The sequence below is a fragment of the Erinaceus europaeus genome, chromosome X (genome assembly GCF_950295315.1).
Source record: "Erinaceus europaeus chromosome X, mEriEur2.1, whole genome shotgun sequence".
Classification (NCBI taxonomy): Eukaryota; Metazoa; Chordata; class Mammalia; order Eulipotyphla; family Erinaceidae; genus Erinaceus; species Erinaceus europaeus.
In genome coordinates, this window is record NC_080185.1 from 89,855,044 (window position 1) to 89,986,035 (window position 130,992).

Sequence of the window (130,992 nt, forward strand, 5' to 3'; positions counted from 1 at the left end):
TCTTTCTCTATCTCCCCTTACCTGTCAATTTCTCTCTGTCCTATCAATAAAGAAAGGAAAAAAAAGGAAAAGAAAAGAAAATACTGGGGTCAGGCAGTAGTGCAGCGGGTTAAGCACACATGGCGCCAAGCACAAGGACCAGCACAAGGATGCCTGTTCAAGTCCCTGGCTCCCCACCTGCGGGGGGGGGGGTGTCGCTTCACAAGCGGTGAAGCAGGTCTACAGGTCTCTCCCTCCCTGTCTCCCCTCCTCTCTGGATTTCTCTCTGTCCTATCTAACATCAATGGCAATAACAACAAGGGCAACAAAATGGGAAAAACTGGGAGCAGTGGATTTGTAGTGCAGGCACCGAGCCTCAGCAATAACTCTGAAGGAAAAAAAAGAAAGAAAGACAGAAAGAAAGAAAAAGAAAATACAACAAGAGTATTGTGTCTGGCAAGTTACTCTTGTGCTTCGTTGTAGAACACACTGTTCAAATGGTTATGTCATTTAGTGCTATTTACAAATAACTGTATCTTATATACTGAACAGACTAGTTGCTTCTGGTCTCTCTGGTCTAAGATTATAGATGATTTAATATTTCAATGAAAAAGTCATTATTAGAATTATATTAATCCAGTGCACCACCTCCCTAGCCTCCAGGGATGCCTTTAGTAATGATAAGGGGAAACGCTGTATCGGATAGTAAAACAAATGAAAGTTAGTGTTTCAAGGACCTCACACATATTTGATTCCACCACTTGGGAGCCACTTTTTCAGATAGGAAGAGACAGACAGACAGAAATGGAGGGAAAAACACCACAATATGGAAACTTCCCTTAGTGCCCTGGGACTCTGATATGGTGTGCTGCGGGTTCAAATCTGGGCCACATGGAACCCTGCTTCCCCACTAGGGAAAAAGAGAGAGGCTGGGAGTATGGATTGACCTGCCAAAGCCCATGTTCAGCGGAGAAGCAATTACAGAAGCCAGACCTTCCACCTTCTTTCTGCACCCCATAATGACCCTGGGTCCATACTCCCAGGGGGATAAAGAATAGGAAAGTTATCAGGGGAGGGAATGGGATATGGAGTTCTGGTGCTGGAAATTGTGTGGAATTGTACCCCTCTTATCCTATGGTCTTGTCAGTATTTCCAGTTCATAAATAAAGAAAACAAAAAAGAAAAAAAAAAAAATCTGGGCCACATGCACGGTAAAGCAGTTCTTCCCTGTCCCCATCAATTAGCTTGCTGGCCTCTTTGTTTTTACGTATTTATTTATTTTAAAGATTTTATTTACTTATTTATTTACTTACTTATGAAAAAGGAGAGGAAGAACCAGCCAGACTAACTCCGATATATGTGCTGCCAGAGTATATCAGACTAAGCTTTGGGACTTCATGCTTGAAAGTCCAGTGTCTTTCCACTGCACCATCTCCTGGACCCCGTCCCTTCATTTTAATTTTACTTTCAAAATCTTTTTATGGGGGGGGGTCGGGCGGTGGTGCACCAGGTTAATTAAGTGCATATAGTATGAAGCACAAGGATCCTGGGTTGAGCCCCCGGCTCCCCACCTACAGGGGGTCACTTCACAAGTGTTGAAGCAGGTCTGCAGGTGTCTTTCTCCCCTCTCAATTTCTCTCTGTCCTATCCTATAAAAAATGGGGGGGGGGCAGAATGGCCTCCAGAAGCAGTGTATTCATTGTGCTGGCAACTGAACCCCAGAGATAACCCTGGATAGAGACAGAGACACCTGTATCCTTGCTTTACCACTTGTGAAACTTTCCACTTGCAGGTGGGAACCAGCGGCTTTGAACCCAGGTTCCTGGGCACTGTAGTGTGTGCGCTTAATCAGATGTGCCACCAGCTGGCCCCTATTTATTGTTATAATTACTTACTTGATAGAGACTGTCACAAATTGAGAGGGGGGAGATAGAGCGAGACAGACAAGACACCCACAGCGCTGCTTCATCACTTGTGAAGCTACCCCCCCCCCGCAGGTGGTGGGGACCAGGGGCTTGAACCCAGATCCTTGAGCATTGTAACATGTGCTCAATCAGGTGTGCCACCACCCGACCACCGTTTATTACTTTTTAATATCGGGTGAGAGAGATATAGAGATATAAAGAAACAGGCACCCGTAGCACTGCTACACCTCTCATGAAGCTTCCCCTGTGCAGGTGGGGGTCGGGGAGTGTGGTGTTTGCTCCACCCCATCCCCAGGGTTACATCTTTTGTCGTTATTGGATAGGACAGAAATGGAGAGAGGAGGGGAAGACAGAGAGAGGGAGAGAAAGATAGACACCTGCAGACCTGCTTCACCGCCTGTGAAGCGACTCCCCTGCAGGTGGGGAGCCGGGGGCTCGAACCGGCATCCTTATGCAGGTCCTTGTGTTTTGTGCCACCTGCGCTTAACCTGCTGCACTACCGCCCAACTCCCCATCTTTTTTTCCCCTTTTGTTGCCCTTGTTTATCGTTGTTATATTGTTATTGCTGTTGTTGTTGTTGGATAGGACATAGAGAGGACGGGAAGACGGGGAGAGAGACAGAAACCTGCTTCACCGCTTGTGAAGCGACCCCCCTGTAGGTGGGAAGCCGGGCGTTTCAATTGGGATCTTTATGCTGGTCCTTGCGCATCGCCCCATGTGTGCTTAACCTGCTGCGTCACTGCCCAGTCCCCGGGTTACATCTTTCAAGGCTGAGAAGAAGCCATCTCAGTCCTGGTGTCTGGAGGGGTGTGATGGCCTCTGGCTGTTGAGCCCCTCCCTTAGAAGCCCCTTCCCCAGCTGTGCTAGTGCTTTAAATGATTTCTCTCAAGAGACAGACAAGGAGCTCCCTGGGGGCAACATGGGGTCAGAGCCAGAACTGAAGCTTGTATTTTCTGCCTCGAGTTGTCATCCACCATTCAAAATGCATGCCAATGGTGCAAGGCAGTCTGTCCTCTGCCCAGTCCTGCCATGGCTCTGCCACAGCTTCAGGAACCTGTATTCATTACCTTCTTTCTTTTTTTTTTTCTTCCCTCCCTTTCCTTTTTCCTTTTGTTGCCACCAGGGTTATCACTAGAGCTCAGTGCCACCTGCATGACTCCACCACTTCCAGCGGCCATTTTTCCCTTTCCTCTAGATAGTGGGTGGGACACAGTGAGGAAGAAACATCTGCAGAACCCCTCCTCTGCTCATGAACTTTCCCTCCTACAAGTGTTCCTATGTGCTTGCCCTGGGGCTAAGGTTATTTCTGCTTTACCAGGTGAGCCTCCTGCCAGCCCAGGAACCCCTATATTGGTTTTCTTTTCTTTCTTTTTTTTTTTTTTTTTTTTTTTTTTTTTTTACCAGAGCACTACTCAACTCTGGCTTCTGGTGGTGCAGGGGATTGAACCTGGGACTTTGGAACCTCAGGCATGAGAGGCTCCTTGCATTACCATTATGTTATCTACCCCCACCTGGAACCCCTATTTGCTTCTGTAGTTTCTCTAGTGTTGGTTTGGTCAAGTATATTTGTCAACTTGGCAAGAACCAGAAGCACCAAGAATCCTTGGAAACTTGAGAGGTTTCTGCCTTTGGGGTAGCGGGGCCTTCTATCCACAGGTAAGAGCCAGCAGCAACACAAAGAATGGGCCTTCTGTCCCAGAAAGTCCAGGCCATTGTTTCCATGAGGTCCAAGCAAGTTGACCCCCCCCAACTCTCCCTTCTGGTGGAGACAAGGGCAGGTCCTTCTGGTCTCTGGAATTTATGATGGCTGGACCCCCGGACATGGGCGCCTTTCTACACATGCCACCTCCCTCCCTTCCCTCTTTAATTAAAAGCCATGGATCACTGTGTGCGGTTAACCTTAAAACCACTAGCAAACATCCTGATAGCTCAGCTGCCTCTCTTTCCCCCCTTGCTGCCCTAAAGTGCCTGCAATCTACCTCTGGAAAAGCTTGTGACCAAACCTTGTATTGCAACTTTTTACTTATGATCAAACAGTCTGTTGGTCAAAATGTGACTATGCATTGTGTTGCTCTGTTTGAGTTAATGGTTACCTCAACCTTCCATGCCCCCATCCAAGTTAGAGATGTATCTGCCCGCCTTTTCTTTCAATAAACGGGTTGCCCATCTTTCTGAGGCCACTCCTGGAGTTGAGTGAGTCTGAGATTTTTCTCCATGCACATCACTCCCGACACACAGAGTTACCCCGGGACTCCCTGGGGAGCCGCTCTGACCTTCCGTCCCTTGTGGCGAGGGGGAGAGGGGGACTCCAGAGCGGCCTGCAGTCAGCTATCTATCTTAGAGTCCCTGGGGGGAGATGTCTTGAGAGCCTTACCCATACAATATGCTTGTCATATGCACAGTCTCCAAGCAGATGCCAAGACCCAGCCTTGCCCTGCTCTTCCCATATATACAAAGATGTATTTATTTAATAACATGTGAGATAGAAGTGGCGCCAGGGATCCAACTCAGGACCTCATTCCTGAGAGCTGCTCTCTCCACCTTTAAATAGCGCTCTTGGGAGAGGCAGCTATGAAGACGGCTCCCCTGATGTTCCTTCTGGTCATGCCCTGAGCCTAAGGACCCCAGTGAGCTCACCCATTGCTTGTTGTGTCCATGGTTGAGGACAGCACCTAGCCTGCAAGCCAATCTACCTTCTCAGGTGGTTAAGTAGGGGGAATGGAAACTTTTGATCATTAGCCTCTGAGGAAGTAGATGATTTCCTTTGGGGGGGGGGGTCCTTGGTTTACCAGTGCTTGATGAGTCTGTGTGAGACAGAGAAGGCAAAGAAATTACTTCAGGGGCCAGGCAGTGGCACACCTGGATAAGCACACACATCACAGTGCACAAGGACCTGATTCAAGCCCTTGGTCCCCACCTGCAGGGGGGAAGCTTCACAAGCAGTGAAGCAGGGCTGCAGGTTTCTCTCACTCTCATCGTATTGCCTCCTTCTGTTTCTATCCAAAAACAAAAAGATAATTTAAAAATGACCTCTGGGGGGGCGAGTCGGGTAGTAGCGCAGTGGGTTAAGCGCACTTGGCACAAGGACCAGCGTTAGGATCCTGGTTTGAGCCCTCGGCTCCCCACCTGCAGGGAAGTCGCTTCACAGGCGGTGAAGCAGGTCTGTAGGTGTCTTTCTCTCCCCCTCTGTCTTTCCCTCCTCTCTCCATTTCTTTCTGTCCTATCCAACGACAGCAACAACAACAACAATAATAAGCACAACAATGATTAAACAACAAGGGTAACAAAAGGGACAAAAATGGCCTCCAGGAGCAGTGGATTCATGGTGCAGGCACTGAGCCCTGGCAATAACCCTGGAGGCAAAAAAAAAAAAAAAAAAAAGGAGTCATAATTAATTTTGTGGTCCGGGAGGTGGCGCAGTGGATAAGGCATTGTATTCTCAATCATGAGGTCATGAGTTCAATCCCCGGCAGCACATATACCAGAGTGATATCTGGTTCTTTCTTTCCTCCTATCTCTCTCATGAATAGGTTCTTTAAAAAAAAAAAAAAAGACCGCTGGGGAGTCGGGAGGTAGCGCAAAGGGTTAAGCACACAAGCGCAAGGACCGGAGTAAGGATCCTGGTTCAAGCCCCTGGCTCCCTACCTACAGGGGAGTCGCTTCACAGGTGGTGAAGCAGGTCTGCAGGCATCTTTCTCTCCCCCTTTCTGTCTTCCCCTCCTCTCTCCATTTCTCTCTGTCCTATCTAACAACGACAACATCAATAACATCAACAATAATAACAACAATAAAAAATTACCTCTGCTGTTTAAATAGTTAAGAGAGGTACCCACAACCCAGAAGGTGGTGCAGTGGATAAAGCATTGGTCTCTTCAGTATGAGGTCCTGAGTCTGAGCCCCAGCATTGGATGTTCGATTCCCCAGCATCACATGTGTGAGCCTCAGAGGTAAAACAAATGGAACTCCATGGATGGTGAATCAGTGCTTCAGTCTCTGTACAATAAGTGAAAAATTGGAGCTGGGAAGATAGTGTAATGGTTATGCAAGGAGACTGTCATGCCTGAGGCTCCAAAGGTCCCAGCTTCAATCCTCAGCACCACCGTAAACCTGAGCAGTGTTTTGCTTTCAAACAAACAAACAAACAAAAAGAAACAAAGCAAAGAAAGACAACTTGGCTAGGGAGGTGGATCAGTGGTAGAGTATACATCTTGTTTTTGTTAGGCCCTGAGGTCCATCCCTGGTATTTTAGAATTAAAAAAAAGAGAGAAAGAAAGGAAGCAGGGAAATAGGATAATGGTTATGCAAAGACTTTTGTACCAGAGGCTCTGATGTCTTGGGTTCAATCTCCAGCACCACTATTCATGAGCTGAGCAGTGCCCTGGTTAAAACATTATTAAGGGGCCGGGTGGTGGTGCACCTGGTTGAGTACACATATTACAGTGCACAAGGACCCGGGTTCGAGCCCCCGGTCCCCACCTGAAGGGAGAAAGCTTTGCGAGTGGTGAAGCAGTGCTGCAGGTGTCTCTCTGTCTCTCTCCCCATCTCCTTTCAATTTCTGGCTGTCTCTATCAAATAAATAAATAAATAAGATAATTTAAAAAATTTAAAAAAGAATGTTAAAAAAAACATTATTAAAAGTTGACCAAGAGGTGGCATAGTAGATTAAATGTTGGACTATAGAGCATGAGGTCCTGAGTTCAATCCCCAGCATCACATGTGCCAGAGTGATGTTCTGATTCTCTCTCACCTCCTCTCTGGTGTAGATGAATGAGTGAATAAATATTAAAAATGACATAAATGAATATTTTTTAAAAGACATCTATCCATAAGCTTTCGAAAACCCAGTTTAGGGCTCCAGGGCTCAGTCATGGCAAACTCGTCTCTCAAATTGACCCCAAAGCAAGTGACAAGAGGCTTTTAGAGTGGGTTGGGGAGATAGCATGATCATGCAAAAAGACTTTTGTGTGTGAGGCACCAGGTTCAATCTCCAGCATCTCTATAAGCCAGAGCTGAGTAGTGCTCTGGTAAGACAAATAAACACTTCTAGATTCTGGAAACGGTGACATGTGGCATACTAGAAGTGGCTGGTCCAGTGCTGTTGAGTGGTCCATTTTGTCAGTGTTTGGAGGGACTTTTGTCCTTTGGAATCAGAAACTCTCCCCCCACCCCCATTCCTTATCCAGGAGCATGTCCTGAACACAAGAGTTAATAGCTTCACAAGCAGACAGGGGCAACAGAACATAGCCTTAAAAAAAAAAAAACAGCATTGCCTCAGGCCTTCCTCAAGCAGTCCTCGACCTGGGATTCAGTTCAGGAATTGGAATATGCCGGGGCTGTGGTGCAAGGGGCTGTGGTGCGAGGATCCTGGTTTGAGCCGCTGGCTCCCCAACTTGTGGGGGGTGGGGAGGTGGGGCAATTCAAGCAGTGAAGCATGCCTCAAGATGTCTATCATTCTCTTCCCCTCTCTATCTTCTCCTCTCTCAATTTCGTCTGTCCTATCCAAAGAAAAAATGGCCACAGGAGCAGTGGATTTGTAGTGCAGGCACCAAGCCTGGAGACAAAAAAAAAAGTAGTAGGAATATGCATTCCTGCCGCTGGGGCAGCAGGATGTACCACCGAGGGCCATATTTCTGATTTGCCAGGGAAGGAGGCTCGGGAGGAGAGAGCAAGGAGGTGGCAGAGAAATACACAGACCACAGTGACCTTCATGTGTGCAAAGTAAAGTTGTTAAAAACGAAAGGATGAGAACAGAGACAGAGGCTGTGGCCTCTGCGGGGCAGTGCTGAAGCAGAGCCCTATATTCTCAAATCTGGGGAAAGAGCCCCCTCCCCCACCCCAGTAGGTCATGAGCTGGCAGGCAGGGAGGTGGGGGGGTAGTCACACACATCAGTCTTCACAGTCAAGAATGGAGGTCTGGTGGCGCTTGTGGTGGGCTGGAGGAAGCCAGATCACGATGGGGCTGTGGCCTCGGCCCCCTCCTCCGAGTCCCACACTTCCGACTGCAGGTAGTCGGCAAAGAGGGCCTTGGCCCGGCGCAGTACACGGCCCAGGTGGTGTTTCCGCACCAGACGGTCGAAGTGCATGGCCAGTTCGTTGTAGTCCAGCCCGTTGCGCATGATGTGGTCGCGGTGTTCCAGCAGGATGGCCAGGCAGAGGAAAAGCATGAACGGGTTGCCCCGGCCAAACTCCTGGGGTGGGGGCAGGCCGAGTGGGGGTGGTGGGGGGAAGGGTCTCCCAGTGGTTTCTGGGGAAGCCATCTCTGGCATCAGAGGGGAGCCCGTTGCTGCCTCCTCGCCACTGGGTGAGGCCTCCCGGGTGGATGGTGGGGAGGAGGAGGACGGGGAGTCCGGGCGGGAAGAGGAGGAGAGCAGCGGGTCAGGTGAATTCAGCAAGGGCTCCGAGAGGGACTTGGAGCTCATGAGGGCGGCCAGGCCAGGAAGTGGATTCAGAGGGTCTCTCCTGGGGCCAGTGTGTTCCCTGAGTTGCTGAAGGTCATCCAGGCTTGCTTGTCTTAGGAGGCGTCCTCCACCGCCACTGCTGCTGCCGCCACCGCCTGGCCCAGGCCCAGCCATGGGCAGGTGGCCCATGGCCTCGTCAAAAGCGCTGCCGCCGCCTCCCCCAGCTGGCCTCAGCATGTGCCTCTGTCGCACGGGCCGCACCCTGTGGCCACCAAAGCCTGCATCTGCCCCTTGACTCGGGGGTCCCACCAGCTCAACCTCATGTTCTGGGGGGTCGGGGGGCAGGGAGCTCCAGGTGACCTCAAGCATGCGGAGGGCATCGTCGAAGGCGAACTCACGCTTGAGCTCCAACAGCAGCCAGCGGTAGCAGAAGAAGAGGTCGTCGGCGCCAGCCTCCTGCAGGTACTGGTAGAAGTCGGGGTCCGCGTGGCGCAGCAGCAGCTTGAGGTGGGTGAACTTGGTGGCCATGGCGCGGCCGTCAGGGTGGAAGTTGGCAGCCAGGCGCTTCATGATGCCACAGAAGCAGACAAAGGCATGGCCCTCGTGGTCCATGACGGCCAGGATAGGTGAGGCCAGGTCGCTCATGCCCTGGCAGTAGGACACCTGGGGGTGGGTGACAGCGTAGGTGGTGAGTAGGTCATGCAGCGCCCGCAGATGGGGGCCGTCCTCCGGCCCTGCGTAGTAGGGGTGGGCCCGGTCGGTGCGCAGAACGTCCTTTAGGACGGTGCTACGGATGAACTCCAGGTCCTCGGGGCTGGCTCGCTGTGCCCACTCGCTCTTGAGCTGCTCGTATTCTCGGCTTTTTCGTTTCATGTAGTCCATTCGCTCGCGGCCACTCAGCCCATTGGGGTACACATTCAGCAGGTACCGCCATACCACCTAGCCGGGGACAAAGGGATGAGGCTGAGTGCTACCAGATGGGGTTCCAGCACCAACCCCTCCAACCACACCAGTGTCCCTCTGTCACCACTTGTGGTCCCAAGACTGTGGGGCACTCCCACGGGTGTCCAGGAGGCGGCTAACCTTCCTTCACTTATATTTAAAAAAATAGTTTTATTTGGGAGTTGGGCTGTAGCACAGCGGGTTAAGCGCAGGTGGTACAAAGAGCAAGGACTGGAGTAAAGATCCCGGTTCAAGGCCCCAGCTCCCCACCTGCAGGGGAGTCGCTTCACAGGCGGTGAAGCAGGTCTGCAGGTGTCTGTCTTTCTCTCCCCCCTGTCTTCCCCTCCTCTCTCCATTTCTCTCTGTCCATCCAACAACGACAACAACAATAATAACTACAACAATAAAACAACAAGGGCAACAGAAGGGAATAAATAAAAATAATTTTATTTTAATTTTTTTAGTTATCTTTATTTATTTATTAGAGACAGCCAGAAATTGAGAGGGAAGGGGGAAATAGTGAGGGAGAGCGACAGAGACACCTGCAGCCCTACTTCCCCACTTGCAAAGCTTTCCCCCTGCATGTGGGGACCGGGGGCTCAAACCTGGGTCCCTGTGTATTGTAACATGTGTGCTCAACCAGGTGCGCCACCACCCAGCCCCGTTTTATTTATTATTGGACAGAGACAGAGAAATTGAGAGGGGTAGATAGAGAGGGAAAGATACAGAGACATCTGCAGCCCTGCTCCACCACTCATGAAGCTTTCCCCTTGTAGGTGGGGACCAGGGGTTTGAACCCGAGTCCTTGTGTACTATAATGTGTGTGCTTTACCAGGTGAGGTATGGCACCACCTGGCCACTTATTTACTTTAAAAATAGATTTACTATTATTATTTATGGATTTATTTAATCAGAGACGTAACATAGAGAAAGATACAGAGAAAGAAAGACCAGAGCACTGCTCAGTTCTAGCTTATCATGGTGCTGGGGATTCATCCTGAGACCTTAGAGACTCAGGCAGCAAAGCAGTTTTGCAGAACCATTTTTTAAAAATATTTATTTATTCCCTTTTGTTGCCCTTGTTTTACTGTTGTAGTTCTTATTGTTGTCGTCGTTGTTGGCTAGGACAGAGAGAAATGGAGAGAGGAGGGGAAGACAGAGGAGGGGGAGAGACAGACAGACACCTGCAGACCTGCTTCACCACCTGTGAAGCGACTCCCCTGCAGGTGGGGAGCTGGAGGCTCAAACCGGGATCCTTCTGCCGGTTCTTGCGCTTTGCGCCATGTGCGCTTAACCCGCTGCGCTACCACCTGACTTCCTTTTTTTTTTTTTTAATCCAGAGCACCGCTCAGTTCTGGCTTATGGCAGTGTGGGAGATTGAACCTGGGACTTGACAGCCTCCGGCATGAAAGTCTCTTTGCATAACCATTATGTTATATACCCCCACCTCAGAACCATCTTTTTATAGGACAGACAAAAATTGTGAGGGAGGACAGAGGAGAAGAGAGAATGAGAGACCCTGCAGACCTGCTTCACTGACCATAACGCTTCCCCCTTGCAATTTTTGCAGACCATTCTGCTGTCTTCTCAGCCTACCTTCTTTTTTAAATTTTTATTTCTTTATTCCCTTTTGTTGCCCTTGTTTTATTGTTGTAGTTATTATTGTTGTCGTCGCATCGTTGTTGGATAAGACAGAGAGAAATGGAGAGAGGACGGGAAGACAGAGAGGAGGAGAGAAAGAAAGAGGCACCTGCAGACCTGCTTCACCGCTTGTGAAGTGACTCCCCTGCAGGTGGGGAGCTGGGGGCTTGAACCGAGATCCTTAGGCCGGTCCTTACGCTTTGCGCCACCTGTACTTAACCCGCAGTACTACCGCCCGACTCCCCTCAGCATACCTTCTTATCTTTTAAAATATCTATTTAAAGATAGGGAGACAGTATGGTGGTTGTGTAAAGGATGTTTTTTCTTGAGGCTCTGAGGTTTCAGGTTCAATTCCTAGCACCACTATAAGGCAGAGCTGAGCAGTGCTCTGTTATTTCCTTCTCATTAAAATAAAGAAAATTAAAGAAAACACTTATTGGGGCCTTGGAGATGGCACAGTGGATAAAGCACTGGACTTACAAGCGTGAGGTCTTAAGTTGAATCCCCAGCACCCCATGTACTGGAGTGATGTTCTGGTTCTGCCTCTTTCTCATGTTAAGAATTAATAAAACGTTTTTTAAGTATTTATTGCAGGGCCAAGTGGTGGTGCACCAAGTTAAATTCACATGTTACCATGAGCAAGGAGCCAGGTTCAAGCTCCTGGTCCCCACCTGCAAGGCAGAAGCTTCACAAATGGTGAAGGAGGGCTGCAGATGTCTCTATCCCCCATGTGCTTTCAATTTCTCTCTGAACCATCAAATAAAAAATAAGGGAGTCAGGTGGTAGCGCAGCGGGTTAAGCACACGTGGCGCAAAGCACAAGGACCGGCATAAGGATCCGGGTTTGAGCCCCCGGCTCCCCAACTGCAGAGGAGTCACTTCACCAGCGGTGAAGCAGGTCTGCAGGTGTCTTTCTCTCCCCTTCCTCTATCTTCCCCTCCTCTCTCCATTTCTCTCTGTCCTAACAATGACGACATCCATAACTACAACAACAGTGAAAAACAAGGGCAACAAAAGGGAAATAAATAAATAAATAAAAATAAGTTAAAAGTTTAAAAATATATTGCTTCATGAGAGAGAGAGGAGGGGGAGAGACCCACCATATGAGGGTGGGGATTGAACCTGGGACCTCATGCTTGAGAATCTAAGGCCTTATCCAGTGTGCTGTCTCCTGAGCTCTAGAGGCTCACCTTACGTAAGGAGGGCTCGACACCTCCATGATAGATACGTAGGCGTAGGTCATCGGGGCGGGAGAGCTGGCCCTCATGGTCCAGGTAGGTGTGAAATTCAGCGTCGCTCAGGGGTGGCATGAAGGGCTTGATGTCTTCCCCGTAGGACCAGCTCAGCACCTGCTGAACCTTTGACAAAGTCCTGCCAACCTGCAGATGGAGGTGGGGAGAAGGCCAAGGGTCAGGCGGACAGAGATGAGGCAGGTGCCAGCAGCATGCTCGGAGTGGGGGAGGCGGGTGGGGGTCCCTGCAACCACCTGAGAGAGGATGGACTGTGTGAAGGGCAGGGCAGCGCTTGTCAGTGATGACCGCTTCTCAGCCAGCGGCACGTCAGAGCCAATGACATCCTTGGGGCTGATTATGTCCCAGTCTTCGAGCAGCGGGCCTGGGCACACAAGGTGATGAAATCGTGAGAACGGGGATGAGAAGGCCAGATCTTGGGCTGGGCTCCTCCTCTTTGTACAGAAGCCAAACCTCCCATAAGGCAACGGCCCACCCCCGCTGCCATCTCCTGGGCCATTGGAATCATGTACAAAAGGCAAGGCCATGAGCAATTCTGTGGTAACCGTGTCATTAAATTATTAGGTAGACTCTTAACAGCGATATTTCAACAGCATAAGGTAATATTTAGTGGTGTGGGAGGTGGCGAGATGGATAAGGTGTTAGACCCTTCAGGCATGAGATCCCAAATTCAATCCCTGGCATCACATGTGCCAGTGATGCGCTGGTATTCTCTCTCGCTCTCTCTCTATCCCCCTTCCTCCCTCCCTCCCATAAACAAATAAACCTTAAAAGATAAATATTTATTGCTATATATATATATATATATATGTACATATAATATTTTATTTTTTTATTAATGAGAAAGATAGGAGGAAAGAGAGGAAGAACCAGACATCGCTCTGGTACATGTGCTGCTGGGGATTGAACTCAGGACCTCATGCTTGAAAGTCTAGTTCCTTCACCACTGCACCACCTCTCAGACCACAAATATTTATCTTTTAAATATTTTATTTGTTTATTATTGGATAAAGACAGAGATAAATTAAGAGGGGTGGGGGAGTTAGAGAGGGAGAGGGACAGAGAGAAACCTGCAGTCCAGCTTCACCACTCGTGAAGCTTTCCCCCTGCAGGTGGGGACCAGGGGCTTGAAGCTGGAACCTTGTGGACTATAATAGAACAGTTAACTAGCTGCGTCACTTCCTGGCTCCCTGCTCAATAAATATTTATTCTCCGCCAGGAATATGACAAGCACTTAATGTGAATATTAGTAAGTAGTGACTTGGGAGGTGGTTCAGAGGATAAGACATCAACTTATATACGTGAAGCCCCAGGTTCGATTCCCAGCTGCACATACACCAGAGCAAAACAATGCTCTGGTCTGCCTCTCTAAAGAAATAGGAAGAACACTATATAACACAGTGCTCATTGTGCTTAATGCCAGAAGTGTCTGGAGCTCTTTGCAACTCCACCACCACCCCATCACCAGAGTTTAAAATTGGTTTTATGTTTTTTTAAAATATTTATTTATTCCCTTTTGTTGCCCTTATTGTTTTATTGTTGTAATTGATGTCGTTGTTGGATAGGACAGAGAGAAATGGAGAGAGGAGGGGAAGACAGAGAGGGGGAGAGAAAGACAGACACCTGCAGACCTGCTTCACCGCCTGTGAAGTGACTCCCCTGCAGGTGGGGAGCCAGGGGCTCGAACCAGTTCTGGCTTATGGTGGTGCAGTAGAACTGAACCTGGGACTTCAAAGCCTCAGGCATGAGAGTCTGTTTGCAGAACCATGATGCTATCTACCCTCCGCCCCAGACTCATTTTCTTTCTCCTTCTATTTAAACAGAAGGAAAGAGTGGGAGTCAGGCGGTAGTGCCGTGGGGCTAAGTGCACGTGGCACAAAGCGCAAGGACCGGAGTGAGGATCCTGGTTCGAGCCCCCGGGGGGTTAAGCAGGTCTGCAGGCGTCTGTCTTTCTCTCCCCCTTTCTGTCTTCCCCTCCTTTCTCCATTTCTCTCTGTCCTAACAACAACGACATCAACAATAAAAAGCAACAAGAGCAAAAGGGAAAATAAATATTTAAAAAAAAAAAAGGGAAAGAGCAACAGAGAGAAACACAGACACCACAGCACTACTCCACCACACCTGAAGCTTCCTATCTGCATAGTGATCCCATGTGCTGAATAGGTGCTTGTGTCCTCACACACGGTATAAACAGTGCACTCCACTGAGGGAGCCATCTTCTGGCCTCCTACTTTGCACATATTAACTAATTTAATATTCGTGCCCATCGTGTAAGTTAGGCACTGTTATTATGATTATTTTTTTTAAATATTTATTTTATTTATTCCCTTTTGTTGCCCTTGTTGTTTTATTGTTGTAGTTATTATTGTTGTCATTGTTGGATAGGACAGAGAGAAATGGAGAGAGGAGGGGAAGACAGAGAGGAGGAGAGACAGACAGACACCTGCAAACCTGCTTCACCGCCTGTGAAGTGACTCCCCTGCAGGTGGGGAGCCGGGGTTCGAACCGGGATCCTTATGCCGGTCCCTGTGCTTTGCGCCACCTGCGCTTAACCCGCTGCGCTACAGCCCGACTTCCTATGATTATTTTTTTTAATTCTTTTAAAAATTTATTTATTTTCCCTTTTGTTGCCCTTGTCATTTTATTGTTGTTGTTGTTGTTGATGTCGTCGTTGTTGGATAGGACAGAGAGAAATGGATAGAGGAGGGGGAATACAGAGAGGGGGAAAGACAGATAGACACCTGCAGACCTGCTTCACTGCTTGTGAAGCGACTCTGCTGCAGGTGGGGAGCCAGGGGCTCAAACCGGGATCCTCACGCTAGACCTTGCGCTTTGTGCCACCTGTGCTTAACCTGCTACGATACCGCCCGACTCCCTGCCCTTTTTTATTGTTGTTATCGATGTTGTTGTTGTTAGATACAACAGAGAGAAATGGAGAGAGGAGGTGAAGGCAGAGAGGGGGAAAGAAAGACAGACACCTGCAGACCTGCTTCACCGCCTGTGAAGTGACTCCCCTGCAGGTGGGAAGCTGGCGGCTCGAACCAGGATCCTTACGCCAGTCCTAGCGCATTGCGTGCACTGAATCTGCTGTGCTACTGCCCAACTCCCTATTATGATTATTTTTAAAAGTATTTATTTGTTCACGAGAAAGATAGGAAAAAGAACCAGAAATTACTTTGGTGCATGTGTTGCCGGGGATTGAACTTGGGACCTTACAGTTGACAATCCAATGCATGATCCACTGTGCCACCTCCTGGACCATGGCACTATTATTATGATCACTTTTTGTTGCTATTGGCAGCAAAGTTTCAGCGCTCTAAGCAGTTAGCTGTCTCCTGGTTGACAGGCCTCCCACTGCCTTAACTGTGAGGCACACGGCTTCTTTTATTCTCCTCACTTCTCCTTTTTGTGATCACTTCTTTTTTTAGCATATTTTAAAATCTTTATTTATTGGATAGAGACAGAAATCAAGAGGTAAGGGGTGATAGAGAGGGAGAGATACAGAGAGACACCTGCAGCACTGCTTCACCACTTGAAAAGCTTTCCCCCTGCAGGTGGGGAACGGAGGGGGGGGTCCTTGTGCATTGTAACATGTGCGCTCAACCAGGTGTGCTACCACCCGGCCCCTTGATTATTTTTCTTTTTAAAATATTTTATTTATGAGACAGATAGGAGAAGAGAGAAAGAACCAGACATCACTCTGGCACACGTGCTGCCGGGGATCAAACTCAGGACTTCATGCTTGAGAGTTGAAAGCTTTACCACGGTGCCACCTCCTGCACCACCTTGATTATTTCTTAACTTGTTTATTTCAATTAACTTTTTGAAAGTTTATTTATTTATTTTAACCAGAGCACTGCTCAGTTCTGGCTTATGGTGGTGTAGGGGACTGAATATGGGACTTTGGAACCTCAGGCATGAGAGTCTGTTTGCATACACATTATGCTGTCTACTCACACCCAAAATATACTTTTTTATTGGACAGAGACATCCAGCAGTTGAGAGGGAAGGGGGTGACAGGGAGGGGCCAAGCAGTGGGACATCTGGTTAAGCGCACACATTGCAGTGTGTGAGGACCTACAGGGGGGAAGCTTCACAAGTGGTGAAGCAGGGCTGAAGGTGTCTATTTATTTCTCCCTCCCCTTTCAACTTCTGTCTCTATGCAGTAATAAATAAATTATAAAAAAGAGAGACAGAGGGGAGTCGGGAGGTAGCACATTGGGTTAAGCGTACTTGGCGCAAAGCGCAAGGACCAGCATAAAGATCCCGGTTCGAGCCCTCAGCTCCCCACCTGCAGGGGAGTCGCTTTCACAGGTGGTGAAGCAGGTCTGCAGGTGTCTATCTTTCTCTCCCCCTGTCTTCCCCTCCTCTCTCCATTTCTGTGTCCTATCTAAGAATGACGACATCAATAACAACAATACCTACAACAATAAAAAACAAGGGCAACAAAAGGGAAAATAAGTAAATATTAAAAAAAAATTTAAAAAAAGACAGAGAAACACCTGCCACACCACTTCACTACTCACAAAGCTTTCCCCCCTGCAGGTGGGGACCTGAGACTTGAATCCAGGTCCTCGCACAATGTAACGTGTGTGCTCAACCAGGTGTGCCACCACCCGGACCTCCAATAAACTTGATAAAGCTTTTGTAACTGCCTCATTCTCTCCCCCTTCCCTGAATCCCTGTGCATCGCAGGCCAGGAGAAGGCAAACTATGTCTTCAGGGACCACAACACTGAAGTTTCCCTCAGTGTGGTGGAGGCGGGGTTGTGCACAGGGCAATACAGCACACTACCTGTGTAAGTTATTTTACCTGCCCAGTTGTTGCATTTTAAAAAATTATTTATGCTTTTGTTGCTGTTGTTTTTTATCGTTGTTGTAATTGATGTCGTCGTTGTTGGATAGGACAGAGAGAAATGGAGAGAGGAGGGGAAGACAGAGACGGGGAGAGAAAGATAAGACACCTGCAGACCTGCTTCCCGGGGGCTCGAACCGGGATCCTTAGCTGGTCCTTGTGCTTTGTGCCATGTGCGGTTAACCTGCTGCTGCAACCGCCTGACTCCCCTAGTCTTTTTGCATTTTTATGAGACTACCTAAGACTAGTTGACAAAGAAAGGTTGGAGACCGAAGAAAGCTAAAAGAACATCTGACAATCAGAAAGAGAGAACAGGAGCAGTAAGCAATGTGAAGGTGAGAAAACGCACTGGGGGCAAAACACATGACAGGGGGAAAAAGACATTTTATATCGGCTTAAAAAAAGAAGGAGTCGGGCGGTAGCGCAGCGGGTTAAGCGCGGATAGTGCAAAGCGCAAGGACCGGCGTAAGGATCCCGGTTCGAGCCCCCGGCTCCCCACCTGCAAGGGAGTCACTTCACAGGCGGTGAAGCAGGTCTGCAGGTGTCTGTCTTTCTCTCCCCCTCTCTGTCTTCCCCTCCTCTCTCCATTTCTCTCTGTCCTGTCCAACAATGACAACAACAATAATAACTACAACAACCATAATAATAAAAAAACAAGGGTAACAAATGGGAAAATAAATAAATAAAAAACAAACAAAAAAAAACATTTAAGGGAGTTGGGCGGCAGCGCAGTGGGTTAAGCATACGTGGTGCCAAGCACAAGGACCGGAGTAAGGATCCCGGTTCGAGCTCCTGGCTCCCCACCTATAGGGGAGTCGCTTCACAGGTGGTGAAGCAGGTCTGCAGATGTCTGTCCCCCCCAACCCCCATCTTCCCCTCCTCTCTCCATTTCTCTCTGTCCTATCTAACAACAATGACATCAATAATAACAATAACTACAACAATAAAAAATAAATAAATACTTTTAAAAATTTTTAAAAAAAAGAAGGGGATGGGTGGTGGTGCACCTGGTTGAATGTACATGTTACAATCCACAAGGATCCAGGTTCGAGCCCCCAGTCCCCACCTGTAGGGGGAAAGCGTCACAGGTGGTGAAGCAGGGCTGCAGGTGTCTCTCTCCTTCTCTATCTCCTCCTTTCCTCTCGATTTCTGACGGTCTCTATCCAATAAGTAAAAATAAATAAATAAATAAAAAGACTTGGGAGTTGGGTGGTAGTGCAACGGGTTAAGTGCATGTGGCGCAAAGCGCAGGGACTGGGGTAAGGATCCCGGTTCGAGCCCTTGGCTCCCCACTTGTAGGGAGTCGCTTCACAAGTGGTGAAGCAGGTATGCAGGTGTCTATCTTTCTCTCCATCTCTCTGTCTTTCCCTCCTCTCTCCATTTCTCTCTGTCCTATCCAACAACAATGACATCAATAATATCTACAACAATAAAAAACACAGATGGTGATGCAGGTGTCTGTCTTTCTCTCCTCTTTGTCTTCCCCTCCTCTCTCAATTTCTCTCTGTCCTATCCAACAATGACATCAGTAACAACAACTATAATAACTACAACAATAAAAAAACTACAAGGGCAACAAAAGGAAATAAATAAATTTTATAAAAAGAAGGGAGGGCAGGCGGTAGTGTGGCGGGTTAAGCCAAGTGGCACAAAGTGCAAGGACCGGCGTCAGGATCCCGGTCCAAGCCCCTGGCTCCCCACCTTCAGGGGGGTCGCTTCACAAGCGGTGAAGCAGGTCTGCAGGTGTCTTGTCTTTCTCTTCCCCTCTCTGTCTTATCCAATAACAACAACAGCAATGGCAACAATAACAGTAACAACAACAAGGGCAACAAAATGGGGAAAATGGTCTCTAGGAACAGTGGATTTGTAGCCCTGGAGGCAAAAGAAAAATGGGGGCTGGGTGGTGGCGCACCAGCTTAAATGCATATAGTACTAAGCACAAGGACCCGTACAAGGATCCCAGTTTGAGTCCTTGGCTCCCCACCTTCAGGAGAGACACTTCACAAGCAGGTCTGCCAGGTGTCTTTCTCTCTCCCCTCTCAAATGGAAAACATGGCCACCGGGAGCAGTGGATTTGTAGTACTGGCACTGAGCCCCAGCGATAACCCTGAAGGCAAAAAAAAAAAAAAAAAAGAATCTAGGGCTGGTAATGTAGTTCACTTGGACACTGCCCTGTTTTGTCATGTGTACAACCGAGGTTCAAAGCCGGGACCCACCACACTGATTTTTTTTTATTTCGTTATTAGAAAGGGGGGGCAGGTGATGGTGCACCTGGTTAAGCGCACAAGTTACAGTGCACAGGGACCCAGGTTCAAGCCCCTAGTTCCCACTTGCTGGGGAAAAGCTTCATGAGGGCTACAGGTATCTCTGTCTCCTTCCCTACATACTTCCTGCTTCCCTCTCAATTTCTCTCTCTCTATCCAATAATAAATAAATACAAATGCAACAAAAAATTAAAGAGAAAGAGAAAACCAGAACATCATTTTGCTGCATGCAATGCTGTGGATCAAACTCGGGAGCTCAGGCTTGAGGGCCCAACGCCTTATCCAGTGCTAACCTTCCAGGCTATGAGGAAAAAGAGTTCTACAAGTATAAATTAATCTTATGGCAAAATCTGAACTGACAAAAGACTATATAGAGAGAGGTTTTTTAAAATAAATAAATAAATACTGGTGTGCTGCAGTCACAGGTGCTGCAGAGTAAAAAAAAAAAATTATTTATTTACTTATTCCCTTTTTTTGCCCTTGTTGTTTTATTGTTGTGGTTAGTATTGTTGTTATTGATGTTGTTGTTGGATAGGACAGAGAGAAACGGAGAGAGGAGGGGAACACGGAGAGGGGGAGAAAAAGATAGAGACACCTGGATGTGAGGGCGATCTGGCTGCGACATCTGTTACCCCACTGATCGCCAGGGTTGATTCGGCTGATCTGGCTGGCTAGGCGGGTGTCCCCTTCCTCCCTCACCGCTCCATGTGCGTCCCTCCTGAAGCTGCCCACTCGGTCGAAGAGGACGGCCTTCCCAAAATAGAGACGGACCAAAGAAGGGTATATGAGTAGCTGCGCTCCCCTGCTAGAACCTCCAAACAAGCTCTCAAGATAGAGACACCTGCAGACCTGCTTCACTGCCTGTGAAGTGCCTCCCCTGAAGATGGGGAGCTGGGGGCTCAAACCGGGATCCTGACGCTGGTCCTTGCGCTTTGGGCCACGTGTGCTTAACCCGCTGCGCTACTGCCCGACTCCCATAGAGAGAGTTTTTATGTAATCCACTAAGTGTGAACATAAACACATTTCCCCCAAGAAGTCTGCATCCTGCACCTGTATCTCCCCTTCCACTTGGCTAACGCCTTAAAATGCAGATAAATGCAGATGTGTGCACCCGGAGACCACGGCTGGAGCGCATCCCCTCAAGGGTCTACCTTGGCATCCTGGAACCCAGAATAAAAACTGGAAGGCTGGAAAGCAATCAATCAATCAATCTCATTCTCTCTCTTCCTCTTTCTCTGGTCTACAAGGCTCTAAAGTGTGTATTTTCCTCTTTTCTATCCCTGCTTTTTTTTTTTTTTTCCTTTCTTTTTTTGCCTCCAGGGTTATCGCTGGGGCTAAGTGCCCGAACCCACTGCACCTGGAGGCTATTTTTCCCCTTTTTGGTTGCCCTTGTTGTTTATCATTCTTGTCATTATTGTTGTTATTACTGCTGTCGTTGTTGGATAGGACAGAGAGATATGGAGAGAGGAGGAGAAGACAGAGAGGGGGAGAGAAAGACACCTGGGGAGTCGGGCGGTAGCGCAGCAGGTTAAGTGCACATGGCTCAAAAGCACAAAGACCTGCATAAGGACCCTGGTTCGAGCCCCTGGCTCCCCACCTGCAGGAGAGTAGTTTTTCAAGGGGTGAAGCAGGTCTGCAGGTGTCTATCTTTCTCTCCCCCTCTGTCTTCCCTTTCTCCATTTCTCTCTGTCCTATCCAACAACGACATCAATAACAATTATAACTACAACAATAAAACAACAAGGGCAACAAAAGGGAATAAACAAATATATATAAAAAAAGAAAGATAGTGATCCGGGAGGTGGCGCAAGCTTTGGACTCTCAAGCATGAGGTCCTGAGTTCGATCCCCGGCAGCACATGTGCCAGAGTGATGTCTGGCTCTTTCTCCTCCTATCTTCCTCATTAATAAATTAAATAAAATCTTAAAAAAAAAGATAGATGCCTGTCTTCCCTTTTTCTCTCTATGTCTTCCCTTTCTCCATTTCTCTCTGTCCTATCTAACAACATCAATAACAACAATAATAACTACCACAATAAAACAACAAGGGCAACAAAAGGGAATAAATAAATATTTATAGAAAAAGAAAGATTGACACCTGCAGACCAGCTTCTCCGCTTGTGAAGTGATCCCCCTGTAGGCGGGGAGCTGGGGGCTCAAACCGGGATCCTGATGCCAGTCCATGCACTTTCTGCCATGTGCACTTAACCCACCGTGCCGCTGCCCAACTCCCTTCTCCTTCTCCTTCTCCTTCTTCTTTTTTTAAAAGACCTTATTAATTTACTAATGAGAAACACAGGAGGACAGAGAAAGAGCCAGACACCACTCTGGTGCATGTGCTGCTGGGGACTGAACTCAGGACCTCATGCTTGAGAGTCCAATGCTTTATCCACTGGGCCACCTCAAGGACCAGGGTTATCGCTGGGGCTCGGTGCCGGTGTTTGCACTACGAATGCACTGCACCCGGAGGAGGCTGTTTTCCCCCTTGTTGTTTATCCTTGTTGCTGTTATTGCTGGCATTGTTGTTGGATAGGACAGAGAGAAATGGAAAGAGGGGAAGACAGAGAGGGGGAGAGAAGGATAAGACACCTGCAGACCTGCTTCACTGCTTGTGAAGCGTTCCCCCTGCAGGTGGGGAGCTGGGGGCTTGAATTGGGATCCTTAAGCCAGTTCTTGCTTTGTGCCACCTGCACTTAACCTGCTGCACTACCTACCACCCGGTCCCCACTTTGTTTCAATAAAGTCTCAACTCCCAGAAACATAGATGGCCCTCTTGTGATTCTTCTATGTAGAAATCAGTGTTTTTTTTTTTTTTTTTTTTTTTTGCTTCCAGGGTTACTGCTTGGGTTCAGTGACTGCATTATGAATCCACTGCTCCTGGCAGCCATATTTTTTTCCATTTTGTTTTTGTTGTTGTTCGACACAGAGAAATGGAGAGAGGAGGGGAAGACAAATGGGAGGAAAGACAGACACCTGCAGACCTGCCTCACCCCGTGAAGTGACCCCCCAGCAGGTGGGGAGCCGGGGGCTCGAAACGGTATCATTGCATCACCCATCCTTGGACTCTGCACCATGTGTACTTAACCTGGCGCACCCCTGCCGGCCACTCCCACCCACCCCAGGCAAGAACTCTTAACCAGTGGAGCTTAGGGGACCATTCTATGCCCTTTGCCCTGTTCCCGCCTGCTCCTCAACAAGTTTAATCCCAGGCACAACTATATGCTTGACCTAAATAATGGTCTGGTCAAACAGAGGAGAAAGTAAAAAAGAAAAAAAAAGGAAAGAGAAGAAAAAAGAATGAGGCAGAGGTGCACAGCTTTAGCGCACATAGAACATTTAACGTACAGAGTACGAAGTGAAGCACAAGGACCTGCTCCAAGATCTGGTTTGAGCACCTGGCTCCCTACTTGCAGGGGGGTCGCTTCACAAGGGGTGCAGTAGGTCTTCAGGTCTCTCTTCCTCTCTCTCCCACCTACAGGGGGTTGGTGGGAAGCTGCACAAGTGGTGAAGCAGTGCTGGGAGGGCTGTCACTTTCTCCCTCACTATCTCCCCCCTCCCTCTCAATTTTTATCTCTTTTTTGTTAGAAGCAGAGAGACACACAGAGAGAGAAACAGAAGGAGAGAGTGCAATCACTACAACAAAGCTTCCTTCTACATTATTATTATTATTATTATTATTATTATTTGCTTCCAGGATTATTGCTGGGGCTCAGTGCCAGCATGACAAATCCACTGCTGCTGGTGGCCATTGTTTTTTCTATTTTATTGGATAGGACAGAGAGAAATTGAGAGAGAAGGGGGAGATAGAGAAAGAAAGAGGAAGAGAGAGATAGAGACCTGCAGAGCTGCTTTGCTGTTTGTGAAGCATCCCTGCTGCAGTTGGGGAGCAGGGGTTCGAATCTGGATCCTTGAACAAGTCCTTTCACTTAGTACTATGAACTCTTGGGAGTCAGGCGGTAGTGCAGCGGGTTAAGCGCACTTGGCGCAAAGCGCAAGGACCGGTGTAAGGACGCGGTTCGAGCCCCCGGATCCCCACTTGCAGGAGAGTCGCTTCAAAGGGGGTGAAGCAGGTCTGCAGGGGTCTATCTTTCTCTCCCCCTCTCTGTCTTCCCCTCCTCTCTCCATTTCTCTCTGTCCTATCAAACAATGATGACATCAGTAACAACAACAATAACTACAAGAACAATAAAATACAACGAGGGCAACAAAAGGGAAAATAAATAAATAAATAAATAAATAAAAGTACTATGTACTCTTAGCCAGGTGCACCTTCACCCGCCTCCTCCCCAATTTTTGTCTCTGTAATAAAAACAAATATAAAAAACGATTATGTATATTTTACTATCTATAACGTTTTTAAAAGGTAGGCCTAACTCTTGCCACTACTCTTCAACCTAGTGCTGAAGACTCCGGCAAGAAAAGATAGAGAAGGGTATGGGGCCTGGCAGTGACACAGCTGGTTAAGTGCACACATTACAGTGCGCAAGGATGCAGGTTCAAGCCCCTGGTCCCCACCTGCAGGAGGAAAGCTTCACAAGTTGTGGAGCTGGTCTGTAGGTGCCTGTCTGTCTATATATATATATATATATTTTTTTTTTTTACCAGAGCACTGGGGCTTTGGAGCCTCAGGCATGAGAGTCTCTTTGCATAACCATTAGGCTATCTACCCCCGCCCTCTCTCCCCCTCCCCAGTCAATGTCTCTGTCTCTATCCAATAATAAAATAAATAAATATAGAAGAAATACAAATTGGAAGAAAAGCAAAGATATCAATCACTATTTGCAGATGGCATGGTATTAGACGCAGAAAATCCTAAAGACTCCACCAAAAAGACTGCTAGAAACAATGAATAAATTCCATAAAGTGACAGGGCATGATGTCAGTATACATACATTTTTTTTTTTACATAAATCTGTTACATTTCTATACACAAATGATGACTCAGAGGAAAAGAAAAACTAGGACAAAATCCCATTTATTAATGCACTGAAGGGGCCCGGTGGTGGCACACCTGGTTGAGTGCACACTTTATAATACCCAAGGACCCAGGTTTGAGGCCCTGGTTCCCGCTTGTGGTGGTGGGAAGCTTTGCAAGTGGTGAAGCAGTGCTGCAGGTGTCTCTGTCTATCTCCCCCTCCCCTCTCAATCTGAATGTATTCAATAAATAATAAAAATGCACTGAAAAATCCAAAAAGGTGAGATGCCTTGGAGCTACTCTACCATAGGAAGCGAAAGACCTTGTCAATGGCCTCCATCTCCAAGAAAGGAAAGAAGTACTAGCTGGGATGTAGGGAAACGGCATCCCCGATATACTGTTGGTGGGAAGACAAACTGGTTTAGCCCCTTTGGAAAACAGTGTGCGGAGTCCTTAAACAAATGGAACTCGCCTGCAATACTACTCCTAGGCATATGGACATGAAAATGTGTATATGTGGGTGTGGGTGTGGGTGTGGGGCAGATGATGGCACATCCAGTTAAGTGCACATGTTACCATCCACAGATACCCAGGTTCAAGTCCCTAGTTCACACCTGTAGAAGAAAAAAGCTTCACAAGTGGTAAAAGCAGAGCTGCAGGTGTCTTTCTCTCTCTCCCTCTCTATCTCCCTTTCCCATCTCAGTTTCTCTCTGTCTCTATCCAATAAATGAGTCAATTAAAAAAAAAAACCAAAAAACATTGGTTTGGGACGGACATTAGTGCACTGGGTTAAGTGCACATGGTGTAAAGTGCAAGGACAGGACCAAGGATCCCGGTTTGAGTCCCCAGCTCTCCACCTGCAGGGGGGGTCACTTCACAAGCATTGAAGCATGTCTGCAGGTATCTATCTTTCTCTCCCCCTCCTCTCTCAATTTCTCTTTGTCCCGTCCAACAAGAGCAGCAATAACAATACAATAACGACAACCACAACAAAATGGAAAAAATGGGGGCCTTGTGGTCCGGCAGGTGGTGCAGTGGATAAAGCATTGGATTCTCAAGCATGAGGTCCCGAGTTCAATACCCGGCAGCACATGTACCAGAGTGATATCTGGTTCTTTCTTTCTCTCCTATCTTTCTCATTAATAAAATAAATAAAATCTTTAAAAACAAAAAAGAAAAAATGGTGTCCAGGAGCAGTGTATTCTTAGTGCAGACACCGAGCCCCAGTGATAACCCTGGAGGCAAAACAAACAAAAAAGACATTGGTTCAAAAAGATAATATGAAGCTCTACGCTTATTAGCTGCACTATACACAAAATATGGAATCAGTGGCCCAGGAGGTGGCGCAGTGGACTCTCAAGCATGAGGTCCCGAGTTCAATCCCCGGCAGCACATGTACCAGAGAGATGGCTGGTTCTTTCTCTCTCCTCCTATCTTTCTCATGAATAAATAAATAATTTTTTTAAAAAAGCATCAGTGGCTACAGTCCTTTAAGAAAATATATGGAATCAACCTAAATGTTCACTGACTGATAACTGGATAAATAAATATTGAGATCGCCAAATAATTTGTTTATAGCAACAACTACTGCCTTCTGTTTGCATAACCATTATGCTATCTACCCCTGCTCTCTATTGCCTTCTTAAACCCCAAGATAGCAGGAGCCTCCTGCTGCCTCTATAAAGCCCATTATTTCCCCAGTCCTGGAACCTGTAGGGTGGGGCTCACATTCCTGCATGCTTCTCTCAATTCTTTTTAATTTAATTAATTTATTTGTTAGTAGATAGAGACAGAGAGAAATTGAGAGAGAAGGGGGAGATAGAGAGGAAGAAGGACACAGCAAGATACCTGCAGACCTGCTTCACCGCCTGTGAAGTGACCTCCCTGCAGGTGGGGAGCTGGGGGCTTGAATCAGGATCCTAACCAGTCCTTGCGCTTTGTGCCACGTGCGCTTAACCCGCTGCACTACCGCCCGACTCCCCACTTCTCTCAATTCATACCAACTGGTACTGTATCTGCTGATCGCAACCTATTCAGTGCAGTGAGTACCACCTCGGCACACTTTACTTCGGACTGTGTCCAGAGATGTCATCAGGCATGGAATGTCAACCCTTCATCATCATTACTCGGGTGAAACCTTTCCTAGCTCATAGGACTCCGTAATTCCAGTTCTGGTGGTCCAATTCCTAACAAAGCCTCAAAACCTAGATATAGACCAGGGCCCATGAGATAGGGAAGATATACACATGCATCCATAAATTAGGGCAAAATATATACCTTAAGGCAAAAGTGCACAATAGTCTGCACTGAGTCAATAAATGAAGCAAACAAGTAGAAAGACCTGAAAAAGACACCTTAAAGTACCTAATGAAATAGTTTGTACTTAGACCTAGATACCCTCCTCACCTACTTCCTATTCCACTTAACTCACTCACTCCAAAGCTAACCTTATCAAAGTAAGAACCACAAAAGCTGAATAAGGGCAAAAGACTGGCATACTTTAATAATGACTCTTTTAAAAAATATTTATTTATTCATTCCCTTTTGTTGCCCTTGTTTTATTATTGTAGTTATTATTGATATTGTTGTTAGGACAGAGAGAAATGGAGAGAGGAGGGGAAGACAGAGAGGGGGAGAGAAAGATAAGACACCTGCAGACCTGCTTCACCACCTGTGAAGCGACTCCCCTGCAGGTGGGAAGCCAGGGGCTCAAACTGGTTTCCTTACACCGGTCCTTGCGCTTTGTGCCACTTGTGTTTAACCTGTTGCGCTACCGCCAATTCCCTATGATGGCTCTTTAGTCACTATCAGGTGACCCTATCAGCTGGGGCCCTAGTTGGGGAGTCCTGGGATTTCCACACAGACACAATGAGCCTAGGTCTCAAATAGATCCCTCTCTCCATTATCACTGGTCATCTGCATCAGGAACAACATAATGGACTCCTCTGTGAGCACCATAGGACCTTGCCCTCAATGTGGAACAACAATGGTAGAGAATGTTCCATCCTCTGAGGGGAGTTGGATAACATACTCTATCTACCACCTAAAGAAGATGGGTCCTGAAATTGGAACAACTCAGAATGTTCCTAGCCATGACCACAGAATGCGAGTTTGGACCTACAGGGATGTAGAGGTTACATAGGTTCCTATGTTGAATATGGACCCCAGATCAAATTGATGGGGTTTATAGTCAACGATATTTATACACTTCCCATATTTGGGAGCTACTCTCTTTCCTGATCCAGCTTTCCAGTCCCTTTTCCAGCCATGACATCATCTCCCCAGACAATAATGTGGATCCACCTGCATATCAGATGTCAGGCTCAGAAAAAAACTAATAAAGTCATGGGCCCTTTGGAATATATCTAAAATAGACCTACTAGCTATTTCCAAAATGGAGACCCCCCCAAATCTTCATCTGCAATATTACAGCCTTTAGGTTCATGATTAATTAACAATTTGTATGGCTTTAAATGTTGACTTTCTTTCTCTCTCTTTTTTTTTTTTTTTTTTTTGCGCATGCCTCTAGGGTTATTGCTGGGGCTTGGTGCCTGCACTACAAATCCACTGCACCTGGAGGTCATTTTTCTCCTTTCGTTGCCCTTGTTGTTGTGGTTATTGTTGTTGCTGTTGTTGTTATTGTTGTCATTGATGGACAGGACAGAGAAAAATGGAGAGAAGAGGGGAAGACAGAGAGGGGGAGAGAAAGATAGACACTACAGACCTGCTTCACTGCTTGTGAAGAACCACAGGTGGGGAACCAGGGGCTCGAACTGGGATCCCTATGCCGGTCCTTGTGCTTTGCGCCATGTATGCTTAACCCGTTGCACTACAGCCCGGCCCCTGTTAACTCTTTTTCAGCCACCAGGTCCCAGATGCTGCCACTAGGGAAAGACAGAGACAGGCTGGGAGTATGGATCGACCTGTCAACGCCCCTGTTCAGTGGGGAAGCAGGCCTCCCACCTTCTGCACCCCATAATGACCCTGGGTCCCTACTCCCAGAGGGGTAAAGAATAGGAAATATACATACATACATACATATATATATACATACATATATATATATTAAAAAAAGAAAATTGTAAAAAAAAGGAAATATTGAGATTAAAAGAAGAAGCATTGAGATTATATACCCAATGGAAGACTACTTGGTTATTAAAAAAGATGACATTATGTCATGTGGGACAAAAGGGATAGAACTGGAGGTGATTATGCTAAGTAGGTGGCAGAACTAAAGAAGTGAAAGCCAACTATGGGATGGTTTCACTCATATGTGGAATAGAAATAACTAAAACAAACCTTCAATCATAAGCAAACTAACTCTGACTCCACAAATAAACAAACAAACAAAAACTAACGTTGTTAGTGACCCAGTGGATAAAGTGTTGAACACATGGCAGTGCATGTGTCAGAAATGATGCTCTGGGGGATTGGGCAGTAGTGCAGCGGGTGAAGTGCACGTGGCGTGAAGCTCAAGGACCGGCGTAAGGATCCCAGTTCAAGCCCGTGGCTCCCCACCTGCAGGGGAGTCACTTCACAGACAGTGAAGCAGGTCTGCAGGTGTCTATCTTTCTCTCCCTTTCTCTGTCTTCCCCTCCTCTCCCCTTTTCTCTCTGTCCTATCCAACAACGACAGCAATAACGACAACAATAATGACAACAATGATAAACAACAAGGGCAAGAAAAAGGGAAAAATAGCCTCCAGGAGCAGTGGATTCATGGTACAGGCACTGAGCCCCAGCAATAACCCTGGATGCAAAAAAAAGAAAAAAAAAAGATGCTCTAATTCTTTCTCCTTCTCTTTCCCATTATTACTGGGTGGTCAGAAAAGTTATAGTGCATTTTTGCAAAGAAAAGAAATCTTGATCTTGCCGATAACCTATTGCTGGGGCTTGGTGCTTGCACTGGGAATCCACTGCTCCTTGAGGCCATTTTTCGTCTTTGTTGTTTTTATTGTTATTGTTACTATTGCTGTTGTTGTACAGGACAGACAAAAATAGAGAAAGGAGGGGAAGACAGAGACGGGCAGAGAAAGATAAACACCTGCAGACCTGCTTAACTACTCGTGAAGCTTTCCTGTGCTGGGGGTGGGGGGGTAACCAAGCGCTTGGATCTGGGTCCTTGCCCATGGTAATGTGTGCACCCAACTAGGTGTACCACCACCCAGTCCCTAAAATAAATAAAGTAATTAAAAAAAACAACTTAGGGGAGTCGGGTGCTAGCGCAGCGGGTTAAGTGCACGTGGCGTGAAGCATAAGCACCGGCGGAAGACTCCCGGTTCGAGCCCCTGGCTCCCCACCTGCAGGGGAGTCACTTCACAGGCGATGAAGCAGGTCTGCAGGTGTCTGTCTTTCTCTCTCCCTCTGTCTTCCCCTCCGCTCTCCATTTCTCTCCATCCTATCCAACAACGATGACATCAATAATAACAACAATAATAGCTACAACAATAAAACAACAAGGGCAACAAAAGGGAATAAATATTTAAAAAAAAAAAAAAAAAAAACTTAAGACAAGAGGTAGGTCTACTTATCACAATGCTGATTGAGCAGAATTTCACCTTAAGAAGAAAATAAGGGAGTGACCCGGGACGTGGCAGGCACAATGGATAAAGCATTAGATCTTAAGCATGAGGTCCTGAACTCAATCCTGGGCAGCACATGTATCAGAGTGATGTCTGGTTCTTTTTCTCTTTTTCTATCTTTCTCATTAGTAAATAAATAAAATCTTGAAAATAAGGAGGCAGGTGGTGGTGCACCTGGTTGAGAGTACACATTACAGTGCACAAGGACCTGGGTTCAAGCCCCTGGTCCCCACCTGCCGGGGGAAAGTTTCATGAGTGGTGAAGCAGGGCTGCAGGTGTCTCTCTGTCTCTTCCTCCCCTCTCAATTTCTCTGTTTCTATCCAATAACAAATAAATAAAAAATATTTAAAACAAAAGAAAAGAAAGGGGGGTGAATAGCACAATGGTTATGAAAAGAGACTCTCATGCCTGAGGCTCCCAAGTCCTAGGTTCAATTCATGGCACCACCATAAACCAGAGCTGATCAGTGCTTTGATTAAAAACAATAATTATTATAATGGCCAAGGAGGTGGTACAATGGATAAAGCACTGGACTCTCAAGGGTGAAGTCCCGAGTTCAATCTCTGACATCACATGTGCCAGAGTAATACTCTGGTTCTCAAACTCTCATCAATCAATCAATCAATCAATCAATCTGGGGCTGCAGAGACAGCATAATGTTTCCACAAAAAGACTTTCATGCCTGAGGCTCCGCGGTCTCAGGATTAACCCCCCCCCCTGCCCCCACACCACCATAAGTCAGAGCTGAGCAGTGCTTTGGTCTTTCTGTTTTTATCTTTCTCTCTATACCCCCATATCTCTCTATCTCTCTCGCCCATTAAAATAAGATATTTAAAGGAAGATTAAAAATATTAAAAAAAAAACGTTTTAAAGCAAGACCACTGTTCAGCTATAGATTACTATGGTGCCATGGGTTAAACCTAGGATTTCCAAGTCTCAGGCATGGAAGTCATTCGTGTAACCACTCTGCTTTCTCCCCAGCCCAATATAAATAAATCTTTCTAAAAGATGAGCTGTTCGAAGAGATTAGAAGCGGGCGGGGAGACAGCATAAGGGTTATGCAAACAGACTCTCATGCCTGAGGCTCCCAAGTCCCAGGTTCAATCCCCCGTACCACCATAAGCCAGAGCTGAGCAGTGCTCTGGTGTTTCTCTCTGTGTGTGTTTCTCTTTCTCTTCATCTCTCTCAAAAATAAAATTAAAATTAAAAAATATATATTTTAAAAAAAGAAGATATTAGAAAAAAAAAGTCTATATATAGGAAAATATCTGCATAAGCCTATAGAATGGGACATTGCTCCAAAGTGAGGAGACTGTGGGCATAGATAGCATAATGGTTCTGCAAAGAGACTCTCATGCCTGAGGCTCAAAAGAGTCCCACGTTCAATCCCCTGCACCATCACCATAAGCCAGAGCTGAGCAGGGCTCTGGTAAAAATAAAAGAGCTATAAGACAGCATACAGGGCCAGCAAAATAGCTCACCTGGATAGTGTAATGTTTTGCCAGGGGTCAAACTCAAAACCTCATTCTTTATCTATTGTCCCACCTCTGGTACATATGTAATGCATGCCTGTATTTTCATAACAGAATATTGCTCAGCTCTGGCTTATGGTGGTGCTGGGAATTGAACCTGGGGCTTCACAGCCCCAGGCATGAAAACCCTTGGCAGAAACACCATGTTATCTCCCCAGTCATATATATATATTATTAATAATATATATATATTATTAATTATATATATATATATATAATTACTTACAGCACTGCTCAGCTCTGGCTTATGATGATGCTAGGAATTGAACCTGGGACTTTAGACAAAAAAGCTTTCTGCAGAACCACTCTGCTGTCTCCCGTATCTAGATAGTCTGCTTCACAGGGGCAGATGCTGAGGTCCAGTGGCTGAACCGGGATCAGGATTTGGGAGGCCTTATCACTTAGCCAACCATGAAGCCCCACACCAGACCCTCCACCCTCCGGCTCCCCTGTGTGCGGTACTCACTGTCTTCAGAGGGCCGGATCTCCACGCGCAGCTGTAGGTAAGGTTTGGAGGCGGTGGTGAAAGCCGTGCTGAGGTCCCAGTCAGAAAGGAGGGAAAGGTAGGCTTCCTGGCCTAGTCGGTTCCGGCCCAGATAGCTGATGACAAAGTTCTTCTTTCTGACAGAGGAGGCACAGCAGCTCTCAGGGGGCCTATCCGTGGAGGCCTGGGCTGGAGGGGGCAGTCTCCAGAAGAGGTGGAAGTTGCTGAGAACAACTCCTACTCCGTGCTAGGTACTGGTTTAGGGCGGTTGGCCTGGGGTCCTGCTCTCTGGTTTTGCTTTGTGATCCAAACAGGATAGACACACACCTGTTCCCAGCTGGAAGGCATGGGAGAAATGGGCAAAGTGCCTTTCCATTCCGGGCAAGGGAACAGTGTTTGAGGGATAGAACCAAGAAGGCAGCCTTTCTGTGTTAGTTATCTGTATTTCTAAAAAATTATTTATTTATTTATTGTTGTAGCTATTACTGATATCACCGTTGCTGGATAGGACAGAGAGAAATGGAGAGAGATGGGGAAGACAGAGCGGGGGGGGGGGGAGAAAGTGAGAGACCTACAGACCTGCTTCACCACCTGTGAAGCGACTCCCCTGCAGGTGGGGAGCCGGGGGGGCTCGAACTGGGATCCTTCCGCCAGTCCTTGCACTTTGAGCCATGTGCGCTCAACCCACTGCGCTACCGCCCAATTTCCTATCTGTATGTTATGTATATCTCTTGGCGGCAAGGGCTTGGAGTCTTTGGGATCCCACTGCTCCCAGTGAATCTGTTTCCTTTTGCTTTCAGATAGAGACAGAGAGGGAGAGAGAGAAGGAGAGCACCTTCATCTGGTGCTATGCATGGTGCTCCCATGTGGTGCTGGGGTTTGAACTCAGGTCTTTGGGTGTGGTAACGTGCATTCTGCTCGGTGAGCTACCCCCCAGCCCTAGATGGTATTTTCAGCAACAAAAATTACCCATATGTATTTTACTGTCAACTGTAAACCATTAATCCCCCCAATAAAGCATTTTTGGTTGGGGTGGGGGTAGATAACATAATGGTTATGCAAAGTGACTCTCATGCCTGAGACTCTGGAGTCCCAGGTTCAATCCCCTGCACCACCATAAACCAGAGCTGAGCAGTGCTCTGGTAAAAAACAAACAAATAAAACTTAAATATATAAAAAAAAAATAAGTATTTATTTTTTTTAAAAAAGTTTTTTTTTTTTTTTTTTTTTTAACCTCCAGGGCTATTGCTGGGGCTCGGTGCCTGCACTACAAATCCACCGTTCCTGGAGGCTATTTTTTCCCTTTTGTTGCCCTTGTTTATCATTGTTGTTGTTGGATAAGACAGAGAGGAATTGAGAGAGGGGAAGACAGGGTGAGAGAAAGATAGACACCTGCAGATCTGCTTCACTGCCTGTGAAGTGACCCCCTCACCCCCGCAGAGGTGGGGAGCTGGGGGCTCAAACCGGGATCCTTATGCTGGTCTGTGCACTTTGTGCCATGTGAGTTTAATCTGCTGCGCTACTGCCTAGCCCCCCCCCCCCCCATAAAGAAATTTAAAGAAAATTACCAAGTTTTGTCTTATGTAAATTTTCAATTGAAATAAAACATTGTTCTGGGGGAAAAAAAAAGAAAAAAGAAAACTACCCATACCAAAAAATAAATAAATAATACATAATGGCCAAGAATTTGTTCTCGAGCTAGACTTATAGAACTATGCAAAGTATGTTGTGCTAACTACTGCAACCATGGGGAAACAAACAGACCAAACAGCAGCACCCTACCAAATGCTGGCCAGCCAGCACCCAGCACCCTGTCACTCACCCATTCAAGTCAAAGGCTCGGATGAGGATGTGTTGTAAAACATCGAGGGAGGTGATCTGCGGGTCCACGGCAAAAGAACGGAATTCGGTGGTGGATGAGAAGTTGTCGAATTTCTGCAGAGAGAAGACAGAAGCCAAGGGGAAGGCCTGTCATTATGGCAAAGCAGTGAGGCTGGAGATAGACTAGGATGGGGGTTCAGGGCCACAGTAAGGACTCTAGTGCTTTTTGTGAGTGAAGAGGGAGTCGGAAGGGCTCTGAGCAGAGGGGCCACACAGTTGCACTTAGGATTTTTTTTTTTTAGACAGAGACAGTAAAGAGAGGGTTAAAGACAATATGTCACTGAAGCTTCCTTCAATGCAGCGAGGGCTGGGCTCAAATCCCGGTTGTGCACAGGGCCAAACAGTACACTAAGTGAGTTATTTCGCATTTCACTGGCCAGGGCTTTAGGATGTTTTGTTTGGTTGGTTTTGTTTTAATTCAGTACTGGGGAATCAAACCAAGGCCTCAAGCATGAGCAATAACACTGAGTAACCTCTCTGGCTCAATTCTTTTTTGTTTTTAATTTCTTTATTGGGGGATCCATGTTTTTTTTTTTTTGTTTTGCCCCCAGGGTTATAGCCAGGGCTCGGTGCCTGCACCACAAATCCACTGCTCCTGGAGACCATTTTTCCCCTTTTGTTGCCCTTGTTGTTCCATCATTGTTGTGCTTATTATTATTATTGTTGTTGTTGTGGCTGTCGGATAGGACAGAGAGAAATCCAGAGAGGAGGGGAAGACAGAGGGGGAGAGAAAGACAGACACCTACAGACCTGCTTCACCGCCTATGAAGCAACTCCCCTGCAGGTGGGGAGTCGGGGGCTCTAACCAGGATCCTTATGCCGGTCCTTGCACTTTGCGCCACCTGCGCTTAACCCGCTGCGCTACCGCCCGGCTCTCTTTCTGTATCTCTCTCATTAATATAAAATAATGTCCCTGGGTCCATACTCCCAGAGGGATAAAGACTAGGAAGTAAAGCAGGTCTGTAGGTGTCTGTCTTTCTTTCCCCCTCTGTCTTCCCCTCCTCTCTGGATTTCTCTCTGTCCTATCCACGTGCGCTTAACCCACTGCGCTACTGCCCGACTCCCGGGGATTAATGTTTTACATTTGACAGTAAATACTTTGCACATAACTTTTCTCAGTTTTCAGCATAATAATACAACCCCCACTAGGTCTTCTGTCACCTTTTGGGGACATGTACTCCCCCCTCACCAACCCCAGAGTCTTTTACTTTGGTGCAATATACCAATTCTTACCTAGAGAAAGGGGGGAGGGAAAGCAAGGGAAAGGGGAGAGGTGTGTGTGTGGAGAGAGAAAGAAGAGGAAGAGAGAGAGAGAAGAGACCACAACACCACCAAACCATCTGTACAAGTCCCCATGTGGTGTGAGGAATGATACTAAGGGAGTTGTACATGGGAAGGTGTATGCCCCTTACTTATCTCCTGGTACCCAGCAGCTGGGCCGACGGGGCCTAGCCTGTCTCCAGTCAGTGTTTTGGATAGAAGGGAATGAAAGAGACTACAGCACCAAAGCTTCCTTCAACAAGGTAGGGACTGGGCTGGAACCTGGATCATGCGCAGCTTACTATCCAAGTGAACTATTTTGCTGGCCCTTTAGCTTTTTTTTATATGTAGTTTTACTTATTTTTTAAATTTTTATTTATAAAAAGGAAACACTGACAGAAACCATAGGATAAGAGGGGGTCCAACTCCATACAATTCCCACCACCAGAGCTCCATATCCCATCCCCTCCCCTGGTAGCTTTCCTAGTCTTTATCCCTCTGGGAGTATGGACCCAGGGACATTTACTTTATACTAATGAGAGAGATACAGAAAGAAGATACAGAAAGGGAGTCAGGTGGTAGCACAGCGGGTTAAGCGCAGGTGGCACAAAGTGCAAGGACAGACGTAAAGATACCGGTTCGAGCCCCCAGCTCCCCACCTGCAGGGGAGTCGCTTTACAGGCGGTGAAGCAGGTCTGCAGGTGTCTATCTTTCTCTCCCTCTCTCTGTCTTCCCCTCCTCTCTCCATTTCTCTCTGTCCTAACAATGATAACATCAATAACAACAACAATAATAACTACAAGGGCAACAAAAGGGAATGAATGAATAAATATTAAATTTTTTAAAAAGTTAAAAAAAAAAGACGAAAGCTGGGACTGGGTAGACAGCATAAGGGCTCTACAAAGGACTTACACGCCTGAGATTCTGAAGTCCCATGTTTAATCTCCAGCACCACTATAAGCCAGAGCTGAGAAGTGTTCTGGTGTCCTTATGCTGGTCCTTGTGTTTTGTGCCACCTGCGCTTAACCCACTGTGCTACCACCTGACTCCCTTTAACTTTTTTTAAAAAAATATTTTATTTATTTTGTTTTTGAGAGAGACGCAAAGAGAGAGAGAGACAAGAGAGAAACACCTTAGCTTTGAAAAGCTAAGAGAAAAACTGCTTAGCTCTGGCTTATGGTGGTGTGGGGGACTGAACCTGAGACTTTAGAGTCTCAGGCATGAGAAGCTGTTTTCATAACCATTGTGCTATTTCCCCTACCCCTTTCTTTAACTTTTATATGCTGGTATCACCAAAGGAAAATTGCTTTGAGCACATCCTGCTTCTGGGCCTTCACGTGTGCTGATTCCCTGAATAGAACAATTTTCCCACTTTCTCTAAAAGAAAGTTATTTATTTATGAGAGGCAGAGGCGCACCTGGTTAAGGGTACACATTACAGTGCTCAAGGACCCAGGTTCAAGCCCCTGGTCCCCACCTACACAGGAAAAGCTTCATGAGTGGTGAAGCAGGGCTGCATGTATCTCTCTGTCTCTATCTCTCCCTCTCCTTTCAATTTCTCTGTCTCTATCCAGTAATAAATAAAATATATATATTTAAAAAGAGAGTATCATTCTGGCATGTGCCTTGCTGGGGACTGAACTCAGGACCTCATGCCGGAGAACCCAGTGCTCCAGTCACTGCCCCATCTGCTGGCCTGTTCTCCAATTCACCTTTTACTGTTCTGTCTCTGCTCCAGCAATATGGAAATATGAAATAGCATACCAAGGTCAGCTGAAGCACTCAAGCTTTGTTCTTTTTTTCTTTTTTAAGTAAGTTTGTATCTATTTTTTAGACAGAAATGGCAGGGGGAGAGGGAAAGAGAGAGAGAGAGAGAGACACCACAACACCCAAGCTTCCTTCAATGCCGTGGGGGCCGGGCTTGAACCCGGGTGGCACACATGGCAAAGCAGCACACAATCCAAGCAAAAGCTATTTCACCAGATCCTTTGCCTTCCATGTTCCTACCGCCTAGTGCACTCTTGGCTTTCCCTCTCCTCCCCCAAGCACAAGACTTTCTATTTAATTTTTATTATCTGTATTGGATAGAAACAGCCATAAATAGAGAGGGTAGAGGGTGATAGGGAGACACCTACAACACTACTTCACCACTCCTAAAGCTTTCCTCCTGCAGTTGAGGACCAGGGGTTTGCACATTGTAACATGTGCACTCAACCATGTGTGCCACCACCGGCCCCCACAAGACTTTTTATATTTTGGGCCGCCCCCTTTCAAAACCTCTTTGGGGACGGACGGTCAGTCATGATTCCATGCACCTGTGTCCAGAGCATCTCATTTACTTAGCCATTCGTCTCCCTGACAAGTCTCTGCCTGCTCATATGTTGCATGGGCTTCAGAGTCTCCTTTGCAGACAGAAAAAAGATCTCCCGTCATTTCTAGGGGTCCCCATCAACTGTTCAGACCTCGACCCCATACACAGAATCTCCACGCCCCTCCCCTACATTTCAGTCGCCCGCCCCGGACGTGTCCCTAGGGCCCCAAGCCCTCAGGCCCTGCCCCTCCCCCCGAAATCCCAGGTCCAACTTCCCTCCCCATCACTCAGTCCGCAAGTGTCGCCCTCCAAGCAGCACTTCAAATCTCTGGCCCAGCCCCGCATCCCCCCGACAGGCAGCGCCTTGCCCTTCCCCAAGATGCTCGGGGGAGCTGGCCAGCTGCCTGCTAGCCTCACCTTGACTCGGACCCGGACCACCTCTCGCTCCTCCTCCTCGGCCGCAGCGGCCACAGCGGCCGCCGCACCCGCCGCCTGGATACCCCCACCAGGCGAGGGCGCTCGGGAGACGGCTAAGTCCGAGGACCCAGATGCCGTCGCCATCCCGCTGCCACCCTTCTCGGGGTGACGGTTGAAAGTTGCCCCCCTAACCCTGCGCCGGCGCCCGCAGCCCCACCTTGCGCCCAGGCGCAGGCGCAGGCGCAGAGGCGCCGAGCGACCCTCCCCCCCCCGCCCCGCCCCTCTGGCGCGGGCAAAGGGTGCCTGTACGCACGCGCATAGAGCTGTGGCCGCGAGCCCCACCCCTTAAAAGCCGGCCGCGCGTTCTCATTGCTGGCGGTGTGTCCGCGCCTCCGGACTCTGCCTCCCTACTTGCCCGCGGTTGGCTTTTTTATGGCTGTCTACTTCCGGGTTCTCCTAGGTGTGAGGCCACCTATTGGGGCGAGAGGAGTGGGAGGGGAGAAGGAAGTTGCTGTAAGATGATACCAGGACCCACTGCCCGCCTCTCTTTCCCACTGCCTCACCGCTGGAGCGTCAGCTGACAGGTGATGTCACCTATTCCAAAAGCTAGTGGCCCTCGCTTCAAAAGAATCTACTGAAAGAAAGAAAGAAAAAAAAAATCTGGGCGAGTGTAGACAGCATAATGGTTAAGCAAAGAGATACTCATGCCTGAGGCTCTGAAGTCCCAGGTTCAATACCTCGCACCCCATAAGTCAGAGCTGAGCAGTGCTCTGAAACCCAATTCCATCAGGACACAGAGAGAGAAGAGGAAAAAGGAAGGGACATTCGAAAGTAATAATAAGTAATAATAGGTATAGGTGTGACTTAGAAAGGAAGAGAAGGCAGGACCATAGGGAAAAAAAAAAGGGCAGTACAATAGATAGATATATAGATCCGTAGTTACAGAGTTATAGAAATAGTAATCAAACCTTGGGAGAACCACTACAGTTTTCAATGAAGGGAATGGGGACACAGAACTCTGGTGGTGGGAACGGTGTGGAATTGTAACTTTGTAAGCTAATATTAAATCACTAATAATAAAGAAAAGAAAACAGGTAAAAATCAGTGTGGCCGGGGGAAGCACAATAGTTTGATAATTTCCTAAGACGTTGTTATCATGGTCTGGGAATTGGGCACTGTGGAAAAAGCATTGAACTCTCAAGCATAAGGTTCCAAGTTCAAGCCCTGATATCATATGGACCACAGTGATGCTCTGGTTCTTTTTGCCCTTTCTCTTCCATCCATAAGAAAATTAAAAAATCTTAAATGAACAAAAAGGATTTCATGCCTGAGGCTCTGAGATGCCAGGTTCAATCCCTAGCACCACAGAGATGAACAGTGTTCTGGTTTACAACAACAAAAAATAGTGTGATGTTTCTGGGAGCAGTAAATTAATGATTTTTTGCAGTTTCTATCGGCATGTCATATACTTCATTAAATAATTTACCTTGAATGGGGCTAGGCGGTGGTGCACTTGGTTGAGCACATATATTACAAGGTACAAAGGATTCAGGTTCAAGCCCCTGGTCCTAACCTGCAGGGGGAAAATTTCACCAGTGGTGAAGCAGAGCTGCAGGTGTCTCTCTGTATCTTTCCCTCTCTATCTTCCCCCTCCCTTCTCAATTTCTCTTTGTTTCTATACAATAATAAATAAAAATAATATATATTAAAATTACCTTGAGCTATTTTTTTTTTTTTGCCTCCAGGGTTATTGCCAGGGCTTGGTGCCTGCACCACGAATCCACTGCCCCTGGAGGTCATTTTTTCCCCTTTTGTTACCCTGGTTGTTTTACCATTGTTGTGGTTATTATTATCGTTGTTATTGATGTCGTTGTTGTTGGGCAGGACAGAGAAATGGAGAGAGGAGGGGAAGACAGAGAGGGGGAAACACACCTGCAGACCTGCTTCACCGCCTGTGAGGGGACGCCCCTGCAGGTGGGGAGCCAGGGCTCCAACCGGGATCCTTAGGCCGGTCCTTGCGCTTTGCCACTTGGGCTTAACCCGCTGCGCTACCACCCGACTCCCAAGATTTATTTCTTTATATGAGAGGAAGAAAGAAGCAGAGCATCACTTTGGCACATGTGATGCCGGAGTTCACACTCAGGATCTAATATTTGAGTGTCCATTGCTTTATCTACTGCATGAACTCATTTTTATGCTCAGCGAACAGGAATATGGCTCAGTGATATGGGACAGAGTCTCCACTTCCTTAGCATAACTGGCTCCATCTTGACCTGGATCTGTGTAACTGCTTTACTTGCCAACAAGAAGTAGATCTGAGTGTTCTGAAGTTATTAATTAGTCGTTGATTGTTGATTGTTTCCATAACAGGTTGTCCTGACTGCAGTAACAGACCGCCTTAACCACCGCATATTTGGCTTCTGTAACCTAGCTTGCTTCCTGCATCTACCCCTTCCTATAAATGGTTGTGCTACACTGAGCTCGGGACTGCACTCTGAGCGGCGCTTTTCGCTGTGAGTGTAGCCACTGGCCGGCTTAATAAATACTCTCAAATTTGACTGAACTGGTCTCAGATGGTGACACTTACCTCACAACAGGCAGAGTACATTTCAATCCCCAGCTGAAGGAAAAAAACAAAACAAAACTATAGGGAGTCGGGCGGTAGCGCAGCGGGTTAAGCGCACATGGCGCAAAGCGCAAGGACCCGTGTAAGAATCCGGTTCGAGCCGCTGGCTCCCCACCTGCAGGGGAGTCGCTTCACAGGTGGTGAAGCAGGTCTGCAGGTGTCCCTCTTTCTCTCCCTCTCTCTGTCTTCCCCTCCTCTCTCCATGTCTCTCTGTCCTAACAACGACGACATCAATAACAACAACTATAATAACAACAACAAGGGCAACAAAAGGGAAAATAAATAAATAAATAAATATAAAAAAGAAACAAAAACCAAAACTATATGCTGGGGTTTGGGCAGTAGTGCAGCGGGTTAAGCGCACATGGCATGAAGCACAAGGACCAGTCTAAGAATCGTGGTTCCAGCCCCTGGCTCCCCACCTGCAGGGGAGTGGCTTCACAGGTGGTGAAGCAGGTCTACAGGTGTCTCTCTCTCCCCCTCTCTGTCTTCCCCTCCTCTCTCCATTTCTCTCTGTCCTATCCAACAACGACGACATCAACAACAAGAATAAGAACTACAATGACAATAAAAAACAACAAGGGCAACAAAAGAGGAAATAAATAATAAAAAAAAACTATGCTTTATGGAGGGTCTAGTTTTTTAGTTTGCCTTTATGGATGCAGGAGGTGCTATAGTGCATATAGTATAAGGTCCTGAGTTCAAACTTTAGCATCCCATCTGCCAAACTAATGTTCTGGTTCCCATTTCTCTCTGTCTCTTTCTCTTTGTCTCTCTCTCTTTACCAGAGCACTGCTCAGCACTGGCTTATGGTGGGGTGGGGAACTGAACCTGAGACTTAGGAGCCTCTGGCATAAGAGTCTTTTTTTTTTTTTGCCTCCAGGGTTATCACTGGGGCTCGGTACCTGCACTATGAATCCACTGTTCCCGGTGGCCATTTTTCCCATTTTGTTACCCTTGTTGTTGCCCTTGTTACTGTTATAGCTATTGTTGTTGGACAGGACAGAGAGAAATCTAGAAAGGAGGGGAAGACAGAGAGGAGGAGAGAAAAGTAGACACCTGCAGACCTGCTTCACCGCTTGTGAATCGACCCCCCTGCAGGTGGGGAGCCGGGGGCTGGAACCAGGATCCTTCAGCCGGTCCTTTGGATTCGCACCATATGTGCTTAACCTGCTGCGCTACCGCCCAACCCTCCTCCTGCCACGAGAGTCTCTTTACATTATCTTTACATTATGCTATCTACTCCAGCCCCATTTTTCTCTTTTTTTTCACTTTTTTTTCCACCCCACCCTTTTAATTTTTCTCTTAATCATGTTAATAAATAAATTTTGGACTGAGGAGATAGCATCATGGTTATACAAACAAACTCTCATGCCTGAGTTTCCAAAGTCCCAGGTTCAGTCCCTCATACCACCATAAACCAGAGTTGAGCAGTGCTCTGGTGTATCTCTCTCTCTCTCTCTGCATCTCTCTCAAAAACAAAATAAATAAAATAGTAAAAACAAATAAATAAATTTTACCAGAACACTATTTAGTTCTGGTTTATGGTGGTGCAGGGTTTGAACCTGGAACTCTGGAGCCTCAGGCATGTGAATTTCTTTGCATAACCAATGCTTTCCCCCTACCCAATAAATAAATAATGTTGTTAAAATGTTTAAAATGTCACTCCTGCTGAGATAGTATAGTGGCTATGCAAAGAGACTCACAAATAGATTTTTAAACAGATTTTATTTATTTATTGGTGAGAAAGATAGGAGGAAAGAGAGAAAGAACCAGACATCACTCTGATACTTGTGCTGTCGGGGCTTGAACTCAGGACCTCACGCTTGAGAGTCAAGGGCTTTATCCACTGCGCCACCTCCCGGACCACCACAAATAGATTTTAAGATAGGGAAAGAATTCCCCTGGATAGTGTGCTGTTCTGTCATGCATGTGACTCAGGTTTGAGCCTGGCCCCCACTGTACTGGAAGAAACTTTGGTGCTGTGGTCTCTTTCTTTCTTTTTATTATTATTTTTTATTATCTTTATTTATTTGATAGAGACAGCCAGAAATCAAGAGGGTAGGGGAAACAGAGAGTGAGAAAGAGACACCTGCAGCCCTGCTTCAGCGCTCGTAAACTTTCACCCTGCCGGTGGGGAGCCCGGGGCTCAAACTTGGCAAGCTTGTAACATGTGCATTCAAACAGGTCCACCACCACCCAGCCTCCAGTGCTGGGATCTCTTTTCATCCCTCCTTCTATCTCTGTCTCTCACTGAATAAGTTAACATGGTTGGTGAAAGCCCAGCAATGACAAAATATGTCTCTAAGTCTTGAGGGAGTTTTTTTTTTTTTCTCTTTTCTTTCTTTTTTTATTTTTCCTATTGCCAGCACCCTGCTGGGGCTATATGTCTGTGCTAGTCCATGATTCCAGAGGCCTTCCTACTCCCTTTTTGTCTCTGTTTTCTGGATAGATAGGGAGAGCCAGACAAAGAAAACAAATATAGAACAGAAAGACTTCAGTACCAGTGAAGGTTATCTTTTGCATGGTTCGCTCCCATGGGGTGGCCAGGGACTCACATATAGCAAAGTGTGTGCTCTACCAGATGCAACATCTCTCAGACCCTTCCTCTGAGGAAGTTTATGGCAAAAAAAGGACCTTTTCCTCACATCATTGTACACCAACCATATGGTTTCAGACAAAATGATAGCCCTCACAAAGATGTGTGTGTGTGGCAGGGGATGGGGGGTTTCAGCTAGGGTTTCACTACTTCAGATAAACTATTTATTTACATGACAGAGAGGAAGAAGAAGGAAAAAAAAAAGCAGAGCATCACTTTGACACATGCAATGCTGGCGACAAAACTCAGGATGTTGTGCAACTAAGTTCAACTCTCTAGTGACTGAGCCACCTCCCAGGTCACCTGGGCCAATTTTTAAAAAATATTTATTTATACCTGGGTCAATTTTAATATATATATATATATATATATATTCCCTTTTGTTGCCCTTGTTTTTTTATTGTTGTAGTTATTATTGTTGTTGTTGATGTCGGATAGGACAGAGAGAAATGGAGAGAGGAGGGGTAGACAGAGAGGGGGAGAGAAAGACAGACACCTGCAGACCTGCTTCACCACCTGTGAAGCGACTCCCCTGCAGGTGGGGCTCAAACCGGGATCCTTATGCCGGTCCTTGTGCTTTGCACCAAGTGCACTTAACCCGCTGTGCTACTGCCCGACTCCCCAATTTAAAAAAAAATATTTATTTATGTTCCCTTTTGTTGCCCTTGTTATTTAACACTGTTGTGGTTATTACTGTTGTTATTGATGTCGTTGTTGTTAGATAGAACAGAGAGAAATGGAGAGAGGAGGGGAAGACAGAGAGGAGGAGAGAAAGACAGACACCTGCAGACCTGCTTCACCGCTTGTGAAGCGACTCCCCTGTAGGTGGAGTGCCGGGGGCTCGAACCCGGGGATCCTTACGCCGGTCCTTGTGCTTTGCACCCAATTTTTTTCTTAACATAGAGAGACAATGCGGGGGGGGGGGCGGTAAGTAGATAGCATAATAGTTATGCAAAGAGACTGTCATGACTGAGGCTCCAAAGTCTCAGGTTCAGTTCCCCCCACCACCCCGCCCGCACCATCATCAGCAAGAGAGACAATGACAAGGTGGGGTAGAGAACATAATGGTTTTGCAGAGATCATCATGCCTGCGGCTCCGGAGTCCCGAATTCAATCCTACACCACAACATTACAACATTGTCGTAAGCTATAATTGAGCGGTGTCCTGGTTTAAAACAAAACAAATGAAAAACAATGTGGGGGGGGCACCACTCATCAAAGCTTTCTCCAGTATGCTGGGGACCAGGCTCAAACCTGGCTTGAATCCATAACAAAACAGTGCGCTGTCCAAGTGAGTTGTCTTATCATCCCATAAATGTACTGTTTCAACAAATATTTTTTATTTGTTAATGAGAGAGAGAGAGAAGTGGGGAGTTGGGGACGACACCAATACATCAATCTGGCAACTGCAATGTGGGGAACTGAGTTCAGGACCTCGTCCTTGAGAGACTCCCACTGTACCATAATTGGAAATTTTCTTATTTTTTAATATGTATTTATTTATTTATTCATACACTTTTGTTGCCCTTGTTTTATTGTTGTAGTTTTTATTGATATAGTCATTGTTGGATAGAACAGAGAGAAATGGAGAGAGGAGGGGAAGACAGAGAGGGGGAGGGAAAGATAGATACCTGCAGACCTGCTTCACTGCCTGTGAAGCGACTCCCCTGAAGGTGGGAAGCCGGGGGCTCGAACCGAGATCCTTAGGCCAGTCCTTGTACTTCATACAATGTGCACTTAACCCGCTGCATCACCGCCCAGATCCCTTCTTTTTTTTTTTTTTTTTTTAGGATTTTATTTATTTATTAATGAGAAACATAGGAGGAGAGAGAAAGAGCCAGACATCACTCTGGTACATGTGCTGCTTGGGATTGAACTCAGGACCTCATGCTTGAGAGTCTGATGCTTTTATCCACTGCACCACCTCCTGGGCCACCTTATTTTATATATATATATATATTTTTTTTTTTTCACTTGGAATATTACTGGGGCTTGATACCTGTATGATGACCCCACCACTCCTGGTAGACTTGCCTTCCTTTTAAAGAAATATTTGATTTTTTTAATTTAAATTTTTTTTAAGAAAGGATAAATTAACAAAACCATAGGGTAGGAGGGGTACAACTCCACACAATTCACACCACCCAATCTCCATATCCCATCCCCTCCCCTGATAGCTTTCCCATTCTCTATCCCTCTGGGAACATGGACCCAGGGTCGTTGTGGGTTGCAGAAGGTGGAAGGTCTGGCTTCTGTAATTGCTTCCCCGCTGAACATGGACGTTGACTGGTCGGTCCATACTCCCAGTCTGCCTCTCTCTTTCCCTAGTAGGGTGGGTGTCTGGGGAAGCGGAGCTCCAGGACACATTGGTGGGGTCTTCAGTCCAGGGAAGCCTGGCCGGCATCCTGATGGCATCTGGAACCTGGTGACTGAAGAGAGTTAACATACAAAGCCAAACAAATTGTTGAGCAATCATGGACCCAAAGGTTGGAATAGTGGAGAGGAAGTGTCAGGGGGGTACTCACTGCAAACTCTAGTGTACTTCTGCTTTCAGGTATATATTTTTGAACCCTAAGACAGCAGGAACCTCACATCTCCACTATAGAGCCTATATTTCCCCCAGTCCTGGAACCTTAGGATAGGGCCCACTTTCCCGCATGCCTCTCCCAGTCCATATCAAATAATACTGCATCTGCCGACCGCAACCTAATCAACGCAGCGGTTGCCACCTCAACATGCTTCAGCTCAGACTGTGTCCAGAGACTTCATGTGTGGAATGACAACCCTTCAGCTTCATCACTCGGGTGAGACCTTTCCTTTCATAGCATTCTCTAATTCCATCCCAGGTGGTTCACTTTCTAACAAAGTCCCAAAACCTAGATATAGACCAGGTTCTGTGAGAGAGAGTATATGTTCACATGTATCCATAAACTAGTGCAAAAATATTTGATTTTTTAGAGAGACACAGAGGGAGGGAGAGAGAGAGAGAGAAACACTAGAGCACTGCTCAGTTCTGGCTTATGGTGGTGCGAGGGGTTGAACAGAAGCAACCAGTGGCCTTAGTCTATAAGACACAGCTATATATAAATAATGTCAAAATACATAAATTGTGGTGATGTGTATGATACAGCAAATCCTAACAAAGGGATTTTCAAACCCTATTGCCAAATAATTTGATTACAGCTATTACTATCTATTGCCTTTGCCTTCTTAAACCCTAAGATAGCAGGAACCTCCCACCTCTATAGAGCCTATATTTCCCCCAGTCCTGAAACGTCTAGGGTGGGGCTCACTCTCCTGCATGTTTCTCTCAATTCATACCAACTAATATTGCATCTGTTGATCTCAACATAATCAACTTAACAAGTACCAACTCAGCAAGCTTCGACTTCAGACTGTGTTCAGAGATGTCAGGTGTGCAATGTCAACCCTTTAGCCTCATTACTCAGGTGAGACCTTTCCTTTCATAGGATTCTCTAATTCCATTTCAGGTGGTGGTTCCTTTCCTAACAAAGTCCCAAAACCTAGATATAGACCAGGTCCCGCCTACGGCCATACCACCCTGAACATGCCCGATCTCGTAAGATATAGACCAGGTCCCTTGATATAGGGCGTATGTTCACATGTATCCATAAATTAGGGCAAAATATATGCCTGAAAGCAAAAGTGCACGATAGTTGGCAGTAAGTCAGTATATGCAGCAAGCAAGTAGAAAGACCTAAAAAGACACCATAAAGTTCCTAATGAAATAGTGTCTACTTAGACTTAGATCCCCTCCTCACCTACTTCCTATTACACTTCCCTCACTCACTCCAAAGATTACCTTATCAAAGTGAGGACTACAAAAGCTGAATAAGGGCAAGAGACTAGTATACTTTAACGATGACTCTTTAGTCACTATCAGGCCACCCCATCAGCTCTGGCCATAGTTGGGGAGTCCTGAGATCCCCAAACCTCGAATAAATCCCTTTCTCCATTGTTACTGGTCATCTCTATCAGGAACAATAGACCCCTCTGTGGGCCCCCATAGGTCCTTGCCCTCAACATGGATCACCAACGGTAGAGAATGTTCCATCCTCCGAAGGGAGGCTGGACAACATACTCTGTCTTCCACCTGAGAAAGATGGGTTCTGAAATTGAAGCAGCTTGGAAAGTTCCTACTCATGACCACAGAATGGGAGCTCAGATCTATAAGGATGCAGAAGTCACATAGGCTCCTAAGCTGAATATGGGGTCCAGATCCGGTCAAACTGATGGGGTCTACAGTCAAGAATATTTATAAACCTTCCCCATATTTGGGAGCTATTCTCTTCCCTAATCCAGCTTTGTGGTCCTTTTTCCAGCCATGACATCACATCATTTCCCCAGACAACAACTTGGGTCCACCTGCATATCAGATGTTAGGCTCAGGAAAACAAAAACAAAAACAAAAACAAAACACTAGTATAGTCATGGGCCCTTTGGAATATAACTAAAATAAGCCTACTAGCTATCTACAAAAAGGAGACCCCCAAATCTTCATCTGCACTATTCCAGCCTTTAGGTTCATAATTAGTCAACAATTTGTTTGGCTTTATATGTTAACTCTTCTTTCAGCCACCAGGCTCCAGATGCTACCATGATGCCACCCGGACTTCCCTGGAAAGAAGACCCCACCAAAGTATCCTGAAGCTCCCCTTCCCCAGAGCCCCGCCCCACCAGGGAAAGAGAGAGACAGGCTGGGAGTATAGATCGACCTGTCAATGCCCATGTTCAGTGGGGAAGCTATTATAGAAGCCAGACCTTCCACCTTCTGCATCCCATAATGACCCTGGGTCCATACTCCTAGAGGGATAAAGAATAGGAAAGCTATCAGGGGAGGGGATGGGATGGGGAGTTCTGGTGGTGAGAATTGTGTGGAGTTGTACCCCTCCTATCCTATGGTTTCTGTCAGTGTTTCCTTTTTATAAATAAAAATTATATATATATATATATATATATATATATATATATATATATATATATATTGTTGAGAGAGAGAAAGAAACACCAGAGCACTGCTGAGCTCTGGCTTATGGTGGTGCAGGGGACTGAATCTGCAACTTTTAGAGCTTCAGGCATGAGAGTCTGTTTGCATAACTATTATGCTATCTCCCCGGCCTCCTTTTTCTTTTTTCTAGAGCACTGCTCAGCTCTGGCTTAAGGTGGTGTGGGGAATTAAACCCAGGGCCTTGTTGTTTTAGGCATGTAAGTCTATTTGTATAACCGGGATCCTTCCACTGGTCCCCACGCTTTGCTCCATGTGCGCTTAGCCCGCTGCGCTACCGCCCGACCGCCTTGTCTTTCTTTTCTCTTCTTTTCTTAACCCCCTTCTATCTTACTAGAGCACTGCTCAGCTCTAATTTATGATGATGGTACCAGGGATTGAATGCCATTTTCCAGAACCACTATACTAACTCCCTAACCCTCTCCCTTTTTTTTTCCTGAGGGAGAGATAGAGATAGAGAGAGACCTGCAGCACTGCTCCACTACTCATGCAGCTTCCCCTGTAGATAGAGAGAAGAGGCTTGATCTTCACACATGATGATGTGAGCCCTCTGCTGGGTGATCCAGCACCCAACCCCAAACGATTTTAAAAAAAATTTTAAAAATATTACCTTTATCTATTAATTGTATAGAGACAGTCAGAAATTGAGAGAGAAGGGGTAGATAGAAAGGAAGAGAGACAGAGACACCTGCAGCCCTGTTTCACCACTGGTGAAGCTTTTCCCCTGCAGGTGGGGACCAGGGGCTTGAAGGTAGGTCCTTGTACATTGTAACATGTGTGAAAACCCGCAGCTGTATTTTGCTGTCTTCTAAAAGGATCCATTTGCCTTGATATCACTATTTAAAATAGATATTTCCGGGGGTCGGGAGGTAGTGCAGTGGGTTAAGTGCACATGGTGCAAAGCGCAAGGACTGGCATAAGGATCCCGGTTTGAGCCCCTGGCTCCCCACCTACAGGGGAGTCGCTTCACAGGCAGTGAAGCAGGTCTGCAGGTGTCTTTCTCTCCCCCTCTCTGATAAAAACAAGGGCAACAACTGTGGTCTGGGAGGTGGCACAGTGGGTAAAGCATTGAATTCTCAACCATAGAGTCCCGAGTTTGATCCCCAGCAGCACATGTACCAGAGTGATGTCTGGTTCTTTCTCTCCTCCTGTCTTTCTCATGAATAAATAAATAATTTTATTTTATTTTTAAATTAAATTAATTTTAATTTTTGTTAGAGAGATGCAGAGAGACACAGAGAGAGAAACACCAGAGCACTGCTCAGCTCTGGTTTACGGTGGTGCGGGGGATTGAACCTGGGATTTAGGAGTCTCAGGTATGAAAGTCTGTTTGCATAACCATTATGCTATCTACCCCTGCCCAGTTAAGTTTTTTTTTTTTAATATAGAGACAGGGACCAGGTGGTGGCGCACCTGGTTGAGCACACATGTGACAATGCCCAAGGACTCGTGTTCGAGCCCCCAATCCCCACCTGCAGGAGGAAAGCTTTGAGTGGTGAAGCAATGTTGCAAGTGTCTGTCTCTCTGTCTCTCCCTCTCTATCACCCCCTTCCCTCTAGATTTCTGGCTGTTTTATCCATTATGCTGTCTCCCCCGCCCAAATAAATAAATTCTTAAAAAAAAAAAAGGGCATCAAAAAGTGGAAAAAATAGCCTCCAGGAGTAGTGGATTTGTGGTGCAGGCACCGAGCACCAGCAATAACCCTGGAGGTAAAAATAACATAGAATAAAATAATTTTAAAAAAGTCTCAGAAAAAATAATAAAAACACAAATAAATTAATTAAAAAGGGATGAGGGTAGATAGCATACTTGCTATGCAAAGAGACTCTCATGCCTGAGGCTTCAAAATTCCAGGTTCAGTTCCCTACACCACCATAAATCAGAGTTGAGCAGCGCCCTGGGGAAGGGGTGGGGGTGGGGGTGGGGGGAGAAAAAAAGCAAGAAGGGCCAGCAGAATAGTTCACCTAGACAAGTGTGCTGCTTTGGCATGCAAGTGACCCAGGCTTGAAACTGGCCCCTCCTGCAGGGGCAGAGTGAACAATGCTGCACACACATTACCGTGCACAAGGGCTCAGGTTCAATTCCCTACTTGCAGGGGGGAAGCTTCATGAGTGGTGAAGCAGCACTGCAGGCAACTCTGTTTTTTAAATTGTTTTCTTGACTATTATTTCTTTGTCTGTCTATATATTTATCTACCTACCCATCTTAACCTTTTGCCCAGTTTTTCCTATGATCCTGCCTTCTCTTCCTTTTTCTTTTTTTATATTGTTGTTGTAATTATTGATGTCGTCGTTGTTGGATAGGACAGAGAGAAATGGAGAGAGGAGGGGAAGACAGAGAGGGGGAGAGAAAGACACCTACAGACCTACTTCACCACCTGTGAAGTGACTCCCCTGCATTGGGGAGCCAGAGGCTGGAACCGGGATCCCTACGCCGGTCCTGGCGCTTTGCGCAACCTGCGCTTAACCTGCTGTGCCACTGCCAGACTCCCAAATAGATATTTATTTAAAGAAGAGGAGGAGGAGGTGGAAGAAAGAAAAGAACAACGGTCAAGAAAGCCATTGGGGGTCGGGTGGTAGCGCAGTGGGTTAAGCGCCCGTGGAGCAAAGTGCGGGACCGGCAGAAGGATCCCGGTTCGAGCCCTAGACCCCTACCTGCAGGGGAGTCGCTTCACAGGCAGTGAAGTAGGTCTGCAGGTGTCTGTCTTTCTCTCCCCCTCTCTGTCTTCCCCTCCTCTCTCCATTTTTCTCTTTCCTATCCAACAACAACGACAACAATAGCCACGATAATAATAACCATAACAGTGATAAAACAACCAGGCTAACAGGGGAAAAATGGCCTCCAGGAGCAGTGGATTCGTGGTGCAGGCACCGAGCCCCAGCAATAACCCTGGAGACAACAAACAAACAAACAAACAAACAAAAAAAGAAAGAAAGAAAGCCATTAAACTTGTTTTCAGTAAGTGATAAGCTAAATGATTGAGGAGAAACATAAACGTCCCTCTTGAAGGCCCTGGAGGTAGCATAATGGGTAAAGCATTGGACTCTCAACCATGAAGTCCTGAGTTCAATCCCTGGCATCACATGTGCCAGGGTGATGTTCTGGTTCTCTCTGTGATTATTAATTGATAACTTTAAACAAAGATATGTCCAGATTTGACCTGGATAAAGAGATATCCAACCCCCCTTTTGTTCTTTTTGTTTTAACCAGAACATGATTCAGCTCTGGTTTATGGTGATGCTGGGGACTGAACCCATGGCTTCAGAAACTCAATCAGGAACATCTTTTTGCACAGCCATTATGCTATCTCCCCTGCCAATGAGATCTCTCTCTCTCTCTCTCTCTCTCTCTCACCAGAGCACTAATCAGCTCTGGTTTATGGTGGTGTGGGGGATTGAACCTGAGACTTTGGAATCTCAGGCATGAGAGTCTCTTTGCATAACCATTATACTATCTACCGCAGACATTTCTCAATAGTAACTATACTGTAGGTGTAAACTGAAGCTCTGCTCTATACTGGCCACCAGGGGGCAGTCTGCAGGCATATGCAGCATTGCGGTTCAGGTTTTGCCAGCTCCTCAAAGTTCCCTGAGTTTTATTTGCTTTATGACTGAAGGGGGCAGCAAGATGAATGACAGTCTGTGGGCTGGAAAATTGGAGTCGGTGGGGAGATAAGGGGTGATCTATGAGGTAGTGGGAGTCTGTGTTAGAATGTGGGGTGAGTAGGGATAATTGGTGGAGTCATTGGTGACCTGTGCACTGAGTGAGAGGGGTCTGTGATAAGATTCAGCAGATCACATATGGGAAGTTCAAAGGATAGGTGGCCTGGGCCTGGGCTGTAGCTCATTTGGTAGAGAGGTCATGTTACCATGCACTAGGATTCTGGTTCAAACCCCCAGTCCCCAAGTGCAGGGGGAAAGCTTCACAAGTGGTGAAGCTGCCTGAAGGTTTCTCTTTCTCTTGACCTCACCCTCTTACATCTCAATTTCTTTTTGTCTCTACCAGAAATAAAATAGTTTTTCTAAAATAAGGGTGACCGGATAAAGGAATTAGTGGATGAAGGATAAGGCGCCTATGACTGAAGCACTCAACTTTCATACCCAAGGTTCCTGGTTCCTGGTTCGATTCCTGGCACTGTATATACCAGAGTAATACTCTGGTTTCTTTTTTTTTTTTTTTTTTTTCCTCCTCCAGGGTTATTGCTGGGCTCGGTGCCTGCACCATGAATCCACCGCTCCTGGAGGCCATTCCCCCCCTTTTGTTGCCCTTGTTGTAGCTTCGTTGTGGTTATTACTATTGCCCTTGTTGAATTTGTTGTTGGATAGGACAGAGAGAAATGGAGAGAGGAGGGGAAGACAGAGAGGGGGAGAGAAAGATAGACACCTGCAGACCTGCTTCACCGCCTGTGAAGCAACTCCCCTGCAGGTGGGGAGCCGGGGGCTCGAACCGGGATTCTTACGCCGGTCCCTGCTCTTTGCGCCACATGCGCTTAACCCACTGCGCCACCGCCCGACCCCCATACTCTGGTTTCTCTGTGTTACATTTCACGTGAAATTTTCTCTCTCTCTCTCTTCATATATATATAAATATTCAGAGCACTGCTCAGCTCTGGCTTATGATAGTGCTGGGGGATTCAACCTGGGACCTCAAACCTTCAGGCATGAAAGTCTTCTTGCAGAAACATTGTGCTATCTCCCTTAAATATCATTTTAAAATTATTATTTATTTATTATTGGATATAAGAGAAATTGAAGGGGGAGACGCAGAGCGAGAGAGACACCTGCAGCCCTACTCCACCACTTGTGAAGTTTTCCCCCTGCAGGTGGGGACCAGGGGCTTGAACCTGTGTCCTTGCACACTGTAATTTGTGCGCTTAGCCAGTGGCGCCACCGCCTGGCCCCTCAAGTAAATTTTTAAAAATGTATTTATTTTGGATCGAGAGAGAAATTGAGGTGAAAGGGAATAAATAGAGGAAGACAGGTACCTGCAACACTGTTTCACCACTCATGAAGTTTCCTCCAGGGGGCAAGGGTTTGAGCCCATATCCTTGTACACTGTAATGCCTGTGCTCACTACCCAGCCCCATAAATACATTGAAAACATTTATTGTTTTTATTTACTTATTAGATAAAGACAGCCAGAAATTAAAAGGAAAGGGGGTGATAGAGATGGAGAGAGAGACAGAGAAACACCTGCAACACTCAGAAAGCTTTCCTTGTGCAGATGGGGACCGGGGGCTCAAACCCAGGTCCTTGCACGTTGTGACGTGTGCACTCAACCAAGTGCGAGTTATTTATTTATGAGAGAGAATCAGAGCATCACTCTGGCGCATGAAATGCTAATGATTTATCTCAGAATCTCATGTTGGAGAGTGCAACACTCTCTTCACTCCACCACCTCCTAAGCCAAAATAAGATAGCTCACTTGGATAGCAGGGTGAGTTTATCATGTACAGGTGATTTTATCCTGTTCAAGCCTGGTTCCCACTGCAGTGAAGGAAGCATCTGTGTTGTGGTGTCTCTGTCTCTATCTGAAACAGTCAGTCTGAAGTGGGGAAATCTCAGTGAGGGGAAAAAATAAAGCCTATGAGAGAGATCAAGAGACAGCTCTTGGGGCCAGGTGGTTAAACACATGCACTACAGTGTGCAAAGACCAGGGTTCAAGCCCCTGGGGGTGGGGAAGCTTCACTAGTGGTGAAGTAGAGCTGCAGGTGTCTCTCGCTCTTTATTTCCCCCTCCCCTCTCAATCTGCAGATCCTTGCGCTTTGCACCACATGCGCTTAACCCGCTGCGCTACCGCCCGACTCCCAAGATTTATTTATTTCTGAGAGAGATCTAGAGCAAGTACACATGTGATTCAGACAGCATACTCTAAATCTGAGTGCTTTATCCACTGAGCTAACTACCTGGTCATTTTATTTTGAACCAGACCACTGCTCAGTTCTGGATTATAGTGGTTCTGGGGATGGAACCTGCGACTTCAAAACCTAAGGCATGAAAATCTTCAGCATGGGGCCGGGTGGTGGCGCACCTCGTTGAGCGCACATGTTGCAGTGCACAAGGACCCGGGTTCGAGCCCCCGGTCCCCACCTGCAGATGGAAAGCTTTGCAAGTGGTGAAGCAGGGCTGCAGGTGTCTCTCTGTCTCTCTCCATCTCTATCTGCCCTACCCTCTCGATTTCTGACTGTCTCTATCCAATAAATAAAGATAATTTAAAAAATTAAAAAAAAAAAAGAAAATCTTCGGCAGAACCATTATGCTATCTCCCTGGCCTTCTGTTTCTATCTTAAAATTAAAAACAAACAAATATGTGGTCTGGGAGGTGGCGCAATGATAAGGCTTTGGATTCTCAAGCATGAAGCCCTGAGTTCGATCCCTGGCAGCACATGTACCAGAGTGATGTCTGGTTCTTTCTCTCTCCTGTCTTTCTCATTAATAAATAAATAAAATCTAAATAAAAATAAAAACAAACAAACAAATAAATAAAATAAGAGGCTAGGGGAGTCGGGCTGTAGCGCAGCGGGTTAAGCGCAGGTGGTGCAAAGTGCAAGGACAGGTGTAAGGATCCTGGTTCAAGCCCCCATCTCCTCACCTGCAGGGGAGTCACTTCACAAGCGGTGAAGCAGGTCTGCAGGTGTCTATCTTTCTCTCCCCCTCTCTGTCTCCCCCTCCTCTCTCCATTTCTCTTTGTCCTATCCAACAACAACGACATCAATGATGACTACAACAATGAAACAGCAAGGGCAACAAAAAGGAATAAATAATAAAAAAATATTTAAAAAAAAATAAGAAGCTAGCTGGCGGTGCACCTGGTTAAGCACACACACTACAGTGTGCAAGGACCCAGGTTCAAACTCCTGGTCCCCACCTGCAGGGGGAAAGCTTCACAAGTGGTGAAGTAGAGCTACAAGTATCTCTCTCTCCTCACCTCTCAATTTCTCTGTCTCTATCCAGTAATAAATAATTAATTTAAAGAAAACCTAAAAACTGAAATAAAAACCAGAGACATCAGCAACGAAAGAGAGTCCACAGTGAGTGGTGGAAGCACACAGGTGCAAAGCCCAGCATGCCAAGAAAAAATAAAGAAGACTATGGCGTAACTGATATAGGATCTGATGGAGAAAGGGATGGAGTGGGCGTCACCTGCTGTGTCACATGATGCAGGCTCTGTGGGGCAGTCTGTGGTGGGGTGGGAGGGGATTCAGAGATGGGTGACAAGGTGGGTTAAAAAGATAAAAGTGGAGGGGAGATAGCATAATGGTTACGTAAACAGACTCTCATGCCTGAGGCTCCAGAGTCACAGGTTCAGTTCCCCTCACCACCATAAGTCAGAGCTGAGCTGGTTAAAAAAAAAAAAAAAAAAAAAACCTTTTTGTGGTCCAGGAGGTGGCACAATGGATAAAGCATCAGACTCTTAAGCAAGAGGTCCTGAGTTCAATCCCCGGCAGCACATGTGCCAGAGTGATGCCTGGTTCTTTCTCTCTCTCCTCTTATCTTTCTCATGAATAAACAAAATCTTTAAAAAAATAAAAAGATAAAAGTATTGGGGGTCGGGCGGTAGTGCAGCTGGTTAAGCACAGAGGACGCAAAGCACAAGGACCAGTGTAAGGATCCTGGTTCGAGCCCCTGGCTCCCCACCTGCAGGGAAATCGCTTCATAGGCGGTGAAGCAGGTCTGCAGGTGTCTATCTCTCTCTCCTCCTCTCTGTCTTCTTCATCTCCTCTCTCCATTTCTCTCTGTCCTATCCAACAACGACGACATCAACAACAACTAATAACTACAGCAATAAAAAAGAACAAGGGCAACAAAAGGGAATAAATAAATACATTTTTTAAAATGTTAAAAAAAAGTATTGATGGAGCCTGGGAGGTGATGTACCCCGTAAAGTGCACGTGATTATACATAAGGACCTGCGTCCAAGCCCCGATCCCCAGCCACCTGTGGGCTCTGTCCCTCTCTAGCTTTCTGTTTTACTGTCTTATGGAAAGGGAAAAAAAAAGCCAGTCCCAGAGATAATCCTGGTGGCAAAACCAAAGAACCCTCCAAGTCTACGTGATACTGGGGAATGCCTACAGTTGCGAGAATGGCTTTACAGGAGACAAGTGAATGCCGATGGCCTCTGTGGGTTCAGTCCTGGGCCATCTCTGGAGTTAGTCAACAAGCACTATGTCAGTCAGTGTTAAGAATCAAGATCTTTTATTTCCTGAAGTTAAAAATCGGCACCGTCATGGGCCTCCTGGGTTTACTTGTGCCTCTGTCAGAATGTCTGCAGACGGCAAGCAGCTAACATAATTCCTTTCTTCCCTCTGCCTTTGGTTCTTTCATGCCTGGTTACTTGTCTGATTTTCAGAACCCGATTTGGCTTTGTCCTTCTGACCTGTGGGGATAGGACTGGCCTCTTGTGACCGTCCTTAGCTGTCAGTGGGCAAACCTAGCCCTACTGCTTCTTAGTTGTGTTTCTTCTTGGCTTTGGAGGTTCTGGCATCCACTGTGCTCTGGGCACGAGCCAGATGCTTCACTGAGTCAATCACGTGGACTCCGGGCACCACCAACCAAATGCCATTCAGGAAGACAAAGTAAAACCAGAAATACAGTGGGTGGTCCATCTCCCCATGCTGGAACCCATGGAGATACTCTGTCATGAAGTAGAGGCAATCCCCATAGATCTGTCCTGTATATAGAAAGGGGGAAAAAAAAAGTGAAGGAAGGAAATCTGTGAGGAGGAAGAGGCCTTCAAAATCATCATCCAAAGGTTTAGGTCCCAGACACTCTCCCCCACCTGTTCCCCAATTCAGAGAGCTACAAGCTCTAAAAACTGAAATCTAAGAGTTAAAAGTCTGAGAGATGGAGGGTGGGGTGGGGATAGATAGTATAATGCTTATGCAAAGAGACTCTCATGCCTGAGGCTCCAAAGTCTCAGGTTCAATCCCCTGTACCACCAGAAGCCAGAGTTAAGCAGTGCTCTGGTAAAAAAAAAAAAAGTAATAATAATAATAATAAAGTTAAAAAGGCAGAGGCCAGGTGGTGGCACACCAGGTTAAGCACACACATTACAGTGTGGAAGGACCAGGTTCAAGCACCTGCAGGGGGAAAGCTTTACAAGTGGTGAAGCAGGGCTGCAGGAGTCTGTCTCTTTCCCTCTCAATTTCTCTGTCTCTATCCAATTATAAATAAATAAAAATATAGTGTCTGAGACACGGAGCCGGTAGATGGTGCACCCAATAGAGCATGGGTATTACTATGTGTGAGGACCTGGGTTCAAGTCCTGGGCTACCACTCAGGATCCTATGGGGGAAAGTATCACAAGCACCATGTCTTTTCCTCAACTGGAAAAAAAGGGGGGGGGGGAGAAAAATCTGAGAGAATTCTAGAAATCACAACGCTAAGTGGCTGAGGGGCTGTGGGACAGCCTATTGATTTCTGCAAAAGTCTTCCCTGCCTGAGACTCCAAGATCCCAGGTTCAATCCCCAGCACCACCATAAGCCAGAGCTGAGCAGTGCTCTGGTCTTTCTCTCTGTATCTCTCTCTCTCTCTCTTTTATGCTCAAAGAAAAATTATTTTAAAAAAAGACTTTAAAAAGAAAGCTGAGAGTTATGGAACTTGAAAGAGTCGCATTTCTTTCTCTTATTAATGAGAAAGATCAAAGGAGAGAGAGAAAGAACCAGTCATCACTCTGGTAAATGTGCTGCTAGGAATTGAACTCAGGACCTCATGCTTGAGAGGCCACCGCACCATCTCCCGGACCATAGAAGAGTCATATTTTTAGAGAGTTTCTTTTCTGTTCCCTCCCACAACCAGGGTTATTTCTGGGGCTTGTTGCCTGCATGATGACTCCACTGCTCCTGGTGGCGTTTTGTTTTTCTTTGCTAGAGGCTGGGACAGGGTTGGGAAGCCAGCATAATAGTTCATGCTGGGAGTCAGGCAGGAGCGCAGCGCACTTGGCGCAAAGCGCAAGGACCAGCGTCAAGATCCCGGTTCCAGGCCCCGGCTCCCCACCTGCAGGGGAGTCCCTCCACACACAGTGAAGCAGGTCTGTAGGTGTCTTTCTTTCCCCTTCTCTGTCTTCCCCATCTCTCTCCATTTCTCTCTGTTTTATCTAACAACGACGCCATCAATAACAACAACAATAAAAAGACAACAAGGGCAACAAAAGGGAAAATAAAATAAATTAAATTAAATTAATTAAAAAAAAACTCATGCCTGAGGCTCTGAGGTCCCAGGTTCAATCCCAGCACCATCAATAGTCAGAATTGAGTATGTTGGGAGTTGGGCAATAGCGCAGCGGGTTAAGCACAGGTGGCGCAATGCGCAAGCATCAGCGGAAGGATCTCAGTTCAAGCCACCAGGCAGGGGAATCCATTCACAAGTGGTGAAGCAGGTCTGCAGGTGTCTCTCTTTTTCTCCCTCTGTCTTCCCCTCCTCTCTCCATTTCTCTCTGTACTATCCAACAACAATGACATCAATAAAACAACAAGGGCAACAAAAGGGAATAAATAAACATTAAAAAAAAGAATTGAGTGTGTTCTGGTTAAAAAAAAAAGATGGGGGAGGAAGAGAGAGAGAGACACACACACACACCTACAGCATTCCTACACAGCTTATGAAGTCTGCCCTGAGCAGGTGGGAGCTAGAGGCTTGAACCTGGGTCCTTACCATGGTAGCATGTATGCTCTGTGGCCCCCACATTTCCAGACCTTAAGGAAGCTCAAGATCCTAGATTTCTTTCTTTCTTGTCTCCCCCCGGCCCCTAGCATTTTCCAGCTCTGGCTTATGGTAATGCTAGGGACTGAACCTGGGACCACAGAGTCTCAGGTGTGAGAATCTTTTGTGGAACCATTATGCGGTCTCCCTACCTGATTCCAGTACTAAAGAGGACATGCAATGTGGGAACACAAGAGGACTGACTTTCAGTTTAAGAGAGCTAAGGGTCTTGAATCTGGAGGAGCTGGGGTCACCGCAAATCACCAGGGGCTTATGTAGGAGGCAGAAAAAAGAGAAATTGGGGCTGGGTGGTGGCACACCTGGTTGAGCGCACATGTTATAATGCACAAGTGTCTCTCAGCTCTCTTTCTTCCTTTCTATCTCCCCCTTCCCTCTCAATTTCAAGTTGTCTGTATCTAGTAAATAAATAAAGATAGTAAAAGACTCTGGGGTGAGTTGTGGTGGTGGGGAAGAGTACAGGTCCAAAAAGGATCACAGAGGACCTAGTGGGGGTTGTACTGTTATGTGGAAAACTGAGAAATGTTATGCATGTACAAACTATTGTATTTACTGTTGAATGCAAAACAGTAATCCCTCAATAAAGAAATTTTTATAAAAGATAATAAAAATTAAAAGAGAGAGAGAGAGAGAAGACACACCTGCCCCACTTGAGAACTCAGCCCTGGGTGGGCACTATTCAGAGATCCCATCCAGCCATTGGGGACACCACGCCCCACAGCAACCCCCCTTAGTGCCCATGTAGGTCCTTATCTCACCCGCTGAGACCACGAGCTGTAGCACAAAGCGGAGAGGCTGCTGCCTGATGAAGGCGATCACTATCCACATGGAGAGAGGGCCCCAGAGACAAGCCGTGAGGGTCTCCATGCTCACTATGAAGCTGTCACTCCTGAGGGAGAGAGGAAGGATGGGGTGGGGAGGGACACGATGACACTGGCATCACTGTGCGCCACCCATAGAGTGGCCCCTTAAGCAAACCCCCTGCTTCGCCACCACCCCAAGCCAATGCTGGTCTCCCTTGCTAGAGTGAGATACTTACAAGATATAGCGGCTGTCTCCCTTGGCATACTCTTTCCCTGGAAGGCAAGAGACACATGTGACAGAGAAAGACAAGAGGGACAGAAAAGAGGAACCCAGTCTTGGGAGAGCCCACAGTTCATGGTAGAAGGCAGACTTTTGATCTTCCCCACACACCTTAGTTTCCTCATCTATGAAATGGAATAGTTCTTTGGTGTCTAGTATCTCTCTCTCTCTCTCTCTCTCACACACACACACACACACACACACACACACACACACACACCACCCCCTTCCTCTCAATTTCCGGCTGTTTCTAGCCAATAAATAAAGGTATTAATTTTTTAAATAGTTTTTTCCTTTTGTTGCCCTTGTTTATCATCGTTGTTGTGATGGTTGTTACTGCTGTTGTTTGTTGTTGTTGGATAGGACAGAGAGAAATTGAGAGAGCAGGGGAAGACAGAGTGGGGAGAGAAAGACAGACACCTGGGGAATCGGGCGGTAGCGCGCAGGCGGCGCAAAGTGCAAGGAACTGTGTAAGGATCCCGGTTCCAGCCCCAGGCTCCCCACCTGCAGCGGAGTCGCTTTCCAGTGGGTGAAGCAGGTTTGCAGGTCTTTCTCTCCCCTTCTCTCTCCATTTCTATCCTATACAACAATGATGTCATCAATAACAACAATAATAACAATAAAAAACCCAGATAGACACCTGCAGGCCTGTTTCACCGCTGTGACGTGACTCCCCTGCAGGTGGGGAGCTGGGGGCTCAAACAAGGATCCTTACGCCGGTCCTTGTGCTTCACACCATGTGTGCTTAACCTGCTGCACCACCGCCTGGCTCCCTATTTTTTTTTTAAAGAATAATCTATAGGGGTCAAATAGTAACACACCCAGTTGAGTGCACAAATTATCAAGTGCAAGGATCCAGGTTCAAGCCCGTGGTCCCCACCTGCAGGGGGGAAGCATCACAAGTAGTGAAGCAGTGTTCACAGTGTGAGGTAAAAGACTTTCCTGCCTGAGGGTCTAAGATTCTGATGTCCCAGGTTCAGGCCCTGGCACCACTATCAGCCAGAGTTGAGCAGTGTTTTGGTTTAGAGAGAAAGTGAGAGAGAGAGAGAGAAAAGGAGGGAGAGAGGCTGGGTGGTGGCGCACCCAGTTGAGCACACATGTTACCATGCATGAGGACCCAGGTTCAAGGCTCCAGTCCCCACCTGCAAGGGGGAAGCTTTAGGAGTGGGGAAGCCGGGCTGCAGATGACTCTCCGTCAATCATCGTCATTATTATTGTTGTTGTTGTTGCTGTCATCGTTGGTGGATAGGACAGAGACAATTGGAGAGAGAAGGGGAAGACAGAGAGGGGGAGAGACAGACACCTGCAGCCCTGCTTCACCGCCTATGAAGTGACCCCCCTACAGTTAGGGGGCCCGGGGGCTGGAACCAGGATCCCTGAGCCGGTCCTTGCGCTTCGAGCCATGTGCGCTTAACCCATTGTGCTACCGCCCGACCCCCGATTTCTTTCTGTCTCTATTTAATAATGAAAATAAGTAAATAAATCAGGGCTGGGCAGTGGCACTCTCAGTTGAATGCACACATTGTTAGTATGTGCCAGTATCCAAGTGCAAGCCCCTGGACCTCACCTGCAGGAGGGAAACTTCACTAGCAGTGAAATAATGTTGCAGATCTTTCTTCTCCCTTGCCCCTCTACCTCCTCCCTTCAATTTCTCAAATAAAAGAAAACGAGGAGAAAAGAAAAAGGAAGAAAAAATGGCTGTGGGGAGCAGTGGACTGCTACAGCCACCCAGCCCCAGTGATAATCCTGGTGGCAATAAAATAATAACAATAAAAAAGAGGATTGGAGAGCAAACATAATGCTATGCAAAAAGATTCTCATTCCCGAGAGTTCCAGGTTCCATCCCTCGCACCACCATAAGCCAAAGCTGAGCAGTGCTCTAGTGTCTGTCTGCCTCTGTATCTCTCTCATTTTCATAAATAAAACATTAAGAAAAGAAAGAAGGAAAGAAAGAAAAGGGTGGGAGAGATAGCATAATGGTTATGAAAACAGACTCTAACACCTTAGGCTCCAAGGTTCCAGGTTCAGTCTTCCACACTACCATCGACCAGAACATGGCTCTGGCATTAAGAAAAAAAAAAAGTGCCAAACCAGAAAAAAAAATACAAAAACATATTACCAATATGCATTAGAGGGACTAAATAAGAAACATCTAGCCATACCAAGTATATGGCAAGGATGTGGAAGAGCTAGAATTCTATGCACCATTGCTGCAAATTGACAATGGTGCAGCCATTTTTAAAAAAATTATTTAATTTTTTTTGCCTCCAGGGTTATCGCTGGGGCTTGGTGCCTACACTACGAATCCACTGCTCCTGGAGACCATTTTCCCCGTTTTTGTTGCCCTTGTTGTTGTTGGATAGGACAGAGAGAAATGGAGAGAGGAGGGGAAGACAGAGAGGAGGAGAGAAAGATAGACACCTGCAGACCTGCTTCACCACTTGAGAAGTGGCCGCCTACAGGTGGGGAAGCGACCCCCAACAGGTGGGGAGCCGGGGGCTCGAACCCGGATCCTCACACCGGTTCTTGCACTTTGCGCCATGTGCGCTTAACCCTCTGTGCTACTGCCCAGCTCCCCATTTTTTTTTTTTTTAACCAGAGCACTGCTCAGCTCTGGCTTAGGGTGGTGCAGGGGATTGAACCTGGGACTTCAGAGTCTCAGGCATTAGAGTCTCTTTGCATAACCATTATGCTATCTACCCCTGCCCACCGTTTTTTTTTTTTTTTACTACTAGAGCACCACTCAGCTATGGTTTATAGTCGTGCAGGGAATTAAACCTGGGACCGCTGAGCCTCAGGCATCAGAGTCTCTTGGCATAATGATTACGCTATCTCTCCTGCCCTGGTGTAGTCAATTAAAAAAATTTTGGCACCTTTTCACAAAGTTAAAAACACACCTACCACATGAGTCATTCATTCCATTCCTCCATAATTATCCAAGAGAAACAAAGACAGACCATATAAAGACTTGTGCAAGAGTACTTAAAGCAATTTCATTACAAGAGCCAAAAGAAGGGCGGGGGTAGATAGCATAATGGTTATGCAAAGAGACTCTCATGCCTATAGCTCTGAAGTCACAGGTTCAGTCCCCTGCACCACCATAAACCAGAGCTGATCAGTGCTCTGGTTAAAAAAAAGAAGAAATATTTTTTAGGGGGCTGGGTGGTGGTACACTGGGTTAAGTGCACATAGTATGAAGCACAAGAACCTAGAGTAAAAAAACAAAAAAAGGAAAAAAAATGGCTGCAGGAGCAGTGGATTGAAGTGGAGGCACTAAGCCCCAGTGGTAACCTTGGAGGCAAAAAAAAAAAAAAAAAAAGTACTGCTTATAGCAAAACTAGGTCAAGGACATAACATAGTGGTCGTACAAAAAGACCTTCATTCTGAAGCTCCAAAGCCCCAGGTTCAGTTCCCAGCACTGTCATAAGCCAGAGCTGAGTAGTGCTCTGGTTAAAAAAATAATAATTGTGGTCCGGGAGGTGGCGCAATAGATAAAGCACTGGATTCTCAAGCATGAGTTCCTGAGTTCAATCCCTGGTGGCACATGTGCCAGAGTGATATCTGGTTCTTTCTCTTTCTCCTCCTACCTTTCTCATTAATAAATAAACCAAATCTTTACAAAAATAATAATTTTAAAAATTAAGAGAACTGATAGTAAATATGGCATCCACTATCTGGCCACTCAAATTGAGATCCCAGGTTCAATTCCCAGCAATGCACATGCCGGAGTGATACTCTGACTCATTATCTCTCTCTCTCTCTCTAATTTATTTTAAATATACATCTATTTGTTATTGGCTAGAGACAGAGATAAGTTGAGAGGGGAGGGGGAGACAGAGAGGGAGAGACACCTGCAGCCCTGCTTCACCACTGGTGAAGCTTTCCCCCTGCAGGTGGGGCTAGGGGCTTGAATCTGGGTTCTTGCACATTGTAATGTGTGCACTTAACCTGGTGCACCCCAGCTTGGCCCTCTCTGACTCATTCACTCTCTCTCTTCCCTCCCTTTCTCCTTTGTCCCTCCCTCACTCCCTCCCATAAGTAAATAGCAATACATGCCTTATATGTACTTTTATTCCTCTTTTCCAACTGAGCAAACCAAGGCTGAAGTGTGTAATCTATGTGTAAATAAACCCTGGAAGGAAAGACCAGTAATGATTAATGGTAGTTAATAATTGGAGGAATTTGGTGGTGAGAAGGTATATTTACATTGCCTGCCTCTTAACTGGTACTGGTCAGTTTTTTTTGCATAGGTAACAAGTCAAAGAAATCAATGGGAGGACTACAACAAGGGCCACAAAAGGGAATTAAAAAAAAAAAAAGAAATCAATGGAAGGAAGGGGCTGGGTGGTGGCACACTTGGCTGAGCACAAATATTATTACAGTGCACAAGGACCTGGGTTCAATCCCCTAGTCCCCACCTGCGGGGGAGGGGGATTTCACTACTTGTGAAGCTGTGCTGCAGGTCTCTCTCTCTGTCTCTCCCTCTCTCCTCTCTATGTGCCCTTTCCTTCTCAATTTCTCTCTCTCTATCCAATAAATAAATAAGTAATTTTTTATAAATACTTTTATTTACTTATTATTGGATAGAGACAGAGAAATTGAGAGGGGAGGAGAAATAAGGAGGGAAAGAGACAGAGAGATACCTATAGCCCTGCTTCCCCATGTGTGAAGCTTTCCCCCTGCAGGTGGGGACCAGGGGTTTGGAGCTGGGTCCTTGCAAATTGCAACATGGGCGCTGTACTCTGTAATGCTTATCCAGATGTGCCACTGCTTGGCCACAAGTAAGTAAATTTTTTAAAATAATAAAATACATCAATCTTTAAAAAAAAAAAAAAAAGACCAGGAAACAGCATAGTGGTTATTCAAAAAGACTTTCATGCTTGAAGCACCAAAGGCCCCCCAGGTCCAGTCTCCAGCACCACCGTAAACCAGAGCTGAGCAGTGGCCTGGTAAAACAAAAAGTAAAGAAAAGAAAAAAAGAAAAGAGAGAAATGGAAGGAGAGTCAATGATAGGGTAAACACTGAAGCTAATCCCCATCCAGAAAGTTCCCTCCCACCATACAGCAAAGAACTCGGGACTCACAGAGTTGGGACAAGAAGGCTTGGTCTCCAAGAAGCACCTTGTGGAAGAGGGCAAACCAACCCTCAATCACCAAGTGGATGAACGCACACACTGCAAACCAGCACAAGGACAGTCGCCGCCAAGTCCCAAGTGGAGTGACAGCAGTACGACCCGTCAGCAGCCATGTGGTGACAAGTAAGATGCTTGTGGAGGAGAAGAGGGCAGCCAGGACATGCGAAGTGGGGTAGTCGTTGGGCACAAAGTTGTCCAGCCTTAGGTGTCGAGGCCAGTATGGGTGCCAGGGGCCAGGATTGATGGTCATGTCTTTGTGGACTGGTGGCGGCTGCATGTGGAGGAATGATGGAGAAGAGACAAACGGGGAGCAGAGGCACCTGGACAAACAGAAGGAACAGAATAGGAGCAAGTCCCAGCTAAACCCATATTGTTTCTATCTCAAGATAACGCAAATGGACTGATCTGGTCTATTCATAGACTGTACTGAATTGGGTGAAAAGGAACTGAGGTTGGCAGGCGGTGGTGCACACATTACCATGCGTGAGGGATCCAGGTTCGAGCCTGTAACCCCTACATGCAGGGGTGAGATTTCAGGAGTTGTGAAGAAGTCTGTAGGTCTTTCTCTCTCTCTGTGTTTTACTTGCCTCCAGAGTAATTGCTGGGGCTCAGTGCTTGGTAGCCATCCCCCCCCGATTTTATTGGATAGGACAAAGAGAAATTGAGAGGGGAGGGGGAGATAGAAAGATACACACTCAGGGCTGGGCGGTAGCACAGCGGGTGAAGTGCACATGGTGCAAAGCGGCAAGGACTGGGGAAAAGATCCCAGTTCGAGCCCCCCTCCCCCATCTGCAGAGGGGTCACTTCATAAGCGGTGAAGCAGGTCTGCAGGTGTCTACCTTTCTCTTCCCCTCTGTCTCCCTTCCTCTCTCGATTTCTCTCTGTCCTATCCAACAACATCAATGGCAACAGTAACAATAACAACAACAAGGGTAACAGAAAAATGGGGGGGGGAAATGGCTTCCAGAAAGAGTGCATTTGTAGTGCAGGCACTGAGCCCCAGCAATAACCTTGGAGGCAAAAAAAAAAAAAAAGAAAGAAAGAAAGAAAGAAAGAAAAAAGATAGATACTCACAGGCCTGTCTCACTGCTTGTGAAGTGTCCCCTCTGCAGGGGCTTGAACCTGGGTCCTTGCTCATAGTACTATGGGCACCTAACCCAGCGCCCTCCTCTCACTCTTTCTTCTTCTCAATATCAGTTCTATCAAATAAAAATAATCAATAATAGGTGGACCAGGTGGTAGCACACTTGAAGTGCACACATTACGGTGTGCAAGGATGCAGGTTCAAGCCCCAGCAATATAAACTTGGTGGCAATAAAAACAAGCAAACCAAGAATTGAGCTCAGGGCTGGAGATGTAGCTCACTTAAACAGTGAGTTGCTTTGCTGTGTGTTTGACCCAGGTTCAAGCCCTGCCCCCACTACATCAAAGGGAACTCTTGTGCTGTGGTCTCTTTCACTCTGTCTATATCTCTCCCCCTTTCTCTTTCGATTTTGCTTTTGATAGGAATGAGAGAAATTGAGAGAGGAGGGGATACAGAGGGAGAGAGAAAGACAGACACTTGTAGACCTGTTTCACCGCTGGTGAAGCCCCTCACCCCCGCAGGTGGGAGCAGGTGCTCGAACCCGGGTCTGTGCTTGCTAATGTGTGCACTTAATCGGGTGCGCCACCGCTTGTCTTCCCCCCCCCTTTTTTTTTCTTTCTGTCTATATCTTGAAAAAGAGAGAAAGAATTGAGTCGAAGCCTGGAAGGTGGCACAGTGGATAACTAAGTGGACTCTCAAGAATGAGGTTCGTATTGCAGGTGCCAGAGTGATGGTCTGGTTCTTGCTCTTCTTTCTTGCTCATAAACAAATCAATAATTAAGGACACGACTATCGGGCCACAGAAAAGTTGAACGCATGCTCCCATCCTCTGGGAGTCATGCACCACAATGTGGTTGACATAGTAAGCAGACCTGTTCCAGCCCACTGGGAGTGGAATGGGGGTGGGTTGTGTCACAATTTCATGTGCAAACCCGGAACTCAGGCTTGGTCTCTGCCCTCAAAGGTTAAAGTCTACCGAGGCAGCTACTGGAAGAAGGCAAGGTCCCCGCCCTTCGGGCCAGGTCTTATCGCGGGGATGATGGGGGTTGGAGGAAGGCTGGTTAGTCGTTGAGTGTTCAGCTGACAACAACTCTTGCTTATTCCTCGCCATCCTGGAAAGCACAGGACAGAGGACATCATTAAAAAAAAAAGCCCATCTGCAGCATGATCCTGCATTTTGGCGTCGGGAAAGCCAGAGCTGCAGGGTGAGACGACAGCAAGCAATCAAGAGGAACCAGTGGAAGGGGTAGACTGGCGGCAGCGGGACGCCTAAGAGGAAGCCGCGGCTCAAATCCGGAGCCCGCCAATCAGAGACAGGACCCTGGGGTCGGGCTGCCCAATGGGGCGAGTCCCCTGCGGGTCAGTCCAGGCGACCGCGCGGTAGACTGGGGGAGGCTGGTGGGGTGTGGCTTGTGAGCAGATGGAAAGAGAGAAAGAGAGAGGGGACTCCGCGGTGGAGGGGGGACAGGCCTGGCAGAGAACTCACCCACCCGCGTGGTCGCCGAGGCCAGGCGCACTGGTCCCCGATGCTCTCTAACCGGTCTGGCTGACCTGCTAGCTGCTGTAGTTTACATTTCATAGGCTCGATGCCCGATGGGGTGGACCAATGGGCAAGCTTGGGAGGGTGGCCGGTGTCTCCTCCGACCAATAGGAACCCTCCCCTGCTCCGCAGGCTACACCCCCGCGCGTGGTGCCATCCTCGCTGTTGGCTGAGAAGGAGTCAGGAGTCCTGGTTTAGTCAATTCGTCTTTAGGGTGTTCCTCCTCCTCCACTTCCTCCTCTTCCTCCACGTCCACCTCTTCCTCTCTCGCCATTGAATCAGCGTTGTCTTCTGCTGCCCCTGGCTTTGTAGAGAGAGACTGGACCCTCTCACCTCTACCCTTAGATCAACCTTAACTTGTAAAGCAACACAGCATTAGCAGCTCAATCGCATCCTGTATCCTGTTCCCCCCCACCCACGCCTCTCCCTCAGAGCTCCTTCCTTGGTCCTAATAGGGGCTCTCATCTCCACCTCTTCTGTGCCAACTTGAAAATGTCCATCACAAATCTCATCTTATAAGCCAATGGGCACCCAGACTGAAAGATCGGTCCTAGTGCAGAGTCAATATCAGATCAGAACCTCACGACCTTGGTCTTAAGTATCTATAAATGCCCACCTTCAATGGTATTGCTTTTCCTTTCTTTCCTTTTAATTTTTAAAATTTTCTTTCTTTATTGGATACAGACAGCCAGAAATCGAGAGAAGGAAGATGTACAGAGGGAGAGAAACAACAGAGACCCCTTCAGCATTGCTTCACAACTCCCAAAGCTTTTGCCCAGCGGGGGTGGGGGGAGGCGGGCACTTGAACCCGAGTTTTTGCACATTGTAACATATGCGCTCAGCCAGGTGTTTTATCACCCGGATTCTTGGTATTGCTTTGCATTCTGTCTCAATCACAATGGTTACAATGGATCCGCTTGGACTGGGGAAATAGTATACTGGTTCTTTAAAGAGACGTTCATACCTGAGGTTCTGAGTTCCCAGGTCCACCAGAAGCCAGAGATGAGCAGTACTGATAGAATGATTAAATAAAAAAAAAAAAGGTTGATCCAGGAGTTGACTCACCTGGTAGATCACACACACTTTCTTTTGTCTCTTCCTCTTTTTATTTATTTTTTATTTTTTTAGAGGCATAAAGAGACCACAGCACCAAAGCATTCCCCAATGCAGTGGAGCAAGGCTCAAACCTGGGTCATGCACATGGCAAAGCAGCTCATTATCCAAGTGAGTTATAGTTATTTTGCCAAGTCTTCCTCTTTTTTTTTTTTCTTTGCCTCCAGGGTTATTGCTGGAACTCGGTGCCTGCACTATAAACCCACTACTCCTGGAGACTACTTTTTCCCCCATTTTTGTTGCCCTTGGCTGTTATTGGATAGGACAGAGAGAAACTGAGAGAGGAGGGAAAGGGAAAGATAGACACCAGCAGACCTGCTTCACCGCTTGTGAAGCAACCACACACACACACACACACACACACACACACACACCCACACACCCACAGGTGGGGAGCCAGAGGCTCCGAACAAGATCCATATGCTGGTCCTTGTACTTCATGCTATATGCACATAACCCACTGCACTACAGCCTGGCACCTTCCTCCTTTTTATAAAGCATTCAGGAGCCAAGCAGTGGTGAACATGGTAGAGCAGACATGTTGCCAAGTGCAAGGACCCAGATTCAAGCCTTTGCAGGGAGAAAGCTTCATGAGTGGTGAAGCAATATTGTAGGTATCTCTCTTTTCTCTCTCCATTTCCGTTACTCTCTTCCCTTTATCTCTGTACAATACATAAGTAAAGCTAAAGCATTTAAATAATGTGTTTTGATTGTTCTATGTGAAGGGGTGGAGTCTAGAGTACCACTCTGGCACACAGGGCACTGGGGATAGAACTCAAGTCCAATGCTCTATCATTTAAACCATTTTCTAGGCTGCTTTTTAATTTTTCCCTCGCTCCCTTTTTGATAGCCACTTCGTATCAGGCCTCCCCCACACTCAGCTACCCAGTGCACCCAGGTGCCACTTGAATCAAGCAGTGTAGTGAGCCAATATCAACGACAGCCTGCTTCTTCTTCCAGCTGCCAAGCCTTTCTTTGTGCTGGATACCTCACCCTCCTTTTTAGTGTCACCAGGGTTATGGCTGGGGGTTCAGTGCCTGCGTGACAAACCCACCACTCCTGGCAGCCATCCCCCGCCCCTTTCTGGGATACAGACAAAGAAAAATTGAGAGGGGAAGGGGAGGTAGAGAGGGAGAGAGCTAGAGAAACACCTAAGCTATACAACGTGTGAAGCTTCCCCAGGTGGGGACCAGTGACTTGAACCCAGGTCCTTGCACATGTATGCTCTACCCAGTGCACCACAGCCTGTCTCCATGTTGTTCCCCTTTTCCTATGTACTCTTCTTCCTCCCTGAGCAGTGAAGAAAGAGCCTTTTTCATGCCTTCCCCTCCTGGGAGGTGGCACAGTAACTAAAGCTTTGGACTCTCAGGCAGGAGGTCCTGAGTTCAATCTGTCATCACATATGCCAAAGTAATGTGCTTCTTCCCCCTTCTCTCCCCCCTCTATTGTTAATAAATTTTTCTATTTCCGGGAGGTGGTGCAGTGGGTAAAACATTGGATTTTCAAGCATGAGGTTCTGAGTTCAGTCCCCGGCAGCACATGTACCAGAGTGATGTCTGGTTCTCTCTCTCTCCTTCTATTTTCATAAATAAATAAAATCTTAATAAAAGAAAGAGGGAGTTGGGTGGTAGCACAGTGGGTTAAGCGCACATGGCACAAAGTGCAAGGATGGACATAAGGATCCCGGTTCGAGCCCCCGGCTCCTCACCTGCAGGGGAGTCACTTCACAAGCAGTGAAGCAGGTCTGCAGGTGTCTTATCTTTCTCTCCCCCCTCTCTGTCTTCCTCTCCTCTCTCCATTTCTCTCTTTTCTATCTAACAATGACAAAAATAACAATAATAACTACAACAACAATAAAAAACAAGGGCAACAAAAGGGAAAATAAATAAATATAAAAAATTAAAACAAATAAAAACAAAAGAAAGAAAAAGGAAGAGCCATGGTCTGGGAGGTAGCACAGTGGATGAAACACTGGACTCGTAGGCGTGAGGTTCCTGAGTTCCATCCTCAACATCGCCATGTACTGGAGTGATATTTTGGCTCTCTCACTCTCTCTCTGTCATCACTGGACACATACATCTTATAAAAAGAAAGAAAGAGCCTTTGGTATATTTCCTACTTTTTATTTGACAATAACAAACTGTATATAAAAAGGGAGGAGGAAGGTGGGGAGGCCCTGGGTCTCCCCCTCTCTGCTTCCCCATGCATCCCCCAACCCTAGTCTCCAGCAGGGACCACACCCTTCCCGCTTTGTGGTGGGGTGGGGATTGACAGGCATGGAAAGTGTGTGTGCATGTGTGTGCGCGCATGTGCGTGTGTGCGGGCGCGAGCGCGCGGGGGCATTAGAGGGGTCAAGGGCGGAGAGGGGTCAAGAACGAGAGCGAGGGCCTTCCCTCACCCCCCCTCACCCGCCAGAGCGGGTGCCCTGAGGGAAGGTCTTGAGGGAGCTGTGCAGATCCGCAGAGGGGCCTCAGCCGATGAGACGGTAGAAGATCCAGCACCCGAAAGTGACCCAGTGACTGGCCCAGCTGAGCTCTGACCACTTGTGGACAGTGTAGGACATGCCGTAGCCCTACGGGAGACAAAGAGGTGACAGGCTGACGCAGCGTGAACCAAGGAAGCCCGGGGGCTGTTCCTCCTCAGACTAGGTGTGGCTCCAGAGAGGGGTCTGCATACACAGGCAAGGGGAGCACCTTCACATTTGCCTTCTTTAAAAGGCCTAGAGGAGGGCTGGCGAAATAGCTCACTTGGCTAGTGTGCTGCTTGGCCATGTGTGCACTCAGGGTTCGAGCCTGGCCCCCATGGCATTGAAGAAATCTTTGGTGCTATGGTCTCTTCACTTCCTCTCTGCCTCTCTGTCCCTATCTTGAAGAAGGAGGAGGAGGAGGAGGAGGAGGGGGAGGAGGAGGGGGAGGAGGAGGAGGGGGAGGAGGAGGAGGGGGAGGAGGAGGAGGGGGAGGAGGAGGAGGGGGAGGAGGAGGGGGGGGAGGAGGAGGGGGGGAGGAGGAGGAGGAGGGGGAGGAGGAGGAGGGGGGAGGAGGAGGGGGGGAGGAGGAGGAGGAGGGGGAGGAGGAGGAGGAGGGGGAGGAGGAGGGGGAGGAGGGGGAGGAGGAGGAGGAGGGGGAGGAGGGGGAGGAGGAGGAGGAGGAGGGGGAGGAGGAGGAGGAGGGGGAGGAGGAGGAGGAGGGGGAGGAGGAGGAGGAGGAGGGGGAGGAGGAGGGGGAGGAGGAGGAGGGGGAGGAGGAGGGGGAGGAGGAGGAGGAGGACTGGAAAAATAGCTCACTTGGCTAGTGCAGTGCTTTTCCATGTACCCAGCCCCAACCTCACTGGAAGAAGCTTTGGTGTGTGGTCTCTCACTGTTTCTCTGCCACATCTAACAATAAATGAAATTTTAAAAAAATGAAATAAAAAAGCAAGAAAGGCAACCCTACTTTTTCTTCTTTTTTAAAAAAATTTTTTTTTTTTTATTTATTTTTGTTATTGCAGAGAGACAGAGAGAAACTGAGAGGGAAAAGGGAGATAGAGAGGGAATTAGACAGAGAGACACCTACAGTCCTGCGGGGGGGGGGGCAGGGACTTGAACCGGGGTCCTTGCACACTACAATGTGTATGCTTAATCAGGTGTGCCACTAGCTGGCCCCCTTAGTTCTTCTTCTTTATTAATATATATTGGGTGGGGGAGATAGCATAATGGTATGCAAACAAGATTCTCAAGACTGAGGTTCCAGGGTCCCAGGTTCAATCCCTGGTGTCACCATAAGCCAGAGCTGAGCAGTGCTCTGGAGGAAAAAAAAAGAAAAGAAAAAGAAAAATATTTTATTTATTTATAATGAAAGATGAAAGAGAGATACAGAGCACTGCTCAGTTCCGGCTTATGGTGGTGCTGGGCATCAAACCTGGGATCTCAGAGCCTCAGGCATGAAAGTCTTTTGGAAGAACCATTATGTTGTATCCACAGCTTCTTTTTTTTTAATTTTTCTTTAATTTTTAAATTTTTTTATTTATTCCCTTTCATTGCCCTTGTTTTATTGTTGTAGTTATTATTGTTGTTGTTATTGTTAGATAGGACAGAGAGAAATGAAGAGAGGAAGGGGAAGACAGAGAGGGGGAGAGAAAGACAGACACCTGCAAACCTGCTTCACCACTTGTGAAGTGACTACCCTGCAGGTGGGGAGCTAGGTAGGGCTCGAACCGGGATCCTTACGCCAGTCCTTGTACTTTGTGTGGCGCCACCTGTGCTTAACCCGCTGTGCTACAGCCCGACTCCCTTTTTTTTTTTTTAGACAGAGGCAGAGAGACCATAACAATGAAGCTTCCTTCAATGCAACAGAGGCCAGTTTTTTTAAAAAAAATATTTATTTATTCCCTTTTGCTGCCCTTGTTGTTTTATTGTGGTAGTTATTATTGTTGTTGTTATTGATGTCACTGTTGTTGGATAGGACAGAGAGAAATGGAGAGAGGAGGGGAAGATAGAGAGGGGGAGAGAAAGATAGACACCTGCAGATCCGCTTCACGGCCTGTGAAGCGACTCCCCTGCAGGTGGGGAGCCGGGGGCTCCAACCAGCATCCTTGCGCCGGTCCTTACACTTTGCGCCACATGCACTTAACCCGCTGCGCTACCGCCCAACTCCCAGAGGCCAGGTTTAAACATGGGGTTGTGCACATGGCAAAGCATTGCACTGTCCAATTAAGATATTTTGCTAGTCCTTTTTAAACTTTATTTTTAGCTTTCTAAGGAGAGTGAGAGAGACTACAGCACCAAAATGTCCTTCAATGTGGTGGGGGTAGGGCTGGAACCTCGGTCTTGCACATGGCAAAGCAGCCCACTATCCAAGTGAGCTATTTCACCAGCCCATGCTCCTACATTTAAACGAAAGTGCCATCTTTATTTATTTACTGGATAGAGACAGCTAGAAATCAAGAGGGAAGGGGGTGATAGAGAGGGAAGGAGGTAGAGAGACACCAGCAGCCCGGCTTCACCGCTTGCAAAGCATTCCCCCTGCAGGTGAGGACTAGGAGCTCAAACCTGGGTCCTTGTGCACTGTAAAACATATGCACTCTACCAGGTGTGCCACTACCTGGCCTCAAAAGAATATTTATTTATTTATTTACCAGAGTACTGCTCATCTCTGGCTTATGGTAGTGTGTGTGGGGTGTGTGTGGGGATTAAACCTGTGACTTTGGAGCCTCAGGCATTTAAGAATCTCTTTGCATAACAATTATGCTATCGACCTCCACCCCATTATGATATTCTTACATGCTAATTTCCTCTTTATTCCAGTTATCGTCAACTTAAAAAAATATTTATTTATTTATTTATTTATTTATTCCCTTTTGTTGCCCTTGTTGTTTTCTTGTTGAAGGTATTATTGTTGTTGTCACTGTTGGATAGGAGATAAATGGAGAGAGAACGGGACGACAGAGAGGGGGAGAGAAAGATAGACACCTGCAGATGTCCTTCACTGCTTGTGAAGCAACTCCCCTGTAGGTGGGGAGCCAGGGGCTCGAACCAGGATCCTTATGCCGGTCCTTGCACTTTGCACCACATGTGCTTAACCCGCTGCGCTACCGCCGACTTTCTATTTGTCAACTTTTTTTTTTTAAAGATTTTATTTATCTATGAGAAAGATAGGAGGAGAGAGAAAGAACCAGACGTCACTCTGGCACATGTGCTGCTGGGGATCGAACTCAGGACCTCATGCTTGAGAGTCCAAAGCTTTATCACTGCGCCACCTCCCGGACCACTATTGCCAACTTTTAAAAAAGTTTTTATTTACTAATGGAAATCCTACTTTTTGACCTATACTCACTCTAATACATAACAGGGTCCTTGAAATCTGTGTTTTACAATTACTAAGTAGGTCATTCTCAGCAGAGGAGAAAAGGTTGCAAACACATGGAAAGACACTTGGCCTCACTTATAACCTTCCTCCTACCAAACTGGCAAAGATCTCTGGGGAGTCTAGAAGGGGCTCCAGTGGCAGGGGGTAACTGACACACTTAGTGGCAAGGAGGTCACTTCTCCATTGCCGCTGTCAACACAAGAGCCCACAGTTCAGCCTGCACCTGTGAACCCTACCTGATCCCAAGGCCATCCAAGAGCATAAATTACAATTAAAATAAATTTAAAAAAAGATGGTGGGGGTGGTAGTGGTGGTGCACCTGGTTGAGCGCTTGTATTACCATGCATAGGGACTGGGATTCAAGCCTCTGCTCCCCACATGCAAGGGGAATACTTCACAAGTTGTGATGCAGGTTTGCAGGTTTCTCTCTCTCCTCTCCCCTCTCAATTTCTCTTAGTCCTATCTGATGAAATAGAGGCAAAAAAGGGGAAAAATCATTGTGGGGAGTAGTCACTTCATAGTACCAACAATGAGCCCCAGCAATAACCCTGGTGGTGATAAAATAATGTCTGGAGGCTTGGGAAGACAGTATAATGGTTTGCAAAAGACTTTCATGCCTGAGACACCAACGGTCCAAGATTCAATTCCTAGCACCATCATAAGTCAGAACTGAGAAGTGCTCTGGTAAATATATATATATATATATATATATATATATATATATATATATATATATATATGCAGCGTGGTAGGTGGCACAGTAGACAAAGCATTGGCGTCTCAAGGATGAAGTCCTGAATTTAATCCCTGACAGTGCATATGCCAGAGTGATGCTCTGATTCTCTCATTACCTCTCTTTCCTTCTCTTAAAGAAATACATATGTGGGAGTTGGGCGGTAGCGCAGCGGGTTAAGCGCACGCAGAGAAAAGCACAAGGACTGGTGTAAGGATCCTGGTTCGAGCCTCCAGCTCCCCACCTGCAGGGAAGTCGTTTCACAGGCGGTGAAGCAGGTCTTCAGGTGTCTATCTTTCTCTCCCCCTCTCTGTCTTCCCCCTCTTCTCTCCATTTCTCTCTGTCCTATCCAACAATGACGATATTAACAACAACAACAACAACTACAACAATAAAACAACAAGGGCAACAAAAGGGAATAAATAAATAAAATATTTAAATTAAAAAGTTGTTAAAAAAAAAAAAGAGAGTGGTCCAGGAGGTGGCGCAATGGATAAAGCACTGGACTCTCAAGCAGGAGGTCCCAAGTTCCATCCCTGGCAGCACATGTAACAGAGTGATGTCTGGCTCTCTCTCTCTCTTTCTCTCTCTCACTAATAAATAAAATCTTTTTTTAAAAAAATACATAAGTTTGGAAATTCGGCTGGAGAGACAGCGTAGTGGTTGTGGAAAAGACTTTCCCACCTGAGTCTCTGAGTGCCCCCCCCCGGTTTAATCTTCAGCCCCACCATAAACCATAGATGATCAGTGTCCTGGTAATAAAATTAATTAATTAATCAATTAATTAATTAATCTCTGATCCAGTAAAGGATGAATTACACTGTGTTATAACCTGACAGTGTGGGGACAATACATGAAGACACAGTCTGAGTGAGGACACTGAATGCAACAGATACATTTCCAGGACTTATTGTAAAAGGAGCCAGCACAAAGATTGGCACAAGAGATTTTCATGCCTGAGGCACCACCTAAAACCAAAGCTGAGCAGTTTTTTGGTTAAAACAAACAAACAAACAAACAAAAAACACAAGGGGTGTGGGTGGGGATTATTGTGGAAAAAAAAAAGAAACACGGATAATTATGTCCTTCATGAGTTAGATAAACGAGGGTAAAAGAACTTCAGAATATTTTTCTTTTCTTTTTTTTTAATCTAAATTTTTTTATTGTCTTTATTCATTGGATAGAGACAACCAGAAAGTGAGAGGGTAGGGGGAGATAGAGAAGGGAGAGAGACAGAGAGACACCTGCAGCCCTGCTTCCCCACTTGCAAAGCTTTTCCCCTGCAGGTGGGGACTAGGGTCTAGAACTCAGGTCCTTGTGCACTGTAACATGTGAGCTCAACCAGGTGTGCCACCACCTCGCCCTGTTCTTCTTTTCTTTTAAAATGTATTTTAATGAGAGAAAACAACTGAGAGAGACAGAGAGAGAGAGAGAGAGAGCCAGTCAGTTAGTCCAGATCTCAGCTCTGGTTTATGGTGGTGCTGGGGATTGAACCTGGGACTTCAGAGCCTCAAGCATAAAATTCTTTTGCACAACCATTATGCTCTTTCCCCAGCCTGGAATTTCAGGATATTTTTATAGTTTCTAGTTCTGCTTCAGTTTTTAGAAGAGTATTTTAAGCAAATGAGGGGGCCAGACAGTAGCACATCTGGTTGAGCACATAGGTTACTGGTTGAACACATATGTTACAGTGTACAAGGACCTGGGTTCCAGACCCTAGTCCCTACCTGCAGGGGGAAAACTTCACAAGCGGTAAAGCAGGTCTGTAGCTGTCTTTCTTTCTCTCCCTCTCTATCTTCCCCTTCTCAATTTCTCTGTCTTTAGCCAATTAAGAAGAAGGTGAAGAAGAAGAAGAAGAAAGAGGAAAAGGAGAAGAAGGAGAAGAAGAAGGTGGTGAAGAAGAAGGAGGAGGAGGAGGAGAAGAAGAATGAAAGTTGTTGCCTGTAACAGGTCATAGTCCAGGTGGACGAAGCACCGGACTTCCATGCATGAGGTCCCGAACTTAATCCCCAGCAGAGCACGTGCCAGTGATGCTTTCTGATTCTCTCTCTACGTCTCCCTCTCCCTCTCTCTCTTCTACTGTCTCTTGCACTAATAAACAAGAATGTCGGGAGTCGGGCAGTAGAGCAGCCGGTTAAGTGCACGTGGCGCAAGGACCAGCATAAGGATCCCGGTTTGAGCCCCCAGCTCCCCACCTGCAGGGGAGTCGCTTCACAGGCGGTGAAGCAGGTCTGCAGGTGTCTATCTTTCTCTCCCCCTCTCTGTCTTCCGTTCCTCTCTCCATTTCTCTCTGTCCTATCTAACCACAACGACATCAGTAACAATAATAACTATAGCAACAATAAAAATTAAAATAATAATAATAATTATACAAACAGACCCATGGCTAAGGTCCTAGATTCAACCCCTAGCATCACCGTAAACCAGAGCTGAACAGTGCTCTGGTAAATGACAACAACAAAGTGGGAAGCCTCATATATCTTTCTCTATCTCTCTTTCCCTCTTGGTCTCTTAACCTCTATCTAGAAAACGTGAGAAGGCTCACATCAAACCTGAAGCCTCAGGAGGGAGAACAGAGAAAATGAAAATGCACAAGACTTTCCCTTGACTGCGTTGAATAATATTTGATTTGGAACCATATGGTAGGCATTAGCTCTTTTAAACGTTTTAATAAAACGACAACCAAAAACTTGACTTAATTCAAAGAAGTAAAGTTGGAGTTAGGGTGGAGTGGAGTGGCTCAGAAAGGAGACTGAATTACTTTGAATGTGTAAGGCTCCATGTTCATTCCCAGCACATGCCAGAGTAGTGTCCCCACTGTTTCATTAAAAAAATAATCTCTCAAAAATAACAATAATCTCTCGGGAGTCAGGCAGTAGCCCAGTGGGTTAAGCGCACGTGGCGCAAAGTGCAAGGACCGGCAAAGGATCCCTGTTTGAGAACCCCGGCTCCCCACCTGCAGGGGAGTCGCTTCACAAGCGGTGAAGCAGGTCTGCAGGTGTCTATCTTTCTCTCTCCCTCTCTGTCTTCCCCTCCTCTCTCTATTTCTCTCTGTCCTATCCAACAACAACAACATCAATAACTACAACAATAATAACTACGACAATAAAACAACAAGGGCAACAAAAGGGAATAAATACATAAATATTAAAAATCTTAAAAAAATAATAACCTCTCCTGGGTGGGTGGTAGCGTGCTGGTTTAAGCGCACATGGCGGGAAGCTCAAGGACCAGCATAAGGATCCCGGTGTGAGCCTCCGGCTCCCCACCTGCAGGGGGGTTCACTTCACAAGAGGTGAAACACCAGTGTGTCCTGGAGCTCAGCTTCCCCAGAGCCCCACCCTACTAGGGAAAGAGAGAGGCAGACTGGGAGTATGGACCGACCAGTCAACGCCCATGTTCAGCGGGGAAGCAATTACAGAAGCCAGACCTTCCACCTTCTGCAACCCTCAATGACCCTGGGTCCATGCTCCCAGAGGGATAGAGAATGGGAAAGCTATCAGGGGAGGGGGTGGGATATGGAGATTGGGCGGTGGGAATTGTGTGGAGTTGTACCCCTCCTACCCTATGGTTTTGTTAATTAATCCTTTCTTAAATAAAAAAATTAAAAAAAAAAACAAGAGGTGAAACAGGTCTGCAGGTGTCTGTATTTCTCTCCCCCTCTCTGCCTTCCCCATCTCTCTTGATTTCTCTTTGTTCTATCCAACAACAGAAAATAATTCTATCCAATAACAAAAAATAATAGCAACAACAATGGAAAAAAGATGGCTGCCAGGAGTAGTGCATTGGTAGTGCAGGCACTGAACCCCAGTGATAACACTGGAAACAAAATCATCACCATCATCATCATCATCATCATCATCATCATCATCATCATCATCTCTGGGTTCAAGCTCCCACTCCCCACCTGTAGGGGGGGGTCCTTCAGGAGTGGTGAAGCTGGTCTGCATATAACTTTCTCTCTCTCTCTCTTTTTCACTTTTTTACTAGTGATTTAGTATCAATTTACAAAACTCCCTCTCTATCTCCCCCTTTCTCTCAATTTCTCTGAAAAAATAGGAAAAAAAAAAAAAAGGAAAGGAAAAATGGCCTCCAAGAGCAGTGGATTTGTAGTGCTGACACCAAGCCTCAGAAATAACCCTGGTGGAAAAAAATCTCTCTCCCATTCTCCCTTTCTCCTTCCCCTCATCCTTCCCTCCCTCCTTTCACCAGAACACTGCTGATCTCTGGCTTATGATGGTGCTAGGGATTGAATCTGGGACCTCAGAACCCTAGGCATTAGTCTTCTGCAGAACCACTGTGCTGTCTTCCTAGCCCAATAAATAAAAATATTAAAAATAAAAAAGAGGGTGGGGGTAGATTGCATAATGGTTACACAAAGAAACTCTCACTCCTGAGGCCCCAAAGTCCCAGGTTCAATCCCCCACACCACCTTGAGCCAGAGCTGAGCAGTGCTCTGGTAATAAAATAAAGTAAAATAATAAAATAAAAAAAATAAAATAAAATGAAGCAGGGTGTCTGGCAGTAGCGCAGTAGGTTAAGTGCAGGTGGCACAAACCGCAAGGACTGCCATTTCTCTCTGTCCTATCCAACAACAACGTCATCAATAACAAGAACAGTAATAACAACAACAACAATAAAACAGCAAGGTCAACAAAAGGGAATAAATAAAGAAATAAATATTTTTTTATATTTATTTTATTTATTTATTCCCTTTTGTTGCCCTTGTTGTTTTATTGTTGTAGTTATTATTGTTGTCATTGTTGGATAGGACAGAGAGAAATGGAGAGAGGGAGGGGAAGACAGAGAGGAGGAGAGAAAGATAGACACCTGCAGACCTGCTTCACCGCCTGTGAAGCGACTCCCCTGCAGGTGGGGAGCCGGGGGTTCGAACCGGGATCCTTATGTCGGTCCTTGTGCTTTGCGCCACCTGCGCTTAGCCTGCTGCACTACAGCCCGACTCCCGTAAATATTTTTTTTTAAGTTTAAAAAAATAAATAAAAGGAAGAAAAACCAGACTCTGTCCACTCCAGCCTGAGCAAGAATTAAAATTTATGTGGTCCAGCAGGTGGCGCAGTGGCTAAGGCACTAGACTCTCAAGCATGAGGTCCTGAGTTCAGTCCCTGGCAGCACATGTACCAGAGTGAGGTCTGATTCTCACTCTCTCTCTCTCTCTCTCTCTCTCTCATATCTTTCTCATTAATAAATAAATAAAATATTTTTTAAGAAAAAGAATTAAAATATATTTTCAGAAAAAAATAATGGAAGCAGTTGGGAGATGCTGCAGTGGGTAGAGTACTGACCTCTCAAGCATGGGGTCTGAAGTTCCATCCCTCAAATCAGTGATGTGTTGCTTCTCTCTCTCTCTCTCTCTCCCCCTCACAAATAAATAAATACAACTTTTAAAAGAGTCAAGCCAGGGGAGTCGGGCGGTAGCGCAGCGGGTTAAGCGCACATGGTGCAAAGCGCAAGGACCAGCATAAGGATACCAGTTCAAGCCGCTGGCTCCAAACCTGCAGGGGAAGTCACTTCACAGGTGGTGAAGCAGGTCTGCAGGTGTCTGTCTTTCTCTCCCCCTCTCTGACTTCGCCTCCTCTCTCCATTTCTCTCTGTCCTATCCAATAACGAACGACATCAACAATAACTACTACAACAAAACAACAAGGGCAACAAAAGGGAAAAATAAATAATAATAAAATTTTTTTTTTAAAAAAAGAGTCAAGCCAGGTTAAGAAAATAAAATAAATAATAGTCAACAAAAATAAATAGGGCTAGGAGGACAACACAAGGATTCTGTAAGGCTTTCACTGCTGAGACTCTGTGGTCCCAGGTTTGACCCTAGGCACCACCAGAAGTCAGCACTGAGCAGTGCTGTGGTGGCTCTCTCTCTCTCTTTCATTAATAAACAAATATACATATACATATTTTAAATAAAACATTCAATTTAATTTTTATTAATTTTAGACTGGGGTAGTGAAAAGGAGAGCACAGTACTGAAACTTCCATCAATGCGGTGGGAGCCGGGCTTGAACCTGGGTCGTGCACATGGCAAGTGAGCGATTTCATTGGCCCAGTAATATTACACTTTTTTTTCTTGCACACATCACCCAAATGAAAGAACCAACAGCGCTAATCGAACAGAGGAATGATAGGAAAGAAGGAGGAGGTAGGGCAATGACTGTATCAGGTGGACAATACACACGCACACGTTGGGACGCACTCACGCAAGCACACAGCATGAGGCCTCTTCTCCTTTTTCCTCAGGGTTCCAGCCAGAGGCAACCCCGGCAACCCCGGCTCCCGTCCCAGCCCCAGCCCCAGCCCCAGTGCAATCCCTGTCTTACCTGCTCCTCCGTGGTGTCGTCCACATCCACATCAAACAAGGAGCCCAGGTAGGCCAGGTGGAAGATGGCTAGTGCCCCGAAGAGCAGGTTTAAGGCTCGAACCCCCAGGCCCTGGAGGGGACAGAGGGGCTCGATCAGCACCTAGCCCTGTCCCCCACTCCCTCCTGGGGAGGAAGGAGGAACAAGACACTGTGTTCCTAGAGGGAGGCTGTCAGGGCTTCTCCTGGGATAAGAGGCCTGGCCCAGCTCATGTCTTAGGTCCTACGGGAGCTCAGGGGATATTCAAGGAGAGGGGGTGCTGTTAGCATAAGGGCAGAGACCAGGTCAGGGGGGAGGAGAGTGTGCAGGCAGAAGAGGAAGAGTTATGGGGTGAACCGTGGTGGTGGTGGTACATAAAGCCTTGGATTTCTCAAGCATGAGGTCTTGAGTTTGATTCCTAGCAGAGCGCAGAGCGTGTGCCAGAGACTCTGGGCCTCTCTTCCTCCTCTCCTTTCTCTCTCTCTCTCTCTCTCTCTCTCTCTCTCCCTCTCCCTCTCTCTCTCTCTCTCTCTCTCTCTCTCTCTATATATATATATATATATATATATATGTATTATTGGATAGAGACAGAGGAATTGAGAGGGGAGGAGGAGATAGAAAGGGAGAAAGACATAGAGACACCTGCAGCCCTGCTTCAACACTTGTGAAGTTTTCCACCTTCAGGTGGGGAACTAGGGTCTTGAACCTGGGTCCTTGCGCATTGTGACATGTGCACTCAACCATGTGCACCACCACCCAACCCTTCTCCTTCTCTCTTGAATAAAGAGAGAAAGAAAGAAGGAAGGAAAGAAAGAAAGAAAGAAAGAAAGAAAAAAAGAAAGATTTTTAAAGGAGACTAGCAGCTCAGGAGGTAGCACAGAGGATAGACTGTTGGACTTCCAAGCATGAGGTTCAGAGTTCAATCCCCAGCCTCACATATGCCAGAGTGAAGCTCTGGTTCTATCTCTCTCTCCTCTTCATTTAATTTTTTTATTATCTTTATTTATTGATTGGATAGAGACAGTCAGAAATTGAGAGGGAATTGAGAGACAGAGAGACACCTGCAGCACTGTTTCACCACTTATGAAGCTTTCCTCCTGCAGGTGAGGACTGGGGGCTCGAACCCAGGTTCTTGTGCATTGTAACATGTGCGCTCAACCAGGTGCACCACCAGCCAGCCCCTCTCCTCTTCATTTTAGGATTTTATTTATTAATGAGAAAGATTGAAGAAGAAGAGAGAGGAAACAGAATCAGAGCATCATTCGGCTACATGCACTCCTAGGGATCAAACTCGGGATCTCAAGCTCAAGAGTCCAACACTTTCTCCACTGCACCACCTGCCAGACCACCTGGTTCTCTCATCAATCAATTATCCAATCAATCTTGTTCAGAAAGGAATGGTGGGGAATTGAGCAGGGAGAATTATGGTGACAGACATTCACCCTTGGGTGGCAATAAATCTAAGCTGTCCATACTTCTTCTGGTGAACAGAACAGGACAGACAAACAGAAGTGAACCCTTAACCACAACTCAGTGTTCACATGGCCACTACTCACTCACCCTGAGCCCTGGCTTCAAGCCCCAGGGAACCTTCTTGCTGCTCTTTATGTATCACCGGTCCCCTCCCCACTCAGGACCTTTACACCGCAATTAAACATCTCTAAGGGGGCCGGGGGGTGGCGTACCTGGTAGAGTGCACAAATAACCATGTGCAAGGACTTGGGTTCAAGCCGTTTGTCCCCACCTGCAGGTGGCAAGACTCAGGAGTGGTGGCACAGTGCTACAGGTGTTTCTCCCCCTGTTTCTTTCCTTCTCTGTACCTTTTTTAAAAATCTTCATTTTATTTATTTATTTTTAAATTTAATATTTATTCCCTTTTGTTGCCTTTGTTGTTTTATTGTTGTTGTTATTGATGTTGTCGTTGTTGGATAGGACAGAGAGAAATGGAGAGAGGAGGGGAAGACAGAGAGGGCGAGAGAAAGATAGACACCTGCAGACCTGCTTCACCGACTGTGAAGTGACTCCCCTTGCAGGTGGGGAGCTGAGGGCTCGAACCGGGATCCTTACACTGGTCCTTGTGGTTTGTGCCATGTGTGCTTAACCCGCTGCACTACTGCCCGACTCCCTTTATTTATTTTTTTAACCAGAGCTCAACTCTGATTTATAGTAGTGCAGGGGGATTAAACCTGGGACTTGGCAGCCTCAAGCATGAGAGTCTCTTTGCATAACCATTATGCTATCTACCCCTGCCTTCTCTCTTTGTCTAACGCCTTCAAACAAAGAAATGCCTACAGAGAATGGTGGGGCTGTGCAGGCAGGTACTGAGCAATAATCCTGGTGGAACAACAATAAAAATAATTGAAACCACTACCCCTGATATGTCCTTCTTCTGCTCCCTCATGTTTATTTCTCTTTAACACTACTCCCAAGTTCACCAGTCTTTTTTACTTGATTGATTTATCTTTTGTGTACTGTGTCCCCTCTACTCCTGTTAAAATGATTGTCCCAGAAGGCTGGAACTTTGGCCTGCTTTGGTTTCCTGTGGTGTCACCAACACCAAGAACAGTGCCTGGGATCAGCCAATGTTCAGTCCAAGTTCATAGAGGAAGATGAAGGCCGGGGGGTGTTAGACAGCAGGTGTCGGAGAAATGTTTCTTAGAGTGACCTGGGAGGTGGCTCAGTGGATTAAAGCCTTGGGCTCTCAAGCATGAGATCCTGAGTTCAATTCCAGGCATTGCATATGCCAAGTGATATTCTGGGTTTCTCTCTCTTCCTCTTCCTTCTCTCCCCATCCTCCACACACATCTCTGTCTCTCTTCAATAAACAAATCTTAAAAAGTAAAGAAAAGAAAGTAAAATGTGGCTCAAAGAGATAGACACTAGGTAGTCTGGAAGGTGGCACAGTGGATAAAGCATCGGACTCTCAAGTATGAGGTCCTGAGTTCTATCGCTGGCAGTAGCACATGTACAAGAATAATTTCTGGTTCTTTCTCTCTCCTCCTATCTTTCTCATTAATAACTAAAATATTTTTTAAAAGAGGTGGACACCAGTGAACGGAAGTGAGAGTAGGGGGAAGCTCAGGAAGAGGAAGACAGGCATCCTTAGAGAGGTGGGTAGAGGATGAAGACAGGAGTAACACTCTTGAGGGGGGGTGGCTTCTGGGCACAAGTGTCTAGGCTGGACCCTCACCAAGCGATGCCGGTGTGAACAGTCTGGCCTACACCGTTTGGACAAGACGCAGGCACTGAGGATCCGAGCCAGGCGCTTCCGGAGGACTGGGGTGGACAGGGCATGGGGAGAAAAAGGCAGGTTGGGTTAGCCTCAGCGATGGTGGGTCCAGCCTCACCCCACCCCCCCATGACCCCCAATCTTCCCTCCCACCTGCCCACTGTTCTCTGTACACACCATGCTCCACATAAGTGATAAATGCCAGAGACAGCAACACTGCAGCCAGGTGGAAGCTGAAACCCTTAAGTGGGGTGAGGGGAGGTGAGTAAGAAGGACGTCTCCCCCACCACCCCTTCCCAGCCCGGCATCTCCTGAAATCTTGAACAGCCCAGGCTCACATGCAGGAGGGCACTGGCTGCATAGGTGACCAGGACGGCTGAGAAGGTCCCCAGGCGGAGAGCATTCTTGAAAACATCTGGAAGAGATGGGATGGGGGGGGGTGAGTACAAGGAATTACCCCAGTTCTGTCCTCCACCCCAGGCCCTACCCGGAGGACCATAGTGTATGGGGGGTGCCCCCAAACCTGTTAGAACCCCAAACTAAAAGCGATTTATTTTATTTTTATTTATTAGCATGAGAGAAAGGAGAAAAGTAGCCCCAGGAGATGGCTCAGTGGATTAAGTGTTGGACTCTCAGGTATGAGGTTCCCATGTTTATTTATTTATTTATTTAATTACTTTAATAAGATAGACCAGTGCTCAGGTGGAGCTGGGAATTGAACCTGGGACCTCAGAGTCTCAGGCATGAAAATCATCTTGCAGAACTACTATGCTGTATCTACCGCCTGAGGTCCTGAATTTGATCCCTGCCATTGCATATGTCAGAATGATGCTCTGGTTCTCTTTCTTTCCTCCTCCTTCTTCTTTTCCTCCTCCCATTCCTCCTCTTATTCTCCTCCTCCTCTTCTTCTTCCCTCTTCTTCTTCTCTCTCTAGTAAGCAAATATGTCTTTAAAAAAAACAGAGAGAAGGGAGTTGGGCTGTAGCGCAGCGGCTTAAGCGCAGGTGGCGCAAAGCACAAGGACCGGCATAAGGATCCCGGTTCGAACCCCAGCTCCCCACCTGCAGGGGAGTCGCTTCACAGGTGGTGAAACGGGTCTGCAGGTGTCTATCTTTCTCTCCCCCTCTCTGTCTTCCCCTCCTCTCTCCATTTCTCTCTGTCCTATCCAACAACGACAACAACAATAATAACCACAACAATAAAACAACAAGGGCAACAAAAGGGAATAAATAAATAAAATAAATATTAAAAAAAACAGAGAGAAAGCAGGGAGGCAGGGGAGGAAGGAAGGAAGGAAGGAAGGAAGGAAGGAAGGAAGGAAGGAGAGATAGAATCAAAGTATCACTCAGGCACATACAATCCCAGGAGTTGAACTCAGGACCTCATGATCCAAAGTCCAGTGTTCTAACCACTGCACAACCACTGCACAACCACTGCCACTAAAAGTATTATTTATTTATTTATTTACTTATTTTCATTAAAACAGACCACTGCTCAGCTCTGGTCTATGATGGTGCTAGGGATTGACCCTGGGATCTTAGAGCCTCAGGCATGAAAGTCTTTGCAAAACTATTATGCTGTCTCCTCATCTCAAAGTTCTATTTACTGGGAGTCAGGCAGTAGTGCAGCAGGTTAAGCACACATGGTGCAAAGTGCAAGGACCGGCATAAGGATTCTGGTTCGAGCTCCCAGCTCCCCACCTGCAGGGGAGTCGCTTCATAGGCAGTGAAGCAGGTCTGCAGGTGTCTATCTTTCTCTCCCCCTCTCTGTCTTCCCCTCTTCTCTCCATTTCTCTCTGTCCTATCCAACAACAATGACATCAATAATAACTACAACAACAATGAAAAACAACAAGGGCAACAAAAGGGAAAATAAATAAATTATATATAATTTATATATATGAAGTAAAGGACCATGAGACTATCATATACTGACATTTCATACCTAGGAAAGAATTTCTTTCCAAATCAAAAAAAAAGGGCAACAAAAAGGGGAAATAAATAAATACTAAATTTTTTTTTAAAAAAGGTCTATTTATAAGAGAGAGAGAGAGAAGAGAGGACAAGACTCTGGCACATTTGATGCCCAAGAATCAAACTCAGGACTTCATGTTTGAGAATCCAACACTTTGTCCGTTGTATCACTAGGGGAAAGTCTTGACGATGGCCCTTAAGCTTCATGTGTCCCAAACTTGGCTCTTGGGCTTCCCTCCAACCTTCTCCTCCTGAGGTCTCTCCAAGTTCAGTCAGATCACCCTTCCACTTCTATAGAACATAATCATCAGGATCATTGTTGTTGTTTCCACAGAGAAGCAGAGAGGCAGAGAGAGAGAGAGAGAGAGAGAGAGAGAGAGAGAGAGAGAGAGAGAGAGAGAGGGAGAGAGAGAGAGAGAGAGAGAGAGTGTGTGTGTGTGTGTGTGTGTGTGTGTGTGTGTGTGTGAAAGAGACCAAAGCACCAAAGCTTCCTCTCATATGGTGGGGGCCGGGCTTGAACTTGGGTTATGCACATGGAAGAACAGCACACTATCCAAGTGAGCTATTTCATTAGTTCCAGGATCGATTTTGTATCCAACCCCTCTTGTACCCACAGGCTGGGCACATCCTGCCAACTCCACCTTCAGAACTGATCCTGCATTCAATCTTTCTACCTTCACTGGCCCGAGCCACTGCTACACCCACCTCCTCTGCCCAGAATGCTGAGGCTGTACCTTCTCTCTTAGAGCAAAAGCCAGATCCTACAGGACCTGCCACCTCTTCACTCTCACCTCCTGCCATGCCCTCATTTTGCTACCACCACTGCCCCCTCCTCACTGGTCTTCCAATGCACTGCCTCAGGGCCTTTGCACTGGCTGTGTCCCCTCATTGTTTATAGTTCTCCATCACATGTTCCCCTCTCCACAAATCGCTCAGATGTCACCTACTCAGTGAGACTTCTTTTGGCTATGTTCTTTTAAAACTGTAGTGTCCAGAGGTGGTGTGGTGGATAAAGCATTGAGTTCTCAAGCAGGAAGTCCTGAGTTTGATCTCTGGTATCAGCCTAACATGTGTCAGAGTGATGCTCTGGTTCTCTCTCTCTTTTTAACTCATTAATACATCTTTGTTTTTGTTTTGTCACCAGGGTTACTCCAGAGGGAGGCTCCATGCCTACACAATGCTACTATTCCTGGCAGCATTTCTACAAATATTTATTTGTTTATTCACTTATTTCATATTTATTTATTTAGTTATTCCCTTTTTGTTGCCCTTGTTGTTTTTTTATTGTTGTAGCTATCATTGCTGTTGTTATTGATGTCGTCATTGTTGTTGGATAGGACATAGAGAAATGGAGAGAGGAGGGGAAGACAGAGAGGGGGAGAGAAAGATAGACACCTACAGACCTGCTTCATTGCCTGTGAAGCGACTCCCCTGCAGGTGGGGAGCCGGGGGCTGGAACTGGGATCCTTATGCCGGTGATTGCGCTTTATTATTGGATACAGACAGAGAGAAATGGGGAGGGAAGGGAGAGTTGGAGAGATGCTTCCAGTCCTGTTTCACCACTCATGAAGCTTTCCTCTTACAGATGGGGACTAGGGCCTTGAACCTGGGTCCTTGAGCACTGGAATGTATGTGCTTAACCAAGTACGCCACCCCCCAGCCCCCACTCCACCTATTTGCCTTCCTTTGACTTTTTATAGAGGCTGAGAGACAGAGAGAGACATACAGGGAGAAAGAGACAGAGACAACTTCTCTTTCTTCTCACCCTCCTGCCAACACTCCTGAATCATCTTTATTTGGTTTGCTTTTTTTTTTTTCTCACCACAGCACTTAGCACTACCAGAACTACTGCAGATTTTCTCTCGCTTATTATTCTAGAACCCCCCCGTCTCCATATGCCAGTGATTTGGGGCTTGGGAGGGGAAATCCTTGAAGCATCCTCACTAGCCAGCACACTGTAGGTGCACAGCAAAGTTTGTGGGAATGGCTGAAACAGAATGAGCTGGGGGCCGGGTGGTGGCACACCCGCTTGAGCATACGTGCTACCATGGTCGAAGACCTAGGTTAAATTCCCCAGCCTCCACTTGGAGATGGGAAGCTTCATGAGTGGTGAGTAGTGCTGAAGGTATCTCTCTCTGTTTTCTCTTTCAAATTCTATCACTCTTTTCATTTCATTTTCTCTCTCTGTCTTTGTTTCTCTCCCCCCGCCCCCCGTCTCTCTCTAAACCAGAACACTGATAAGCTCTGGCTTGTGGTGGTGGTGGTGGTGGTGGTGGTGGTGGTGGTGGTGGTGGTGGTGGTGGTGGTGTTGGTGGTGGTGGTGGTGGTGGTGGTGGTGGTGGTGTGTGTGTGTGTGTGTGTGTGTGTGTGTGTGTGTGTGTGTGTGTGTTTGAACCTGGGACTTTGAATCCAAAGCCTTAGGCACAAGAGTCTCTTTGCATAGCTACTATACTATCTACCCTGCACCATCACTCTCTTTTCTAAAAGACTTTTTCCTTTTTTTATTTTTTAAAATGTATTTATTTAAGATACAGACAGAGGGAAATTGAGAGAGAAGGAGAGATAGGGAGAGAGGTGAGAGAGACACCAGCAGCACTACTTCAACGGTCATGAAGCTGCAGGTGGGAACTGGGGTCTTGAACTCAGATCCTTGCACACTGTTATGTGTGTGCTCAACCAAGTGTGCTACCACCTGGCCCCTCCATCTCTATTATTGAGAGAGAGAGAGAGAGAGAGAGAGAGAGAGAGAGAGAGAGAGGGAGAGAGAGATATGCCACTTGGAGCAGTAGATTCATCACATTGGCACTGAGTCCCAGCAATAACCCTGGTGGTAAAGAAAGAAAGAAAAAGAGAAAGGAAGGAAGGGAGGGGAAGGAAAGAAAGAAGGAAGGAAGCAAAGGGGAAGAGAGGGGAAAGAAGGGAAGGGGAGAAAAAGCCTGGGCTGAGGACCCCTGCGTGTCTGAGTAGCAGCCAGGTGACTCACAGTTATTGAGCCAGTAGGACATGGGCAAATTCCAGCTGGTGACAACTTCCACCATGGAGCGAGGCAGCTCCACGTTCAGCGGCTTGGACACTGTCAGGTCCCTGGGGAGGAAGGGACGCAGTAGCAGCTATGTATCCTTAGGAACCTTCACCTAGCCGCCTGCCATACTCTGAGGAGCATCGCCTGCCCCTGCCCCCAACCCCGCCACTCCCCTCATGGGGAGTGCCTTGTAAGAAAAAAAAAAGAATGGGGTCCCCTAAGTCCTCCCACCATTCCAGGTGATCCTTGTCTTCGGTGAAGCCAGCCCCCGCCAGCGTGGCCGTGGCTTCGGACAGAAAGCCCACGAAATAGTTGCTGAAGTGGAAGGACACGGCGCTCTCATAGGCTCTCAGCCACCTGGGGAGAGAAGGGCAATGGGGGACAGACAGGCATCACACCCAGACTCCTCGCCCCCCCCAGTCCCCTCCCCCATCATTTATGTAGATCCCCAGTCCTACTCTGCAGACTCACCTTACCATGGTACCCCTTGGCCCCCCAAGGGTCAGGGAGGCAGCAAAGAAGAAAGGAAAGAGAGTCAGAGGAGCCCGGGAGGCTGGGCCCAGGTGTCCGTTGGGACAGAAAGATGGTGACAAAAGAGGTGGGTGCTGAGATACACTTACATAGTCCGGGGTGGGGGGCAGGTTAAGTTCCATGGAGCGCAGGTGAATATGGGAGCTGCCCCTATAATCTGACATGGTTCTGCAGCCTCCCTCCCCACCACCACCACCCTGGGGCCATACCAACAGGCCCTGCCATACTCAACTCACAGTCCTACACTCCCGACACCATCCACAGTTCGTAACTTCTGACCTCATGGCCCACTAACCTGATCCATCCCAGCACTGACACCCAGGCCACCAAGTGGCCTGCTACACACACACACACACACACACACACACACACACACACACACACACACACACACACCTCCACACTCACTGCTGCCTTCAGAAATGGTCAAAACAGAGGTGAGACCGGGTGGTGGCTCACTGGGTATAGCAACATACACATTACCATGTGCCAAGACATGGGTTCAAGCCCCTAGTTCACATCTGTGGGGGTGGAGGGGAAACTTTACAGACAGTGAAACAGTGCTGCAGGTGTCTTCCCCTCTCTCTCTCTCTCTCTCTCTCTCTCTATCTCCCCCTCCCTCTCCCTCTTTTTTTTTTTTCTTCCAGGATTATCATTGGGACTCGATGCCTGCACTACGAATCCACTGCTCCTGGAGGCCATTTTTCCCATTTTTGTTGCTGCTGTTGGATAAGACAGAGAGAAATCAAGGGAGAAGGGGAAGACAGAGAGGGGGAGAGAAAGATAGACACCTGCAGACCTGCTTCACCGCTTGTAAAGCAACAACTCCCCCACAAGCAGGAGGGGTGCCAGGGGCTCAAATCAGGATTCTTACGCTGGTCCTTGTGCTTTGCACAATGTGTACTTAACCCACTGCACTACTGCCCCTGCCCCAAAGAATAGATAGTTTTCTTTTTTTACCAGAGCACTAATCAGCTCTAGTTTATGGTGGTGCTTGAGATTGCACCCAGGACTCTGGAGTCTCAGGCATGAGTCTCTTTGCATAGCCATTATGCGATCTACCCCTCTCCCCTCTCAATTGCTCTGTCTTATCGAAGAAGAGGGAGAGGGAGGAGAAAGGGGAGGAGGGAGGAGGAGGGGGGAGGAGGAGAAGAAGAAAAAGAGTGAAAGAAAGGGCTGCCATGAGTGGTAGATTTGTTGTGAAGGTACTGAACCCCAGTATTAACCCTGGTGACAAATTAAAAAAAACATCCACTAAGATCCATGTTTGAGTCTCCCATCCCCATCTGCAGGGGAGAAGCTTCATGAATGCTTGAGCAGTGCTGCAGGTGTTCTCTTTCCCATTTTATCCCTCTCTATTAAAAAAAAAAAGCATCTGGGAATGATGTAACCATGCAGGTACCAACAATAACCTTGGTAACAAAAAAATAAAGAAGAAGGGGGGCGGGCCATAGTTCACCGGTTTAAATGCATATCATGAAGAGCAAGGACCTGCGCAAGAATCCCAGTTTGATCTCCCGCTCCCCACCTGCAGGGGAGTCGCTTCACAAGTGGTGAAGCAGATCTGCGGGTGTCTGTCTTTCTCTCCTCCTCTCCATTTTTCCCCTCTTCTCTCAATTTCTCTCTGTCCTAGTCAATAATTTTTTTAAAAAATGAGGAAAAAATGGCCTCCAGGAGCAGTGGATTTGCAGGGCTGACACCAATTCCCAGAGATAACTCTGAAGGCAAAAAAATAAATGAAGAAGGAGGAGGAGGAGGAAGGAAGAAAAAGAAAGAAAGATAGAAAGAAAGAAAGAAAGAAAGAAAGAAAGAAAGAAAAAAAGAAAGGAAGAAAGAAAGAGAAGGAAGGCAGGAAGGAAGGAAGATGAAACAAACAAAAGGGGACAGGGTCTTATACTGAGACATGCAGAGGCTCTGGAATCAGGCCTGGGATCACTTCCTGGCTACTTGTTAATGACCCAGGGAGGCACTCAATCTTTTGGAATCTTGGATAGTGTGCTGCTTTGCCATGTGTGTGACCCAGGTTTGAGCCTGGGCCCCACACATTGAAGAAAGCTTTGGTGTCGTAATTGTGCTCTCTCTCTCTCTCTCTCTCTCTCTCTCTTTCTGCCTCTCTGTATTTATCTTAAAAAAGCAATTAGTGGTGGGGGCTGGGTGGTGATGCAGTGAGTTAAGCATACATAGTATAAAGCACAAGGACCGGTGTAAGGATTCCGGTTCAAGCCCTTGCCCCCCCCACCTGCAGGGGAGTCGTTTCACAAGTGGTGAAGCAGGTCTGCAGGTATCTGTCTTTCTTCCTCCCTATCTTCCCCTCCCTCTCAATTTCTCTCTGTCCTATCCACCCCCCCAAAAAAAAAATGGCTGCAGGAGCAGTGGATTCATAGCGTTGGCACCGAACCCTAGCAATAACCCTGGAGACAAAAAACAAAACAAAACAAAAACAATCAGTGGCCAGGCAGTGGATGAGGGCACATACATAGGAGTGGTGGTGGGAGGGGCGGGGAGCCCACAGTTCTGCCCAAGGTGGAGGGTCTGTCTGACCAGACCATACCCTACAGCCAGAAAGGGCAGATCCCAGGCAGAATCTGCCACAGACAGGCAGGCAACACATGGCTGTGAGACCTAATCCCAGCCCCCAGCACAGACAGGCCAGGCTTCTCTGAGAACAGCCATATACCTTGTGGTACTGATTATGCCACAGCCACATGACCAGAATGCCAGCTCCAAGCAGGGAGTCCGCGGCCAGCCGGCCGGCCGGCAGTCAGCAGAAGCACACTCCTAGCCAGAGGCATAGTTATTGGCACGAACCAGCACACATCTTCCCTTCTCCATTGTAGTCAGAAACTTGCTTATCCTTATCTTTTTCTTTTTTTTTGGTTTTTGTCAGGTTTCACCATTTTACACTGGCTATTTAGGATAGAGACAGGCAGAGACGACAGATAGATAGAAAGAAAGAAAGAAAGAAAGAAAGAAAGAAAGAAAGAAAGAAAGAAAGAAAGGAAACACAGCACCAAAGTTTCCTCCAGCTTGGTGGGGGCCAAGCTTGAATTTTAGTCAGGTATATGGCAAAGCAGGTGCACTAAGTAAACTATCTTGCCAGTCCATAACTTCTTTCTTTTTCTCTTTCATTAATTATTCCTCTCCTGGCAGACTGGGAGTATGGACCGACCAGTCAACGCCCATGTTCAGCGGGGAAGCAATTACAGAAGCCAGACCTGCCACCTTCTGCAACCCTCAATGACCCTGGGTCCATGCTCCCAGAGGGATAGAGAATGGGAAAGCTACTGGGGAGGGGGTGGGATATGGAGATTGGGCGGTGGGAATTGTGTGGAGTTGTACCCCTCCTACCCTATGGTTTTGTTAATTAATCCTTTCTTAAATAAAAAAAATAAAAAAAAATCATGTTGAGTGAAAAAAAAAAATATTCCTCTCCTCTTTTCTCCCCTTCTCCTCCTGCTCCTTCTCATCCTCCATCTTTAGAGCAATGTTCATCTCTGGCTTATGATGGCGCTGAGATTTGAACTTGGGACATTTGGTGTTTCAGGCATGAAAGTCTTTTGCAGAACCACGATTCTCTGTCTCCTCAGTCTGGTCTTTCTTTCTTTCTTTCTTTCTTTCTTTCTTTCTTTCTCTCTCTTCCCTTTTTCTTTCTTTCTTTCCTCCTTCCTTTCTCCCATTCTTTCTATTTATTTATTTTTATTTCATAGCAACAGATAGAAATTGAGAGGGAGGGGAGAAGGGAGAAAGAGAGAGAGAGAGACCTGCAGCACTGCTTCACCATTCCTGAAGCTTCCCTCCCTGCAGGTGGGGACTGGGGCCTGAACTCAGATTCTTGAGCATGATAGCATGTGTGCTCCATCGAATGTGCCACCTCCCAGCCCTGCCAACTTGCCAACTTGTTTCTAACGATGGAGTAACAAAACTGGCAGCCTGGGAGGTGGCAAAGTGGATAATCATTGGACTCTCAAGCCTGAGGTCCTGAGTTCAATCCCTGACATTGCCCGTGTCTGAATGATGCTTGGCTTCTCTCTTTCACCGACAGTGAAATAAATAGATCTCACAAAAGAAAAGACCAAACAGATGGCTAGAGAGACACACCCCGTCATGACATCAGTTGTTGGAAGAATCACAGAACCCCCTCTTGGTCAGACAGACAGCCACAGGCAGACACCGGTCCCTATTTAGTCCTGGGGTGGGGGTTGGGGGTGGACGGTCACACAGACTCAGACTCACAGGACCAGGTGGCCACCGCCTGCGCTCCCGCCCCCCCCCCCCCCCCCCGTCAGCCCCACTCACTCTTAGCGCCTGCCCTCATTTACCTGGCCTTGCGTTTCTTGCTGTGGTAACAGAAGACAGACAGAAGCATTAAGAGACAGGCTCCAAGCTGGGGAGGGGGGCCCCAGGTCCCCCCCTTGCCTCCCCCCACCCCGAGTGCCAGACAGATGCCTAAATGCTGTGCTCACTTTCGAAAGAGGCGATCGCCGTCGAGGGGAATGAAGTACGGGAAGAGGTAGGGGCCCACACAGGTGGACAGCACCAGGCACAGCAGGGCCAGCGCCAGGCTCCGGGCCACCTTCTGCAGCCACCGGCAGCTCTGTGGGGACCAAGAGGGTCCATGAGCAGTGCCCCTCAGGGTGTTTCCCCCCATACAAGGTCCCCACCCACCTGGTCACTGGGAACCTCACCAGTGGGCGGCCTTGGACGGCCTGCAGGTAGCTGTGGAAGGAGATCCAGGGCCCAAAGACGATGGTGCCCACGAAGTAGAGGTACCCCATGAACTCCACGGGTGAGGGCACTGCCCCCACCTCGCCCCGGTCCAGGTCGAAGCCCAGAGACACCGCCTTCATGGCCACGATCATCTGGGCCCCTGGGTATGGTGCCCAAGGTCATGTGGATGGACAGAGAGTGGGTCAACATTGGTTGGGGGGGAGAGGAGCACAAGGGTGGGACGGTGGGCAGATGGGCCCAGGAGCAGCTGTTGCCCTGATTCAAGAGAGTCAGGCAGGTACATGAGATGGGGCAGGCAGGGGAGAGAGAGGAGGAGCCATGGGTGAGAGAGATGCAGCTGTAAGGAGAGACGTGGAGCAGGGACACCTACCTCGCATCTTGTGCCAGGTCACGGTGTCCACCATGTGCATTTCACTGGGGGAGAAAGTGACCTCAGAGACTACAGCGGGGTGGGGGGAGGGGGAAAAGCCCAAGGCCCCTCACTGGCCTAGAGAAACTTTTAGAAATGACAGATCTCTAGGTCTGGGGAGATAGCAGTAGTGGTTCTACAAAAAGACTCTCACACCTGAGGCTCTGAGCTCCCAGCACCACCATAAGCCAGAGAGCTGAGCAGTGCTCTTGTCTCTTTCTGTGTATCTGCCTCTGTCTCTCTCTCTCCCTATATCTCTCTTGTTAAAATAAATAAAAAATATATTTTAAAATATTTATTCCCTTTTGTTGCCCTTTTTGTTTTATTGTTTCAGTTATTATTGTCGTCGTTGTTGGATAGGACAGAGAGAAATGGAGAGAGGAGGGGAAGACAGAGAGGAGAGAAAGACAGACACCTGCAGACCTGCTTCACTGCTTGTGAAGCGACTCCCCTGCAGGTGGGGAGCCGGGGGCTCGAACCAGGATCCTTTTTTTAAAAAAAAATTTATTTCCTTTTGTTGCCCTTGTTTTATTGTTGTAGTTATTATTGTTGTTGTTATTGGTGTCGTCGTTGTTGGATAGGACAGAGAGAAATGGAGAGAGGAAGGGAAGACAGAGATGGGGAGAGAAAGACAGACACCTGCAGACCTGCTTCACCACCTGTGAAGCAACTCCCCTGCAGGTGGGGAACCAGGGGAGCTTGAACCGGGATCCTTATACCAGTCCTTGTGCTTTGCACCACATGTGCTGAACCTGCTGTGCCACCGCCCGGCTCCCTAGAACCAGGATCCTTATGCCGGTCCTTGTGCTTTGTGCCACCTGTGCTTAACCCGCTGCACTACAGCCTGACTCCCACAAATAAACTGTTTTTTTAAAAATGCCTCTATCTCCATCTCTCTCTCCTACGTGGATTGTACTTTCTTCTCCTTTTCTGTCCTTACCTTATCCCAATAAATGCTCATATTTCCCAACAGATGCTCATCTTCCTGAAAAAAAAAATTAAAAAGCAAAAATGACAGATCTCAGGGGCTGGGTGGTAATGCATGTGGTAGAGTGCACATGTTACCATGCACAAGGACCCAGGTTCAATTCCCCAGTCTCATCCCCACTTACAGGGGGGATGTTTCATGTGTTGTGAAGTAGACACATGAAACGTAGGTTGGAAGGTGTCTCTCTTACTCCCCCTCTATCTCCCTTTTCCCCTTCTCAATTTCTGTCTGGAGGGGGGGGAAGGTAAGTAATAAATGACAGACTGGGCTGCAGAGACAGCATAATGGTTTTGCAAAGGACTTTCCTAACTGAGGAGGTTTCACGTTTAGGCCCCTGTACCACTGTAAGTCAGAACTGAGCAGTGTTCTGATCTCTCTATGTATCTCCCTTTTATTAAAAAAGTAAGTCTTGGGAGTCCGGCGGTAGCGCAGAGAGTTAAGCGCATGTGGTGCGAAGCACAAGGACCCGCGTAAGGATCCCAGTTCCAGGTCCCTGCTCCCCACCTGCAGGGGAGTAGCTTCACAGGCTGTGAAGCAGGTCTGCAGGTGTCTATCTTTCTCTCCCCCTTTCTGTCTTCCCCTCCTCTCTCCATTTTCTCTGTCCTATCCAACAACGATGACATCAATAACAACAATAATAACTACAGCAACAGTAAAAAAAAAAAAAAAAAAACAAGGGCGGGATCTGGGCAGTAGCGCAGCGGGTTAAGTACACATGGCACAAAGCGCAAGGACCAGGTAAGGATCCCGGTTCGAGCCCCCGGCTCCATAACTGTAGGGGGGTCACTTCAGAAGCGGTGAAGCAGGTCTGCAGATGTCTGTCTTTCTCTTCCCCTCTCTGTCTTCCCCTCCTCTCTCCATTTTTCTCTGCCCTATCCAACAACGACCACAACAATAATGACTATAACAATAGAAACAAGAAGGGCAACAAAAGAGAATAAATAAATAAATAAACAAACTTAAAAAAAAAAACCAAGGACAGCAAAAGGGAAAATAAATAAATACAAAAAAGAAATGATTTGTTAAAAAAAAAAAAAAGTAAGCCTTGAGGAGCCCTGTGGTGGAACACCTAGTTAAGCACACACATTACCGTATGCAAGGACCTGGATTCAAGCCCCCATCCCCACCTGCAGGGGGGAAACTTCACGAGTGGTGAGGCCGTGATGCAGGTCTCTCTCTCTCTTTCTCTCTCTCTCGCTCTTTCTCACTCTCTCTCTCTTTCTCTCTCTCCTTCTCTATCTTCCCCTTCCCTCTTGATTTCTCTCTGTCTCTATCCAATAAGTAAATAAATTTTAAAAATCTTTTTAAAAAAGGTTAAGAAAAAAAAAACCCACGGAAACAACAGATCCCCCAGTAGACAGCCCTTCCTGGTCCCCCAACAGCCACATAAGGGAGAGCCTGTCCATGCTCTTGCTGGCAGCCCTACCCCATGAGCAGGTAGATGAGGATGGTGACGGACAGGAAGACGCCACGGTGCGAGGAATGTCGGCAGAGGAACAGCACGAGGTAACACAGCAGGCTAAGCAACACCACCCACACCATGTGCAATTGGAAGAAGTGGTAGAGACTGAAGAACCCGCCGGCCACGGTGCTTGCGTGCTTCAGGTAGGATGGCAATCCTGGGGAAGAGAGAGAGAGAGGGACAGAGAAGACAAGAAAGGGAAATTGAGTAACCCAGGAGGTAGCACAGTGGAGAAAGCATTTGACTCTCAAGCATGAGGTTCTGAGTTCCATTCCTGATGTCCCATATACCAGAATGACACTCTGGGTCTCCCTCCTTCTCTCCCAGATTAATAGAAAAATTTAAGGAAGGAAGGAAGGAAGGAAGGAAGGAAGGAAGGAAGGAAGGAAGGAAGGAAAGAAGGAAGGAAGGAAGGAAGGAAGGAAGGAAGGAAAGAAGGAAGGAAAGAAGGAAGGAAGGAAGGAAGGAAGGAAGGAAAGAAGGAAGGAAGGAAGGAAGGAAGGAGAGAAGGAAGGAAGGAAGGAAGAGAGAGAGAGGAAGGAAGGAAGGAAGGGAGGAAGGAAGGAAGGAGGGGCCAGGTGCTGGCACACCTGGTTAAGTACACACATCACAGTGTGCAAGGATACAGGTTCAAGCCCCTGGTCCCCACCTGCAGGGGGAATATTTCACGAGTGGTGAAGCAGGACTACAGGTGTCTCTCTGTCTCTCTCTCTCCCCCTCTCTGTCTCCTCCTTCCTTCTCAATTTCTCTCTGTCTCAATCCAGTAATAAATAAACAAAAACATTTAAGAAAGAAAGAGAAGAGAAATTGAGTGGTAGGGTGGGGGAGAGTTTACACAGCTGGAAAGGTGGAATGGCCTCTCTAAAGAACATTTTGAGGGACCCAAGAGGAAATTTAAGTATCATTTTTGCCATCAGGGTTATTGCTGGGCTCAATGATGGCATTACAAATTCACAGCTACTGGCAGCCATTTTTTCTCATTCATTCATTCATTCATTCATTCATTCATTCTTTCTGTCTCTCTCTTTTTTTAAAAATTTTATTTATTTATTCCCTTTTGTTGCCCTTGTTGTTTTATTGTTGTAGTTATTATTGTTGTTGTCATTGTTGGATAGGACAGAGAGAAATGGAGAGAGGAGGGGAAGACAGAGAAGAGGAGAGAAAGATAGACACCTGCAGACCTGCTTCACCGCCTGTGAAGGGACTCCCCTGCAGGTGGGGAGCCAGGGGCTCGAACCGGGATCCTTACGCCGGTCCTTGAGTTTGGTGCCACCTGCGCTTAACCCGCTGCGCTACCGCCCGACTCCCTCTCTCTCTCTCTTTCTTCCTTTCTTTCTCCCTCTCTTCTTTCCTTCCTTTCTTCCTTCTTTCCTTTGTTATCTGATAGGTCAGAGAGAAACTGACCTTTTTATCTCTCGATAAAAAGGGGGAGAGAACAGAGACATCTGCAGACTTGCTTTATCACTCATGAAGCTTCTCCCACTGCAGATGGGGAGTGGGGGTTTGAACCTGGGTCCTTGCACATGACAACGTATACACTCAACTGGATGCACCACCACCCAGGTCCCGATTTCTTCTTCTTCTTCTTTTTTAGTATTTTTATTTACTTCTTTAAATTATCTTTTTCCCCCTTTTGTTACCCTTTTAAAAATCATTGTTGTGGTTATTATTGTTGTTGTTATTGATGTCCTTGTTGGATAGGACAGAGAAAAATGGGGAGTGGAGGGGAAGAAAGAGAGGGGGAGAGAAAGACAGACACCTGCAGACCTGCTTCACCGCTTATGAAGCGACTCCCCTGCAGGTGGGGAGCTGGGCGTTCGAATCGGGATCCTTACTCCAGTCCTTGCACTTTGTGCCACCTGCACTTAACCCACTGCACTACCACCCGACCCCCCCAAAATTATCTTTATTTATTTATTAGATAGAGATAACCAGAAATTGAGAGGGAAGGGCATGATAGAGAGGGAGAGAGACAGAGAGACACCTGTAACACTGTTTAACCACTTGCAAAGCTTTCCTGGTACAGATGGGGCTCGAACCTGGGTCCTTGCACATTGTAGCATGTGTGTTCAACCAGGTGCACCACCATCCAGTCCCTTTCTTCTTTTGTAAAGATTTTATTTACTTATTAATGAAAGGGGGGAGGAGAACCAGACATTACTCTGGTACAGACACTTCTGGGGTTTAAACTCAGGACTTCATGTTTGAGAGTCCAATACTTTACCCACTGTGCCACCTCCCAGACTGCTATTAACCTCTAATAGAGTATATAGCTGCAGCCGGATTAAATTTTGGTGGTGGGGGGAGTGGTTGTAGATGAAGATGTCCTTGCTGAAGGATCTGGGAGGAAATGTCATGATGTCCATAGGTTTTTTTTTCAAATGATTTTGGGAAGATCGCATACACGGGGGTGGTGGTGGGTGATAACATGACCACATGTTGACAGCTGGAGACTCTGGTGATAGACAGAAGAGTGTTCATTATACCATGGTTTCAACCTCCCAGTAATCCTGAGCTATTTAAAAATGACAAACCAGGTGTGAGGGGTGGGAGTGAAAGATTCATTTACAAGAAAATAAAAAAGTGGGTTGGGGAGCAGAACATTAAACTTTCGTGCCTGAGGTTCACGGTTTAATCCCGGGACCACATGTTACTGGAGTGGTATTCAGGATTCTCTCTGCCTCATATGAAATACTTTCTCTATCTCTTCCCCCCATGTAGTAAGTAAAACAAATCTTTTATCTCTCTCTTTTTAAAAATAGAGACAGAGAAAGCAGAGAGGCAGAGAGAAAGGTGGAGAGACTATAGCACTGAAGTTTCCTTCAGTGCAGTAGGGGTCAGGTTCAAACTTAGGTCACACACTTGACAAAATAGTGCGCTACCTGACTGAGTTATTTCAATGGCTTCAATAAATCTTAATATTTATTTACTTATTTATTCCCTTTTGTTGCCCTTGTTGTTTTAGTGTTGTAGTTATTGTTGTTGTTGTCATTGTTGGATAGGACAGAGAGAAATAGAGAGAGGAGAGGAAGACAGAGAGGGGGAGAGAAAGACATCTGCAGACGTGCTTCACCACCTGTGAAGCGACTCCTCTGCAGGTGGGGAGCCGGGGGCTTGAACCAGGATCCTTGCGCTTTGCGCCATGTGTGCTTAACCCGCTGCGCTACCACCTGACTCCCAATAAATATTTTTTAAAAAGGTTTTGGTGTAGGGGCCAGGTGGTGGCACACCTGGTTGAGTGCACGTTACAATGCACAAGGACACAGGTTCAAGCCTCCGATCCCCACATGCAGGGGGAAAGCTTTAGTGGTGAAGCAGGGCTGCAGGTGTCTTCTCTGTCTCTCTTTCTCTCAATCTCACTTCCCTCTTGATTTCTGGCTGTATCTATCTAATAAATAAGGATAATAAAAATCCTTATAAAAAAGGTTTTAGTGTGTGTATGTATGTGTGCAATATTTTTTTTGGGGGGATCACAGCACAGAAGCTTCCAGGTGATTTATTGCATCAGCCCTGAAATAAATATTTTTTTTAAAAAAGAAAAGATGAGAAAGATGAGGCAGAAGAGGAAGAACAGTGAGTCAGTCCAGGAGGTGGCGCACTGGATAAAGTGTTGGACTCTCAAGCATAAGATTCAGGGTTTGGTTCTCAGCATTGCATATTCCAGAGTGATGCTCTGGTGTTCTCTCTCTCTCTCTCTCTCTCTCTCTCCCCCTCCCCTCTCTCTCTTTCTCTCTCTCCCACTAATGAATGAATACATTGAATAGGAAAAAAAGAAGAGAAGAGAAAAGGAAAGAAAGAAAAGGAAAGAAAAGAAAAGAAAAGAAAGGGACAAGGGAAATAGTATAATCGTTCTGCAAAGGATTTTTATGCCTGAGGTTCTGAGCTCCCAGGTTCAATCCCTAGCACTGCCATAAACCAGAGCTCTAGTAAAAATAAATAAACAAAAGCAAAACAAAACATGCAACTGTCCAATCTCAGGTTTCCAGAAATTTCAGCTTCCTATAGGAAACTATGGGGCTTGGAAACTTACCATTTGGATTAAGACCTTCTTTGATTGTGGGAAGATCACAGAAACCTAGAACCCTCAAATCTCATCAGGCCTTGAGTCTAGAAATCGAGAATGCTGTGTTTTCTTTTTTTCACCCCCAGGGTTATCGCTGGGGTTTGGTGCTGGCACTAAAAAATCTACTGCTCCTGGTGGCCATATTTTCCATTTTATTGGAGAGGACAGGGATAAATTGAGAGATGAGGGGGACATAGAGAGAGAGGGAGAGAGAGAGAGAGAAAGATAGGCACTTGCAGACCTGCTTCATTGCCTGTGAAGCATCCTTATTGCAGGTGGGGAGTCTGGGGCTCGAAGCTGGATCCTTGCTCTGGTTCTTGGGCTTAACTTGCTCTGGTTCTATGTGCTCTTAACTGGGTGCACCACTGCCTGCCCCCTCCCCCTCTGCGGCATTTTTGAAGCCAAGCACATCCATATGTCAGCCAGTCAGAATTCCTGTGAGTCTGCAACATGGTTCTTTGGGATGGACTCCATAATCCTGTGACATCATCATTCTAGAATTTTATAATATTGGAATGAATAGCAGCTGGAGAAATGGCTCAACTGGTAGAGTGCTGGACTTGCATGCCTGAGGTTCTGGGTTCAATCCCCAGTCCCGCATATCTGCTCTAGCTTCTCTCTCTGTGTGTCTTGTGTGAAGCTCTTTATCATATATAGTCAAGAAAATAAATCTTAAAGAAAACACATGGGGTGGTGATGGCTGGTGGCACATTCAGTCAAGCATACACATCACCAAGCACAAGGACCTGAGTTCAAGCTCCCAGTCCACACCTGCAAGGAAGAAGCTTCATTAATGATATAGCAGGGCTGCAGGTCTCTCTCTCTCTCTCCCTCACGTCTCCCTTTCTCAATTTCTCTCTATCCTGTCATAAATAAATAAATAAACATTACTTTTTAAAAATTGGGATGGATATATTTCAATAGGTCAACATCTGGGCACCTCAGTTTTCATCCTGGCCCAGTCGCCCTCCGCTCGGCTGCTGCTGCTCTGAGTCTCTCAGTTTTCCAGAATTTTCTGGTGCAGGCATACAGAAAGGCATGGCTTGGCCTGGTAGGTCATGGGGGGGCTGCTGGGTGGCAGGATGTTGTATGTGGTCCCAAGGAGTTTGAGTTGGAGGGACATGGTGTGCTGAGCATGCTGGCACCTGGCATGGCCTGGTCCCATGTGGCTACCTGCCACATGGCTTCCTGGGGACCATCGGGGCCCAGGTGTGACTAGGCAGGTGACAGACACAATGTGTGTATGTGGTGGTGTGTGTGTGGGGGGACACTTACCAAGCCTCCAGAGGAGACGGCAGGTGAGGCAGATGACCAGGAGCAGCCAGATCTGGTCCAGGCCCTGCTGGGCAGTGGGCAGGAGACAGCCCTGTAGCAGCTGCTGGAAAAATTCCTGGCGGCTGAAGGTGGCCATGGTGGACCCCCGCGGATGTACCGACAGATGGACAGACCTGCCGAAGGTGGGGGTGGAGGGTGGGGAGGGACACAGAGAGCTGGGGTGTCCATAAGGCAGACAGTGCTCCAGGTTGGACATGGGACAGTCCGATTTCAGGTTGTTTTTTTTTTTTTGAGGGGGGTGGCCGGTCCACTTAGAGACCGGGGTCGGAGCGGGGCGGAGGGGGGGGGGCGACGAGTGGAGGGCGCGCGCGTCAGGTGCATGAAACTGAGCTGCCAGCTGTGTGTGTCTGGGGGTCCTGAGTGCCCGCGATGGATGGAGGACCAGCGTCTCCTGTGTGCTGTGCTGGGAACAGTCTGGATCGGAGGGGGCTAGGAACGGAATACGTTCTAGGCCGTGTAGCAAATGCGCGCGGGGGGGTGGGGGGCGCCCTGGTTTCCAAGGTAGAGACGCTCAGTATACAGGACAGAGAAGGAGATCTGACACTTGGGAGCCGTGTGCATCTCTCTCTCCATGTACGGATGTATGTGTGTGTGGGGTGTCCTGTATCGCACCCCATCTCACCCCCACCCAGCCTCCCGCGGTCGCCAACAAAGCCCTGTCCCAAGCCTGGGGGCTACCGGGAGGCAGAGGTCGTGTGGGAGGGGCAGAGCTGGAGGGGTGGTGGGAAAGGTGATGGAGGGGGGGGGGGGCCGGACACGCGCTGCCGATCGGCTTGGTGGAGGGGGGGGCTCAGGATGGGAGCGGAGGAGCCGCGTGAGCACTGCTGGGGACCTACCTGGCAGGAAGGAAGCTGCGGTCCTGGGGGGTCGGGGAAGCGCCGTCGCCACCGCCACTGCCGCCGCCTCCTCCGGGCAGCCTGCCCCCCCGCCCCCCGCAGGCCGCAAGGCCGGGACCAGCTGCGGTTCCCAAGGCGTAGCGGGGGAGCGGGCCCTTTAAATCCGGGGTGAAGGGGGGAAGGCCCGACCGGCGGGCTGGACCAATGAGACGGCGGGAGCGGGGCGGGGACCGGGAGGAGGGTAGCGGGAGGAGGGAAGGTGGGAGGAGCGCGGGGCGGTGGGGAGTGGGACCCGGGAGGTCAGCGGCATTCAGGTCGGCGCTGCGGGTACCTTTGGCTTCCCCGGATCCCCGCGACCTCGGAATGTTGGGGTGCGGGGACATTACGACCGTCCAGGGACGCGCTTTCGAATGGCCAAATGCCGCCTCCTGGGAGGCTGAGCTGAGAAGGCTGGGGAGGAAGGAGAGACAACCCGTGCCCCCCACCCCAAGTCACACCTGCGGACGCCCCCTGGCCGCCACAGTGCCCTGCCTGGACGACCCAATGGGGCGGGGTGGGGAGGGTTAAAGGACTCCACAACCCCTCCCACCCCCACCACCCAGAAACATTCATCAGTATCTGTATGGACCGTCCCCCCCCTCCACCCCCCAGAATCACGAATTAGGCACCAGTGCTCCTACCCAAAGGACTCCGGGGTGCCCTTGGTTCATCTTGGAGGACTGATCCGCCAGCCTCATTACACCAAGGACCCACTGAGCTTGATTACTCTGGCCCCAGGCTAATGAAACACCCGCTTTTCCAAAAGGGCACTTCTTGGACAGCGCGACACGCTGAGCTTGGATGGAGACAGGAGGGAGAAAAGGGGCGCGCAGGCGGAGCGCCCCCCTTACCCTCGCAAACACACACACACACACACACACACACACACACACACACACACACACACACACACACACACACACACACACACACACACACACACACACACACACACACACACACACACACACACACAATGAGCGAAGCTCCTGAGACCCAAGAACCAAGGAGCGAAGGCAGAGTTTCTGATGAAATGAGCGCTGACGCCTTGGAGATGGAAAGTCCAGGCTGCTGGCTGCGCTGCGGGGGCTCTTTCTGTTTGTGAAGCGATGGGGGCAGTTCTCTGCCTAGAAACACCAGTGACCATTGAAGAGACGCCTTTGAGTCTCCTCTCATTTGGAAAGGATTGTTAGGTTGGGGCGGGGCGCAGAAACAGAGCATAGTGATTGGGCAGAATAGCTTTCCTGCCTGAGGCGCTGTGGTCTCAGGTTCAATCCTCGGCACCACCAGAAGTCAGAACTGAGCCTTTTCTCTCTTTCTCTCCCTCCCTCCCACCCACCTCTATTATAGAAAGAAAGGAGAGAGAGAGAAGGGAAGGAGGGATGGGAGGAAGGAAGCAAAGCTATGCAAAGGATAAACAAAAACAAAAACAAAAAAAGCCTTTCATGCCTGAAGTTCCTAGGTCCTAGGTTCACTTCCAGCCATCACCAAAAGCCAGAGGTGAACAGTGCTCTAGCAAGCAAGAAGGTGGAAAGAGCATAATGGTTCCATAAGAAAAAAAAACATTATTATTACCATTTATTTCCACCAGGGTTATCAATGGTGCTTGGTGCTCACACTATGAATCCACTGCTCCTGGTGACCATTTTTATTTTCTTTCTCATTTTTACTAGATAAGACAGAGAGAAATTGAGAGAGGAGAAGGAGATAGAGGGAGGGAAAGATAAACTTCTGCAGACCTGTTTTAAACTGGTCCTGAAGTGGGCCCCCTGCAGGTGGGGAGTGAGGGAACATTTTTGTTTTTTCATTAGATATTTTATTTATTTAATGACAGAGATACAGAGATACCAGACCACTTCTCAGCTCTGGGTTATGATGGTGCATTGAATCTGAGACTTCAGAGCCTCAGGAACGGAAAATGATTTTGCAGAATACTCCCCCCCACCCCCAGGATTTTCATGCCTAAGACTCTGAAGTCACCAGTTCAGTCCCCTGTACCACCAAAAGCCAGAGCTGACCAGTACTCCGGTAAAATGAGAGAGAACTAGAGATAGGGAGATAGGGAGAGAGAAATCACCTGGACTGGAAGAATAGTCCACTTGGATAGTTTACCTACTTTGTCATTCAAGGGACTTACGCTCAAAACTGGCTCCACACCCTGGGAGAAGTTTCACTGTTGTATGCTTTCCTCCCTGTCTCTTTCTATCTATCTTGAAAAATCTGTGGGATGGTCAAGGTGGTAGTGCATTTGGTTGAGTGCACATGTTAGTGTGCAAAGATCCAGGTTCAACCCCCTGGTCCCTATCTGCAGGTGGGAAGCTTCATGAGTGGTGAAGTAGAGCTACAGGTCTCTCTATATCTATCTCCCTCTATATCTCCCCTTTCCCTATCAATTTCTCTCTGTCTCTGTCCAATTAATAAATAAAAATGAAATAGAAATACAATAAAGAAGGACAATTGGTGGGGACAGTGAAGTCCGCAACAAAATAAAATACGTTGAACTGGAGATTTAACTCACAAAGTAATTAGTCATATTTTACAGAATGTATTTAGCACATGAAAAAGAAAGACTTGGGAGTCGGCTGGTAGCGCAGCAGGTTAAGCGCACATGGCATAAAGTGCAAAGCGCAAGGACCGGCATAAAGGTTTCCAGTTCGAGCCCCCAGCTCCTCACCTGCAGGGGAGTCGCTTCACAGGCGGTGAAGCAGGTCTGCAGGTGTCTATCTTTCTCTCCCCTTCTCTGTCTTCCCCTCCTCTCTCCATTTCTCTCTGTCCTATCCAACAACAATGACATCAATAATAACTACAACAATAAAACAACAAGGACAACAAAAGTGAATAAATAAATAAATGTTAATTTTTTAAAATTAAAAAAAAAAGAAAGACTTAACCCAGAATACACACAGTGCATAATTTACACAGGACAGCTGCAAGAATACAGAATCCTTTCCTTGACCACTTGGTAGGTTAGGCTTCATTCTATTGTTTTCTTTACTTATCTCACACTCTCTCTCTCTTTTAACTACTTATTAATGAGAGAGAGAGAAGCAGAACATCACTCAGGCACATTTAACGTGAGGAACCAAACTCATGACTTCATACTTGTGAGTCCAGTGTATCCTTCTACCCCCATCCAAAAAGATTTGTGTATACCTATGTTCATAGCAGTTCAATTTGTTTTTTTTTTTATTTTTTACTATCTTTATTTATTGGGTAGAGACAGTCATAAATTGAGTGGGAAGGGGGTGATAGAATGGGAAAGAGACAGAGACAACTGTAGCCCTGTTTCACCACTCACAAAGCTTTCCCTCCCGCAAGTGGGGACCGGGGTTCCCACCCAGTTCCTTGAGCATTGTAATATGTGCGCTCAACCAGGTGCGCCACCGCCCAGCCCTGTAGCACAATTTGTAAATTGTATGCTCAACCAGGTGCACCACCACCCAGCTCCTGTTTCTTTTTTTTCTTTTTCTTTTTCTTTTTCTTCTTTCTTTTCTCTTTCTCTTTCTTTCTTTCTTTCTTTCTTTCTTTCTTTCTTTCTTTCTTTCTTTTTTTTCCCTCTAGGGTTAACTCTGGGGTTTCCTTGCTTGCACTATGAATCCAATGTTTCTGGAGCCCATTTTTTCCTTTTTTTTTTCCCCTTATTATTGTTTTTGTTGTTGGATAGGGCAGAGAGAAATTGAGAAAGGAGAGGAAAACAGAGGGGGAGAGAAAGACACCTGCAGATCTGCTTCACTGTTTGTGAAGTGACCTCCCCTGCAGGTGGGGAGCCGGGGGCTTGAATCAGGATCTTTGTGCCAGTTCTTGCTCTTTGATCCATGTGCGCTTAACCTGCCGTGCTACTACCTAGCCCAGGTAGCACAATTTGTAATAGCCAAAAACCTGGAAGCAACCCAAGTGTCCAACAACAGATGAGTAGCTGAGTAAGTTGTGGTCTATATACACAATGGAATACTAGTCAGCTATTATTAAAATGGTGAATTCACTTCCTTTACCCCATCTTGGATGGAGCTTGAAGAAGATATCATGTTAAGTGAGGTAAGTCCGAAACAGAAGGATGAATATGGGATGATCTCACTCATAGGCAGAAGTTGAAAAACAGGATCAGAAGGGAAAACACTAAGCAGAACTTGGACTGGAGTTGGTGTACTGGACCAAAGTAAAAGACTCTGGGGTAGGGGTCTGGGTCTGGGTTTGGAACATGATGGCAGAGGGACCCAGTGGGGGTTGTATTGTTATGTGGAAATGTTATACATGTACAAACTGTTGTAATTTATTGTTGACTGTAAACCATTAATCCCCCAATAAAGGAAAAAAAAAGAAGCTTCAGTGTTGTGTCTGCACTCTCCCCCCATTCCGTGTGTGTGTGTGTGTGTGTGTGTGTGTGTGTGTGTGTGTATCTGCATTCTCTGTCTCTATCAAAAAAAGGAAGAAGGAGGAGGAGGAGAAAAACAAGCACACTAGAAAATGGACGATGGACATGAATAGAGAATTCACAGCAGAAGACACCAGAAATGGCCAATATGTATAACACCTGAAAAAGATAACCCCAGCTCTTTACTTATTCAGGAAAAGCAAGATAAAAATCACAGCTAGATGTCACTTCATGAAGTTTGGGGCATGGGGCAGTGGATAAAGCATTAGACTCTCAGGTACGAGATCCTGAATTTGATTCCTGGCATTGCACGTACCAGAATAATGCTCTGGTTCTCTTTTTTCCTCCCTTCCCTTTCATCTCTCCCATTAATAAGGAAGTAAATATTATTCTTCATAAAAATATTTCACATTTATTGGGTGTGGTGTTTCATATTTTTTAAATTTTTAAAAATATTTATTTTTCCTTTTGTTGCCTTTGTTGTTTTTTTATTGTTGTTGTAGTTATTATTGTTGTTGTTGTCATTGATTTCGTCATTGTTATATAGGAGAGAAATGGAGAGAGGAGGGGAAGACAGAGAGGGGGAGAGAAAGATAGACACCTGCAGATCTGCTTCACCACTTGTGAAGCGACTCCCCTGCAGGTGGGGAGCCAGTGGCTCGAACCGGGATCCTTATCCTTATGCCGGTCCTTGTGCTTTGCGCCACCTGCATTTAACCTGCTGTGCTACCACCCGACTCCCAAGATGTTTCATATTTTAATTATCTTTATTGATTTATTGAACAGAGGCAGCCAGAAATCTGTAGAGAAGGGGAAGACAGAGAGGAAGAGAGACAGAGAGAAATCTGCAGTGTTGCTTCATTACTGGCAAAGTTTTCCCTCTGCAACTGGGGACTGAGGGCTTGAACCCAGGTCCTTGAGCATTGTAACATGTGCTGTCAATCCTGGTGTGTAACCACCCAGCCTCTGGTGTTTCACATCTTTATCACTAGAGCTTAGTTAAGAGTGGACTCTCAAATGTCTGAAGTTTTATAGACCTTCTGGGTTGTGATTTCTGGCAAATTTCCCTAGCTATTTTATTACTGGTTTAATAGTGACTTACAATATAAAATTATAGGGGTATAGTTCTACACTGTACTGACCACAAAAGTTCTGTGCCTCCCTCCCCCCCCCAAAAAAAAAAACACCAGAGTTCTCACAAAGTCATAGAGAGACTGACAAATTGGTTTCTTTTTTTAAATTAAAAAAAAATTATTATTATTGGGGCCAGGCAGTGGCACACCAGGTTAAGTACATGCATTACAATGTGCAAGGACCCTGGTTCAAGCCCCTGCTCCCCACCTGCAGGTGTCTCTCTGTCTCAGGGCTGCAGGTGTCTCTCTGTCTCTCTCTCCCCTTCCCCTCTCAATTTCTTTCTTTCTCTGCCAAATAATAGACAAAGCAAAATATTTTTAAATACATTATTATTATTTTTTGACAACTTGATAGCTTTCAATTCTCTAGATTCCACATATGAGTGAAAAGATCCAGTAGATGTCTTTCATCTCCTTACTTATTTCACTAAGCATAATCACTCTTGTATGTATCTTTTATTTAGTTTTTATTTCTTTCATTATTTTAAATAGTTCACTTATTTACTTTAATGAGAGTGACACAGACAGAAAGATACAGAAACAAGAGCCCTGCTCAGCTCTGGCTTCTGGTGGTGCTGGGGATTGAACCTGGGATCTTGGAGCCTCAGGCACGAAAAGCCTCTTTGCTTAATAATTATGCTACCACCCAGCCCACCATCTTTTTTTTTTTTTTTTTTTTTTTTGCGACGTGTGTTCGCTTAACCCGCTGCGCCAAGGCTGACCGTCAGTCATTTATTTTTTGTAGATAGAGACAGGGAGGGAGAGTGGCAGAGGGAGAAAGTGAGAGAGACCATAACACTAATGTTTCCTTCAGTGCTTGAGCCTGGGTCACACGCATAGCAAAGCTGCACACTATCAAAGCGAGCTATTTTTCTGGCCCTCTAGTCTCTTCTAATCTGGAAAAAATGCATTTTTTGCTTAACTTTCATGACCTTGATAATTTCTTTTTTGCTGCCAGGATTCAAGCCTGTGCAATTCCACTGCTCTCAGCAATCTCCCTCTCTCTCTGTTTTTTTTTTTTTTTCTAGATAGAGGGCGAGCTCAGGGAGAGAGAGACAAAGAGAAAAGGAGAGACACCACATTGCTCTGCCTCTTTGTGAAACACCTTTTGCAAAGTGTATGAATGTGGTGTCTGGGTGGGGGGAGGGGGCTCGAACCCCAGTCCTTGGCATGGTAAAATGTGTGTACTACAGGGTGAAGACACCGGGGCAATTCTTTGGAACAATGCCCTTCAATTTGGGCTTATGTTTCCTCAGGCTTCCATTTGGATTATGTGTTTTTGGCAAGAATTCCATAGATGTGACATCGCTCTTCTCAATGTAGGGCAAGTGTTGGTTAATCCCTAAATTGTTATTATTGAATTAATTCATCTTTTTTTATTGCCACCAGGTTATCGCTGGGGTTCTGTTCCTGCACAGTGAATCCACCACTCCCAAGTGGCTATTCTCCACTCCTTTAAAGTTTTTTTTCTCTTTCTTTATATGTGATTGGACTGAGAGAAATTGAGAAGGGAGGGGGAGACAGAGTGAGAGAGAAAGTGAGACCTGCCACACTGCTCCTCCGCACATCAAGCTTCCCCTAGGCAGGTGAGAAGCAGGGGCTTGAATCCAGAGTTTTATGTATGGTGATGCATATGCTTAACTGAGGGAACCACCACCTAGCCTCCTACTTTCATTTGATTTATTACCATAAGCTTAGCTATGGCTTATGGTGGTGCATGGGGAGGAAATAAACCTGGGATTTCCATAGCCTCAGGCATAAAAGTCTGTTTGCATAACTATTATGCTACCTGCCCTTCCCCTCCCCTACTATTAATGAAACTATATATATATATATATATATATATATATATAATTTTTATTTTATTTATTTATTTGCCTCCAATGTTATATTTTTAATTTTTTATATTTGTTTATTTTGCCCTTGTTGTTTTTTAAAATTGTTGTTGTGGTTATTATTACTGTTGTTATTGATGTCGTTGTTGTTAGGACAGAGAGAAATGGAGAGAGGAGAGGAAGGGAAAGATAGACACCTGTAGACCTGCTTCACTGCCTGTGAAGCGATTCCCTGCAGGTGGGGGCCGGGGGCTCGAACCTGCATCCTTATGCCAGCCAGTCCTTGCGCTTCACACCATGTGTGCTTAACCTGCTGTGCTACCCTGCCTCCAAGGTTATAGCTGGGGCTCGGTGCTGGCACTACTAATCCACTGCTTCTGACGCCCTTCCCCCCCCCATTTGATTTGATAGGACAGAGAGAAATTGAGAGAGGAGGGTAAGATAGAGAGGGAGAGAGAAAGACAGACACCTGCAGACCTGCTTTGCCGCTTGTGAAGAGACCCCACCTGCAGGAGGGAAGCCATGGGCTGGAACCAGGATCCTTAACTGGGTCCTTTCGCTTTGTACTATGTATGCTTGACCCAATGTGTCACCGCCCAGCCCTCAACAATATACATTTGTTAGTGACTTCATAATGATTTACAAGATTATAGGACTCCAGGGGTATAGTTCCACACTGCATTCATCACCATTTTTTTTTTTTTGGTTGTCACTGGGGCTTTACCACTCTAAATTAACTTTTTTCAGGAAAGGAGGGAGAGAGGAAGAGAAAGAGAAAGGGAAAGACAGAGAGAGAGAGAGAGGGAGAGGGAGAGGGAGAGGGAGAGGAAGAGGGAGATAAAGAGACTCCACAGCATTGAAGCATCCTTCACTATGTGTGTGTGTGGGGAGGGGGCTCAAACCTGGGTCACAGGCATAGTATAGCAAGGGTACTCTCCAGGTAAGCTATTTTACTGGCTCTCATTCTATCATTTGATTGTGGAAGTGTCCTCTAAGTTTCTCCACCATAAATGTATGACTTTCCCTTGACTATCTTTACATTTTTTCTTTTAAAATTATTATGTATACATATATATATATATGTGTATATATATATATATCTTTATTTATTGGATAGAGACAGCCAGAAATCAAGAGGGTAGGGGGAGATAGAGAGGTAGAGAGAAATAGAAATACCTGCAGTACTGCTTCACTACTAGCAAAGGTTTCCCCCTGTAGGTGGGGACCAGGGGCTCAAACTCTGGTCCTTGTACACTGTAACATGTATACCTAGTATACATGTATAACTAGGTACACCACCACCCGGCCCCTATCTTTAAATTTTTTTCTAGAGCTTTATTTTTTATGTTTTATCTTTATTGTCTTTATTTGTTTGTTGGATAGAGACAGAGAGAAATTGAGAAAAGAGGAGAGGATAGAGAGGGAGAGAAACAGAGAGACACCTGTAGCATTGCTTCACCACTTGTGAAGTTTTTCCCTTGCAGGTGGGGACAGAGGGCTCGAATCTGGTTCCTTGCATGCTGTAACATGTGCACTCAACCAGTTATGCCACCACCTAACCCCTATCTTTAAATTATCTCTGGTACATGCAATACCAGGGATTAAACTCAGGACCTTATGATTGAGGGTTCAATACTTTATCCACTGTACCACTTTCTGGAGTGCTCTTTTTATTGTATTTCTTATTCTTTCTTTTTTTTTTAAATACATTTTCTTTATTTCTTCATTTATCCCCTTTTGCTGCCCTTGTTGTTTAATTGTTGTAGTTATTATTGTTGTTGTTGATGTCATTATTGTTAGATAGGACAGTGAGAAATGGAGAGAGGAGGGGAAGACAGAGAGGGGGAGAGAAAGATAGACACCTGCAGACCTGCTTCACTGCCTGTGAAGTGACTCCACTGCAGGTGGGGAGCCGGGGGCTAGAGTTGAAACCCTTAAGCTGGTCCTTGCACTTTGCACCATGTGCACTTAACCCGCTGTGTTACCACCCAGCTCACTTTCTTTATTATTTTAAAAGAATTTGTTTATTCATGAGAAATATAGGAGAGAAAGAACCAGACATCACTCTGGTGCATGTGCTGCCAGGGACTGAATTTGGGACCACATGCTTGAGAGTCTAATGCTTTATCCAATGCACCACCTCCCAGATCACTTTATTATTATTATTATTATTATTATTATTATTATTATTATCCAGAGCACTGCTTGGCTCTGGCCTATGGTAGTGCTGAGGATTAAACCTGGGAACTTGGAGCCAAAATGAAAAATGAAAGTCATTTTTCAGAACCATTATGCTATCTCCCTAGCCCTGTTTTCTTTAATTTTTACAATTTAAAAAAATACTTATTTATTTACTCCCTTTTGTTGCCCTTCTTGTTTCTATTGTTATAGTTATTATTGTTGTGGTCATTGTTGGATAGGACAGAGAGAAATGGAGAGAGGAGGGGAAGACAGAGATGGGGAGAGAAAGACACCTGCAGACCTGTTTCACTGCTTGTGAAGTGACTCCCTTGCAGGTGGAGAGCTGGGGACAATTTAAAATTTTTTTTTAAATTATCTTTCTTTATTTATTGGATAGAGACAACCAGAAATTGAGAGGGAATAGGGTGATAGAAAGGGAGAGAGACAGAGAGACACCTGCAGCCCTGCTTTACCACTTGCAAAGCTTTCCCCCTGCAGGTGGGAACTGGGGACTCGAACCTGGATCCTTGTGCATTGTAACATGTGAGCTCAACTAGGTGCTCCACCACCCGCCTCCCCCCTTTATTTTTAATGAGAGAAGTGCTTAGGTCTGGTTTATGGTAGTGCTAGGGGATGAACCAGAGAGCTCAAAGCCTCAGGCATGAAAGTCTATGCATAAACACCTATTTTCCCCCAACACAATAACTAGCCTTAAAAAATTATTTATTTGGTGATAAAGAGAGAGAGAGAGAGAGAGAAAGAGAGAGAGAGAGAAGTGCTCAACTCTGGCATACAGTGATAATGGGAGTTGGAACCTAATCTGGCCCTTAATAGCTTTTATTTATTTATTTAATTAATTAATTTATTTATTTTTACCAGAGCACTACTCAACTCTGGCTTATGGCAGTGCAGAGGATTGAACCTGAGACTTTGGAGCCTCAGGGTTGAAAGCATCTTTGCATAACCATTACATTTACATATCTACCCCTGGGCTTGCTTAGCAGCTATTTCATAGGGCAGTATTTATTTTTTTATATTTTATTAGTGATTTAATAATTACTGACAATATTGTGGAATAAGAAGGGTAAAATTCCATACAAATCCCACCACCACAGTGACATACCCCCTCCCCTCCACTGGGAATTTTCCTATTCTTTATCCTTCCAGAAGTATGGACCAAAGATCTTTATGGGGTGCCAAAAGTGGGAGGTCTGGCTTCTGCTATTGCTTCTCCGTGAACATGGGCATTGGCAGGTCGATCCATACTTTCAGTCTGTTTCTATCTTTCTCTAGTGAGGCAGGGTTCTCAGGAGATGGGTTCCAGGACATATTGGTGAGGTCGTCTTTTCCAGGGAAGTCAGGTTGGAGTCATGGTAGCATCTGCACCTTGGTGGCTGAAAAAAAATTAAAATATAAAGCAACCCAACACACCCATCCAAAAAGATCTGTGTACACATATGTTCTTGGCAGTACAGTTTGTAATAGCCAAAACCTGGAAGCAACCCGGGTGTCCAACAAGAGATGAGTGGCTGAGCAAGTTGTGGTCTATATACACAATGGAATACTACTCAGCTATAAAAAATGGCGACTTCACCGTTTTCAGCCGATCTTGGATGGACCTTGAAAAAATCATGTTGAGTGAAATAAGTCAGAAACAGAAGGATGAATACGGGATGATCTCACTCTCAGGCAGAAGTTGAAAAACAAGATCAGAAGAGAAAACACAAGTCGAACCTGAACTGAAATTGGCGTATTGCACCAAAGTAAAAGACTGAGGTGGGTGGGGGAGAATACAGGTCCAAGAAGGATGACAGAGGACCTAGTGTTATGACAGAGGACTATTGTTATATGGAAAACTGGGGAATGTTATGCATGTTCAAACTATTGCATTTACTATTGAATGTAAAACATTAATTCCCCAATAAATAAATTAATATATATATATATATATCAGAACAGTTTTTGTAATTTCTTTATTGGGGGATTAATGATTTACAGTCAACAGTAAAATACAATAGTTTGTACATGTGTAACATTTCTCAATTTTTTTTTTTATAGGAAAACAGAGTTTATTGGTGATAACCCAGAATTAGCCCACACTACAGGTTTTGGGCCCTGAATTTGATGGAGTTTCTCTCTCTTTTTTAAATTTATTTTTTATTTAAGAAAGGATAAATTAACAAAACCATAGGGTAGGAGGGGTACAACTCCACACAGTTCCTACCACCCAATCTCCATATCCCATCCCCTCCCCTGATAGCTTTCCCATTCTCTCTCCCCCTGGGAGCTTTTACACAGAACAATTCAACCCCCACTAGGTCCTCCTCTGTCATCATGTTCCTGGACCCGAACCCTCCACCCCAGCTTCTTTTACTTTGATGCAAAACACCAGAAGCAGAACAATTTGTTTAATAATCAGGAACATAAAGGTAAGAGTATAGCACATGAAATTTGGGGTCTTCATGTTGGAAGTTGCTAGGGAGTCTATTTTAGGTATATTCTAAGGGGCCCATGACTTTACTCATTTTTGCATAGGGCAATATTTAAGACTAAATAACTTCTTTTTCTTCCAACTTTCCCTCACTAGGTGAGCATCCATTAGTGATTTTTTTCTCTTCCCTCCAGGGTTATCACTGGGGCTCAGTGCCCTCACTACAAATCCACTGCTCCTAGCGGCCATCATTTTTCCACTGTTGTTGTTGCTGTCCATTAGCGATTCTTGCCCAATGTAACCACTGCTGTGGCAGTAGTCAAATGATGATTTTTCTCATGCATGCGTGCATGACCAAGATTCCATTGTAAGAAAATGCTTTTCGGGAGTCAGATGGTAGCGCAGTGGGTAAAGCTCAGGTGATTCAAAGCGCAAGAACTGGCATAAGGATACCGGTTCGAACACCTGACTCCCCATCTGCGGGGGGGGGGGGGGGTTGTTGCTTCACAGGCAGTAAAGCAGGTCTGCAGATGTCTATCTTTCTCTCCCCCTCTCTGTCTTCCCCTTCTCTCTCCATTTTTCTCTGTCCTATCCAACAACAACAACAACAATAGCTACAACAATAAAAACAACAAGAGAAACAGAGGGGAATAAATATTTTAAAAATATTTTTTAAAAAAGAAAGAAAACGCCTTTCCTTCTTCCCAGTGTGCCTGTTTTCTTAACTTTTTCTAAATATTTATTTATTTGTTCCCTTTTGTTGCCCTTGTTGTTTTATTGTTGTAGTTATTATTGTTGTTGTTGATGATGGATAGGATAGAGAGAAATGGAGAGAGGAGGGGAAGACGTAGAGGGGGAGAGGAAGATAAGACACCTGTAGACCTGCTCCACCACTTGTGAAGCGACTCCCTTGCAGGTGGGGAGCCAGGGGCTCGAACCAAGATCCTTACTCCGGCGGTCCTTGTGCTTTGCACCATGTGCGCTTAACCCGTGGTGCTACCATCCAACTCCCTGTACCTATTTATTTATTGGTATTGACATGGGGCTCATAGGTCCTTCTGTTGATTCACAAGTTAAAATCTGTTCTTATCCAGTTGGGGAGACAGCATAATAGCCCAACAAAAGACAATCATGATTGAGGCTCCAAGGTCCGAGGTTCAATCCACAGCACCACCATAAGTCAGAGCTGAGCAGTGCTCTGGTTAAAAACTAATTAACTGACTAACTAAATAGATAAACAAACAAATAAATTAAATACTTTTTTTTCAAATGCCTTTATTTATTATTGGATAGAGACAGAGAGGAATTGAGAGGGAAGGAGGAGATAGAGAGGGAGAGAGACAGAGAGACACCTGCAGCTCCTGCTTCACCACTCGTGAAGCTTTTGCCCTGCAGGTGATGACCAGTGGCTTGAACCCAGATCCTTGCACATTGTAATGTATGCACTTAACCAGGTATGCCACTGCCTGGTCCCAAATAAAGACTTTTAAAAATATTTTACTTTATTTATTTATTTGCCAACAGGTTTTTTTCTATTTTTAAATTTTTTCTTTTTAAATTAAATTAAATTAAATTTAATTTTTACCAGAGCACTGACCAGCTCTGGTTTATGGTGGTGCAGAGGATTGAACCTGGGACTTCGAAGCCTCAGGCATGACAGTCTGTTTGCATAACCATTATGCTATCTACTCCTGCCCAACATTTTAAAATAAATAAATAAATAAGTCAGGTGTGAGGATGGGGTTCAGCATCCCCTCCCACCATCCCCGCCTGCAGGGGGAAGCCTCACAAGTGGTAAAGCCGCGCTGCAGGTATTTCTTCTCTCTGTCTCTCCCACTTCTTTTCTCACCTTCTAACAGTGGCCACCGGGAATGGTGGAGTCGTGCAGGTACTAGGCCTCACTGATAACAAAGAAGGGGGAGGGGAACTCACTTGGATTGTGCAAGGCTTTGCCATGTATGGGATCCTGGTTAGAGCCTGACCCCCACCGCATTGAAGGAAGCTTTGGTGCTGTGGTCTGTTCGACTCTCTTACTCTGTCTTTTTTTTTTTCTTTTCTTTTAATATTTATTTATTGATTTATTTCCTTTTGTTGCCCTTGTTTTATTGTTGTAGTTATTAATGTTGTTGATGTTGTCGTTGTTGGATAGGACAGAGAGAAATGGAGAGAGGAGGGGAGACAGAGTGGGGAAGACAATGATAGACACCTGCAGACCTGCTTCACCGCCTGTGAAGTGAATCCCCTGCAGATGGGGAGCCGGGGGCTTGAACCGGGATCCTTACAGCAGTCCTTGGGCTTTGCGCCACCTGGGCTTAACCTGCTGCGCTATCGCCCAACTCCCTCTTACTCTATCTTTATGCCCCTCGGTCTCCATCTAAAAAAAGAGAGAGAGAGAAGGAAAGAACGAAAGAAAGGAAGGAAGAAAGGAAGGAAGGAAGGAAAGAAAGAAAATGAAAGAAAGAAAGAAAGAAAGAAAGAAAGAAAGAAAGAAAGAAAGAAAGACAGAAAGGTCAGGCGGTAGTGCACTGGGTTAAGTATACATAGTACAAAGCTCAAGGATCCCAGCTCAAGCCCCTGGCTCCCCTACTGCAAGGGGGTCGCTTTACAAGCAGTGAAGCAGGTCTTCAGGTGTCTCTCTCTCTTCCTATGTTCCCATCCCCCCTCAATTAATTTATTTAAAAACTATTTATGGGGCCTGGCAGTAGCACAGCGGGTTAAGCGCACATGGCGCAAAGCTCAAGGACAGGCTTAAGGATCCTGGTTCGAGACCCTGGCCCCCACCTGCAGGGGAGTCACAAGCAGTGAAGCAGGTCTGCAGGTGTCTATCTCTCCCCTTCTCTGTCTTCCCCTCGGCTCAATTTCTCTGTCCTGTCCAACAACAATGATAGCAATAACAACAACAACAACAATAAACAACAAGGGCAACAAAAGGGGAAAAAAAAATCACCTCCAGGAGCAGTGAATTCATAGTGCAGGCACCGAGACCCAGCGATGACCCTGGAGGCAATATATATGCGAACCAGAGCATTACTCTAGTGCACTGTTGGGAATCAAACTTGGGACCTCATGCTTGAGAGTCCAGTTCTCTAACCACTGTGCTACCTCCCTAGCTGAAAAGTTTATTTATTTATATAATTTTATTATCTTTACTTGTCTGATAGAGAGAGAGCCAGAAATAGAGAATAAGGGGGAGACAGAGAGAAAAATACAGAGAGACATCTGCAGCACTGCTTCACCACTCACAAAACTTTATCCCTGTAGGTAGGGACTGGGGGCTCGAACCTGGGTCTTTGCACACTGTACCATGTGCATTCAACCCGGTGCGCCACCATCCAGCCCCTTCAAAGTTTATTATAGTATTTTTTTAGTTTAGTTCCTAAATTTGCTTTTCCATAGTTACCACAGTGTGAAAACCATATGCTGTTGATCTTCCTCTCACTTACTTCCCTTACTAACCCTGGCTGGCTCCATCCATGCTGGGGCCAATGGCAAGATCTCATCTTTTTGCTAGCTAAGTACTATTCCACTGGGTATGTGCATACCAGCTCTGAGCAGTTTTCATGATCTGTGAATATTCTCTTCCATTCTGTGAGCTCACTTGTCACTCTGCTGACTGCCTCCTTAGAAATTTTACATTTTATGTTAAGTGAGCTAAGTCAGAAAAATAAAGACAACTATGGAATGATCCCACTCATAAACAGAAGTTGAGAAAGAAAAACAGAAAGGGAAACTCAAAGCAGGATCTGACTAAATTTGTAGTATGGCACCAAAGTAAAAACCCTGGGTGGACGGTGAGGGTGGATGTTCAGCTTCATGGGGTGAGGTGGGGGATGGGACATAGTCTTTTGGTGGTAAGAATGGTGTTGATGAAAAATTTAAAAAAGAAAAAAAAGAAATTTTACATTTTGAAACAGTACCTACTTCTCCTTTTGTTGACTGTGCTTTGGGTGTCATATTTAAGAAAGTATGACTAGGGGGAGTCAGGCAGTAGCACAGCGGGTTAAGCACAGGTGGCACAAAGCACAGCGATCTGTGTGTAAGGATCCTGGTTCGAGCCCCTGGCTCCCCACCTGCAAGGGAGTCGCTTCACAAGCGGTGAAGCAGGTCTGCAGGTGTCTATCTTTCTCTCCCCCTCTGTCTTCCCCTTCTCTCTCCATTTCTCCCTGTCCTATTCAACAACGATGACAACAATAATAACTACAACAACAACAAAAAAAACAGCAAGGGCAACAAAAGGGAATAAATAAATATAATTTTTTTAAAAAAAGTATGACTAGGGTTTGTGTGGTTGTAATTGAGCACATAAGTGATCAGGCATGAGGACCTAAGTTCAAGCCCCCATCCCACACCTGTAAGGGGGGGGGGAGAAGCTTCATGAGTGGTAAAACAGATCTGTACGTCCCTCTCTTTCTTTCTCTCTCCCCACCCTCTCTCAATTTTTTTTCTGTCCTATCAAGTTAATTAATTAAAAAGAAAATTCTTGCAAAAAATATGGCCAAGTCGTGATCCGGGAGGTGGCACAATGGGTAAATCACTGAACTCTCAAGCATGAGGTCCCGAATTCAACCCCCAGCAGCACATGTACCGATGTGATGTCTGGTTCTTTCTCTCTCTCCTCCTATCATTCTCATTAATAAATAAATGGAATAAAATAAAATAAAAATATGGCCAAGTCTGATGTCCTGGAGCTTTCCACTACATGTTCTTCTAAGAGGTTCAGGCCTTACATTTAGATGTTTGGTCCATTTTGAGTTCACTTTTGCTTCTTTTTTTAATGTTTTAATTATCTTTATTTGTTGGGTAGAGACAGTCAGAAATCGAGATGGAAGAGAGAGGGAGAGAGGGAGAGAGACACCTGCAGCACTACTTCACCACTCACAAAGCTTTCCCCCTACAGGTGAGGACCAGGGGCTCAAACCTAGGTCCTTGTGCATTGTAGCATGTGCGCTCAACCAGGTGCGCCACCACCCGTCCACTTGAGCTCATTTAAAATATATATATATATATATATATATATTTATTTTATTTTATTTTATTTTTTTTTTACAAAACCATAGGGTAGGAGGGGTACAACTCCACACAATTCCCACCGCCCAATCTCCATATCCCACCCCCTCCCCCGATAGCTTTCCCATTCTCTATCCCTCTGGGAGCATGGACCCAGGGTCATTGAGGGTTGCAGAAGGTAGAAGGTCTGGCTTCTGTAATTGCTTCCTCGCTGAACATGGGCGTTGACTGGTCGGTCCATACTCCCAGTCTGCCTCTCTCTTTCCCTAGTAGGATGGGTCTCTGGGGAAGCTGAGCTCCAGGACACATTGGTGGGGTCTTCAATCCAGGGAAGTCTGGCCGGCATCCTGATGACACCTGGAACCTGGTGACTGAAAAGAGAGTTAACATACAAAGCCAAACAAATTGTTGAGCAATCATGGACCCAAAGCTTGGAAAAGTGGAGAGGAAGTATTAGGGAGGTACTCACTGCTAACTCTAGTATACTTCTGCTTTCTTACTTTGGTGCCATACTCCAAACTCAGTCAATTTCTGCTTTGCGTTTCTACTTCTTTTTTTTTTTTTTACATGCATAACATTCCCCAGATTCCCATTTAGCAATACAACCCCCACTATTTCATTCATCATTTTTCATGGACCTGTATTCTCCCCACCCACCCACCCACCCCCCAGAGTCTTTTACTTTGGTGTAATACTCCAATTCCATTTCAGGTTCGACTTGTGTTTTCTTTTCTAATCTTGTTTTTCAATTTCGGCCTGAGAGTGAAATCATCCCATATTCATCGTTCTGTTTCTGACTTATTTCACTCAACATGATTTTTTCAAGGTCCATCCAAGATCGGCTGAAAACGGTGAAGTCACCATTTTTTACAGCTGAGTAGTATTCCATTGTGTATATAGACCACAACTTGCTCAGCCACTCATCTGTTGTTGGACACCTGGGTTGCTTCCAGGTTTTGGCTATTACAAATTGTGCTGCCAAGAACATATGTGTACACAGATCTTTTTGGATGGATGTGTTGGGTTCCTTAGGATATATCCCCAGGAGGGGAATTGCAGGGTCATAGGGTAGGTCCATTTCTAGCCTTCTGAGAGTTCTCCAGACTGTTCTCCACAGAGGTTGGACCAATTGACATTCCCACCAGCAGTGCAGGAGGGTTCCTTTGACCCCACATCCTCTCCAGCATTTGCTGCTGTTACCTTTTCTGATGTGTGACATTCTCACAGGAGTGAAGTGATATCTCATTGTTGTCTTGATTTGCATTTCTCTGACAATCAGAGACTTGGAGCATTTTTTCATGTGTTTCTCGGCCTTTTGGATCTCTTCTGTGGTGAATATTCTGTCCAATTCCTCCCCCCATTTTTGGATGGGGTTATTTGTTGTCTTGTTGTTGAGTCTGGTAAGCTCTTTATATATGTTGGTTATTAAACTCTTATCTGATGTATGGCATGTAAAGATCTTCTCCCATTCTGTGAGGGATCTCTTGATTTGGGTAGTGGTTTCTTTTGCTGTGAAGAAGCTTTTTAATTTGATGTAGTCCCATAGGTTTATACTTGCCTTAGTCTTCCTTGTAATTGGATTCGTTTCATTGAAAATGTCTTTAAAATTTATGCGGAAAAAAGTTCTTCCAATATTTTCCTCTAAGTATCTGATAGTTTCTGGTCTAACATCCAAGTCCTTGATCCACTTGGAATTTACTTTTGTATTTGGTGAAATACAGTGATTCAGCTTCATTCTTCTGCATGTTTCAACCCATTGTTTCCAACACCATTTGTTGAAGAGAATCTGCTTTCCCCATGGAATAGTCTGGGCCCCTTTGTCAAAGATTAGATGTCCATACGTGTGGGGCCTCATTTCTGGGCTCTCAATTCTATTCCACTGGTCAGTGTGTCTGTTCATGTTCCAGTACCAAGCAGTTTTGATGACAATGGCCCTATAATATAGTTTGAGATCTGGCAGTGTGATGCCTCCAGTTCTGTTCTTTTTTCTCAAGATTGTTTTGGCAATTCTAGGTCTTTTCTGGTTCCAGATAAACATTTGTAGCATTTGTTCTAGTCTCCTAAAAAATGTGCTTGGGATCTTGATGGGGATAGCATTAAATTTGTAGATGGCTCTGGGTAATATATTCATTTTGATGATGTTATTTCTTCCAACCCATGAGCATGGAATATCTTTCCACTTCTTTGTGTCTTTTTCAATTTCTTTGAGTAGTGACTCATAATTTTCAGTATACAAGTCTTTCACTTCTTTGGTTAGGTTTATTCCTAGATATTTTATTGTTTTTGTTGCTATAGAAAAAGGAACTGATTTCTGGATTTCAATTTCTTCTAACTTAGTGTTTGCATAGAGGAATGCCACTGACTTTTGAATGTTAATTTTATAGCCTGACACATTACTGTATTGCCTGATGATTTCCAAAAGCTTCTTGCTAGATTCCTTAGGTTTTTCCATGTATACTATCATGTCATCTGCAAATAAGGAGAGTTTGACTTCTTCTCTTCCAATCTGTATGCCTTTAATTCCTTGCTCCTGCCTGATTGCTATGGCAAGAACTTCCAACACTATGTTGAATAGTAATGGTGATAGTGGGCAGCCCTGTCTAGTACCTGATCTGAGTGGAAATGCTTCCAGTTTTTCACCATTGAGTATGATGTTGGCTGTAGGTTTGCTATATATAGACTCCACTATCTTCAGGAATTTTCCATCTATTCCCATTTTTTGTAGTGTTTTGATCATAAAGGGATGTTGTATTTTGTCAAAGGCTTTCTCTGCATCTATTGATATGACCATGTGGTTTTTGGTCTTGCTTTTGTTGATGTGGTGGATCACATTGATTGACTTACGTATATTAAACCAACCTTGCATGCCTGGGATAAACCCCACTTGGTCATGATGAACAATCTTTTTGATATACTGCTGTATCCGGTTGGCTAGAATTTTGTTCAATATTTTCGCATCTATGTTCATCAGAGATATTGGTCTGTAGTTTTCTTTTTTGGTTGTGTCCCTGTCTGCTTTTGGTATCAGGGTGATGTTGGCTTCATAGAAGCTGGCAGGGAGTATTCCAGTGTCTTCAATCTTCTGGAAGACTTTTAAAAGTAGAGGTATTAGTTCTTCTTTGAAAGTTTTGTAGAATTCATTTGTAAAACCATCTGGTCCAGGACTTTTATTTTTGGGAAGATTTTTGATAACTGTTTCAATTTCATTAGCTGTGATGGGCCTGTTCATATTATCCACTTCCTCTTTACTTAGTTTTGGAAGTTGGTAGGTATCTAGGAAATCATTCATTTCTTCCAGGTTCTCTAACTTGGTGGCATATAGTTGTTCATAGAAGCCTCGCATGATATGTTGAATTTCTGCAGTGTCTGTTGTGATATCTCCTCTTTCATTTACTATCCGATTTATTTGGGTCTTCTCCCTTTTTTGTTTTGTGAGTCTGGCTAAAGGTTTGTCGATTTTGTTTACTCTTTCGAAGAACCAACATTTACTTTCATTGATCTTTTGTATGGTTTTCCTATTCTCAATGTTATTTATTTCTGCCCTAACTTTAGTAATTTCTGTCCTTCTGGTTGCTTTAGGGTTCCTTTGTTGTTCTTCTTCTAGGTCTTTAAGATGTGCAATCAGGCTGTTTATTTGTGCCTTTTCTTGTTTCCTAATGTGTGCTTGTATAGCTATGAACTTCCCTCTTAGGACTGCTTTAGCTGTGTCCCAAATATTTTGATAGCTTGTGTCTTCATTTTCATTGAACTCTCGAAACATTTTGATTTCTTCTTTGATTTCCTCTTTGACCCAGAAGTTGTTAAGAAGTGTACTGTTGAGCTTCCACATTTTGGCACTGTTACTAATCTTTTGTTGATTGTTAAGTGTTAGTTTAATTCCACTGTGGTCTGAGAAGATGCTTGGGATGATTTCAGTGCTCTTGAATAGGCTGATGCTGTCTTTGTGGCCTAACATATGGTCTATCCTTGAGAATGATCCATGTGGATTTGAGTAAAATGTGTATTCCAGTTTCTTGGGATGAATGACTCTGAAAATGTCCAATAGTTCTAGTTTATCTATCTCTTCATTTAGCTCCCTTATGTCTTTACTGATTTTCTTCCTGGATGATCTGTCAAGTTGAGATAGTGGGGTGTTGAAGTCCCCTACTATGATTGTGTTACTGTTAATATATTGCTGTAGCTCTTTCAGTAGAAGTTTGATGTATTTAGATGGCTTCTCATTGGGTGCATAGATATTAATAATTGTTAAGTCCTCTTGATTGACTGATCCTCTGAGCATTAAGTAGTGTCCATTCCTATCTTTTTTAATCTTATGTATTTTAAAGTCTATCATGTCAGATATGAGAATAGCTGTTCCTGCCCTTTTTTGTGGGCCATTGGCTTGAATGATAGTTTTCCATCCTTTCACTTTAAGTCTGTGTTTGTCTTGTTGCGTTAGGTGAGTTTCCTGTAGACAACATATTGTTGGGTTGTGTTTTCTGATCCATCTTCCTACTCTGTGTCTTTTAATAGGTGAATTCAGGCCATTGACATTTATTGATATCAAAGATTGAAGATATTTTAACGCCATTCTTGTAGAGTTTTAGAGTGTTTTGATATATGTTCTATTTGTGGTGGTCTGGTTGTTTATAGGAAACCTTTCAGAACTTCTTTCAAGGCAGGCTTGGTGATGGTTGCTTCCTTCAACTGTTGCTTGTCTGAGAAGGTTTTGATGCTTCCATCTAGTCTGAATGACAGTCTAGCAGGATATAGTATTCTTGGCTGAAAGCCTTTCTCATTGAGCACTCGATAGATATCTTGCCATTCTCTTCTGGCCTGTAGTGTTTGTATGGAGAAGTCTGCTGCTAATCTTATGGGTTTTCCTTTGTAGGTGACTCTTTGTTTTTCTCTTGCAGCCTTGAGGATCCTTTCTTTATCCTTATTCCTTTCCAATCTAAGTATGACATGTCTTGGTGTCTTTAGGTCTGGGTTAATTCTGTTTGGGACCCTCTGGGCTTCTTGAATCTTTATGTCTTTGGTGTTGTCTAGACTAGAGAAATTTTCAGCTATTATAGCCTGGAGAACGCTTTCTTCCTCCCCTTCTCTTTCTTCCTCTGGTAAGCCAATAATGCGTATATTGTTTCTTTTGAAGTCATCCCATAGGACTCTGTTCTTGTTTTCAGCATCTCTTAATCTCTTTTTGAGATCTCTTACTTCTTCTTTAGTTGTCTCTAATTCATCCTCAATCTTGCTAATTCTGTCTTCAGCCTCATTGATTCTATTCTCTCTGCCCTCTACTGTTTTCTGGAGTTCATCTATTTTGTTGCCCTGCTGTGATACTGTTTTAGCTTGTTCAGCTAGTTGCCTTCTTAGCTCAGCAACTTCAGCTTTCAGCTCTCTAATAACCATGAGATTATTAGAATTTTCTTCCATATTCTCATTTGTTGTTCCTGCAGTTCTGATTACAATTTTTTCAAATTCTTTACTCACTCCTGTTATTATTTCCTTAGCTAATGTTTGGATGTTGAACTTGTTGTTTTTTGCTTCGCCCTCTGGAGGACTTTTAGCTGGACTCTTGTCCTGGTTCTAGTCTCCATTATTTTTTCTTGTTGTTTAACCATTTTATATAAGTTAACAGTTTTTTCAATCCCTGAGTTGGAGTTCAGTGGTGTAAAAGCCTTTTTTTTTTTTCCCCTGTAGGCTATGGTAGCCTGAGGGCTTTTAAACTATCAATAGGCTTCTTGGCTTAATCAATGACTCCTGACCAAGAGATAAAGCAGGGTGTGGCAGAGATAATCCAGTGGTTATGCAAAGAGACTTTCACAGCCCTTCAGCTATGCCACCGAGGTATAGGTCTTCTCCTGAGTTTCCCGGTTAGATCTCTGTGCCCTGGTGTCCCTCCCTGTTGCTGCTCCAGATTCTGAGGGTAGTAGCAATGGAGACTCAGAGTTGTACTTGGTGAGTCTCTGGGGAGTCCTTTCCTCCCTTCAGCTGTCCCCTTGTTGGTGGAGCAGACTGGAGGTGGTGTCTCCACTGACAAACTGTTGAACTGTTAGCAGTCACTTAATCTCTCCTTAGGCCCCTCTCTCCTCTCTGTCACCAGCCACGCGTGTTTGTACTCACGGGTGATTTACTGGGTTCCTGTGGTCATTATAGTCCTGTCTTGTTTTCGGTCCGGGTGGTCTCCTTTGGTATTCCTAGTTGATCCGGGAGAGGAGAGGAGAGGAGAGAAAGCGATCTGCTGCTCGTAGCTCCGCCTCCGGAAGTTGAATCTATATATATTTTTTAAATATTTATTTATTTATGTATTTATTCCCTTTTGCTGCCCTTGTTGTTTTTTATTGTTGTAGTCATTATTGTTATTGATGTCATCATCGTTGGATAGAATAGAGAGAAATGGAGAGAGGAGGGGAAGACAGAGAGGGAGAGAGAAAGATAGACACCTGTAGACCTGCTTCACTGCCAGTCAAGTGGTAGCGAAGTAGGTTAAGCTCAGGTGGCTCAAAAGCGCAGACTGGTGTAAGGATCCTACCTGCAGGGGAGTCGCTTCAGAAACAGTAAACAGTTGCTAAGGAAGTTCCTACCTTTCCAGCCTTTCTCCGCCCCTTTCCTAGCCATTTCCGTTTCCGACTTGCCACTTCTGGGTTGGCCCTGCCAAGCTCAACCATATCCTCACAATTTCCCGACAGATAGTCTCTCATTTTTTAGTATCTTATTGTAGTGTAATCCTTAGTATTTTCTTTTATCTATATGTTTTTTTATTTTTATTGACTTAATAATGATTGACAAGATTGTAGATAAGAGGAGTACAATTCCATACAATTCCCACCACCAGAGTTCTGTATCCCATCCCCTCCTTTGAAAGTTTCCCTATTCTTTAACCCTGTGGGAGTATGGACCAAAGATATTTATGGGGTGCAGAAGGTGGGAGGTCTGGCTTCTGTAATTGCTTATCCACTGAATATGGGCATTGACAGGTCAAGCCATACCCTCAGCCTGTTTCTATCTTTCCCTAGTGGGGCAGGGCTCTCAGGAGGTGAGGTTCCAGGACATATTGGTGAGGTCGTCTGCCCAGGGAAGTCAGCTTGGAGTCATGGTAGCAACTACAACTTGGTGGCTGAAAAACACTAAGATATAAAGCAGAACAAATTGTTTAATAATCAGGAACCTAAAGGTAAGAATAGAACAGATGAGATTTGGGGTCTCCATTTTGGATAAAGCTAGGAAATCTATCTAGGTATATTCCAAGGGGTCCTATTTCCAACTCTGACACCATCTCCCCAGATAATACCTTTAGCCCACTTTTATGTTAGCTGTCGGGCTCAGGCAAAAATTAGTAAAGAACATCTCTTTAACAAATGATGTTGGGTGAATTGAACTACCAAATGCAGAAAAATAAAACTAGGCAAACATGTAATGCCATGCAACAAAATTAACTCAAAGTGGATAAAAATATGAATATTGGGCCTGAAACTATAAAATATATAGAAAACATTGGTGAAATATTTCAGTACTTTAACATTAAAGATGTACTTGGAGATCTCACCCCATGGGCAATGGAAACAAAACCAAAAATGAATAAATAGGACTATATCAAATTAAAAATATTTTATATATTCAAAGACAATTTCATAAGGATAAACAGGAAACCCGCCAACTGGGTCCTAACATTTCCTCCAAGAAGTCACATTCCCTTTTCGTAGAAAATGATTTTTTTTTAGGAGAGATAGTATAATGGTTATGTAAATAGACTCTCATGTCTGAGGCTTTGAGTTCCCAGGTTCAATCCCCAGCACCACCATCAGCCAGAGATGAGTTAGTGCTCTGGTAAAAAAAAAAAAAAAAAAAGGGAGTCAGGAGGTAGCACAGCGGGTTAAGCAAACTTGGGACAAAGTGCAAGGACTGGCGTAAGGATCCCCGTTCGAGCCATGGGCTCCCCACCTGCAGGGGAGTCGCTTCACAAGTGGTGAAGCAGGTCTACAGGTATCTATCTTTCTCTCCTTGTCTCTGTCTTCCCCTCCTCTCTCCATTTCCCTCTGTCCTATCCAACAACTACATCATCAACAACAACAATAACTACAACAATAAAACAACAAGGGCAACAAAAAGGAAATAAATATTTTTTAAAAAAATTTTAAGGTTTTTTTTTTTTTTAATTGGAGCACTGTTTAACTCTAGCTATTGGTGGTGCTGGGCATCAAATCTGGGACCTCTTACATACAAGTCTCGTATGCTGCTCTGCCCATTAGCTCCCTGTCCCAATAGAGAACAGCATTTAGGAAACCAAGATCTAGTATCATCTACTCAGCTCATTGCTTCTAGTTACTCATTTAAGTTGATCATTATTTTTTTAAATTTTTTCCCTTTTGTTCCCTTGTTGTCTTTTTATTGTTGCAGTCATTGTTGTTGTTATTGATGTCGTCTTTGTTGGATAGAACAGAGAGAAATGGAGAGAGGAGGGGAAGACAGAGGGGGGAGAGAAAGATAGACACCTGCAGACCTGCTTCACCACCTGTGAAGCGACTCCCCTGCAGGTGGGGAGCCGGGGGCTTGAACTGGGATCCTTTTGCCAGTCCTTGCGTTTTGCGCCACCTGCGCTTAACCTGCTGTTCTACCACCCAACTCCCAAGTTGCTCATTCTAATCCTGCTCAGTGGACATGTTTAGGATACAAATATAGATGCAGGAAGTCAGGCGGTAGCGCAGCAGGTTAAGTACACGTGGCACAAAGCACAGGGACCTCTGTAAGGATCCCGGTTCCAGCCCCTGGCTCCCCACCTGCAGGGGAGTTGCTTCACAAGCAGTGAAGCAGGTCTGCAGGTGTCTTTCTCTCCCCCTCTCTGTCTTCTCCTCCTCTCTCCATTTCTCTCTGTCTTATGCAACAACGACGGCAATAGGAATAACTACAACAATAAAACAAGGGCAACCAAAGCAAATAAATAAATATTTAAAAAATATATATAGAGAGAGATGTATAGTAGCCTGGGATGTGGCACAGTGGATAAAGCATTTGGATTCTCAAGCACGAGGTCCTGAATCCAATCCCTGACATCACATGTGTCAGAGTGATGCTTTGGCGCTGTCTCTCTCTCTCTCTGTCTCTCTCTCTCATTAATTAACAAATATTTAAATAAAAATAGGAATAAGAAAGAGGAGGATGAATATGAGATGATCTCACTCATAGACAGAAGTTGAAGAATACTACCATGACTCAAACCTGACATCCCTGGGCAGAACGACCTCACCAATGTTTCCTGGATCCCTACTTCCCCCAGAGCCCACTAGGGAAAGATAGAAACAGGTTGGGGGTATGGATCAACCTGTCAACACCCATGCCCGGAAGAGAAGCAATTACAGAAGTCAGACCTCTCACTTTCTGCATCTCATAGAGATCTCTGGTCCATACCTCCCAGAAGGATAAAGAGTAGGGAAACTTCCAATGGAGGGGATGGGACATGGCACTCTGGCAGTGGGAATTATATGGAATTGTACTCGTCTTAGACCACAGTCCTGTTGATCTTTATTAAATCACTAATAAAGCAAAAGATTGGATCGACCTTCTCGTGGTGCATCCCGTGAGTACCCATTCATTGGGGAAACTGACGATCCTTCCTAGCCGACTGAATCCACATGGATCCCAGTCACTTTCAAAGCCAGCAACAAGCAGCTCCTGACAGCTTTCAACCTGACCTGTTGACTGGCTACGGAAGAAGGGCAAACGCTAGAAGAAGAAGAAAGCAAAAGAAAGAAAAAAGGAGTTGAATAATAAGAAAATACAAAGCAGAACTTAGACTGGGTTTGGTGTATTGGACTGGGTGAGGAGGAGGGTTCAGGTCCTGGAACATGATGGTAGAGGAGGACCTATAGAGGGTTGAATTGTTATGTGGAAAACAGAAATGTTACAGATGCACACACTACTGTATTTTACTGTTGACTGTAAGCCACTAA

At 46.1% G+C, this 130,992-nt stretch overlaps 3 protein-coding genes across 18 annotated transcripts; all 3 read right to left on the bottom strand.

Annotated features, from left to right (window-relative positions):
* Nucleotides 1–6,698: 6,698 nt before the first annotated feature.
* TBC1D25 (TBC1 domain family member 25) lies at nt 6,699–37,917 on the bottom strand. 2 transcript variants are annotated; one of them, XM_016190957.2, is made up of 6 exons: nt 37,632–37,917; nt 33,586–33,698; nt 31,746–31,900; nt 12,368–12,498; nt 12,075–12,263; nt 6,699–9,241 (listed from the first exon to the last, which is right to left on the bottom strand). In XM_016190957.2, exons 1-6 carry the CDS (start codon nt 37,773–37,775, stop codon nt 7,853–7,855), a joined length of 2,121 nt encoding a protein of 706 aa, XP_016046443.1. In that variant the 5' UTR covers nt 37,776–37,917; the 3' UTR covers nt 6,699–7,852. The 2 variants fall into 2 exon arrangements, with proteins under 2 accessions (XP_016046443.1, XP_007529450.1); XM_007529388.3 differs by having other exon boundaries at nt 12,371–12,498; nt 37,632–37,916.
* An 18,143-nt stretch (nt 37,918–56,060) lies between these two features.
* On the bottom strand, nt 56,061–67,506 carry EBP (EBP cholestenol delta-isomerase). Of its 4 annotated transcripts, none has more exons than XM_060183652.1 (5): nt 67,389–67,506; nt 64,768–65,089; nt 59,641–59,677; nt 59,360–59,490; nt 56,061–56,552 (listed from the first exon to the last, which is right to left on the bottom strand). In XM_060183652.1, exons 1-5 carry the CDS (start codon nt 67,479–67,481, stop codon nt 56,329–56,331), a joined length of 807 nt encoding a protein of 268 aa, XP_060039635.1. In that variant the 5' UTR covers nt 67,482–67,506; the 3' UTR covers nt 56,061–56,328. The 4 variants fall into 4 exon arrangements, with proteins under 4 accessions (XP_060039635.1, XP_007529449.2, XP_016046448.1 ...); XM_007529387.3 differs by having other exon boundaries at nt 64,768–65,138; nt 67,389–67,481; XM_016190962.2 differs by having other exon boundaries at nt 64,768–65,138; nt 67,393–67,479.
* A 3,157-nt stretch (nt 67,507–70,663) lies between these two features.
* On the bottom strand, nt 70,664–104,222 carry PORCN (porcupine O-acyltransferase). Of its 12 annotated transcripts, none has more exons than XM_060183659.1 (16): nt 104,069–104,220; nt 103,173–103,348; nt 100,090–100,174; nt 97,799–97,991; nt 95,346–95,389; nt 94,933–95,114; nt 94,711–94,841; nt 94,567–94,584; nt 90,188–90,202; nt 89,948–90,073; nt 89,678–89,778; nt 85,061–85,137; nt 84,900–84,963; nt 84,684–84,769; nt 81,476–81,586; nt 70,664–71,127 (listed from the first exon to the last, which is right to left on the bottom strand). In XM_060183659.1, the coding sequence occupies exons 4-16, from the start codon at nt 97,912–97,914 to the stop codon at nt 71,026–71,028; spliced, it is 1,173 nt and encodes a 390-aa protein (XP_060039642.1). In that variant the 5' UTR covers nt 97,915–97,991; nt 100,090–100,174; nt 103,173–103,348; nt 104,069–104,220; the 3' UTR covers nt 70,664–71,025. The 12 variants fall into 12 exon arrangements, with proteins under 12 accessions (XP_060039642.1, XP_060039643.1, XP_016046457.1 ...); XM_060183660.1 differs by having other exon boundaries at nt 103,173–103,345; nt 104,069–104,219; XM_016190971.2 differs by lacking the exon at nt 100,090–100,174 and having other exon boundaries at nt 103,173–103,236; nt 104,069–104,222.
* Between the last annotated feature and the right edge of the window lie 26,770 nt (nt 104,223–130,992).

Bases quoted from the DNA above. Each gene is read 5' to 3' on its own strand.
- PORCN (XM_060183658.1), bottom strand. From the start codon at position 100,264: ATGTTATCACCCACCACCACCCCCGTGTATGCGATCTTCCCAAAATCA. The intron at 84,770-84,899 runs GTGTGTACAGAG...TGTCCACCCCAG, and splicing joins TATCACTTATGTGGAGCATG to TCCTCCGGAAGCGCCTGGCT. The intron at 71,128-81,475 runs GTAAGACAGGGA...TGTCTCCCGTAG, and splicing joins ACGACACCACGGAGGAGCAG to GGCTACGGCATGTCCTACAC.
- EBP (XM_060183652.1), bottom strand. From the start codon at position 67,481: ATGAAATGTAAACTACAGCAGCTAGCAGGTCAGCCAGACCGGTTAGAG. The intron at 59,491-59,640 runs GTAAGTATCTCA...TCTCTCCCTCAG, and splicing joins GGAGACAGCCGCTATATCTT to GAGTGACAGCTTCATAGTGA. The intron at 56,553-59,359 runs GTGAGATAAGGA...TTCTATATACAG, and splicing joins ACAGCTCGTGGTCTCAGCGG to GACAGATCTATGGGGATTGC.
- TBC1D25 (XM_016190957.2), bottom strand. From the start codon at position 37,775: ATGGCGACGGCATCTGGGTCCTCGGACTTAGCCGTCTCCCGAGCGCCC. The intron at 31,901-33,585 runs GTGAGTGACAGG...CTCCTCTGTCAG, and splicing joins CGAGCCTTTGACTTGAATGG to AAAGAAGAACTTTGTCATCA. The intron at 12,499-31,745 runs GTGAGTACCGCA...TTGTGTGCCCAG, and splicing joins GATCCGGCCCTCTGAAGACA to GCCCGCTGCTCGAAGACTGG.